This window comes from Delphinus delphis, chromosome 3 (assembly GCF_949987515.2).
Source record: "Delphinus delphis chromosome 3, mDelDel1.2, whole genome shotgun sequence".
Taxonomy (NCBI): Eukaryota; Metazoa; Chordata; class Mammalia; order Artiodactyla; family Delphinidae; genus Delphinus; species Delphinus delphis.
In genome coordinates, this window is record NC_082685.1 from 102,944,583 (window position 1) to 103,088,761 (window position 144,179).

At 35.9% G+C, this 144,179-nt stretch overlaps 1 protein-coding gene and 2 long non-coding RNA genes across 9 annotated transcripts; 1 reads left to right on the plus strand and 2 right to left on the minus strand.

The window, feature by feature from the left end:
• Positions 1–3,455: 3,455 nt before the first annotated feature.
• Positions 3,456–21,537, minus strand: LOC132422169 (uncharacterized). Its single transcript, XR_009518824.1, has 4 exons — positions 21,411–21,537; positions 20,163–20,194; positions 19,471–19,589; positions 3,456–3,656 (listed from the first exon to the last, which is right to left on the minus strand). It is a non-coding gene; the product is annotated as an uncharacterized lncRNA (long non-coding RNA).
• A 17,925-nt stretch (positions 21,538–39,462) lies between these two features.
• LOC132422168 (uncharacterized) lies at positions 39,463–41,965 on the minus strand. Its single transcript, XR_009518823.1, has 3 exons — positions 41,662–41,965; positions 41,013–41,090; positions 39,463–39,680 (listed from the first exon to the last, which is right to left on the minus strand). It is a non-coding gene; the product is annotated as an uncharacterized lncRNA (long non-coding RNA).
• A 3,329-nt stretch (positions 41,966–45,294) lies between these two features.
• On the plus strand, positions 45,295–116,015 carry TMEM161B (transmembrane protein 161B). Of its 7 annotated transcripts, none has more exons than XM_060009175.1 (12): positions 45,295–45,425; positions 66,035–66,138; positions 77,593–77,676; positions 79,792–79,889; positions 83,363–83,519; positions 102,697–102,848; positions 103,293–103,353; positions 103,853–103,993; positions 106,870–106,983; positions 110,911–111,085; positions 112,088–112,184; positions 113,353–116,006. In XM_060009175.1, the coding sequence occupies exons 1-12, from the start codon at positions 45,423–45,425 to the stop codon at positions 113,628–113,630; spliced, it is 1,464 nt and encodes a 487-aa protein (XP_059865158.1). In that variant the 5' UTR covers positions 45,295–45,422; the 3' UTR covers positions 113,631–116,006. The 7 variants fall into 7 exon arrangements, with proteins under 7 accessions (XP_059865158.1, XP_059865159.1, XP_059865164.1 ...); XM_060009177.1 differs by lacking the exon at positions 45,295–45,425 and adding an exon at positions 74,833–74,898 and having other exon boundaries at positions 66,042–66,138; positions 113,353–116,015; XM_060009176.2 differs by lacking the exon at positions 112,088–112,184 and having other exon boundaries at positions 113,353–113,609.
• Positions 116,016–144,179: the final 28,164 nt, after the last annotated feature.

The window sequence follows — 144,179 nt, forward strand, 5'->3', positions numbered from 1 at the left end:
AAAAATTATGCAAAAAACTCTTCCTGAACAGTTACATTATGCTAAGTTGATGTGACGGAACAAGTTACATAGGTAACAATGAGCCTAGGGAATTATTCAGCATTGTCATTTCAGGATGTTTCTGTAGTTTTCTGCTTATTTTATGTGCAGTAACTCTGATAAAATTATGCTATACTGGGTGAGAGGGAGTGTATGATCAGGCCACCCAAGATGTCTGTTCTCTTGCCCTCCTCCTCCGTACATCCCCTGTTCGACCAGTACCTGCTTCACCTACACCCTCCTCACAAGACTGACCTTCCTACATACTTGCCCCAGGCCCCAGCTGGTGATTGTTCTAATCTTTAGATCAGAACATCCCCACCTTGAGAGCTTATCAAAGGGGCGGTGAGGGGAGTGCCCTTCTGCTAGTTTCCCTGGTAACAGATGAGCCAAACTGACGTCATATCCCCCTACTACTGGTAACCTCCCCCTCCTGCAAAGACTGTGGCCCTTGTGCCACACACAGTGGGGTGTCGCTCAGGACCTTACTTCAGACATGTAAGATCCCCCCTGCCATCCATTAAACCACTGATGTCTCTGTTGCTGATTCCAGGCTCTTTCTTCAGTCTTGAAGCTGGGCAAGTACAGGGCTTGCAGGCCTGCTTGGAGTGCAGCCTAACAGGGAGTTAGTGGGAATAATTACATATTTCGGTGGTATTGGTTAATTTGGAGATTTGCAACAATCTAAGGACACACCTTTATAAAGGCCAGGGTGCTTTATCATTGATGAGGGAATATGGAGTAATGCCCTAAAATTGTTCAGGGAAGCTTGGGGGCCATACTGAGACATGTTGGGTGCCCCATCCCCATGTCAACCAAAGCAGTTCTGCTTTCATTGGTCTTAATGAAACGTTGTACATGGTTGCTTCTTTTTTATTTTTAAATTTAAATGCTCACTACTAAAAATACTTGAAAACTACTTATCACCACCACCCCCACTCGCCTCTAAGATTTCACTTGAACTTAAAGACTCTCTGATGTATCAGTTAGTATCCCATTCTGAAGTCCAATTATAGATTGTATGATTATTATTACTACATGCCTGAGTTAGATACTGTCTTTCAAATTCTTCATTCTGAATTCTTTTAGTTACCAGTTCTTTACACTAGGTAAATTATTGAGTTCCTTTCCTAAGAATTTATTTTTTAATTATAACCCTCTCCCTATTTGCCTCTTAATCTTCAGTTGTTCTTCACTGCTTGACAAATTATGGGCAATCTCTGTATTCTGACATTTAAAGTCCTCAATCACATGGCACCTGAGCTATCTACCACTGCACACCACCACACACCTTGGAGTGCAGCAGAGTTAAAGGGCCAGGGCAAGGTCTCACGCATGCAGGCTTGAATGAAATCTCATAGCAATAATATCAAGCAACCATATCTCTGTTATTGTCTCTGTTAATGCTTCCCATTATTAGCCCCAAGTAACTAATCTTTAAAAAAAAACTCTAATTGAGGGAGAAGAAAAATGTTTTATTTTTCTTCTCCCTCAAAAATAAAATGCTTCTTAAGTTTATGACTAACCTATTTCTTAGTTCTGTATTTCTTCTGTCTTTGAAGAAATAGCCTATTTCTTCCCCATTTAAAAAAAATTTTCAGGATATACAAGCAATATATTTAACGTTAAGTCTGATGCATCATTATAAGGTTAATAAATGCTTAATAAAATCACCAGTTTGTTTACTTTCTGAAATCACATAAGGAAATAAAAATATAATTCCTTTTTTATGTGTATAAATGTAGTACTTCTGAAAGATGCCAAATGAAGGATTGAAATCCTTCATTTATGACCCAGATAAATAAAATAAAGGAATAAAACACAGAACTCTATCATAGTTATTTAAGCTATTAAGTATTTATGCTGTTAAGTTTTATTTTAGGAATAATTTAGAGGAGGCATTGTTCACATTTACAACCAGGAAATTTTAAATCAAAAGTTTAAAAACCATGTGGTACATTTTAATTTAATATTAACTACAATTATGCAAACAATTAGACTTACCTGTTTTCTGTTTACTTCTATTCCTAGAATACTTCTAATACAGTCTTAGTGACCAATTTTCTAGACATAGCTTGCAGTTTATCAGCTTGCTTCTATTTAGTAATCATCAGAGCATTCAGATGCATTAAATACAAATAAGAGGTATACCAGATTTTGATAATATATACAATTTATGTGGTGTGTGGTGATTGCCTAGTGACTGTATTTATGCATAATATATCTTTATATATATCATATATAAATACATATATATTTTAGAAACTATATTATAGAATGAGTGAATGTTATATGTCTTTTATTATAGTATATATTTTTCTTTTTCCTTGAATGGCTCTTTTCAGTTTATTGTATGAATCAGCTACTAATCACAGCTAAAAACTAGCATTGGTTTCACATTGCTTGTGTGTATGGGGGAAGTGGCAGAAGGGAGGGAGGTTGCAGGTTCTGGAAGCATACAGAATGGTGAGGAATCTCAGTGGCTGGGTCCAATAGTTTCTTTAGAAACCATAATCCAATCCAGTTCTCCTAGGCTTTGAATTTGCAATTATTGGAGGTTAGTAAATATTGTCTTTTGTTTAACATACTAACTTCTTTTTCCCAAGTTCATGTCCTCCTATGAATGTATTATCATAAAAAGAAATATATAAAAAGAAATAATTTGCTATTGCTGCTTTCTCTGGAGTACCATACCTAGAGTTGCCCATGTGGGAAGCAGCCAATTGCAAATCATCCACTGCTTGGAATCACTGTCTCTTAGAAACCATTGCTTATTTACTCCCTTCCATTTGCATCCTGTTGCCTGTGGCTTGTCTCTCCCATTGAATAGTCACATGGGCCCCTTATTGTGCTTCAGTTTCAGCTGCCCTGAGGGATTATCACATTTTCGAATCTTTAGTTTCACTCAGATCATCCCAAACATAATCTCAAATCTGGTGAAAATCAGTTCTTTTTTTTTTTTTTTAAATAAATTTATTTACTTTATTTTTGGCTGCATTGGGTCTTCGTTGCTGCACACGTACTTTCTCCAGTTGCGGGGGCTACTCTTCGTTGTGGTGCGCGGGCTTCTCATGTTGTGAAGCACGGGCTCTAGGCACACGGGCTTCAGTAGTTGTGGCACACGGGCTCAGTAGTTGTGGCATGTGGGCTCAGTAGTTGTGGCTTGCAGGTTGTAGAGTGCAAGCTCAGTAGTAGTGGCGCATGGGCTTAGTTGCTCCACGCCATGTGGGATCTTCCTGGACCAGGGCTCCAACCTGTGTCCCCTGCATTGGCAGGCAGAGATTCTTGACCACTGTGCCTCCAAGGAAGTCGCAAAAATCAGTTCTTAAATGCTGTGCTATTTGTCACAAAATGGAAATGTTTTATTTATGTTACATCATTTTTATTTATTTATTTATTTATGGCTGTGTTCGGTCTTCGTTTCTGTGCGAGGGCTTTCTCTAGTTGTGGTGAGCGGGGGCTACTCTTCATCGCGGTGCGCGGGCCTCTCATTGTCGTGGCCTCTCTTGTTGCGGAGCACAGGCTCCAGACGTGCAGGCTCAGTAGTTGTGGCTCACGGGCCTAGTTGCTTCGCGGCATGTGGGATCTTCCCAGACCAGGGCTCGAACCTGTGCCCCCTGCATTGGCAGAAAGATTCTCAACCACTGTGCCACCAGGGAAGCAAGCCCTATGTTACATCATTTTATTTACTTTACTTATTCCTCAGTACAATCCTATGAGGAAGGTATTCTTATTATTCCCATTTTACATATGAAGAAACTGAAGCTTACAGAGGTTAATAATTTGCTGAAGGCCACATGAATAAGAGAAGCTAGGAATCACACCTGCTGTATCAACCTTCAGAGGTCAGGCTTTTAAGCAATGCATAATATTTATCCAGCCCTGGAGGTACTGAAAAATCTAATTAAGAGAGAAAGAAACAAAAAATGAGAGGATTTGGAACAAGTTAGTAAACAATTATACCCCATAGCATAAAACTGTTACATGGTAATAACTCGCTTTTCTAGTTCATAATCTGGACTATTATTTTAAAAAATCATATACACTGGGGAAGTAGAGCACATCTAACTATATCTTAAGAGAAGAAAAGTAACTGTAACCTCTAAATGTGGGTTTCCTCTGTAACTGAATAGGTGAAAGTTACCTTGATGTCAATTAATTAACAATTTATTTTATTTTATTTTAAATTTGTATTTTATTTATTTATTTGGCTGCATTGGGTCTTAGTTGCAGCACACAGGTTCTTTGTTGTGGCATGCGGGGTCTTTCGTTGTGGTGTGCGGGCTCTTCTTTGCAGTGCGTGGGCTTCTCTCTAGTTGTGGTGTGCGGGCTCCAGAGCGCACAGGCTCAGTAATTGCGGCATGCGGGCTTAGTTGCTGCATGGCATGTGGGATTTTAGTTCCCTGACCAGGGATTGAACCTGCGTCCCCTGCATTGGAAGGCAGATTCTTAACCACTGGACCACCAGGGAAGTCCCAATAATTAATTTTAAATGCTACCATGAGTTTGCTCTCCTATATCCACTGAACCTTATTCTCTGTCTCCCCAGGGAATTGCCTTTCTCCTCCTAGTCTCACTGCTTTAGGTACCGCCCATCATTCAGATTAGCACTCATTCTCCTTCAGTTCATTAGAGATCCCATCCATTCAACTCTAATTACTAAGCAGATGATCCTCTATTAGATTCAATGTGACAGTCTTCAAGAGAGAACAAGAGTTGAAGTTACTACTCCTTCCTTAGTTTTTTTTCTTCTTTCTCATTCTTTTTATCTTAAGCTGACCCCTGGTAAACTCTATCTCACAGACCTTTGCTATTCTACACTCCAGAGAAGGCTTATCTGGAGAGAAAATCTATGCTCAGTACAAGAGTCCATACTCTTATGCCTTTGGATATCATCTGGCAACTGCATAGTCCACTTTCCTTGTTTCCATTCATCCAGTTCCTGAACTTGACTTGGAATGCCTTTTCCCTGACCATCTGCAGGTTCTCACCTCAGACTGCTCTTAGGCCATTATATTCTCTGTGATCTGTTTTTCCCCTGAGTCTCTCAGTTTAGTTTTCCTGTGTTTGCCTGGTTACATTTTAAATCAACTGAAAAAGAACCATATTCTGCTTTACTTCTGTTCATAACCCTGCATTGGTTTTCAGATTGTTGAACCTGGATTCTAGCTAATGAGAGATGCTCCAGGGGGAATCACACCTTTAAAGGAAAGTGCTTCTTAATTTTGGTATCAGTTTTATAGTTTTGTATAGGGTTAACCACTGGAGGAAAAAGAGATATTTTGAACCAGTAATCCCATTTTTACAAAAGAATTTATTTTATAATTTCCTAGGTAGGCAAAGTTACTTAAATAAAGTTAAGAATTGAAGACTAGACACCAAGTGTCCTGCTTCTCTTTTACTTTAAGGCAAATATCCCAGTTGCTGGATTCATTTTGGCATCACATCTGTGCAATAAGTATTGCATACACTGAACATGAAGTAGGGCATATGCTTAAAACAGGCTTTTTATACTACAAACTGTAAAATTTGCAGCCAAAATAATGATAGAGAAAACAATGACAGGCATTAGTATCAAGCTTTGCTATTTTAAATATGTATCTACTTAAAATTACTATTCTGAGAAAGACCAATTAAAGTAAAATACAATCAAAAGTGAAAAGATAGTAGCATCTCTCTTTGAAGTGAAAAAAATTCCCTTGGTCCAACTAGGAAGTGCTGATTTGGAAAAATTGGTTGTTTGACACTGTGAAAGAAATAAAATTGTCATGAACAAAGGTGAAAAGGGATTGTATTTGTCAAGAAGAGGCTCCTACTGGATGAACTCTCTGAGGGCTGTGGCATGTCACATCTTGTCTTGGAGAGTTAATGACTGGTAATGTTGAAGGAATAGGTCTTTTGTCAGATCATTACAGCAGTCCTGGTTACAACTGCCTCAAGTGTAGTGACTGGTTCAAATAAGGGGCCAAAATACTTCATGTGAAACATGACTTAATCCAATCACCTTCTCCTGATTAGGAGAGGGAATCCAAGGCAGTTTTACCTAGAAAGCACTGAGGGTAAGTCCTAGGGCACGAACATAGGAGCTGCTTTTGGTCCTCAGGAAATGAGGGCTGAAGTTTGCTTGGTCTCTGATTCTGCCCATGTAGTACATTGCTACATGTACTACATGTGTAGTACCTGTACAATGTGCAATATATTGTTCAGCCTTGCTCTATTATGACTATACTCTTATTGCTTAAGCATTCTGAAAGAATGAGAAGAAAAAATTAAACTGGTAAATTGAATGAGGCTGGATGAAAGGTGTTGTTGCTCCTGAATTAAATGAAACATTTTATTGCTCCTTAGAAGAAAAGACAAGATCCCACATAGTTTAGGTAACTCAAGAATATCAGGAAGACACAGGGAAATTGTCCCTTTCCAAGATTACCAGAGGTTAAATTTAATGCCTGGGGATATTGAAGGAGCATTGGTTTTTCTCACCCATACTGCATATCAGATATTGATGTGTATCTAGAGCTTGCTGACTAATGTTAACCTGGGCAGGACACAGAAAGGCTCCTATTGAAAAACAACCAACCAACCAAGAGACATCATTATGATGAAAAATAAATATACTTTTAAACCACACTTTAACAGTTAACTAAAAAAATATTTTCCTCTGGTTTAAAAAATATCTAAAAAGTTTTAAATGGGATAGTGCCTAGTGCACTACCCAGCTCATGGTAGGTACTCAGCAGATGTTAGTGCTCTTTCATTCCCTTTAGTAAAAAAGAACTAATATCTTCATTTCAGTTATAAAGCAGTTCAATTACAGAGATTTGGAAAATTCTAAAAAAACATGAAGGAGAAAACAAATCATCTTATAATTCCACTATCGAAAGGTGAACACTTAAAATATTGCTTATTCATTTTCTTACCAACATTTTAAATACTTCACAAACACAAAAATCACCTAGCAAGCTTTTCTTCATGATTCCACCAACAGTAGATTTCAGAGCTAGCAGTGATCCATTCATATGCCTCTACTAGTTAATTATTTCAGGAAGCCATAGCTACAAACTGGTGGATGTCACTTAAACACCTAGATTCATCAGACACCGTATAAGTGAGGGGCATTGTAACAGTTGTTATAAGCTTTAAAAATTAGCCTCCATCTCTGGCAAAAGGAGAGTAGCTACTATTGAGCAAACTGTTCCACAGGTAACAGTGATAAAATATGGACAGTATCTGAAAAACAACTATCTAAAGGCATGGGAATATGACCAAAAGTAATAAAAAACAGGAGTGAATCAGAAAAATTAATTGATAAAGTGAATGACACTAAGTGAACTTCCTGTTTTTATGGGGTTTTTGGCCATCTGGTGCCATGCTGGGTGACTAAAAACCAGATAAAAACTTGCAATCTTATAGGCCTAAAGAACTAATGTTCAGTTAGCCTAAAAATTGTGGATAAATAGACAAAGAAGAGCAAAAAGCTAATGGGACAAACAGAAAGCAAACAGTAAAGTGGTAAGAATAGAGACAGAATAATAGTTACATTAGATATACATTAGTTAAAAACTCCAGCTAAAAGGTAGAAAATTTCAGAATGGATAATAAAAAAGCAAGACCCAACTACATGTTTTGTAAAAAAAATAATTTACTTTAAATACATGGCTAGATTGAAAGGAAAAAGATGGAACATTATATAAACCATGCAAACAATCAAAGAAGGCTGAAGTGGCTATGTTAATATCAGATGAAACAGACTTCAAGGCAAAGGAAATTAACAAAGATAGGGATAATTCACAATAACAAAAGGATCAATTCACTAAGAAGACATAATAAAAGACCTTTAAAGCACATGAAGTAAAAATTGACAATTAAGTGAAGAAATAGACAAATCTAATCATGGAATATTTAACACCCCTCTCCCAGCAATTCACAGAACAGCCAGAAAAAAATCAGTAAAGATGTAGATCTGAATACTACCAATTTCCTTGACCTAACTGACATTTATAGAATACTATATACAACGACTGATAGAATATCCATTCTTTTCATGTGCACATGGTATGCTCACTGAAATAGATCATATGCTGAGCATATGATAAAACAAGTCTTAATAAATTTTAAAAGACTGAAGTCTTGAAAAGTATCTTCTGTAATCACAATGAAATTAAATTAAAAATCAATAATAATAAGATATATTTCCCCAAATGCAAATATTTGAAATTCACATTACATGTTTAATTAGTCCAGTGGGTTAAAAATGGAAATCGCAATGGAAATTAGAAAATATTTCAAACTGAATGATACTGAAAATATAACATATCAAAATTTATGAGATGCAGCTAAAACAGTGCTGGGAGAAAGTTACAGTTCTAAATGCATACGTTAGAAAAGAAATTATAAAAGTGGTAACTTAAGTTTCCAAGTTAAAAAGTTAGACAAAGAAAAGCAAAGTAAACTCAAAATAAATGGGAGAAGAGAAATAATAAAAATAAGAACAGGAAGTAATGAAACAGGAAACTACAGAAAAAATTAACAAAGCCAAAAAAACAGCTCTTTGAAAAGATTAATAAAAGTGATAAATTCCTAGCTAGACTGATGAAGACAAAAAAAAAAAGAACACAAGTTATCAGTGTGAAGAATAAAAGAGGGTGTATCAGTACAGATCTTAAAGAATTAAATGGATAATAAGGAAATATGATGAATATCTTTATGCCAATGAATTCAACAATTTATATGACATAGACCAATTCTCTGAAAAATATAACTTACTCGACTGACAAAAAATGAAACAGAAAATCTGAATAGCGCTTTACTTGAAGAAATTGAATTTTTCACTGAAAAACCTTCTGGCAGAGAAAGCTCTAGGCCCAGATGATTTTATTGGTGAGTGCTATCAAACACTTAAACAAATAACCCTTGTCAGGTACAAACTCTTTTAGGAAATGTACCAGGAGGGAACACTTCCTAAAAAAATAAAATAAATGGTAGCCATTTTTAAAGTAGAGCAATATAATTCTAAACTGAGAAAGAATTAAACATTTGAGCCTAAAACAAAGAAAGAAAATATCCGTCTTAGTCCATTTGAGCTGCTACAACAAAATATCACAAACTGGGGAGCTATAAACAACACAAATTTATTTCTCACAGTTCTGGGGGCTGGGAAATCCAAAATCAAGGTGCCAGGATGGTCACATTCTGATGAAGGCCTTTTTTGGCTCATAGCTGGTGACTTCTCTCTGTGTCCTCACGGAAGAGGGTAAGCAGCTGCATGGGGTCTCTTTCATAAAAACACTAATCCCATTCATGAGGATTCCACACTCATGACCTAAGCAACCTCCCTAAAACCCCATCTCCTAATACCATCATCTCTCAGCATTAGGATTTCAACATACAGATTTTGGGGGGACCCGAACATTCAAACCATAGCAGTAACTTTTTCAGTTTACAGGTAAACAGCAGGAAAAGGTATAAGGAGAGTTAGCTGCATGGCTTAATGCTTTATGCTCTTGGTCCATCCATATTGTTGTAAATGACAAGATTTCATCTTTTATATGGTTGAGTAGTATTCCATTGTACAAATATACTACATCTTCTTTATCCATTCATCTATTGATGGGCACTTAGGTTGCTACAATATCTTGGCTATTGTAAATAATGCTCCAAAGAACATTGGGGTGCATGAATCTTTTCTAATTAGTGTTTTTGTTTTCTTCAGAAAAATACCCAGAAGTGGAATCACTAGATCGTATGGTAGTTCCATTTTTAGTTTTTTGAGGAATTGCCATAGTGTTTTCCATAGTGGTCATACCAATATATTCCCACCAATAGTGCATGAGGGTTCCCTTTTCTCCACATCCTTGCCAACGTTTGTTTTTTGTTGTCTTTTTGATAATAGCCATTCTCACATGTGTGATGTGATAATTCATTGTGGTTTTCATTTGCATTTCCCTGATGGTTAGTGATGTTGAGCATCTTTTCATGTGTCTGTTGTCCATCTGCATGTCTTCTTTGGAAAAATATCTACTCAGGTCCTCTGCCCATTTTTGAATTGGGTTGCTTGCTTTTTTGATGTTGAGTTGCATGAATTCTTTGTACATTTTGGATATTAACCCCTTATCAGATGTACTATTTGCAAATATCTTCTCCCATTCAGTAGGCTGCCTTTTTGTTTTGTTGCTGGTTTCCTTCTCTGTGCAAATGCTTTCTGGTTTGATGTAGTCCCATTTGTTTTTTGCTTTAATTTCTCTTGCCTGAGAAGACAGATTAAAAAAAACATTTTGCTATGCCTGATGTCAAAGAGCACTCTGCCAATGTTTTCTTCTAGAAGTTTTATGGTTTCAGGTCTTATATTTAAGCCTTTAATCTATTTGAGTTTATTTTTGTATATGGTGTGAGAAAGTAGTCCTTTTGATTCTATTGCATGTAGCTGTCCTGTTTTCCCGACACCATTTATTGAAGAGGCTGTCTTTTCCCATTGTGTATTTGTGCCTCCTTTGTCAAAGATTAACTGATAATAAAAGTGTGGGTTTATTTCTAGGCTCTCTATTCTGTTCCATTGATCGATGGGCCTGTTTTTATGCTAGTACCATACTGCTTTGGTTACTGTAGCTTTGTAGTATAGCTTGAAATCAGGAAGCATAATATCTCCAGTTTTCTTCTTTCTCAAGATTGTTTTGGCTAGTCAGGTCTTTTGCGTTTCCATACAAATTTTAGAATTTTTTGTTCTAGTTCTGTGAAAAATGCCATTGGTATTTTGATAGGGATTGTATTGAATCTGTAGATTGCTGGGGAGTGTGGTCATTTTAACAATATTAATTCTTCCAATCTATGAGTATGACACATCTTTCCATTTGTTTGTGTCATCTTCAGTTTCCTTCATCAATGTCTTATAGTTTCCAAGTACAAGTCTTTTATGTCCTTGCTTAGATTTAGCCTAGGTATTTTATCCTTTTTGATGCAGTTGTAAATTGGATAGTTTTCTTAATCTCTCTTTCTGATAATTCACTGTTAGTATATAGAAATGCAACAGATTTCTGTATATTAATTTTGTATTCTGCAACTTTACTGAATTCATTTATTAGTTCTAATAGTTTTTTGGTGGTATCTTTAGGATTTTCCATATATAGCATCACATCATGTCATCTGCAAACAATGACAGTTTTACTTCCTCTTTTCCAATTTGGATTCCTTTTATTTCTTTACCTTGTCTGATTGCTGTGACTATGACTTCCAATACCATATTGAATAATATGAAGAGAGTGGGCATCCTTGTCTTGTTCCTTATCTTAGAGAAAATACTTTCAGCTTTTCACTGTTGAGTATGATGTTAGTTGTGGGCTTATCATATATGACCTTTATTATGTTGATGTATGCTCCCTCTATACCCACTTTGTTGAGAGTTTTTATCCTTAATCGATGTTGGACTTTGTCAAAAGTTTTTTCTGCATCTATTGAGATGATCATATGATTTATATGCCTATCCTTTTAAAATCCTTAAAATATAAAATAGTTGAAAATATTTAAGTATTTTATTTGCTAAAATAATCATTTGATCACTTCTTGTTTCTTCTCTCAATTCCTCTCTGTTATACTTTTAAAGACAGATGGTATTGCATAGCTATGGATATTTGGGGGATTTGGACAGGGGGAGGTTGAGTTGAGAAAATCATTTAATTTGGATTTAGGGGAATATATTTAGGTGGTTCACTGTCAATTTGTGAACCGTTAACTTTTCTTCCATAGTGCCCCCAATGTAGGAAAGATCTTAGGAATCCTGCTTCCAACTTTGCTGACTCACCTGGCAAAGCTACAGAGCCTAGGGATGTATCATGATGTAAGTGTGTCCCATGGTACCCAGCACTGGAAGTTATGTAGACAGTGAGGGGGACAGAGGGATCAAGCATGAAAGATACACAGCTAGAATACAATTTGCTTCTATTAGCTTCCAATAATCGGAAATGCAAAATTATAAGAGAAAATGTAGGGAAAAAAGTATTATAGAAGTGTCCCAGACAGTTAATAAAAATATTGTTATTTTCTGGATTCTGTTATGTTTGTGGAACTATCATTTTTTAAAGATTTGTAAAATTAAAAAAATTATATTTTGTTCTGATTTCTTTTCTCATTCTAAATAAACATTCACTTTCTTACCCAATTTTTAAATTTAGAATTTCAAATTATTTTAAAGAGGATCCCCCAAATTGTATAAGCTTTGGACTGTACAAAAATTGGATCTTCCCCTATTTGAGTTGTAGGAGAAAGTGGGGGAAAAGGGCAGGATCAGGGCAGGATACAGATGCTACTTAATTCTACACTTTAAGAGCAAATATATATAAAATGGAGGCTAAAATTTAAATATATAGGAGCAGAATACAAAATAAGACGTATACTTTCTAAACTACTAAAATAAGAAAAAAACCAAGCTTGATTAGTTCCACAAAAGGCAGAAAAGAAAAAAAAAGTAGTAAATAATATAAATAAAATGGCAGGAATAAATACAGTCACAATAAATATAAGTAACTTGAATCCCCCTAATAAAATAAAGTTTTAATCTAATTGGGCTTTAAAAAAAAATCCAGTCATATGCTTTTTAAAAGAGTAAAGGAAAATAGACTTTTAAATTATGTTGGAACAAACTCGTATCAGAACCACCTAGAAACTTAATATCAGAATCACCTAGAGAAGTCATTATATTAGAATCAGGGGGTGGACTTTGGGATAAAGGGCTTTCTCTATTCAGGACCCTAGAAAGTTAAGCAGAGTTGTTGGCATATCTGGGCACTGACACTTGTCATTGCTTCTGGAGAAAGAAATAGAGTACAGACGAACAGAATAGAAGGTACATTTATTTCTGCTCTTCACAATTTGCATTTTTGTACCTTTTTGAATTTAGTTTCTTCATTAATTTGTTTTGATTTTCTTACCAATTGAATGTATTGTTCACTCAAATAATACATTTAATAGAATAGTTAGGGGAAATCATCACACATTACGAATTATGTGATTTATGACAAAGGTGCAAGTCAGTGGAGGAAAGGATAATCTTTTGAATAAACTGTTATGGATCAATTGAATATTTATATGGAAAAAATTTAACCTGACCCCTTCCTCACATTATACATAATATTAACTCAAAATAGATCAAAGATCTAATGTAAAGGGTAAAACAATGAAACTTCTAGAAGAAAACATAGGGAAATACCTTCATGACCTTAAGATAGGCAATGTTTTCTTAAATTCAAAAGCACAAACCATGAAAAAAGAGACTGATAAAATAGACTTCATTAAATTAAGAACTTTCATTTATCAAAAGACATTTTTAAGAGAATGAGAAAACGATACACAGAGTAGGAAAAGAAAAATATAAAATGACTATTGACAAAAAACTTACATCCAAGCTATATAAGGCACCATTATAAATCAATAAGACAAAGAACTCAATTTTTTTGAAAAACGGGCAAAAGATTTGAATATGTATTTCATAAATCTAGATATCTAAATGATCAACAAGCATATGTAAAAAGATTCAGTATCATTATTTATGAGGGAAATGTAAATTAAAACCATAATCAGGTACCACTACATACTAAAATTTTCAGAATCAGATACTACTACTCTTGTACATTGCTGGTGGAGTGTAAATTGGGACAACTCCTTTGCTCCTACTGTTTCCATCTTCCCTATACCCACCAGCAAATTCTCATCCTGCCAAAAATTTCTTTGCTCATCACAAGGTGATAGATTTTTCTCACACATAGTTTTTCCTTTCCAGCTCAACTGGCAAATATTAAGCACATAATAATAGTTAATTGTATAAATCTGTACCAGCCTCCTTCCTTATCTATTCATCTTACCTTTACTTTTTGTATGTTCCTTGGTTCCTTGTTGCAAGACAAAGGGACCTGTGTTTCCTCACTTTTTAGTGGATGGGGTCTCAATCTGTCACATTCAGTTTAATAGGTAAACAGTTTATGCATTGATGAGTGAATTACTGGAGAGAGGACATATGGAGAGCTTCTCAGAAACAGAAAACTTAAAAATTTTGTCTTACTCTCAAGATGCTCAATATATACTAATTACTCTACAAGTAGGGAATGAATTTAGCATGATTATGGTCATAAAAAAGCTAATGACCAGGCTATTTAAGAAAGTTCAGTTGCTCTCACATTCTAGGCATGACTCTCCTGTTTTGTCTGTGTCATTTTCATTGTATCTCATCATATAGTAATATATTTTCTTTCTTCTATTGTAGATGCCCAGAGCAACAAATCAAAAAAGAAATCCACTTCTTTTTTCTCTTTCTCCTCACAGTCATCACACATTATAATCACTGTTTTCTATGGCCACAGATTTCCCTCTAGCTTCTCTTCAAACGTAACCTGTACTCTTCCAACCTTTTCTCTCCATAGCAGTCCTACAGTCAAATCAGAGTTTTCAGGAGTTAGTGTTACCTCTTGGTCTCAGTGCTTTCAAAATTCACTTTCAGGAAAAATAATTGATAGAGAATTCACTTTTTTCCACAGGTAACTGCTTTAAGGAATTACTGTTTAAAATGCAAACAAATGAATTTCTAATGGTGGAATTTTAAGTTCTGACAAGGTGGTAGAGGACTGGGGGTTGGTTTTTTAGGTTAGTAACCCCTCTAACCTTTCCTCTGTTCCTTATAACTATAACACATAATCTCTTTTCCAGTAAAGCTAGCTCTGTTTTCAACAGACTACAAAGTATAGCTATCTGATCTGCCCTTAGCCCCATGTATCTTTGATCTATTTTCTTTCAGAGGTATCGCCTTCTCAAAAAGCAAGGAGGAACTGGCAAGGAGTTGAAAAGAATTCTTTTTTTTTCCCCTCCCAAACGAAAATGACCTAAGTTGCAAGGACTGGGTGATCTCAGTTTCTCTGGAAAGTACAGTGTTGTTTTTCATGGTTGGTAGTAAACAAAGAACAGAACACATCATTTGCAATACTTACCTAAAACAACCCTTCAGTTTATGACCTATTGTCCAAATTAATGGCAGCTTACAAGAGACCTATCTGTAGGTGGGGACCCTGAATATAATAAAGTGCAAGCATTCACAACTTCTATAAGAAGCATTAGCAGCTAAACAAGATCCAACCATTGCTGCCTTTGCACTAAGCATGAACATTTCCACTATCAAGTAGGGAGACATCATTTCAACAGTTTATAACATATGGTGTTCAAAAGTTACAAACCTGTAGCTTTAACATTTTAAAGTCAGTGCCTCAAAGTATAGAAGGTCTATAATCCAAAGAGATCAATAATATTACATATTATGTTAATATCTTGCCATTATTTGAACTACAAGTAGGTAACCAATGCAAAAAACTCAGAGAGATGGTGGGCTCAATTCTTTTTGGTGCCCTAGTAAAAGACAGCTATAGAACTCTTTGAAATTCTCATTTAAGCACTGCTTTGTCTTTTTGTATAAATTGGAAATTACCAAAGAAACACCAGTGATAAGGGGGTTAATATTAGTATCCTTATACCTAAGTCAAAACTGGACAGCTCAAAAAGATTTATAAGCTCTGCCCTCAGTTTGTGTCTTTTACATAGCTTCTTGTTTTTACATAGACACTTGGAATTTGTTATCTGTAAGAAAAGAATGAACTTATCCAAGGAACTGGTAGCCATGGCCTAAGGAACTAGCATGACAAAATGACTAAGCATGTTAATAACAATAATAATAATAATTGCACTTGCCATACATAGCACTTAATGTGTTGGGAATGGCTTTAAGCCCTCAATGTATATTAACTCATTTATTCCCTGCAATACCCTATAAGGTAATTATTATTCCCAATTTACAGAGGACAAATCTAAAGATCAGTGAGGTAAAATCTTTTTAACATTACATAGTTAGGAACTGCCAGAATTTGAACGTAGGCACTCTGGCTCTGAAGCAACATTTATACCCACCTGAGTTCATTCAATTAGTTAATCAGTTATTAAGTCTTTAATCAAATATTTATCAAATACGCAGTATGTTCTTGGGCTCCAGGGCATACATAAATGAGTTAAACTATATATGGTACCTGCTCTTAGAGAATGTATAGCAGTAAACACAAACATTAATCAAATAATTACACAAACAAATGTAAAATTGCAATGTGACAGGTACACAAAGGAGGGAATGTATGATGGGAATGTATGAGAGTCAGTCAGGGAGATTGGGGGAAGTTTTGCTGAAGAACTGACACATGCACTAGATATGAAGGATAGGCAGACTTGAACTAGACAGGAAAAGGAAGAGATTTCAAGGCAGAGGAAACACCACATACAAATTCTCTGTTGTGAGTAGGAACAGGAAAAGTACTAGTAATTGAAGGAAGGCCAGTGACGGGCAATCAAAGAGAGCAAGAGTGAGAAGAGCTCAAGACAACACTCAAAGGGTTGGCAGGACCAGATCGGGCAGGAGTTTGGTAGGCTATGTTAGGCTATGTCTTTGTCTTATGATCTTCTCTGAGTCCTAAAAGGTTTTAAATAAGGGCAGGGGTGGTGGTGGAATTACTTGAATAGATTTGTGTTTTAAAAGGATCACTTTAACTTTAATATTGACGGTGGGATGGAAGAGGATCAATGGGTATGACTAGATGAGTGAGAAGGTTGTTATAGTGGTCCAGGGTGAGACATGAAGGTAGTCTGGACTGGACTGATGGTGGTGATAAAGAGAAATGGATAGAGCCAAGCTGTAGTAGGCAGAAAAATCAATAGGCCTGTCTTGCAAAATTAGCTAAGTCAATTTGGTCACGCACAACTATTTTGTTCTTTTTGACAGATAAAAGTAGCCACCAATTTTTGACATAAGTGAAGGGGGTGGTTCCTCTGACATAGCTTTTTTACTAAGTCACAGTGCAAGCAAGTATTAGACCAAATTCCGTCATATAAACAGACATTTTAAAAAGTAATTAACAAGGAGGCTTACACGCAACAGTTCATACAATCTGTTCTATAAGTTCAATTAAGTTCCAGCTCTCTGTCCTTTTATGTACTATGATGTATTAGATATCTATTGCTACATAACAAATTACCTCAAAACCTAGTGACTTAAAGTAACAATAAATATTTATTACCTCATAGTTTCTGTAGATTAGGGATAAATCAAATTGGCTGGGTAGTTTTTGTTCGGGGTCTCTCATGAGTCAAGATGTTGGCTGGGGCTGTTGTTACCCAAAGGCTTGACTAGGCCTGGAGAATCTACTTCTAAGACGAGTCGCTCACAAAGCTGGCAAGTTAGTTGACTACCAGCAGGAGACCTGAGTTCCTCCCCACATGGATCTCTCCGTAACAGCTTCACAGCATGGTGGCTGACTTCCTTCAGAATAGATAATCCAAGAGAGAAAAATGCAGGGTCTGCAATATCTTTTAAGACTTATCCTTGGATGGCACTGTCTTCATTTCCAGAATATCTTATTCACACGTCATCTCTATTCAGTGTGGGGGAACTACAGAAAGGGATAAATACTAAGAATCATTGGTATTAAGGGCATTAAGGATCTGTTTGAAGACTGGCTACCATCTATGACTACAACATGCATGAAAGGTTCACTTAAGGTAGATGCAGTAATGTTTAGAGACAGGATTCAGGCAACCAGAGTCCAATGAAACAATAGCTGGATACAGGACATTTTAGGGATCAAATATTGGTACCTTTCCTAAAGATACAGATTACGGTGCTTGCTAGATTTTTATACCCTATTCAGCAAAAGTGGAATGTCTAAAATATATTAGCCAATCCATATAACTTGAACAACACTAATTTCACCAATGAAAACTGATTGCTAATATTTATTATGCTAATTAGCAAAATTCTGGTGTTGGTTGAGATAAGGATGACTAAAGCACTTGTCGTAGCTTCCTCTGGAGTATGGCCTTATGGCTAAATATCAGCTGACCATACCTGGGAGTGTGAGCTCCTAATTAGGGCAAGCAACAGCACTTATGATGTAGCCTAAATTAACACACATATATATTCACACATAATATCACATTATCCATGCTCAATTTTTTTTAAAGTAAATTAGAGACATCATAATGCCATCATGATTTAGAAGATGCAGCCCATGAAAAGAGTAACTATCTTGGCCAATGACAGTTACTGAATGGGACTGCTCATATTAGATAGAGTAACTTACAATGGAGATTACTTAATGGTCATTAGCAAAGCATTTCTGGGATTGGGGCATGTTGCAGAAAACACCTATATTGATTTTCATTTTTTTTTTTTTTTTTTTGGGCAGTACGCGGGCCTCTCACTGTTGTGGCCTATCCCGTTGCGGAGCACAGGCTCCGGACACACAGGCTCAGCGGCCATGGCTCACGGGCCCAGCCGCTCCGCGGCATGTGGGATCTTCCCGGACCGGGGCACGAACCCGTGTCCCCTGCATCGGCAGGTGGACTCTCAACCACTGTGCCACCAGAGAAGCCCTGATTTTCATTTTTGAAGGCAAAGCATTTAAGATTATATTATAGGGTTATTTTGGGAATTACATGAGTTAATAATTTCAGAGCACTTAAGACGTGCCTGGCACATAGTAAAATTGTCTGTAAATATGATAGTGATGATGGTGGTGGTGATCATCCAACAGATAGATAATGCCTCATCATGATTATCAGGTGTACTGGACACTGGGGTAGATTCCACTGACACCACATTCCTCTTCAGGACTTGTTTGCCCAGCTGCTGGGAATGCTGTGGCTCACAGCTGTCAAGATGTCAGCTCCATCCAGAAATTGCCTTACCCAAGGTCACACCTACTTCCTGGGAGCAGTCTTTATCCAATGACTGATCATTGATGGGTATACAAGGGCCCAGTACCCTTGTCTCAACTTGGAACACTTCTGAAGGGCCACCCTAGCTTCAGAGCCACGCTTAGGGTAGGGTTGGTTTAGGCTTTGTTATAACTATTTCACAGCCCGGCTTCTCCTCTATCCAATCCTGCATTTCACCACAAGTATTAATTCCAAGACAACCCCCTAATAAGTTTTCCTGCATGCAAATCTCTATCTCAGGGTCTGCTTCCCAGGGAACATGACTAGAAACATCAATGGTTATTTAATGAATTAAAATACTGCATAAACAAATGTATCCTTCTTTATTGGTTGGTAATGATTAGCACAGGATATAGGTATATATAATTTAAAATATTGTTCATTTAGATTCAAAATTTGAGATCTTAAGTTGGTGGTAGAGACTAATAGAATAGGTTATTAATTAAAATGCTAATTATATTAAATATTATTGGAAAAGCTGTAACATATAACTATCATCTGACTATGGAAAACACAAAAGGCCATGAAAACCTTTAACATAGGCAAAATGAGTATACAGATTCTATTTGTCAGGTTAGGCTAGGGAATGCTGCAGTAATAAACTATGCCAAAATTTCAGAGGCTTATCACATAAAAGTTTCTTACTCAGGCAAATCTGCTAAGAGTCCAGGAGTTTCTCCAGGGCAGCCCTTCATGTAGTGGCTCAACATTCCAGATTGCTTCCTTCTTCTGGTAACTCCATCTGAATGATACCTCAGGGTTCTCTGTGCCAGGAAAGACAGCATGGTGAATCATGCACAGACTTGTAAATGCTTTGGTCTGGAAGTAACACATCAGCTCGGGTCACTGTTCATTAGTAGAACTAGTTACACAGTGCTGCTTAACTTGTAGAGCTAAGAAATGTAAGCTTTTGCATATCCAGAGAAAAAAAGAGAATTGAAAATATTGAGCATTGGTAATGTTAGCCACAAGAACAGTATTATACTGTCTGAGAGACACTAATATTTTAGTATTTGTAAGGATCAACTTATAAGAGAAATTCACTTTTGGGACAAACTCTGTGTAGATCTTATCCTAGGATAGGAATTAATTTTAAGCTTCTGTGTTTATTATGCAATTTGATTGGATGTAAATTTAGTTCAGTATAAATAGAATCAGCAGCTAAAGTAGAACCTGGCAAGGTGTGGACAATCTCTTAAGTCATATGATAAATAAAATATAGATCACATTTGAGTGAGCTGTGAAAATTTATATAAAAATATTTTCCAGGGGCTTCCTTAAAAATGGGATAGTAAATTTAAAAATAAGAATAAAATATCAATAAAAGTGAGCTTTACCTGAATTTACTTTCACATTTGACCATTTATTCCTTTAAAGAAAAAGAATAAAATTACTGTTAAGTAAATACACCTTACACCCTATTTCTACAGCACTCTTCAATAAAAAAGTTTCATATGAAAAACATTCTATATTATTGATTATAAGACAGTCCAAAGCTAAACATAAAAAGTCAATGTAAACAAAAAAGTGAATAATGAAAATTTTCTTGCTTTCCAGAACCTTGAAGATAAATGTAATTTTTTTTTGGTGTATAGTTCTATAAAATTTTATCGCATGTAATAGATTAATGTAGTGATCACCACAATTAGGATATGAAATTATTAATTATTCCATTACCCCAAAGTAACTTCCTCATGTTACCCTTTTATAGTCATACCCTCCCCCCAACCCTAACTCCTTGCACCACTTATTTTTTCTCTATCACTATAATTTTGCCATTTTGAGAATGTTATGTAAATGGAATCATACCATATGTAACTTTTTGAGATTAGTTTCTCATCAACACAGTGGCCTTGAGATCCATGCAAATTGTTGCATGTATCAAATTCGTTCCTTTTTATTGCTGAGTAGTATTCCATGTTATGGATGTACTACAGTTTATTCATTCATCCATTGGAGGGTATTGGGTTGTTTCATTTTTGGCTATCACAGATAAAGCTGATTTGAACATTTATGTACAGATTTTTGAGTGAATGTAAGTTTTCATTTCTCTAGAGTAAATATCCAGTAGATGGATATCTGGGTTTTAAGATAAGTATATATTTAACTTTATAAAAAACTACCAACTGTTTTCTAGAGTGGCTGTCCCATTTTACATTTTCCTCAGCAAACTATGAGAGATACAGTTGCTCCATATCTTTTCAGCACTTGGTATTATCAGTATTTTTTTATTTTAGCCATTCTAATAGGTGTGTAGTGGTACTTCATTGTGGTGTTAATTTGCATTTTCCTAATGGCCAATGATGTTGAACTATAACAAAATCTTACATAAAGTTTTGCATTTTTACAAATACTTTTTTAAACATCTAAATTAATTCTCACAAGTATAGTGTGATGTATTTCAAGTGATAAGAGGCTGATATCAAGTAAATCCGGAAAAATCAACCAAACGTAATTACACCAATGCAGAATCAAAACAATTTAAAACTCAAAAGGAACATGGAGGTAATTTAGTCAAACTTCCCCATTTTAGAGAACTGTGTCCCAGAAAGGTTAAATGACTTCTCACACAGCTGGAATCATACCAAAAGTCATACTTCTGATGCTTGAATCTCTTCTATGTCCAGTCAAGTAGGTGACAATTTATGCTTGAATTCTTCAAGTGACTGGAAATTCACTCATTCCTTGCCCCATTCCATTAGAAAGTGTTTCCTGACATTGAGCTGAAATGGCCTATAAACAAATAAACAAGTCTGTAAATGTTTTGACATTGAACTGAAATGGCTTACTATAGCTCTTGCCAGTGGGTCTAGTTTCATCCTCTGAGACTTTCCTGAGGAAGCATGGACCCTTTTCCATACGACAGTACTTCAGATACTTGAAGACAGCCATCATGCTCTCACATATATACTCCAGGTCAAACATTCACATTTTCCTCCAATCATTCTTAGATGAGCTTGTTTACCATCCTTCTTGCTTGTATGTAAACTGGTCCTAGGTTTCTTATGGTGAAAAATACCAAACAAAATATTTTTTGTAACACAACCAGAATTATATACATTCTCCAGTTATATGAATTCACTACAGGAAATAATAAAATTTTATTTTCCCTTAGTGTATTTCCTTACATCGTTAGACAATATTCGTAAGTGTATTTTTAAAATTTTATGCTGAATACTTTTATTTTTAAATTGCATTTCTTTTTTGGATGTATTGCAATGCAAATGGCACAAAACTCAAACCATTTAAGAAGGTTAACAGTGAAAAGTCGTGATCCCTAGACTTCTAGTTGAATAATAATATAATATAATAAATATATATAATGCAATGTAATATAATATTGCAGATTTCCTCTTTTTAAGCACATAATTCTGATTATACATTCCATCATATGGTTGTACATTTAAAAAAATTATTCATCTTAATTTTTTATTAGTATTATTAAAACTGCTGTTATGGATTGCCTTATGTATATTTTAGATTATTTCTTAAAGTAGACTCCTAGAAGAAAATAGCTGCATTGCATAGTATGACTTGTCTTACTATAACTTTCCACAGTTACCATTTAATACACATAAAATGTTTATTAATATACACCGGCAGTTTATGCATCCATTTCACCACACCTCTGCAAGCTTGGAATACTACTGTTTATTGATGTTTTTTTTCAAATTTGTTCTCCTGATTTGCTTATAATTGAGAATGAATTTTAAAATACGTTTTTATATCTCTATTGGTTATTTGTATTTCCTCCTTAGGGTGTTTAAGTCCTTGTTAATTTTTAGAAGATCGATTTGTATGAGCTAGAATATCAGCCCACTCTCAATATTCTTAACAAATATTATTTTGTTCAGCTTATCAAACTCTTAAAGGCGTTTTACATATGCTAATGCCAGGCCATCCCAAACAATTAAATGTAGTTAATTAAAAATTTTTTTTGCTAAATATAAGGCATTACAGTGAACATTTATATTGTAATATATCTTATCTCTTTACAAGTCTGTTTCACCTACCATATTTTAAACTAGTGCAATTCAAGGACAATACCTTAATCATCTTTCTAAAGCTTAACATAGACATTTACAGAGAATAGATGTTCCCTAAATTTATGATATATAAATGAGTGAATAAACTTAAAAATCCCTATTAGTTTGTTGGATTCTGCTTGTATGGTTACAGATTCCCCAAATTTTTTGAATTCTAATTATGGCTATCTAGGATTTAGCCCAGAGTCAACATTAAGCTGTTCTAAGGTTTGTTAAACCCCCTACCCTTTCCAACTTCGAATCAGGTAAAAATTTGATAAATATGGGTTTTCTCAAGTCAGTGAAATACAGTGTTGACCCATATAGGGACCGTTGTTCTACCCTAAAAACCACTGGAGAGGCTAACTGCCCTCCAGGAGTCAGTACCCGTTGGGTATTAAGTCATTGCCTGAAGGTACTATCATCTAGCCTTTTTTCCTCCCCAATTTACTTGTAAGTAAATGATGAAAAGTGTCAATAATGCCTGTTGGGCACAGATAAATATTGCCTACTGCATTTTATTGGCATACTGGTCTAGTATCCCTGTCAGGAAGAAAATAAAATTAGACAGATTCTGGTTGGTAAACCCATACTGTATTTGATTGATTACTGCTTTCTCTTATAGATGCTCCCAGAGCATCCTTTTAATAATTCCTTTTAGATTCTTGCCTAAAATCAAAGTAGTCCTGGTGGAGGGTTAGAGGTGTAAGGGACTCTCAATTGAATGATTAAAGTCCCAATCAAGTAAAGATTGAAGGGAAGGTTTCCAAATGATATGGATTTCCATTCTATATCACTGGAACCCCTTTAGTTGTCCATGATCTTTTCTCTGATTCTGAGTGTTTGAGACTGCCAGGGACTAATGAAAAAGTACCTTTTCCTATGGGTAGTTTGGATAGGATTGCAAAAACTATTGGCATACAGACAGCTGTTACTCCTGCTACAGATCAAGGGAGTGGGGAGTGAAAAGCATTTGTCAGTCAAACAGAAACTCTTTTTGATGATATGAAATACTCTTTGAGGGAACTCTGAATATTAGATTGGCTGCCACATGGCTTTCTGGTTCCGGCAGTGCATGGTAAGCCTGTCAGGTGTCTTCTAAACTCTAACAATCTCTGTCAAAGCAAAGACTGTGGGGTCTGTAATTTGCTAACTCCACCCTGGTTCACATATTTCCTCCAAGGAGTCCTTCAGACCTTCTTCACCCTCCACCATCCATTTCACAATCCCCCATTCCCTTCAACCCAGGGAAGTCTAATCTTGAAATTCTCTTTAAAATCTGTGTATTAACTTCATAGGGCTGCTGTAACAAATTACCACAAACTGGTGGCTTAAAACAACAGAAATGTATTCTCTTACAGTTCTGAGGCCAGAAGTCTGAAATTAAGGCGTCAGCAGGGCCGCAGTTTTGGAGGACCTAGGGGAGAATCTGATTTTTGTTTCCCCCGGCGTCTGGTAGAGCTGGTCAGTATTCCTTCACTTGTGGCTGTATTACTCCAATCTTAGCCTCGTTGTCACACTGCCTCCTCTTCTCTGTCTTCTCTTCAGTCTGTCACATAAAGATACTTGTCATTGGATTTATGGCTGAGCAGACAATCCAGGGTGGTTGATCTCTTCACCTCCAGATCCTTAACTTAATTACATCTGCAAAGACCCTTTTTTCAAATAAGGTAACATTCACACATTCCAGGGATTGAGACATAGACATATCTTTTTGGGTGCTACTATTCAACCCACTACATTTTGCTTAAGCATACCATTTTTTCCTTCTTCTTTTAAGCTTTACCTCTTGAAGCTTTGAGGAAATTCAAGAAACCTCTTCTTTCTTCATCACCTTAGCTTTCAAGACTGCATCTTCACATTGAGCACTTTGGAAAATTCAATATACTCCTTTGTTTCAGTTGCTTCTTTTTTTCTGGAATTTCCCCTTCCCTGGGCAAATGAATATTACACCAGTGGGAGGAAACATCCCAAATAATTCCAGGTTTTATATTTCCACTTTTCACCTTGAAGGCAGACATTTGCCCATGTTTAGTGTTCTAGCACCTATTCTGTTTCCCATAATTCCTCAAAGATGGGAACAGCTATTCTCAAGTTTCATTTGGACTCCCTGCCCCTCCACCGCCAAGAGCCTGTGATATAAGCCATTCATATCAGATGATGGATTCTAAATTGGAACTGTTAGGTACTTCTTAGAATTCCTTCTTCTATTTGGGAAGAGTATTGCTTCTTGTCACTATTTATACTACTCTTTTGAGTAATATTAATAAGTTCCTATTTACTGAGTCAATACTATGAGCCTGACTCAGTGTTTTGAATGTGTTACTTCCACTACTCAGAACAATCCTATGAGAAAGATATACTTATCTCCATTTTACAGATGGGGAAAAGGAGACCCAGGGTAATATAACTATTAAGTGTTGAAACAGAGAATTAAATCCAAGTTTGCCTGACCCCACAAATACACATAGTTCTTTCTACTATGTCAAGCTGCTTCTCAAGTTTCCTTTGTAGAGAATGAAGAAAATAATATTTAGGGACTCTGTTTTCTCTCTCAGATCTAACCTTATACCAGCAGCTGTAAGTGGGCTTTTCCCTTCCTTCATCATCTGCCTTTGAAGAGAATTTTAAAAAGCCCGTTCTTTGTCCTCTCAGCATTTTTTACAAGGCTCACCTCATTTGGGAGCTTCAGATTTCTTGACTATGCTTTAAGGCCCATGTTACCTTCTTATAATTATCCTTGGTATGTGGTTGTTTTCTCTCAAGGTTTATGTCACTTCCAATTAGCCAAGCAATTCCTCCTTGTTGGTCAGAATTAGGTTCCCTAGTTGCTCTGCTGGGACATCAAATCATGAGAAAGGCAAATCAAAAACTTGTCAGATGTTTTGCTTTTAGCCCAATGAAACTTTTAGGAGGTGTCCAGCTATTTGAATTTTCTTTTTTGATTGTTGCATTGCTACATGTATTGACAAATAGTATACTGTAGGGTATTGTGGTATCAATAATGAATTCTTTTATGAATAATTGCATGTGACAGTACATGTTTGGAACCAGTTTAAAACCTCTTAAATAAAACACTCTAAAGCAGTTCCAAGCTTCCCATTGTCTGTGTGTACACCTAGTCATTCTAACACATTCCTGTTTCTCATTCCCCATTCAAGTCTATCACATGGAGAAATACTTTTTATTTCTAGTAAACTAGTTTGTGTATCTCATTTTGAGCATAATCCCAAACCAGAAAGTGGAAGATAGGCTGGGGAATATGACCTCTCTGAAGTAAAACATATGTTAGGAAGTCTATGAATTAAGGTCACAAAACAGAGGGCTGTGAATTTCTATGAAAAAAATATTATAACCTAATTTTTGCTAACCTCTAAGTGAAATTTAGCATTTCTTTCAATTGTGAACATAGGCAACAAACCAGTGTTACTGAAGTACCGCTGACTTTTTCACCAATAAAAATCACAAATATTTTCCCATCACATTACTATAGTTGTAGAAATCTCAAGATATAATTAGTGTTCACTACTTTAAAATTATAGATATTATTCGACCCTCTGCTAGATTTTGTTTTTCAACGTTAATAAAGAAGCACATGTACAGCACACTTTTGTTGAATAACTTGATTACTGTATTTTAGTATAATTGGTTTCATTCATGATCCTATGCATATTTTATGCATTTAAAAACATGATTCTAAAAAGGGCTTTATAGGCTTCACCAGACTGCCAAAGGGATCCGTAGCACAAAAAATGATTAAGAATATCTATTATGGATTCTGGCATTGCGTTAAGAGCATGTAGTCTGGTGTCACATTGCTTAGGTTCAAATTCTGCTCTGTCATGGTATGACTTTGGCTACGTTACACATACATTTTGTGCCTCAGATTCTTCATGTGTAAAATGAAGATAATATTATAATACCTACCCAAAAATCTTGCTATGAAGATGAAGTAATATCTGTAAATGGCTTAACACAATGCCAGGCATATAGTACGTTATTTATCTCTACATATACCCAGACGATAAGGGTTTCATTCAAATCCTATTTACATTTATTCTACATACAGATTTTCTTTTTTTTAACCATGTTGTCACTGTCTAAAATTACATTATAAAATATTGGCTATTTTCAAATGGATATTTGTAAAATACATGTGTGATGTAAGGAAGAATTATACAGTGAAGATCCATAGGCCTTCCATCCTGTTAAAGGGAAAAAAGATACTTTAAAAAGGATGAACATTTAATTTACTATCCAAACTAGGACACTTTTGAGAGTAAAAGAGAGTGCTATTAGTTATTACACCAGGGATATAGGCAAACCAGGACTGTTCTGACTAAATTAACACGTATAATCACAATACTTTTATGTTTCTTGTGTTCCCCTGCCTTAGTCCATTCCCTTCTTTCTGCAGCTAGAGAAGATCACTATCTTGATTTTGTGGTTACGATCCTGTTGCTTTATAGATTTACTTCTTATGTTTGGTCTCTTAAACAAAATATTGTTTACTTTTACTGGTTCTTTAATTTATAGAAGTGAAATCCTACTGTACTGTTCTTTTGTGAATTGCTTTTCTGCTCAGTGTTGTTAGAGATTCATCCATGTCCATGGATTTGTGATTCATTTTTCCCACTGTTGTATTCTACTGTATGAGTATACGTAATATATTTAACCACTCTACTGTTGATAGACAGTTGGGTTGTTTCCAATTTTTACTGTTATGAATAATACTATTAGGAATTTTCTTTCTCATATATCCTGATACACATTTCTCCTGGGCCATAAGAGACATGCAACTTCAAGTTTACTAGATAATGCCAAATTGTTTTCCAAATGGATATATCAGTTTATACTCCAACCAGTAACGTATAAGTGTTCTGGTGATATTGTCAGACTTAAAAATTTTTGCTTATGTGGTGGGTGTGAAATGATATTCAGCATGTGGTTGAACATCTCTTCGGGTTTCCTCCTTTATGAATTATGAATTACCTATTACCTATGAATTACCTATTTATAGGTAATAGGTAATTATGAATTACCTATTTATAGTGTGGTAGTTAAGAGCATTATCTATTTTTAAAAATATTTAAATTGTAGTAATTCTTTACACAATTATTATTACAAGTATTAATCCCTTTGCCAATAATATGGGTTGTAAAGATCTCCCAGTTTGTATCTTGTCTTCTACTCTCCTTATGATGTCTTTTTTCTTTTTTTTACTTTTTATTATGGAAAATTTTAAACATACATTAAAGTATAAAAATATGCAGAATAGAATAATGAGCTCTGATTTACCTATCACCCAGCTTCAGGATTATCAACTCATAACCAATTCAGCTTCATTTATACTACCACTCACTTTCTCCATCTCTTAGTATTTTAAAGTATATCCCAGACATTATATCATTACATCTCTAAATATTTCAATATGCATCTCTAAAAAATAGGGATCTTTAAAAATTACTATTATAAACACACAAAAAAATTTACAATACTTCCCCAATATCATCAAATATTCAATAAGCATCCAAATTTCCAATCATCTTAAGCGTGTGTGTGTGTTTTAAAGTTTGAATCATGATCCAGATAAAGTCTTGTGGTAGCAGGCCTCCAAAATGGTACCCAATGATTCCTACTCCCTGGTATGTACACGCTTGTGTAATCTCCTATGTGTGATCAACCTGTGGGTCACATATCTGTGTAATGGTATGTCACCTTTTTTTTTAATGTTTTTTTGATATTCACATTGTTGATAACAAATCATATCAAGCATTTTTTTAAACTTTTAATTTTATATTGGAGTATAGCTGATTAACAATGTTGTGATAGTTTCGGGTGCACAGCAAAGTGACTCAACCATATATATACATGCACCCATTCTCCCCCAGACTCCCCTCCCATCCAGGATGCCACATAACATTGAGCAGAGTTCCCTGTGCTATACAGTAGATCCTTGCTGGTTATCCTTTTTATTTTTTTTTCTTTATATATTTTTTGAATTTTTGAATTTTATTTTTTTTTTTATACAGCAGGTTCTTATTAGTTATCCATTTTATACATATTAGTGTATACATGTCAATCCCAATCTCCTTATTCATCCCACCACTACCACCACCCCTGCCACTTTCCCCCCTTTGTGTCCATACATTTGTTCACTACATCTGTGTCTCTATTTCTGCCCTGCAAACTGGTTCATCTGTACCATTTTTCTAGGTTCCACATATATGTGTTAATATATGCTATTTGTTTATCTCTTTCCGACTTACTTTACTCTGTATGACAGTCTCTAGATCCATCCACATCTCTACAAATGACCCAATTTCATTCCTTTTTACGGCTGAGTAATATTCCATTGTATATATGTACCACATCTTCTTTATCCATTCGTCTGTCGATGGGCATTAAGGTTGCTTCCCTGTCCTGGCTATTGTAAATAGTGCTGCAATGAACATTGGGGTGCATGTGGTTTTTTGAATTGTGGTTTTCTCTGGGTATATGCCCAGTAGTGGGATTGCTGGGTCATATGGTAATTCTACTTTTAGCTTTTTAAGGAACCTCCATACTGTTCTCCATAGAGGCTGTATCAATTTACATTCCCACCAACAGTGCAAGAGGGTTCCCTTTACTCCACACCCTCTCCAGCATTTGTTGTTTGTAGACTTTCTGATGATACCCATTCTAACTGGTGTGAGGTGATACCTCATTGTAGTTCTGATTTGCATTTCTCTAATAATTAGTTATGTTGAGCAGCTTCTCATGTGCTTCTTGCCCATCTGTATATCTTCTTTGGAGAAATGTCTATTTAGGTCTTCTGCCCATTTTTGGATTGGGTTGTTTGTTTTTTTAGTATTGAGCTGCATGAGCTGTTTACATATTTTGGAGATTAATCCTTTGTCCATTGATTCGTTTGCAAATATTTTCTCCCATTCTGAGGGTTGTCTTTTCATCTTGTTTGTAGTTTCCTTTGCTGTGCAAAAGCTTTTAAGTTTCATTAGGTCTCATTTGTTTATTTTTGTTTTTATTTCCATTTCTCTAGGAGGTGGATCAAAAAAGATCTTGCTGTGATTTATGTCAAAGAGTGTTCTTCCTGTGTTAACCTCTAAGAGTTTGATAGTGTCTGGTCTTATATTTAGGTCTCTAATCCATTTTGAGTTTATTTTTGTGTATGGTGTTAGGGAGTGTTCTACTTTCATTCTTTTACATGTAGCTGTCCAGTTTTCCCAGCACCACCTATTGAAGAGACTCTCTTTTCTCCATTGTATATCCTTGCCTCCTTTGTCATAGATTAGTTGACCATACGTGTGTAGGTTTATCTCTGGGCTTTCTATCCTTTTCCATTGATCTATATTTCTGTTTGCATGCCAGTACAATATTGTCTTGATTACTATGGCTTTGTAGTATAGTCTGAAGTCCGGGAACCTGATTCCTCCAGCTCCGTTTTTTTCCCTCAAGACTGCTTTGGGTATTCGGGGTCTTTTGTGTCTCCATAGAAATTTTAAGAGTTTTTGTTCTAGTTCTGTAAAAAATGCCATTGGTAATTTGATAGGGATTGCATTGAATCTTTAGATTGCTTTGGGTAGTATAGTCATTTTCACAATATTGATTCTTCCAATCCAAGAACATAGTATATCTCTTCATCTGTTTGTATCATCTTTAATTTCTTTCATCAGTGTTTTAGAGTTTTCTGCATACAGGTCTTTTGTCTCCCTAGGTAGGGTTATCCCTAGGTATTTTATTCTTTTTGTTGCAATGGTAAATGGGAGTGTTTCCTTAATTTCTCTTTCAGATTTTTCATCATTAGTGTATAGGAATGGAAGAGATTTCTGTGCATTAATTTTGTATCCTGCAACTTTACCCCATTCATTGATTAGCTCTAGTAGTTTTCTGGTGGTATCTTTAGGATTCTCTATGTATAGTATCATGCCATCTGCAAACAGTGACAGTTTTACTTCTTTTCCAATTTGTATTCCTTTTATTTCTTTTTCTTCTTGGATTGCCGTGGCCAGGACTTTGAAAACTATGTTGAATAATAGTGGTGAGAGTGGACATTCTTGTCTTCTTCCTGATCTTAGAGGAAATGCTTTCAGTTTTTCACCATTGAGAATGATGTTTGCTGTGGGTTTGTCATATATGGCCTTTAGGTAGGTTCCCTCTATGCCCACTTTCTGGAGAGTTTTTATCATAAATCGGTGTTGAATTTTGTCAAAAGCTTTTTCTGCCTCTATTGAGATGATCATATGGTTTTTACTCTTCAATTTGTTAATATGGTGTATCACATTGATTGATATGCATATACTGAAGAATCCTTGCATCCCTGGGATAAATCCCACTTGATCATGGTGTATGATCCTTTTAATGTGTGTTGGATTCTGTTTGCTAGTATTTTGTTGAGGAATTTTTTTTTTTTTCGGTACACGGGCCTCTCACTGTTGTGGCCTCTCCCATTGCGGAGCACAGGCTCTGGATGTGCAGGCTCAGCGGCCATGGCTCATGGGCCTAGCAGCTCCGTGGCATGTGGGATCTTCCTGGACCGGGGCGCGAACCCGTGTCCCCTGCATCGGCAGGCAGGCTCTCAACCACTGCGCCACCAGGGAAGCCCTTGTTGAGGATATTTGCAGCTATATTCATGAGTGATATTGGTCTGTAATTTTCTTTTTTTGTGATATCTTCATCTGGTTTTAGTATCAGGGTGATGGTGGCCTCATAGAATGAGTTTGGGAGTGTTCCTTCCTCTGCAGTTTTTTGGAAGAGTTTGAGAAGGATGGGTGTTAGCTCTTCTCTAAATGTTTGATAGAATTCACCTGTGAAGCCATCTGGTCCTGGACTTTTGTTTGTTGGAAGATTTAACATCACAGTTTCAATTTCATTACTTGTGATTGGTCTTTTCTTATTTTCTATTTCTTCCTGGTTCAGTCTTGGTAAGGATTTGTCCATTTCTTCCAGGTTGTCCATTTTATTGGCATAGAGTTGCTTGTAGTAGTCTCTTAGGATGCTTTGTATTTCTGTGGTGTCTGTTGTAACTACTCCTTTTTCACTTCTAATTTTATTGATTTGAGTCCTCTCCCTCTTTTTCTTGATGAGTCTGGCTAATGTTTTATCAATATTGTTTATCTTCTCATAGAACCAGCTTTTAGTTTTATTGATCTTTGCAACTGTTTTCTTTGTTTCTATTTCATTTACATCTGCTCTGATCTTTATGATTTCTTTCATTCTACTAACTTTGGGTTTTATGTTTTCTTCTTTCTCTAGTTCCTTTAGGTGTAAGGTTAGATTGTTTATTTGAGATTTTTCTTGTTTCTTGAGGTAGGATTGTACTGCTATAAACTTCCCTCTTAGAACTGCTTTTGCTGCATCCCATAGATTTTGGATCGTCATGTTTTCATTGTCATTTGTCTCTAGGTATTTTTTTATTTCCTCTTTGATTTCTTCAGTGATCTCTTGGTTATTTAGTAATGTATTGTTTAGCCTCCATGTGTTTGTGTTTTTTACATTTTTTTCCCTGTAATTGATTTCTAATCTCATAGCATTGTGGTCAGAAAAGATGCTTGATATGATTTCAATTTTATTAAATTTACTGAGGCTTGATTTGTGACCCAAGATGTGATCTATCCTGGAGAATGTTCCCTGCACACTTGAGAAGAAAGTGTAATCTGCTGTTTTTGCATGGAATGTCCTATAAATATCAATTAAATCTATATGGTCTATTGTGTCATTTAAAGCTTGTCTTTCCTTATTAATTTTATGTTTGGATGATCTGTCCATTGGTGTAAGTGAGGTGTTAAAGTCCCCCACTATTATTGTGTTACTCTCGATTTCCTCTTTTAGAGCTGTTAGCATTTGCCTTATGTATTGAGGTGTTCCTATGTCGGGTGCATATATATTTATAATTGTTATATCTTCTTCTTGGATTGATCCCTTGATCATTATGTAGTGTCCTTCCTTGTCTCTTGTAACATTCTTTATTTCAAAGTCTATTTTATCTGATATGAGTATTGCTACTCAAGGTTTCTTTTGATTTCCATTTTCATGGAATATCTTTTTCCATCCCCTCACTTGCAGTGTGTATGTGTCCCTAGGTCTGAAGTGGTTCTCTTGTAGCAGCATATATATGGGTCTTGTTTCTATGTCCATTCAGTGAGCCTGTGTCTTTTGGTTGGAGCATTTAATCCATTCACATTTAAGGTAATTATTGATATGTATGTTCTTATTACCATTTTCTTAATTGTTTTGGGTATGTTTTTGTAGGTCCTTTTCTTCTCTTGTGTTTCCCACTTAGAGAAGTTCCTTTAGCATCTGTTGTAGCACTGGTTTGGTGGTGCTGAATTCTCTTAGCTTTTGCTTGTCTGTAAAGCTTTTGATTTCTCCATCGAATCTGAATGAGATCCTTGCTGGGTAGCATAATCTTGGTTGTATATTCTTCCCTTTCATCACTTTAAATATGTCATGCCCCTCCTTTCTGGCTTGTAGTGTTTCTGCTGAGACATCAGCTGTTAACCTTATGGGAGTTCCCTTGTATGTTATTTGTCATTTTTCCCTTGCTGCTTTCAATAATTTTTTCTTTATCTTTAATTTTTCCCAATTTGATTACTATATGTCTTGGCGTGTTTCTCCTTGGGTGTATTCTGTATGGGACTCTTTGCTCTTCCTGGACTTGGGTGGCTATTTCGTTTCCCATGTTAGGGAAGTTTTCAACTATAATCTTTCAAATATTTTCTCTGGTCCTTTCTCTGTCTCCTCCTTCTGGGACCCCTATAATGCGAATGTTGTTGCATTTAATGTTGTCCCAGAGGCCTCTTAGGCTGTCTTCATTTCTTTTCATTCTTTTTTATTTCTTCTGTTCCACAGCAGTGAATTCCACCATTCTGTCTTCTGGGTCACTTATCCGTTCTTCTGCCTCAGTTATTCTGCTATTGATTCCCTCTAGTGTATTTTTCATTTCAGTTATTTTATTGTTCATCTCTGCTTGTTTTTTCTTTAATTCTTCTAGGTCTTTTTAAAATATTTCTTGCATCTTCCCCATCTTTGCCTCCATTCTTTTTCTGAGGTCCTGGATCATCTTCACTGTCATTATTCTGAATTCTTTTTCTGGAAGCTTGCCTATCTCCACTTCATTTAGTTGTTTTTCTGGGGTTTTATCTTGTTCCTTCATCTGGTATATAGCCCTCTGCCTTTCATCTTGTCTATCTTTCTGTGAATGTGGTTTTTGTTCCACAGGCTGCAGGATTGTAGTTCTTCTTGCTTCTGCTGTCTGCCCTGTGGTGGATGAGGCTATCTCTGGTTATCCTTTTTAAATATAGCAGTGTGTACATGTCAATCCCAAACTTCCTAACTATTGCTTCTCTCTACCCTTCACCCCCAGGTAACCATAAATCCATTCTCTAAGTCTGTGAGTCTGTTTCTGTTTTGTAAATAAGTTCATTTGTATTTCTTTTCAGATTCTGCACAGTAGCAATATCACATGATATTTCTCTTTATCTATCTGACTTAATTCACTCAGTATGACAATCTCTAGGTCCATCAATGTTGCTGAAAATGGCATTATTTCATTTTTTTTTATGGCTGAGTAATATCTCATTGTATATATATACCACATCTTCTTTATCCATTCCTCTGTCGATGGACATTTAGGTTGCTTCCATGTCTTGGCTATTGTAAACAGTGCTGCAATGAACACTGGGGTGTATGTGTCCTCTCGGACCATGCTTTTCTCCGGATATACCTGTGATCAACCTGTGGGTCACATATCTGTGTAATGTATGCCACTTTTGAGGGTAGATCAAAAAAGACATAAAAGGCGTGGTAGCTTCTGTCTCTTTCTCTTGGATTACTTGCTTAAGGGGGAGGCAGGCAGCTCTCTGGAGAGGCATATGGTGAGAAACTGAGGTATTGTGCCAGATAGCTAATGAAGAACTGAGGCATCCTGCCAATGTGTGTAAGCCATCTTGGAAGTGGATCCTCTAGCACTAGTTAAGTCATTAAATTATTGTTGCCCCAGCTGACAGCTTTGACTGTTACTTCACAGGAGACCGTGAGCCAGAACTACTCAGCTAATCTACTCCTCGATTTCTGACCCTCAGATACTGCATGAGTTAGAAATGTTTGTTATTTTAAAAATTATGTTTTGGGGGTAGTTAGTTATAAAGCAATATAAAACTAATAAAGATTTTGGCACCTGGAAGTGGTGTGCTGACATAACAAAAACCTAAAACTGAAGAGCGACTGGGACTTCCCTGGTGGTCCAGCGGTTAAGACTCTGCGTTTCTACTGTAAGGGGTGCGGGTTCAATCCTTGGTTGGGGGAGCTAAGATCCTGCATGCTGCACAGTGCCGCCAAAAAAAAAAAAAGTGCAGTGGGCAGAAGCTGGAAGGACTTGGAGGAGAGTGTTTGTAGATGCATGATAACTTTGAGGAGGCTGCAGATGAGGTCTTACAGATTTAAAGTCTTATTGGAAATTAGAGGAAAGTGGCAATAATTTAGCAAATTTGTCACCTGAAGTTATGTGCAAAGTAGAGAATATGCCTAATGAACTAACTGGGTGATCTAGTTAAGGCAATGTCCAGCCAGAATAATGTTAAAGATGTTTCTTTAACATCACCTGGTTTCTCATTGTTGCTTATAGTAAAATGTGAGAGGGAAGAGATGTTAAAGCAAGAACTGTTAAACAAAAAGGAGACAGAACTTTTGGGATTTGAAGATTCCCAGTCTCTCTAGGTGACAGATGATGTTAAAATTAGTAAATGGCTCAGAACAAGAACAAATACAGGGACTTCACTGGTGGCGCAGTGGTTAAGAATCTGCCTGCCAATGCAGGGGACAGAGGTTCGAGCCCTGGTCTGGGACGATCCCACATGCCGTGGAGCAAGTAAGCCTGTGCGCCATAACTACTGAGCCTGTGCTCTAGAGCCCACGAGCCACAACTACTGAAGCCCACACACCTAGAGCCCGTGCTCTGCAACAAGAGAAGCCACTGAAATGAGAAGCCCATGCACCACAACAAAGAGTAGCCCCCGCTCGCCGCAACCAGAGAAAGCCCATGCGCAGCAACAGACACAATGCAGCCAAAAATAAATAAATAAATAAATTTATTTAAAAAAGAAAGAACAAATGCAAAGCACTAACAGGAAAATATGAAGTTGAGGATGTAGTTTTAAAGCCCTTTAAGACCTCAGAAAGCTCTAGCATGGTATTTCAGAGTATTTTTATTCAGACATAAAGGATGTACCTGATGAAACTTCTCAAGTGATAGGTTCTAAGAATTTTAAGGGTGTGCTGCATCAAAAGCCCAATGTAGAGAAGGGTTTATATGGAAGATATTTATGGGTATTGCTTTGTCTAATGGCGTGAACTCAAATAAAATTCAGAGGAGATCCACAAAGTTTATAAAAGAATTATATGAGCAGAATATAATGTTTTAAAAGAGACTTTTAAAAGAGGATTATATTAGTATGTTGTTTGCCCGCCAGAACTGAAAGGGACAGAGCACCAAATCAAAAGAGGCTTTTGGATATCTAAGCTTCTATAGGCAGAGACAAGTACCTAGCTGTAAATGTGGAAAATGAAGGATGACTCAGTGGGTGGATCCAAGTGACTAAAGTAGAGTTAGACCTGGAGATTTACTCTCAGGCCTTGAATCTTAATGAAGAAACTGCCAACCTGTTCCTAGGTGGATTTCAGAATTTCTGTGAACATGTGTACCTCATTTCCCTCCTTTTAAACACACATCCATAGTGGTTGCCCTATTTTAAATTAAGTGTGTGGAGGCAGATACTGTGTGTCTTCAGTATACAGCTCTTCAGATCAAGAGGAACTCTATTTAAAGACCTGTGCTTAAGGAAGTACACACACAAGTCCTCATCTACACCTAGAATTGATTTACATTTCTAGACTTTGAGTTAATGCTGTAATGGCATGAGAGTTTGGGGGTGCTCAGGTGGAGGATGAGTATATTTGGCATACTGGAAGAATGTGACTCTTTGGAGGTCAAATTGTGGTAGCCGGGTTCCTGATATTCATGCTTTTGCATAATTTCCTCCCACACTCTTATCAGGGATGATCTGTGGGATTAAGAGAATACAGGACAAGTAATGCATCACTTTGAGTAATTTTAGCTTGTCTCTTTCTTGGATCAATTTCTCTGGGGAAGGCCAGGTGCCATGTTGTGAGGACATGCAGGTAGCCCTGTGAATGAACCATCTTGGAGGTGAATCCTCTCTGACCAGGTCAAGTGTTCAGAAGACTGCAGTCCAGCCAATAGCTTGACTGCAAACTCATGAGACCCTGGGCCATGAGGCCTAGCTGAACCACTCCTGGATTCTGACCCTCAGGAACTGTAAGAAGTAAGTATTTTTAGTTTTAAGCTGTTAAATTAAGTCTTGGGGCAATTTGTTATACAGCAATAAATAACTAATACAAGTTCACACATTGCTTCATGTGTCTTTTAGGTGAGTCTCTTTTTAATCTACATTTGTTTCCATCTTCTCTCCCTCCTGCAACATATTTGTTGAAGTTAATTTGTCCCATGATTTCCATAGATGAAAAATTTCTGATTGCACAGCCACTGTGTTTAACACATTCTCTGTATTTCCTAATATCAGGTTCAGTTTTTTTGGCACAAGTTTTTAATAGGTGATGGTGTGTTTTTCCATTAAGAGGCATATAAAGTTTCCTTACTTGTCATGTTAGCAGCTGTTGATATACAATGAATAAACCTATTTATTCATTAGGAATCTTAAAATTTTCTAATTTTATCATTCATTCTTCATTTATTAATACATTTATATAAAAAACTTCCCCTCATTTACTTACCTGTGGTACAGTTCATATAGGAAAGACAGGACAAATAATTACCTTTTTAAAAACTGGTTTTCAAAATAATGATTCCAGAACATCCTTCAGTGTTGATCAATTAGATGCTTTTTGTTAGTTTTATTATCATTAAGAACTCATGAATATAAGGACATTTGATAATTTCAGATGTTCCAATCCATTGCATTTGGTATGTCCCAGTTTGTGCTCAAGGGGATTTCAGAATTTCTGTGAACCTGTGTGTCCTTATTGATACTCAAAGTGTTCCATCTTTGGCCAGAGGAATGCTTTTCAGTTGGCTCCTGACTCCATTTGACATGATCCTAGTAGCCTATGACAGCTTCCTTGCTAAACTGCACAACAAAATGTTCCAGGCTCATTGTGTACATTTCCTGTACCTAAATGAAATCAACTATTACTCCAAGGGCTTATGATATCTTTTGAACAGAGATTTTAAAAACGTATTTGAATGTAATTCTTTCTTTTTATAGGTTTTACCTACTATAAGAGCATAAAGATATCTCACTATCTTGTCTTCTGAAGTTTTAATAGGTTTTCCTTTCACATTTAAATCTTTAATTCACCTGGAACTGACTTTTCTGTATGGTGTTAACTAGGGAGGTCCAATTTAATTTTCTTCCATATGGATATCCAGTACCATTTATTGAAATGCTCTTGCTTTTCCCATTGGCCTACAATGTCATCTGTCTTAAATCAATATCCCTTATAAGAGTGAATCCATTTCTAAATCTGTATTTCAGTACAGACATACTTCATTTTATTGTGCTTCACTTTATTGTGCTTCACAGATATTGTGTTTTTTACAAATTGAAAGTTTGTGGCAATGCGGCATTGAGCAAGTCTATTGGCACCATTTTTCCAAAAGCATTTGCTCACTTCATGTCTCTGTGTCACATTTGGTAATTCTCAAAGTATTTCAAACCCTCCACCAGATAAAAGATTACAACTCACTGAAGGCTCAGATGAAGGTTAGCATTTTTTAGCAATAGACTATTTTTAAATTAAGGAGTGTACTTTTTTCTAGACAATGCTATTTCACACTTAATAGAATACAGTACAGTGTAAACATAACTTTTAAATCACTGGGAAACAAAAAAATTTATGTGACTCATTGTGATATTTGCTTTCTTGCAGTGGTCTGGAACTGAACCCACAAAACCTCCAAGGTATGCCTGTACTCCTTCTTCTGAGAACTAGAAAAGCTAGACAAAATATAAAACAAACATCTGAAGGCATTAGAGAGAGCCAATGAGGCAGTAGAAAATCCAGAAGAAGAAAAACCCAGAGTTGTTGAACCCAGCATTTACTGTAGCTTTTTTCTGGGGTTACCTGCTGATTCCTGAGAAGAAGATAGCTGAGAAGCTGAACAGACCATCTGACTAACTCAGTGAGTCAAAAAGACAAAAACTGGAGTTCAGAGCCTGCCTTTGTTAACTCTACAGGCTTCAAGTTGAGATCTCAAAGGTCTATACCTTAGGAAAAAGTTTGAACTAGAAGTAGAACTTCCAGTCATCTCAGCCACTGACCAGATTAAGGTGATTTTGGATTACTAGTGCCCAGAGCCCCTGCCAGGAGACATAAATCCTTTCTATCATCATTTTAGACCTCAAAGTATAATTTCATATACCAGTTCTGGCATTCAATCAAAAATAACATAACATAAATCAACAAAAATTTTATAAATAAAAATAATATAAACAAAAACTCATAAAAGTAAGATAATATGATAAACAACAAACACAACAAAGAAACAAGGAAGCTTCAGACAACAGCAGACCCCACAGCTACTAGACACTTTTTTTTTTCTTTTGCGGTACGCGGGCCTCTCACTGTTGTGGCCTCTCCCGATGCGGAGCACAGGCTCCGGACGCGCAGGCTCAGCGGCCATGGCTCATGGGCCCAGCCGCTCCGCGGCATGTGGGATCTCCCGGACCGGGGCACGAACCCGTGTCCCCTGCATCGGCAGGCGGACTCTCAACCACTGCGCCACCAGGGAAGCCCCTAGACACGAGTTTTAAAGTAGTTATGCTTAATATGTTTGAAAAGATAAAAGATCAGAATGAGACAGATAACTGGATAGCTAACTGGAAACTATAAAACAGAACCAAACAGAAATGCTTGAACTGATAACAACCAAAAACATAACTGAAATAAATGCTTCAACAGATAAGTTTCACAGGAGATTAGAGACTATTAAAGAGAAGAGAGTGAACTGAAAGGTAAGAATTATCCAGAATGAACCGTACAGAGACAAATAAATGGAACATAAGGGATAAATTGAAATGACTGAATATTCATTTAAGTGGCGTACCAGGAGAGGAGAGGGCAGAGAGTGGGGCAGAAACAATAACTGATAAGAGCTGAGAACTTTCCAAAACAGAGTAAGATATGAGATCCCAGATGCAAGAAGCATTACAAACCTCAAAAAGAAAACAAATTAATAAAAAACCAAAGAAAACAACGTTTAGTTACATCATAATAAAACTGCTTCAATTTTACTATGAACATCTTATAAACAGCCAAAGGAAAAAACAGATCACTTTAAGGGGGCAAAAATAAAACCAACATTTTTTCTCAAAAAAAATTGGAAGCCAAAAGCAATGGAATGTATCTTCAGAATGATAAAATACAATAGCTGCTCATTTAGCAAAAATGTTCTTTGAAAATGAAGGCAAAATAAGTAGTTTCAGGATACAAAAACTGAATTTGTTACCAGCAGCCATCTACAAAGGAAATACTGGAGCATGTTCTTCAGGAAGAAGAAATAAGATCCCAGATAGAAGCTTAGAAATTCAAGGAATCATAAAGTACAACAGACAAAGTAAATGTTTGAGTAAATATAAACACACATTAATTGTATAAAAATAATAATGTCTTAAGGAATTAGGAAGTATATATTAAGTAAACACAATATATATAACATGCAGTGGGGCAGTAAATTAAGTTGATGTGTTCTCAGGTCCTTACATTGTCCAGGAAGAGTATAATATAAATTTCTAAATAATACATAACTGTCAGGCTTATGGGATAGAAGAAATGGATTAAAAATAATCAATCTAAAAGAAGGCAAAAAAGGAGAAACTGAACATAGGAGAGATGGGACAAACAGCAAATACAGTAAGTCCCCTACATATGAACGAGTTCTGTTCCGAGAGCACATTCCTAAGTCCAATTTATTCATTAAATCCAATAAAGTTAGCCTGGGTGCCCAATGAACACAATTGTCTATACATTACTGTACTGTAATAGATTTATAATACTTTTCACACAAATAATACATAAAAAACAAACACAAAAAATAAAGAAAACATTTTTAATCTTAAAGTATAGTACCTTGAAAAGTCCAGTAGTACAGTACAACAGCGGCATACAGGGGCTGGCATTGAGTGAACAGGCAAGAAGAGTTACTGACTGGAGGAGGGAGAAGAGGTGGGAGATGGTAGAGCTAAAGGATCATTGGCAATAGGAGACAGAGGGCAAGCTGCAATTTCACTCATGCCTGACGTTGATGGCACAGTTCTGGTTCATTGCTAGATTAAATTCTATCCTTTTTTCTCTTTAAAAAACAATCCAGTGATGTCTGGGTAGCTATATAGTACTGTACAGTAAAGTACACAAAAGCACAACCACTTGTAGAGGATGCACGCACATGACAATGTAAGCCAGACACGTGAACTAACATGTGACTGGACATGTGAATGCATGGTCGCATCTTTGAAAGTTCACAACTTGAAGGTTTGTATGTAGGGGACTTACTGTAATATAATAGATTTATGTCCATGTATATTAGTAATTGTGTTACATGTGAGTCAACTAAACATTTCAATTACAAAAATATCATTAAAGTAGATTTTAAAAATATATTCTTGCCTATAACTCCTCAGGTTAAAATGCTTTTTCCACCACACTTAGAATAAAATCTAAACCCTTTCCTGGCTTTCAATGCAACCATAATTTAGCTCTTTCCTACCCCCAAACTTACTCTTCTTGTAGTCACTATGCTCCAACAAGGCAGGCCTTTTTTTCGTTCCCAAAATATTCCAAGATAGTTCATGCCTCAGGGTTTTGCATTTTTGTCCCCTCTGCAAGCAACGGTTTCCCCAATTTCTGCAAAGCTGGATTCTCCTGTCAAATAGCAGTTTAAATAAAAACACTCTTTTAGAAGTTTTCCTTAGTGACCTAATCTAAAATATTCATCTACGTTAATTCTCTGCCTAGCACTATTACTAACTTATATTTTTCTTGTTTATTTATTTATGGTCTGTTATCACTAAAATGTAGTAGGGACCATGTCTGCTCTATTTATCACAGTTTCCCCAACTATAGAACAGTGACTAGGACAGAGTAGATACTCAAATACTTAAAGAATGAATAAAGCTAACTTAGGTTTTAAACTTTTCTAACGGTTTTATTGCTCTCCGTGGTGGCTGTTTAAAGACCTTCCTGATACCAAAAGGTATCAAATGATATCAAGATCTCATTTATGTACGTTAGTAATCCTTGAAAATGTGCACTGTATAATTTGTGTAAAATTTGCAGGAGTTTTTCCACCAGTCAGATATGTAGTACAGTCCTAGATATAACTATAATAACAATTGAGAAAAGTTTCAGAGGGAGGCTACTGAACTATCAAAAAGTTGCAATATACTTCTGAAGAACATGTGTGTTTGTATGTTTTTCCCAAATTAGAAAGGTGAGAGTAATATAGGTGGATGTTACAAAGCATAAATTTTTTTTGGGGAAAAAAAGCTCCTTTCATCTACTCCTAAGTAAAAAAAATAAAAAAAAAAATTACCCCCTTACAGAAAGGTTGTTTTAGAGTGGTAATGCCAGTAACGATGATTGATATATTTTTGTTACTTCCTTTTTTACTCTTTGTTCTATACTTAGTTTTTTCATGTCAAAGCAATCATACTGGTCACATTTTCCATTAGAAAGGCCAGTTTAATGGCTTTTAAAAAATAGCTAGATAATATTCCACTAAGTATATATGATAGAATTTGACCAATCTCTAATTGTTAAAGATTTTTCCTAATTTTTTATGATGATAAGTATTCCTACGGCTAACATTTTTGTCCATAAATTATTTTAAGGGCAGTTTAACTGAAGTGATTTTTGTCCACAACATTCCTTTAAATGGTATTTCTCAAGGGGAAGAGGGTGGGCAACACAAGAAGGTCCCAGGCATTTATGTCTAATTAGGAAAACAATATACATTGCGCAGAGGTGGGGGGATTACAAAGGCACTGCACAAGAAAGCGTAAGTTATTATATTTACTAAAGTAAGAAAAAGCAGTGGAAATTTATCAGGGGAGCTAATCTGGAAAACATTTTGCAAAGAATATGGAGCTAGACTTCAAGAAAGTGATAGGTCTTAATGGTTGAAAACGTTCCAGATAGGTGGAGGTCCTGAAGGACGAGGTAACTATTTGTTAGTGTTCTTAAGTACTAGGGAACAGTTCTCACTCAGGACAACTCATCACAAAGCCTGAATAGTGAGCAACCAAGATTTTTTTAAATCAAAGATTTGACTCCTAACTCCCTTGACAAAAACAACCAAATTTCTTCTTAATCTCCATCATCCACATCTTCTCCCCCCTTTCATTAGTTTCCCCTTTTTTTGTACCTTTGTCTAAGACTCTCATCTATTTTAAGTAATGGAAATAGGTAAATTCCTCTACTTCAAGGCATGTAACCTTACACAACATTATAATTACTCTGTGGGATTAAAAAAAAGACTGGGAGGTTGCAGCTTTAAAACATGCATGCATTTTAATCTTAAAAAAATTACTTATAACAGATTTTTCACACTGTAACAGAAACATTAAAGGATATTAACCAAGAGTTATTTATCAACTTGCCATATACCAAATAAGGAACACAGAACCCCATGATCTATTTAAAATGATCAGCAGATAACAAACACTGTGATTTCCTTTCGTTTACTCTGGCAGGAATGGATTCCAACCTAATAATTTCAGTCTTACTGCCACATAGGAGATGCTTTGTGAACCTCAATGAGGCTGCCAGGTCTAGGGCAGATGTAAGACCCACAGTGTCAGAAAGGAGAGTAAGACTTAGCAGGATGTGTTGTCACTGACAGACTTATAGCCACTTTCCTTCTCCACTTTTTCTTCCTCAAGGATTGCAGCTGCTTTCCACAGACACACCTGCCGACAGACTCCAATTCCTCTCTCCCAGTTACCATCTGCAGTGCCCTGGGGCTTGTCAATTTCCAACCTTGTTCCATACAGCAGAAGTGGAACGAACCCTCAGCGAAGTTCTGGATTCAACCTCAGCAGGATCTGTTTCACAAAATATTTCCCAGCCCCACTCCACCTCCAGCTGTTTCCAGTGTTAGTACTTATGATTCTTACATCTTTTTTAACTGTCACACTATGCATCTCCCAATAAAATTTAAAGTGAAAACTAATATAGAGTAACTGCCCTGTGCATGCTTCTTTTAGATGGCTGGGAACTCTGATTCTCAGGATCTTTCGACCATTTATAGCTTGGGTATCTGTGCTCTTCAGGTACTTTGGTAAGGAAGGTAAAACTTAACATCTCTAACCACCCCTGCCAACCCAATTTTCTTAAGTTCTTCTGAAGCTTCCTAGTCTCCCATTCCAATTCCAGCTTTACGACAAAACTAGACCCTATGGCAAAAAGAGATCCCACAGATGAAATTGCAGATACAGTTGAGACTTAAGCAAGGATCCCTAAATTGTGAGATGAATTTCTGGGTTAAAGGTACTCTGTATAATGCACTTCAAGCCTGCCATTAGTACTATGCATAACCAAATAGAGAGTTTATAGGTACAGAAAACAACACAACATTTTGAGGGTATATGGGAGTTGTCTTTTGGAAAAAAAAAAAACAAAAACAGCACAACATTAGAAGGTATACGGGAGTTTGACTTTTTTCCATCTGATGACATATACTTTTTAATCTAAATGGAAACCCTCCATACTGGAATGTATTAAATAGGCAGAATTCTCTTGCCGGTTTCTCTGCTCTTGGTAGATGTCCTTCTGGCTTTAGCTGGTACCTGTAATGAAGAAACTTCTCACGAACAAATTCCACTGCCCTGAGGAAGGATAGAGCTGGAAGAGCCACTAAAGCAGGGAGCAGAGACGACAGAGGGACAGGTCTGTAAGGAAAGTCTCCAAGAAAAGGCAGCTAGAAAAACGAGAAGGTAAAAAGAGAAAGGGCGTGGCTGAGCTGAGGCAATTTCAGTGTTGTCTCAGCAAGAGCGGGGCTTAACTGTGGTTTTCTCCCGCAAGAAATCCGCTGGATCTTGAGTCGGCTCCCACCTCATTCACCAACCTTTATCTCTATCACCTTGTAGAGAGAGGGTGCGCTCTTGCCAACACCACCCAACCCACCTCTGGATCCTCACAGGCGCAACAGCGGCGCGCCTCCCGCCCACCTACCTACCTGTGCTGCGCCTGCGCCTCCCGCGTGCGCTCTCAAGGTCAGCACCTCCCCCAGCCTCTAACCTAGCGCTCACGGAAGTGGCAATGAAGGACGTCTTGCGTAGCCTCACCTCTGCGTGGCGTGGGGTCGCTGGCGTTCAGCAGAGGGGAGGGACTTCCTGTCCCGCTCAGGCTGAACTTCCGGCAGAGCCGGAAGATCTTCTCTCTCGCGGTGTCGAGTGGATCCCGGCTGTAGAGTGGTGAGGGTAGGTCCTGGACGGCCCCGGCAACTCCTGGGCGTCTGGTCCACGACCTGTCCTTGGCGCCATGGTGAGTCTTCCTGTGAGGGCTGGAATAACAACAGTCGGGAGGAAGGGGCCGGGAGGTCAGTCCTGTGAAGGGAGCCGGTCGGGTGCCCAGCTGAGGATGGAGCGGGCGGGAGCAATGGGGTGAACGGTAGGACAGGACCTACCACCTGCCTCGGGGCGCCGGGGCCCTAGAGGAAGCAGCATATGTCCTGCCCAACCGCGAGATCTGTTCAGGAGTACGGAATAGGTAGTCAGAATGTTCATGGCCCATTTACTGTGTATGGCCGTGGGCCAGGTGGTCCCAGAGTTGACCTTGCCTCGTTGATGATCTCCTCCCTTTACTCTCAGCTGTAGGGCAGTGGCCAAGAAGTTCATATCTTATAAATGCCTATAGGCTTTCCAGGTGGACACAGTACATTCCCTTCTTGTAAAGGATTAGCACCTGTCACTTAGAGAAGGGGCAAAGTAAAGAAACGGCAAAGTCAGTTTGTCTTTCAAACTCAGCCTTTGTGGAGTTGGAAAAGGTGTCAAATAAAAAATCTGGACTTAATAAGCAGGGTCTATATTCGAAAGGAATAGCAAGGGTGTGGGCGAGGGAACTATTGGAGTGGGGAGAGTGCCCTGACCATAAGATCTGCTAGAGTCTCAAAGATTAGGAAAAAGAGCTTCTCTTTTAAAAAGGGCAGGAGGAAACAAGGCTAGAAAGAACTGGGTGTGGGGAAGTGAGATGAAAGGGTAGTACGATTGGACTGTAAATCAGAGAAAGTTTTACCCCCACGCAAACCTGTTCTGAGGAAAAACTGTTGGGGGGTTATATCCTGTTTCAGACTGAGGGTGGGCCAAAGTTCAGGAACCTAGGGGAAGAGATCTTGGAATTTGGGTAATATTTTGTTCCGGTTGCTCTATGGGGACAAGCAGTTCAACTAGTCAGTTTTGAAGCAAAGAATGGGAATTTGCAGGTGCTATGTCTGCCCTTGTTATAGGTAAACAAGGTGGGTGGGTAATTCCTGAGTCTTGCTCACCTAAGTCCTATGGGGACTGTTGGTTCTTTGCAGTAAGCCATTTCCAGATCACAGAAGGGTGGCAATGGGAGGATTTCTTAACCTTTGCTGTTTCCCAATATCACAGGGATTTGGTAATGTTCAAAATTGTCAGTTACTTGACCATATAAAAGATTTCAAATCCTCATCTGAAGACATTCTGTCTTGGAATTTGGAGTTTGCCATATTTTTTCAGGATCAAATGTTGACATTGTTCAGCTGCTGTGTATGGTGATTCACGTTTGAATGATTTATAGAAACTTAACTGACTGTGAAACAAAAGAATTTCAAAATAATGTGGTTCCTGGTGCTCTCTACCAGCTAACCTCTGACTCTTTCGGGCACCGGTGTGTGTGTGTGTGTGTGTGTGTGTGTGTGTGTGTGTGTGTGTGTGTTTGTTTCTTTAAACCTCAGTGAATGGTACAATTTGTAATCATTAACAGGTTTTTTTTCCTCCTTTTTTATCAAAGAAATTAGACAAAGATAAGGAACAGTAGAACTGGAAGGCACCAAAGATAATAACTACCGTAACCACCTTCCCCCCTCCCCCCAACCCCAATTTAATAGAGGGAAGGATCTGACGTCTAGAAATAGGCAGTGATTTACTTAAAGTAGTGATAGTTTGGCACAGTCTGGACTATAACCCAAATCTCCAGTTCTTAAATTTCAGCTTAGTATTTGATATCTTGGTCTGAAAAGTTGAAGATAGGGTGTAATTAAAAACTTTAAATTGTCACAAAGAAGCTGAATGTGAACTTGTCAGTATTCTGTAGTAATAGAAGTAGAACCCCTCTCCCCCGCCAGCTCAAAAAAAGGTAGTTTTGTTTTAAGCTAAGGTAAACTCATGATGTTTATCAAAATGTCACTTAAGAGAATGTCACCTGGAGAATGTCACCAGGAGCCAGATAGTTTACTCTCCATTTTGTTATTGCTTATAGTTCTGAGTTAATTACTAAGCTTGCAGCTTTACCTTCCCCAACTATGAAATTGATAATGTCTGTATATGCAAGTGTGGTCATTGCCTGGAATCCTTCAAAGGAAAGGGTTTAGCTATTATATGAAGTGAACAAGGGTTGAATTTGTTTAGGATTCAGCTTAGTTGAATTGAGGTCTTGTGCACTGCTTGGTCCTAATATAATGAAAAGGGCACAGAAGTCAGAAAACCCAGATTCTGCCCATTATTATATGAATTGGGCAAAATCACTCAACATAGATAAGAATTCCAATTTCCTTCTAGATAAGAGAAGTGGAACTTGATAGGAATTAAAACACCTTTTAACTCTAATATTTATGATTTTGTGACTTCACCCAGGACTTTTTTTCAGAATTTTCAGAAAGTTTCTGATTAAGTAAAATTTAGTCTGATTTCCACTGTCCTGTCCCCCCATCCTCAAGTTTGATTTTCTTTTTTTTTAAATCATTCACCTTTTCATTTTTTAATATATCAGGTTGGTAATACTTGGAATCTTTGTCAATATGTTTGATCAAGTAATTTACTACTGTTTTAAATACAATTATGGAATGGAAAGCAAAGTCTTTTTCATTTTATACCTTGATTTTATTTTTGTTTTAGTCGATATAAACTCATGATCCAGACCAAGAATACTGAGTATTCACTCTTAATTTTTTTGCTTTCATGTTGTGAGAATGGATAGTCCATAGAAAATTTACTAAAGGAATAAAACTATTACCTTTTTGAAAGTTATAGACCAACTTTAATCAAATAGATCTTTACACCATTTAGGCTGATTTGTGGGAGAAAAGTAGATTAGAGCTAAGTCCTGGAATTGTAGGACTCGCATGGCTTATTTTATCTATGTAACATCCTCTAGTAACTTTTACTGTGGGATTGTGCTGTGGTGTGTTAGTTGTGAAAAAAAGGTTGTGAACCTCTGCCTTAATCAGAGTTAATGAGAAAGTTTTCTTTTTGGGGAATGGAGAGGGCTGTTGGGAAGAGATAATGTGGTATAAGTTACAAGAGAAATACATGTAATGTGTTCAAAGAATAGTACAGAGAAAAGAAATTAATTCTAATGGGGGGGAGTCATGTAATAGGTGACTTCAACTGAGTTTTGAAAAGTGTATTAGGACACTAGTTCTCAACTTAAGTTCACATAGGATTCACCTGTGATGCTTGATAAAAATGCTTATCTGGTCTCCATTATTGGGGGGTGGAGTCTGAGAATTTAATTTTTAATGAGTTTTACAGTTAAGTCTGAAACTCGTGGTCCTTAAAGCACTTTGAAGGAACTCTAATGCAGACATTAGAAACTTTGATAGAGATATTGAAGTTTTTGTGCTGAGTGATAATCAGATGTGTGGTTTGTTGATGTGGTGGATTACTTTAATTGATTTTTGAGTGTTGAACTAGCCTCAAATACCTGGAATAAATTCCAGTTTGTTGTGGTGTATAATTCTTATACACTGTTGAATTTGATTTGCTGGTATTTTGTTTAGGCTTTTTGCATCTATGTTCATGACAGATACTGGTCTGTAGTTTTTGTTTTTCTTGTAATGCCTTTGCCTGGTTTTGGTAGTAGGGTAATGCTGTCCTCATAGAATGAGTTAGGAAGTATTCCCTCTGCTTCTGTCCTCTGAAAGAGATTGTAGAGACTTGGTATAATTTCTTCCTTAAATGTTTGGTAGAATTCACCAGTCCACCCTACTGGGCCTGGTGCTTTTTGTTTTGGAAGGTTATTAATTATTGGCTCAATTTCTTTAGTAGATATAGGCCTATTCAGATTGTCTATTTCTTGTGTCAGTTTTGGCAAATTGTATTTTTCAGAAATTGGTTAATTTCATCCAGGTTATAAAATCTATGGGCATAAACTTGTTCATAGTGCTTCTTTATTATCCTTTTAATGTCCATGGATCTGTAGTGATATCTCCTCTGTCATTTCTGATATTAGTAATTTGTGTCCTCTCTTTTTTTCTTACTTGGCTTGTCTAGAGGCTTATTGATTTTATTGATCTTTTCAAAGAACCAGCTTTTGGTTTTATTGATTTTTTCTCTGTTGGTTTCCTCTTTTCAATTTCATTAAAAATAATTCACATTATTTCTTTGCTTTTGCTTACTTTGGATTTAGTTTGCTCTTTTTCTTGTTTTGTAAGGTGGAGCCTTAGGTGATTGATTTAAGATCTCTTCTAATATATGCATTCAATGCTGTAAATTTCCCTCTAATCACTGCTTTTGCTGTATCCCATAAAATTTGATTAGTTGTGTTTTCATTTTCATTTAGTTCATAGAAATTAATGTTTTTAATTTCTCTTGAGATTTCCTCTCTGACCCCTGTGTTATTTAGTCTCCATGTATTTTGGGATATTCCAATTATTTTCTGTTACTGATTTCTAGTTTAATCCCATTGTGATCTGAGGGCAGACAATGTATGTTTTCTATCCTTTTAATTAGTTAAATGTTTTATGGCCCAGAATGTACAGTTTGAAGGATGGATTCTGGTCAGGTTTCATTAGTTTGCCACTTAGTGGCAGAGATTTGGACCTCTTCTCAGTTCTCTGACTTTTCTTCCTCTTCTTTACTAATTCTTTCCAAAAGAGGCTTAGTTCAAATAATCATAGAGACTGTTCTCTTGGTTAGCATTTGGTTGATTCAAGGTTGATTCTGTTTTTTTTTTTTTTTTTTTTTTTGCGGTACGCGGGCCTCTCACTGTTGTGGCCTCTCCTGTTGCGGAACACAGGCTCCGGACGCGCAGGCTCAGCGGCCTTGGTTCACGTGCCCAGCCGCTCCGTGGCATATGGGATCTTCCCGGACCAGGGCACGAACCTGCGTCCTCTGCATCAGCAGGCGGACTCTCAACCACTGTGCCACCAGGGAAGCCCCAAGGTTGATTCTTAAGACTGGTTTATACTTTGGGCTCTGTCCACTTTTTAGATAATTAATTCGTTTGTTTGCTCTGGGATAGAAGCTTAAAGCAAATACAGTTGATTTTAGAAAATGAGAACATATTCTAAAGTGTTCATTTTTTAAGAGAGAATTTATTATTTTCTTACTATTGTGCCATGGTTTTCCCATGTTACTAAGTCAAGAATGAACACCAACTTGCCCCAAAGGAACTTTGAAGAAATAAACCCGTTTTGTACACTGCCCTCCTACTCTTTCTGTACCACCTACCCTTGAGTTACAGAAAAAAAAAATTTTTTTAAGGTCCTGATGAGATGAACATTCTCTTGTTTTTAACTGAAATGATTATGTCTTTTGTTTCACCAAACACTTAAAAATCATGCTCTTACTTCAAAAGTATTTGTTCAATCATTCATTCATTGTCTGTTAAGCAGTATCTGTATGTCATGTACTGTTCTTGGCAACAGAAATATAACTGTTTATAAAACAGAGACATTCCTGTCTTTATGGACCTTATGTTTTATTGAGAGAGTCTGACAATAATCAAATGAGACATAATATTTTTTAGTCTTGGTAAATACAATAAGGAAAGGTAGAACAGAGTTAAGGAAATGATTGGGGTGGTTATTTTAGATAGGGCATTCAGGAAAAGCCACAATGAGGAGGTGACATTGAAATAGATTTGAGTTCATATATGTATTCAGCCTGTATACCTGGTATCTTTGAATATGTGTTTATGAACTGCACCCTAAAAAAGTGTTATAGTGTCAGGCACAAAGCTCATAGTTTCTTTAACTATAGTGGGAATCTTTCAATAAAGCCATGTATTATCATCTTTCCATGCAGTGAACAGAAAAATAATAGAAATGTGTGTTTTAAAATCGTATATTAGTAGATGATATTATATTTTACTAAATAGATTACATTTTTTATGACACATATTTTTAGTCTTTTAAGTTATTACAGATCTTGGGAGAATATAACTTATTCACTCAAAGTATTCTGATTTTACATTGTATCTTTACTTACATTAAACAGACTTAGTAATTCTTTTTTTAAAGTAAATTAAATATCTTTTGTGTTTTGACCATAAACAAAGATTTAGGAAAACCTGAAATAATTTCACCTTTGATACTTTGATGTTGAAGCTCAGGATTTTAATATCTGACTATAGTGTTTTATTTATTTTTTAAAAATTGTAAGATGTTACAAAAACCAACTGCTCAAACATGCGTATCTTTAAAAATGACTTTGGGAAGAATACAATAAATATATGATATTGAAAGTCTGCTTGAACCAGAACTAGATGACCTCCATAGTTTGTTTCAAGGTTCTGTGATTCTGGATGTGTGATTTTGTGAATATTATTGATGTACTTTTAGTTAAATGTACATTGAGGGAACAAAGGAGGGAATATTCAATTTGTATGGAGTTTAAGAAGGATTTCACAAATGACTAGGTCTTTAAGCGTAAGTGGAAATATGTCAGGTAGGTAAGAAATTGAGTGTTACTTTTCCTCAATAGCAATAATAGCTGCATTTATTTAAAGTTAATATTTATCTACTCTACTTATATTAACTTAACTAAATACTTATAAAGTTATTCAGTCTTGGGTTTTTTTTTAACTTCCTACTATTTTTTTTTTTAATCTCCGTATTTTACCTCCTTTTTTTTTTTAACCTCTGTTTTACAGATGTAGAAATGGAGGCACAGCGACATTAGAGTAGTTCATCCAAAATCACATCTATTGGTGGTGGAATTTGACTTCTAAATCAGGCTGTTTGGCCACTGTACTGTTGTGCCAATCTTATTGTTTATCTTTGATAAGTTTTAACTTATGAAAGGATTGAATTTCAAAAACATTTTCCTATAGAAGTAATATTATAATTAGTGATTATATTTCTAGAAAATCCTTCCCAACTTAGTTACTACCTAGTATCACATCTCATGGTATTAGAGAAATTAATTATTACTGTCATGTGTAGCGCTAATGATTGGCATTTCTAACTCAGATGCTAAATACATCTGACACTGCTGCAGTAAGTCACAATAAGGATTCTGTCATATTCCTTTTACCTTAACTGGCACTCCTTCACGCCAAAGCATTAATTTCCCTTAGGCCTGGGGTTGAACTAGTAACACTGATGAAGTGTGGAGCAATTAGAGAACTGGGGATGAGGACCTGTGGTGAATTGGAATTTCTTATCAGCTTAAGCATGTAGTGTGTCACATTTGTTCCAAGCCTGTCTCACAGCCCATTTCTTTTCCTGAGGGCTCTCAGGATTGGCTTGCTTCTTTTCTTTTCACTTGGATTACCTATTGCTTGCAACTAGAACTTTGTTCCCTCCCTGAGTTGCAAAGAAGAATGTGGTCTTGTAGAGTATTTTGCCTTCCCTCCCAGACATTCAGCACTCTAGTAAAGGTTTTTCCTGCTAGAAGAATTTGTAAAAGTTTTCTCCCCATGTAACTTCTGACAGACCATGAACTAATTATCTATCTATCTAGCTAGATATTTATTATAAAGATCCTTTAGGGAAAAAAATAGAAGTGCTAGATGATAATGATGAATCTTTGCAATAAATTTTTGGAATTAGAGAGGTTTGGATTGTGAAGAAGAGATGAGATGGAAATACTAAGGGACATTGGTTAGAGAAAGGGAGACTTTTCTCCAACAGTAGAAATTACTTAGGAAGTAGGAACTTCAACAAGCTCCATATTATAAATATATGATAGTAGACTGCCATCAGTTAATGTCACAGATAAGGCACTGCTAAGGCTATGGCCATTTTTCTTTCTTTTTCTTTTTTTTTTTTTTTTTTGCGGTACGCGGGCCTCTCACCGCTGCAGCCTCTCCCGTTGCGGAGCACAGGCCCCGGACGCGCAGGCCCAGCAGCCATGGCTCACGGACCCAGCCGCTCCGCGGCATGTGGGATCTTCCCGGACTGGGGCACGAACCCGTGTCCCCCACATCGGCAGGCGAACTCTCAACCACTGCTCCACCAGGGAAGCCCTTCCTAGTCCAATTTTAAGCCAAAAATGAATTTGAAAAGAATCTGGATAACTGCAATTAGAATTGCCAACGAAATATATATTCCAGTCAGGAGGGACAGATAAGAAAGCTTCGGTAAAATTCATTGTAGTGTAAATAGTAACTTTAACTGAGACATTAGTTCTTTAAAACTATTTTTTAATTTGATTTCAGCTAACATTTATTGAGTACTTATTCTTGACTTCAGTAGTTTCTCAATCATTACTGTCAGAAGTAGTTATGGTCATCATAGTTCTTTCTCTTGATAGTCACTAAAAATTTTTTCAAATCATAAAGAAAATGAATCATTTAATAAGAGAACTGGCCAAGTAGCTAAGTTTAAAAAAAAAAAAAAAAGGACTGTAGAACCTCTGGCGTTCACAAATCTAAGAGAAATTCCTGCAAACCACTATTTGAGGTAAGAATGCTGGGCAGCGGTCTAGGTGTACTCCTTTACATTAACTTGGAGCTCTGATTTCTATGTAGGTCTCCTATAAATATTAGCTCATTTAATTCTTATGAGGAAGTGAAAATTATTCATTCCCATTAGCAATAACCACATATCACAGGCTTTGATGGTGGCTTAAGAAATGGTAAATATGTGAATGCCAACAATCTGTTGTTTATTTAATTAAAGTATTACAGTCATCATCAGTAGGCTTTTTTAAGATTTTGGAGATCATTTGCCAACTCCTGTCATTTTGTAGATAAGGAATGAGTCCTAGAGAGGGCTTCTCTGATTGCTGTACTAATGCTAGTTAGTGACAGAACTACCTCGATTCTAGTGTTTGATTATCCAACATATTAAAATATTAACAGTGAATGAATTTTTCTAACAGTTAATATTAGGGGTGCACATTAAGTTTTCTTGGCTTTTGTATTTGGCTTAAAATTTAGAGGTAAGCTGAAATTTTTATTTTGAATTGTTTAATAAAGCTTTATTAGCACACTTACCAAAGTTTGAAAGTATTTGCAATATTTACTGCATTAAATTGAGAGGATTATCTTGTAAAAATAGCTACAACTCTTCGCGGTTTTTTTTTTTAACATCTTTATTGGAGTATAATTGCTTTACAATGGTGTGTTAGTTTCTGCTTTATAACAAAGTGATTCAGCTATACATATACATATATCCCCATATCTCTTTCCTCTTGCTTCTCCCTCCCTCCCACCCTCTCTATCCCACCCCTAAAATGCTACAGCTCTTAACTCTGAGGTATGCAGAGTGCATGATATATTGTCTTTCAGTCTTAAAGTGAATTATTTTCTTCTTTATTGTGAATAAAGTTCAGTGTTTGGCATGTATAGGAAACTGAATATAGTGAAGAACAGTGGGCAAATTTATGTTTTATCCTTTTATTTCATCTAAAAAGTAAATATTTGACTTGTAATGAAAGCCTGTCTTGCAAGGCACTTTCCTGGGAATGGGGTTGGGGCTAAGAAATGAGTTAAGTACAGTTCTAGTGGGGGAGAGACCCTTAAATTACAGCTCAGCATGATAAAGTCTGTTTTGGAGTTATGCATATATTTTTTAGTAGCCAGGAAGGTTTTATAGAGGAAATGAATGTTGAGGAATGAGGAGGAATTGGTTAGAACAAGCAAGATGATTTGTAAATGTCAAATATAAATTTATTAGTTTTGACTAATAGCTTTTTTGAGTATAGATATGTAGGGACATTTTTTATATTGTCAGAAAATACTCTTACAGTTAAGGAAGAGTGGCAGAATTTAGGGATGTCTTACATTAAACCTTTTGTATTTTACTTATCAGTATTATAATAAAACATTTATGCCTGTTTTGCTTAGAGATAAAGTAGCTTGTTAACATCTTTAAAAATATTTAAGTTTTCATCATTTTAATGACTATGGTATTGCTTCACATGAGATATTGCATAATTTATTCAACCTACTGTAACTGGAAAGTTATCTTTTACAATAAACAACTAGGGACTTCCCTGGTGGCACAGTGGCTAAGAATCTGCCTGCCAATGCAGGGGACACAGATTCGAACCCTGGTCTGGGAAGATCCCACGTGCCGCGGAGCAACTAAGCCCCCGAGCCACAACTACTGAGCCTACGCTCTAGAGCTCGTAAGCCACAACTACTGAGCCCACGTGCCACAAGTACTGAAGCCGGCGCGCCTAGAGCCCGTGCTCCGCAACAAGAGAAGCCACCACAATGAAAAGCCTGCATGCTGCAGAGAAGAGTAGCCCCCGCTCAATGCAACTAGAGAAAGCCGCTTGCAGCAATGAAGACCCAATGCAGGCCAAAATAAATAAATTTATAAAAAAATAAAATAAACAACTATTAATTTCAACACATATGATGTTGAAATTAATAAAATGGTTTATGAATTATATTTAATTAGAGTGTCCCGTATTCTTGGGAAAAAGCATCTTGATCCTTGCACTCTATTTCTTTTTTTTTTTTTTTCCCCCCCGGTATGTGGGCCTCTCACTGTTGTGGCCTCTCCTGTTGCGGAGCACAGGCTCCGGACGCGCAGGCTCAGCGGCCATGGCTCACGGGCCTAGCTGCTCTGCGGCATGTGGGATCTTCCCGGACCGGGGCACGAACCCGTGTCCCCTGCATCGGCAGGCGGACTCTCAACCACTGTGCCACCAGGGAAGCCCCTTTGCACTCTATTTCTTGTTGGTCTCCCACTTTGCCTTATCAATTTATATCATAAGAAAAATATCTAAAGTTTTTTTCAGAGGTTAATCAAATTCTGAAAAACGGCTTTCTATCATCATCTTCAGCAGAAAATCTGGACTGCTATTACTGAATATAGTTATGTCAAATTCATGCATTCTACTATGTTGTAGGTCTAATTAAGATATTTAGGGTGAACCAAGGCATTTTATTGAAGGTTTGTGGTTTTGGACCTTAGTTTTAAAGTACATTAAATTTCTTATTCTGAATTCGGAAACAATAAAAATTTCTGCTTGTACTTTTTACTCTAAAGAAATTAAATTTTGTGGTGCAAAACATCGATGTTGGCAAACCAGACTAATTCTGTAAACATTTAAATTTGAAAACCCATGTCGTTTGAGTTCAAATCATAGTTGTTGGTGATTGTGTTTTCCAATTCCCTTTCTGTCAATTTACCTTCTATATATTATGTGTATATAATTCTGTTTGTAGTAACAATTTGAACCATATGAAATTGCTGTTTTGTAGGTCAAAACAAATATCTGATTTCATATGATTCAATCAATATGTCTGTTAAATATCAATAGGTGACTTTATTCATATTCGTTAACTGCTTTCCTACCAAAACCTTTTATTTTCATTTCATTTGTTTAGCAAAGGCCTCCTTATTTTCAGGTCTGTTTACTGTGTCTGTAAGGGCTGGAGCTATGATATAAAACCAGATAAAGGCCATTGATAGCCTGTATAATGAACCCTGGGATTCTAGGGATGGTCTTCGGGGAGGAATTCTCCCTGCCTATTCATGATTGTTGTATGCTTTTATTTGCTTTGGCATTATGTGGAAGAATTTCTCTTCTGGGTGAAATTTAGATAGCCCTCAATTCTATTAAAGAACTTACTGGAAGTAATTGTTTTTAAAAATGCAGCTTGGGTTTGTCAGTCATCTACATGTATAAGTTCATCAGACCTTTCTTAAGTTTCTGGACATCCTCTCAGTCACATTGCCAAGATCTTGACCTGGATGCGGTTATTTTTCAAGATCTCTCAAACTTTGTCCACTTTGGTCATTTCTTTGGCTCTCTTGACCAGCTACTTAATTATCCTGCAGATTTAACCTTTAACTCCACATCTTTCATTTCTCTGATGTTGTACCTGAGTTACTGAGTCATGCAGACTTGTAGTTGCTTGTCAATTATTCATTCAATTCTTCCGTTAACTTTTATGTCAAAATTCTCACGACTTGCTGCCCCTCCCCTCTTTTGGTTTACAGATCAACTCCCCACCCCATCATGGTTTTTAGGGAATGATCTGAGGACTTTGAAATGATATGTAATGAGTTTTCCAAAATGACTATGTCCAGTGGAAAGCAGGACATCAAAAGTCTTGACCTAGTTTTTCCTTATCCCACCCCAGCCAAGTTATGTAACCTTTGAAGACCTCAGTTTTTCACTTTAATACGTCTCTATACCTTTTGTGCTTCTGTTCAGTAGAACAAGGTCTCATAAAGTTTTACGTTCAACTTAGGCCTTCAGTCTCATCTCTTTCTGATTCATAAGCAATACCCACAGTTAACTCCTTTTTAGAATATTTAGCAGCCCCCTTATATTGGTTCCTTCCCTTTTGCCTTAAGTATGTATACTTTCCCCCTTACAAATGTATATTTTTATATGTGAACCTTTCTAGTAACTGTCATATTTTCCTCTTACTGCTTAATTTTTCCAAGGAATAATTATGGCCATTATTCTCATTTTATCTTTACATAATCACTTAAGTTTAATCTTTACCTATTGATACTTTTCTTGCAGAGATAATTATTAACCTCATGCCTAATTCCTTTTTCTTCCTCTAAAAAAATGTTCTTAATTTTGCTCTTGTTTTTGAAGCTGTTTTAGTTTAGGTTTTTATGGTGTTGGTTGGACTATTTCAGCAGATATCTAATCTAGCTCTTTGCTTCCAATTACTTTTACCCTCCCTCCACTTGATTTTTCCACTGTAGTGGCAGAGTTATCCTTCCAAAATATATTTGGTTTAGTTACTTCCAGGCTTAGGATCCTTGACTTATTTCTGAGTACCTGCAGAAGAGTCCATTTTGGGCAACCCATACCAAAATCTAGCTGTGTGGAACTGCTCATTATTTCAGCTCATGCCATTTACATTCTTGGTACAAATAGGTGTATCTGTCTAAACTTGTATTCTTTTCCTGTCTGACATTGGGATACTACTTTAACCTTGTGACATTGGTTTAGATGTCACCTCTGTGAACAAGTCTTTCCCAGTTCTCTAATGTAGATTTAATCACTCCCTTTCTTGGAATGCTCCCATGACGCTGGGCACTGACCTCTACCATACCACTTATCACATGTTATTTGTAGGTGGCATGAGGGGTGGTTAACATTTTAAGAGTTTGATAAAATCAACACGTGATGGAAGAAATAAGTTGTCCTCTCACCTTGATCTTAGATGTGGATTGTTTGCAAGACCTAAGGTAGACTAGATTGTAGCCAAATCAATGGTATTTGCATGTCAAAAGATAGAGAAAATTTTAGATAGGTTTTCGCCTGAAGAAATAGGATTGGAAAGTAGTTTTGTCGTTTGAAAGTCTAGAAAAGCAGTTTAAATAGCCAGAATTGGACATACTTATCCAGAACTATTTAGCGTTGGAGTATTTTATACTCTAGAGGGCTGTTTTGTGTATTTCTTCAGACTTCATTGCTACGTGAATGAAATATCCCTCAATGATGCCTTTTGCTCTGAATCACTACATACCAAGCAGCCTGTTTATAATTTGACTTCCAGTGTATCATTAAGACAGTAATGGAGTGGAGCACTTAGTGAACTTGAGCATCTGATTCACTTGATAGCTTATGTTTCACTGTATATTAGTTGTTAGAACTCTTACAAATCTGATTATTGCCAGTCTGTCTGATGTAGAATTGGTTGCACCAGAGAAACATGTTCTGTGTGTGTTCTGAATGGCTGAGGATACAGCCAAGGTGGGAGGCCTGTGGTAGGGTTGTTAGTCCACTTCCTTGAGTTCCCTTCAGCCTACAACTTTTCTGTCAGTGGCTTTAGGATTCTGCCAGTCACTGAAACTAAAACATCCTGAAATAACCTTTGAGACATTCCTGTTTTATTCTATAGTTGTTTTCCTTCGTGGTCAGTCACACTCAAAAGTCTGATTGGTTTTCTACTGACCAAGTTTTAGTTTTGTTCTTTCCTTCCTAGTTTCAACTGTTTCTACCTTAGTCTTAGGTTTTCTCTTTAATTGCTCAATATATTGCTGTGTCTAATTTTCCTTATATGTTACTTGTATTATTTTATTCTCCTACCCCTGACTGTTTAAAAAGCCTTCCAAGGTGATCTTTATAGACACCTCAGCTCGATGCCTCCTCTTGGTTTTTAAGACTCTTAACAATCTGAAATTCTGTCTTCATCTGATTTCTCACAATTCTTTGTCATATATTAAAGTCTGCTTTGGTTGAGTTAAGCTTTTTGCTGTCCCATGGTTACTCTGTTCACATTTGTCATTTAGCCTGGAAGTCCCTTCCTTGATTTCAGTTTACTCATCCACTCTATGAAACTTTTGTATTCAATTTTTTGAATTTTTGTAACTGTTTTTCATAGTACTATGCAGTTTTGTGCTCCAACATTGTCTCAATAATATTTGTTGTTACCTAATATGATAATCTTGGATTTTAAGTTCTGTTAAGACAGATTGTTTTGTAGTAGTGTCATTCATTCTTTCAACCCTACTATGTACGTTGAATTATTCTAAATGTCATTGCTCTGAGTATTTGGGTTATAATAGCCAGTGAAACACAGAAGTCCTTTGCCAAGTTTCTAATAATAGCCAGTAAGATATTGGATGTATGTTAGGCAGACAGCCTATATTTGTTAATTAAATTTTTGTTTGCTTTTCTCATTTATAGATATAAATAAATAATTTCTGTAGTGACATAATTTGAATTTATAGATTTTTAACATTGTTTGGCCAAGACCCTAACTCATTTGTCACTATAATATATAGTGATTCTATATAGTTCTTATCACCAACGTAAGAGAGGCTGCACCTCTCCTTCCTGCAGTACTGCTACTACCTTTAGTGCAGTTCCTCCTTTCATACCTGGGCAGTTGTCTTAGTGCTGCTGGGTTATCCCTCATCCAGTCTTTACATGGTATCCAGAGCAACTTTTCTTAAATACTGATCTGGTTATATTACTTTTCATGGGTTTCCTTATTGTTTCCAGGCTAAATTCTAAACCTGTAAGTTTTGCGCTTTAGTATCTGGTTTTGGACTACTGTCATCCTATGGGAAGCAGATATCACTGATGGTTCATCAAGCTGATTCCACCGAGTCTTGACTCATGCTTTACTTTCCACAATCCCCTTTCACAGCTTTTTGCCCTCAGTACTCTCTCTCTCTCTTCTCTCTTGCTGTGTTCTCATAGAATCCTCTACCTGTTGTCTCATAACTTTGTATTGTAAGGATCCATTTACTCTGTTAGTGGACTGGTTGCTCATTGATGTCAGGGACTGTGCTGTTTCTCCCTATTGTGTGCAGGTGGTTCAGTGCCTGAAGTGTGTTACTTGATAAATGTTCATTGAATGCACTGAAATGACTTAGTGCATTCGGTTGGAAATTAGGGGTCTGGGTTCTGGATAAGTCTGTGACTGAGTAGTTCTGTGGTCTTCGCTATTTGGACCCTGACTTCTTCATTTGTAAATTGTACAGAGATGGTTTGCTTAACTGCTCAGTGTGTGAATTCTAAGTTTTATGTGAATCTAGATTGAAATAACAAAGTTCGCCCCTTCTTTACAGTATAAATCATTTGAGCATCTCTAAGAAGTCTGTTTCAACATGTCTAGCTATCACTAAAATATGTAAAAAGTTAAGAAACCGAAAATAGCAACATCATTGGGTAACAGCCTCTTTCTTTTTTTTCCCTTCTTACTTATTCAAGGGGGGTGATAATTAAAACCCTTTGGGTGGTGTGAGTCCCAAGTATGTATGCTGATTTGCCTTCTGATGCTAAACAATGTATACTTTGTTTCAGTCTGTTGTCAACAGCAGAGCTAGTTTAATGAAACAAAACAAAATGTCAACTCCGCCGAGGTTGACATAATATTGTTCCAAGTTTGAATTTTAAAATTGCTGGGACTTCTGTGTTTGATCCCTGGTCGGAGAGCTAAGATCCCACATGTCTTGCGGCCAAAAAACCAAAACATAAAACAGAAGCAATATTGTAACAAATTCAATAAAGACTTTAAAAATGGTCCACATCAAAAAAAAATCTTAAAAAATAAATTGCAAGATGTTTGTTTTTAAGTTTGGGGAGTTTTATTGTCAAGCAAGGTAAAATACTGCTGTTTGATATATTTTATTTCTTGGAGAATTGTTTAATTTTCCTTGGTAAGAATTTTTTTAACCTACCCAGAAACGATTACTAACAAAAATTGAAATGATCATTCTTCTGTAGACTAAAGGCAAATAACTTTTTCTTGCTCTTCATGGCCTCAGGTTAATAGATGTGGAAAGGTTGAAACCTAAGTTGCCCCAGTGTTTCACCCTACTTGGGTGCTTATGAGCTATTTCATAATTGACTTTCCCCAGTTCCGGTTATCAAGAGAATTGGGGCCTAGGGGCAATGAATCCAGACAGAAACCATCTCTTTGGTCAAGTTATTGTTTTGAGGCCCTAATAAAACCATTAAGGCCACTTGGGTCAATGACCCATATGGTTGTGTGTTTGAGAGTTCAGCCATGATGGACTTTATCGTTTCAGCGCATATCTACCCAGTTTAATAGTTTTTTCTTATGAAATTTATGTTTGTTTATGCTTAAATTTACTTAAGCATTATCTTTTTGTTGTTGTTGCGGTACGCGGGCCTCTCACTGTTGTGGCCTCTCCCGTTGCGGAGCACAGGCTCCGGACGCACAGGCTCAGCAGCCATGGCTCACGGGCCCAGCCGCTCCGCGGCATGTGGGATCTTCCCGGACCGGGGCACGAACCTGTGTCCCCTGCATCGGCAGGCGGACACTCAACCACTGCGCCACCAGGGAAGCCCCTAAGCATTATCTTTTAATTAAAAATAATGAAAAATATTCAGGAAATTTGGTTTTTAAACATTTCAAAAATTCTGTTTTGTATAAACTTAGACATACATAGACATTTAAATTGGTCAGTGAAGGCAGGTTATTTAAATGACTTGTTTTTAAATTTCAAATGATTGTGTCTCTTAGTTAATGAATTGAGTACTTTATATTTTAATATGTTAATCCCTGGCATGAACACTGTAATTGTCAATTGTATAGTAATGTCTCAAAAATTGATCTAAGTTTAGTATTAATAATATATTAAATTGATAACATATAATTCTATAAAATGGTTGCCATTTTGAAAATATATTCCGAGGACTCTTTTCTAAATATGTATGAAAAGGAATAACTTTGGGGACATATATTCCATATAATTTAAAAATTACTTCTCCAAAAAATTAGGTAGATTCTTGTATTGGGAAAAAAGCAACATATTTTCTTTCAGTACCACATATATAGTCACCTAACAGCTGATTCATTCTCAGAAAGATTTATTGACTTCTATTAGAAAGTTGGAAGAAAACTTCTATTATACAATATATTTAAGCCAGTATGTAGATGAGGTTTTGAGAAAGTATTTTCATTTAAAAAGATGGAAATGGCATAGTAAGGTAAATGAATGGAGTGAAGTTACACTTTTCCATTGAATGTTTTTTAGTCAAACATTAACTACAACATTGAGAATGAGTTTGCCTTTCTTGGGGTTGATCTCTTTAGTTCCTCCTTTGCCTCAATGTACCATCAGTCTCTGAATTCTTCAACAATATCCTTAAAATGCATTTTTCTTCTGAGTACCAGAGATAACCACAGTAATTTAAAGTGTCATCATTTCTGGTCTGGATCATTGCAGAAGCCTAGTAGCTATTCTTAATTCTAGTCAGTCCAATTTGCTGATTTTTGATTGTTTTTGCCTTCACATGGTTTACATTCTTCAGTAGTGGGTTTATCAGCAGTTTATGCTTAGTGATTTGGAGTAAGAGGAGAGAGTTTGGCAAGATGCCTCTTTTTCCCAGTTCATCACAGTCCATCATATATATATATCTTCCAGATCAGTCTTTCTGAAATGCCATTTAATACCTGTAACATTTATTAGGTGTGACTAAGATATGATTTCTGCTATTAAGGAGTTTACACTTTAATAAATTGTTATATATGTTTATGAGAGATTGTACTAGATGACCTTGAAGATACTGTGATACTATCACATTTCTTTCAAGGCTAGATTGAGGTTCTAGTTTTGTCCACAAAACTTTCCCTGGCTAAAAAATTATCTTTTGCTTTTAAGTCTATAATCTCAAATAGACTAACCTTCTGACCTACTTGCTAATGTATTTCTTGGCCTTGTTCTGCCTGAAAGAGTTCTTTGTAGCGGCATTCATTGTATGGAGATTGCAGAACTTCTATCACAATCTACACAGAAAATAGGATAGTAAATTCAAGTGATAGGAAATGTGAAAGAAAAAAGGTAAAAATGTAACCTTTGATGTTAGGTGAATGTAAAAGTGGTCTGAATCTTAACCCAATTGATAGAATTTAAGGCATTAAAATATGCACAGTGAAACCAGAGTTGAGGCAGGTTTCAAAGGCATTTTAAAAACAGTCCTGTTTAAGAGCCATTTTACTTTTTTAAAGAACAGTAAGTACATTTTTGTTCTCTTTTTAAATTAGGCATTTGTTCTTTTACTAATTGATTTATAAGAACTCTATATAATATCTAACAAGTGGATTATCCCTTTGTGATATGATTTACATATACCTTTTCCCAGTTAGTCTTTTGACATTGTTTATATTGTTTCTCTGTGAATAAATTTGATTTGATTTTTCTTAAAATCTCATATTGTTGGAGCAGTTTTAGGTTTGTAGCAGAACTGATCAGAAGGTATAGAGGGTTCCGTATCCCCTGTCCTGGCATGTGTGCAACCTCCCCCAGTATCAATATCCCACATCATGATAGTGCATTTGTTACAGTGGTGTACAACCTATTGAACAGTTGATGAAACCTGATGTTTGCAAAATTTTTTTGTGTTCTTTTATCACTTAGGAGACATGTCATTTTTTATGGTATGATTCCATTTATTTTGTTTTTTAAATTTATTTTTTATAGAAGTAACATTGGTTATTTTTTGCAAAGTCTCTTGTATTCTTGAAATTAAAAAAAAATATCCCACAATAGTAGTGATAATAATGACAATAGTACTAATTCATATTGACTGCTTACTCTGTAACAGGCACAATTAGTAACCACAGCTTGATTAGTAGGTAGGTTGAATTATTAGCTTCATTTTATAGAAGAGAAATAGAGGTACAGAATGTTTGAATAACCTGTCCAGAAGGCATGCAGCCAGTAGATGGCAGATTCTGTCCCAGGCAGTTTGGGTCCAGAGTCCATGCTCTTAAACCAGATAAACTATACTACTTTTTAAAAAACATTTTAACATTTTTTTAAATGCACTTGTTTGGCATTGAGGAAGGAATTCAACTTTATTTTTGGACTGCTTAGATAGAGGAAGAGCCAACAAAGAGGAGTATAAAGAAATGGTCATCTAGGTGGGAGTAAAGCAAGGGATTTGGTAGACCTTGTTGGGATTCTGCTGAGATTTAAGATAAGGAAGGATAATTTGGCAAGGTGAAGTGATTGTGATTGTAGGTGTTTTAATGGAATGGGCTGAAGCAGAAGTCAGATGGGAACTGTGTGGGCATATGAGAACATAGAAACAGTGAAAACAAGTCTTTTGCAAAGTGGCTACGTATTTGAAGAAGGGAAGGGCTGTAGAATAAGAGAAAATTATTGGTATTTTTTAGAAAGGTGAAAGGTGTTAAAATGCTGATAGGAAGGATTTAAATAGAGAAGAGATTAAGGAAGATACTGGAGGGAAGCTATTCATTGATTAAGTTTCCTGAAAATCAATGAGAGGATTTGCTCTGAAGCATAGATAGAGGGATTTGCTTTATACTGAAGATGCTCTGTTATTTCTAGAGGGTGTGGAAGAAGAAGGGTGCAGATGCAAGTGAGAGTTCTCATTTGATGCTGTTGTTTTTCTCTCTGTGAACTGGAAGATGTTCTCTACTGAGTAGAGAGTTAGAAGTTTGGGGGGGCGGATAAATTAGGAGTTAGGGATTAGCAGATACAAGTTACTATATATAAAATAGGTAAATAACAAGGTCCTATTGTATAGCACAGGGAACTATATTCAATATCTTGAAATAACCTATAATGGAAAAGAATATGAAAAAGAATATACGTGTGTGTATATATGTATGTATGTATAACTGAATCACTTTGCTGTGATTGTAAATCAACTATACTTCAATAAAAAGAATTTTTTAAAAAAGTTTGAGAGAAGTTGGAGGTGTGAGGAGATGGGAGAAGGTTTGAATTAGGTATTACGGAGAACAAGAGAGGGATTGATGAGAGCAAACTACGGGCATTTTTGGACCTTGTTGAAGGCCCACCCACTGGAAGTTGGTGATGACAGTATTAGTTAAAATTTTTTTTCTAGTGACTTTCAGGCCAGTTCTTCCATCACACTTACTATAGTTAATGCTCTTTAGTCATTCACTACCACCCTAGAATTTAAAAAAATGCATACTGCTTTTAGACCTAGCCAAGGTAGTGTTTTAAGTGTGTTGAATAGGGTAACTTTGGAGAAGGATGAAAAAAACAAAATCACCATTTTTCACTTCATTTTGGTACACTTAAGTAATGGAGAACGTTTCTTGGGAATAGATTTTGAATGTGTATGCTACTTTAACTTGTAGAGGATTATGAGAGGGGATCATGTATTTTAAATTTAAACATATGTGGTCTTGAATACCTAAATGGCAGAATAATATGTATTTTGGTAGTAAATCCATCTTTCTTAAAGTATAATTTTCAAAATGTATAGAAAGCTTTTCAGCAGTGTCCTCAAATCTAAATTCGTTCATTGTTAAACTTGTTTGTTTGTTTCTTTACACAGGGTGTGATAGGTATACAGCTGGTTGTTACCATGGTGATGGCCAGTGTCATGCAGAAGATTATACCTCACTATTCTCTTGCTCGATGGCTACTCTGTAATGGCAGGTAAGGCAAGGATAGGCTGATTCTGACTGGCACTTTCAAATCTTTGTTTAGTTTACCAGGCTGATTAACTTCCTAGAAGTTAAGTGCTAATTCCAATTTTCTAAAAACATGAAAAAAGAAAATAATGAGGAAAATCTAGCTTCCTTATTTCTCTTACTTGAGATATTAGTAGTTTATCTGTTTAGTACAAAGGTAATTGGGTCATGGTCAAGAATTTAGTCCCTTCCTTCTCTATCCCTTTCTGTCCATGGCCACTGGAACTATCACATGACTTTTCTAGTTACCTTTAACAAAAGTTGGTCAACAAGAGGAAGAGACTATAAATCGAAGTGCTTAAATATTTTTACCATTGTTGGAAAAAAGTGATTCAAAGCACATATCCTATTATTGGTGACTTACTTGAGAGTTATGAGAATTAGGGGCCCTTTTTTTACTGAAAATAATTTTAAACTTTAATTTAGTAAGGAGGCGATGAAGTTGTTTTGTAGGATTTTAATTTTGTTTACTGCACTTTAAGCTTACTACTGTCCCCTCCTTCTGCAGAGGAGGTAAGTTACCTTGCTGAAATTTGTACAATAAAAGAATAAAATCAAAAGTAAAGAAGTTAAATATAGGAGGCGTAGTGAGGCAAAAGCCGTAAAACTCTGCATACAGAAATACATGCCACAATCTTGTATAATTATGAAAGGTAAATTATAGATTTGGTACCATGACTATAGTTTTACTCCAATTATTTGTCTCTAATAAATAACCAAATTCTATTATTGATTTGTATATCAGTTTTCTTTTGTTTATTAGACCGTTTGAAGTTAGAAAGCAATGGATAGCTATTATCCTCGTAATGATTTCATATATTGCAAGACCAATAATAAGCAATTCTATCCATAAAGCTTAAATTTATTTTCTAGTTTCAAGTATATTCTTTTTCTCTAATGCTTTATACTTTTTCCATATCAGTGTTTAAATAGGAAAATATTATTTAGACTGCTTAAAAAGTTTTTTTGAATACTGATAGGCACACACGTGTGTGGAATGCGTGAGAGAACAGCAGTTTAAAAATGTGTATTTTATTAGCAAAGTAAATAATGACTAAAGTTTTAGTAAAGTTAAATAAAAGCTTCATCAAAGCTATTTATAAGTGAAAAAAGTAAATCATCTGTGACTAGTTTTTAACTGTGTACGTTTATGCCCTGTGCAATCTTGCTTCCTTTTTTTGCTTAGCAAAAACCCTTTTTCGTAGATCATGAAAGAGGGTGAACATCTGCTGGAAAATACCATTAATTCTAAATAAAAGGAATCTGAATTAATAAACTAAGTAAAATACATATTAAGGTAGCTTGTTTTCTACTAAGAATTGCACACTTGTAGATTTTGTTTATGATGAGTCTCCAGGGAGACTTCCAGGTCTCTTTCGGCTTTAAAGATCTTTGCAGTCATGTGCCTTTTTAGTCTATAGGCAACTTCTACTTTCTCACATAATCTGCATTGCATTTGTTTCTATAAAACTAAAACTTCAGAGCTTGAAAACTGATTCTCTTTGTTAATATTGGAACAATATATTTAAAATCTTTACTCATTTGACAAGTATGTGTCATAAGTATATATATTGCTAATTTGAAGAGGTGCTCAACCTTCAAAAATAAACATGAAGTTGATGTTTTTCGTGATCTTGATCTGCTTTTATAAATAGATTAACTTTAGTGGTAATTAATGCTGTCTCTAATTCCAAATCAGGTTCCAAGGATGCCAATCAGGATTTTCTAGTAATAGTTACTCTTCTGCTGTAGTTAGTTTCATTTCCTTTCTGTTTTTGTTTGTTTTGCTCTGTGTTCTTAAGATCATCTATTTTTCTTTAATATTAATTCTGAAATTTTTAGGTCATGAAGCTATATTGCTCCATGTTGTTGCCTAACTCTGTTGAATAAGAATATTGATTTTATCATTTTGGGATAATTATTGTTTTGCCAACCTTTTGTGATATGAAATGATACTGTTTTAATACTAAGAAAATCTAAAATCTCTGCTAAATTGCTTATGTAAAAATATTATTGATCAGAAACGACAGTTTGCATTTTAAACCATTTTAAACCATGTGGCTGAGTTGAAGGAGAAAGATCTGAGGGCCTTCTGAGATTATCGGCTCTAAAATACTTGAAGAAATTTAAAGGGAGAGGCTTATGAGGACTTTTAAAATTATGAATAGTGTAGGATGGTTTGGGAGTGACTATACTGAATAGCTATTTAATAGAACTATTCAAGTGAATAGATGTGTAGATACCACGATAGGTTAATCATGGGTATGACAGAAGAAACTTCTTTTTAGTTTCGGTATCTGTCGACTTAATATTTATTCCACTAGTATATCTTCAAATTGTAAGTATTCATATTTTCCTTAAAAGTTATGGCTTCTCTTTTTATCATGTAAATTAGTTTCTGTCCATATCTCTCATCAACCTCTGTCTCTTTTAGAATGGAAGGTGTGAAGTGGCACCTGTTTGACTTATGTTGACTTAATGAGTAAGCCTGCCAATTTCCTGAAGAAGTCAGTACCTTGAAGGAATTAGCAGTTTTTGCTTATAAATTAACCTGCTGATTTTTTATGTTAAAAATTGAGTAGTTTTCTAGCTCTTGTTAAATAACATTTATATATTGTAATTAGTATTGTAGATATCTAGTTTTCAAAAAAATAATGCATAGTCTTTAGCCTGGTTTAATTCCATTAATATTACCTTTACAGTGTTATAGAACTTTGTACTGATAAAATTTTTATTTCTGTTATCTCATTTGGATCTCTACACTCTGAACTTGGAAGAAGGAGATGTATTGGGATATGTTATGACCTCAGAAATCTTGGTGTCTGAACTTAATAAAAGTTTCTCACTCAGTTCCTCAGACAGGAATCAGGGTCAAATGGGGGTACCTGAGAGGGGTCAGTCAGGCAGCTCTCTGTGTAGATCCTTCACAAAATGATGATTCAAGGATTCAGCTATCCTTCAGGTGGTTACTTAGGGATTCTAGGCTTCTTCTGTCTTGTGGCTCCTTTGTTCCTTCTGCTGCTTGGAGTCCTTCTATTAGATGCTATGCCGGTTGGCAAGTAGAGAGAGAGTGGGCTATGGATTTTTCAGGAGATTCTAGGGGCCAAGCTTAGAAGTAGATATATCATTTTTGCCCACATTACATAGTCTGGAGCCCTATGACTGGTTAAGGCCAAAGTGCACAACAGGTTGGGAAATACACTTTTCATTGTACCTAGGAAGTAAAAGCAGGATTGGTAAGTGCCTAGTCCTTCTTTGCTGTAGGTGATATTGTCTCCACTTTTTTTTTTTTTCTTTTTTTTTTTTTTTTTTTTTTTGCGGTACGCGGGCCTCCCACTGTTATGGCCTCTCCCGTTGCAGAGCACAGGCTCCAGACGCGCAGGCTCAGCGGCCATGGCTCACGGGCCCAGCCGCTCCACGGCATGTGGGATCTTCCTGGACCGGGGAACAAACCCATGTCCCCTGCATCGGCAGGCGGACTCTCAACCACTGCGCCACCAGGGAAGCCCATGTCGCCATTTTTACAGACGAGAAAATTTTACTCCTGTTTACATACTGAAAAATGAAACAGATCCAGGCCTTTTACCCTGGAAGTCTGATTCATAGTCTAGTAATTATTTGATTTATGGCTGCTCATCAAATTCCAGACCCTTGTCCTGGAACAGACATACTTGAACCAAGGTTTGAATTTGGTGGAGTTGAACTTTCCTACAACCACTGTGACTTCTGCTGGCAGTTTATAGAGTAATTTATTGAAGGTTTTCTTTTCTACCTTTTTTCCCTAGCTGTGCTTAGCCTTCTAGAAGATATCCTCAGGTTATAAGCAGTATATGGTTTCTCTTTACTTACTTACTCTTTACTTATTCTTCTGGCTTCTCTAGGATTACAGTCACCTTTTATTCTAAGTTAAAAGGCACATCAGCATTTTTCTGATTACCAAAATCATGCTAAGTGTGAAGAAGAGTTTAAGAAATATCATCTGTTACAATTATACCTCTCCTCACCATTTGAGATTAAATTTATTCCACATTACTAAATTATAATTATTTTGTATTGCATTCTTCCAGTTTTTTTAATAGACAAATGTTTTTCTTCTAGAAAATGTTATTAGTTCTCCTTGTTTTACATGCCTTTTTATATAACTATCAGACTGTTGAGCCATTCCTGCTTTAACAAGAATTTAAGTAGCAAAATTTTTCTTGCCATAACCTGTGAGCAAGTATTACCGACCTTGAAAAACTCAGGTGCAAAGAGTCTAGTGCTCTTAGGTTGCTCTACTCTCTCCTTCCTCCCCAAAGGAAAGAAAAATTGTGGAAAGTTGGTTTCTCTTTACCTTTACTGTGAATTGCTTTCCCTAACGCAAGGAACATTCGTTCTAACCATTGCTCAGGTTGCCTAAAGACGTTAGCTCTTTATCATGTCCAGCATACCACTGATTTGTAGCCAAAGTATTCTCTACTTTCTAATGTAATTAAAGTTCGTTTTTGTTTTGAAGTTTGCTTGGCCCCTCTTTTCATGGAGAGGTAAGTGATAGGTTACATTCTTTGTACATTTGAATAGTGGGTTTTGCATGAGGAGTAGGATTTTGCTTTTTCTCCCTTATAGCTTCCTTGCTGAACCTGCTTTCCATTTTCCTGATTGTTCAGCTCAAACCTTATGCATTTTTCTCTACCCCTTTATTCCCCTAGGCTCTCACTTTGGTCAGCTACTTCCCTTCATATGTCCCTGACTCAAAATATATTACGGTTGGATTTATTCTGATTTTGTCTCATCCTATATTGGGTAAAGAAGGTGTGAAAACACCCTATTCAATTGCTCTTAACTGTTTTTGCCTGTTGCCTGATCCAAGAATTTACAAATTTCCTTTGGTGAGAGAAACCTACTATTCAAATGCACAGTAGGTGGGACCTATGACCTAAGGGAAAGGTTTAAACCTTAAGCTACTACCCTTATGGAATGCCTGAGTCCTTGCTTTCCTCCCTTAGCTGTCTTAACTTCCAGCTCCAGAATGTCATGATATTCTAGTAAAGTTTCCAATAAATAACAAGAGAATGTATATGTATAATAAATGATACTTTAGTTACTTGTACTGAAAGGTTTTCTAGGTTTTAGGTGGTGTTTGTTTTCCCTTAGTGTTCTTTTTTTTTTTCACTTCTAAATTATTATTTAGAGATTTAAAACTATGTTGTGGCCTATGTTGTGAAAGAGTTTTGTATGATTATTTATGTGTTAAAGTTTTTTTAGCTTTCTCTCAATACTAAGCTTTTCCATATTTGTTCATGTTCAGATTTTCATTTTAAATTTCTGAAATTTTTACTTCTGAAAAATTTTTAAGTAGTTTGCTTGAAATGGCATCGCTGCTTAAATTTTTTTTAAAGAATCTAGGTCAGTACATTCTGTATTTTCTGGTATATGTTTTTTCAGTGCTCTTGAACTGCCTTAGTAAGAAAGGTTGTAGCCTGATATTACTTTGTGTAAAAGGTTTATGCAAGAAAATTATTGAAAAATTATTTCAGTGATTTAGTGGAGTATAACACCAAGTTGGCTTTGTTATCTGAGACACTGCTGACAGTCTGAATATAAGTGAAAATAGCCAAAGCAAATGTCATAAAACACAATTTAACTTAAATGTAAGAGGTTCAGTTTTGTAGTGAGATTCTATTAATACTTACTGTTTTTAAATTTTTTTCTATTACTAACACAATACATGCCTATGATGTAGAAAAAGATGGTAAATTGATAAAAAGGAAAAATAAGAGACAGCAAACTATATTCCTCTCAGCTAAAGACAATCTCTGTGTAAATTTTGTTGTATTTCCGTCTAATTTTTTCTATTCATATTTTCCCCTCATGGATGTGATTATTTCATGTGTAATTTTACATCATGCTTCTTTTGCTTAACATAAATCATTTTTCTCTAATTGTGGTTTTGTAACCGTTATTTAACATCGAATCTAAGGCTGATAAACTTTTATATCTGTCTTCTAAGCCCATATTTGAAAGGCCTAGTGCATCAGGGGCAAGCAGATTGCAAGTCATTTTGCAAAGGAAAAGACCAAAAATTGAGACCAGAACTTAAAGTATAGTAGATGGGAATCATATGATATGAAATCAAACTGTGTATGAAGCATTGACTGTTGAAGAAAATTGTGCAACTGTACCTTTAGGTTTTACTTTGAATTCATGTCCTTAGATGGCTACTACATGCTACCTGGCAGTCTTTGTGTGTTCCACTTCTCAGACAGCTTTTTCAACCCAAATCCTCTCTTCATTTATACATGCCTGCCTCAGCCTCACTCTAAGCTCTTGAAACTGGAGCCTGTTGCTCTCATCTTCATGCCATCAAACCCACAACCCTTGTTACACGTGCAGCCTCTCTTTGTTTTTTTTTTTTAATGTGTATATATTTTAATTTTGGCCTATGGAGGAGGTATCCTGCTATCAAGACCTAACTCCAGCATTTGTGATCTATATCCCATTCCCTCTAACCTTCACCCTGACTTTTTTTCTTTGGCCCTTTCCTCTCTTCTTTGCCATTAATTGCTTCCTTTCTGTTGGATTATTCCTGTTAGCACACTTTTTTTTTTAAGGTCTCCCATTAAAAATAATAGCAACAACAAATAAGAGTCACAACTCTGCCTCCCTTCCTTCTTAAAAAACAAAGCCCCTCCCATATCTGTTCCTTAGTTTGGGGCCTATTTCCCTGTTTTCCATCAACGCTGAATTTGTTACATACTTGTCATGAACTGGATTTTCCCACTTCCTTAGTAACTATTTAGCCTTCTACCATGTTTTATTTTCCCCTTAGGTGACCTTATTCATGCCTGTGGATTTAAATACCACAATTATGTAATAGCCCCAGGTTATCTGTGAGCTCTTGATTCTAATATACAGTAGCCCTCTTGATATTTTCACTTCATGTCTCATAGGTACTTAAAAACCCAGCATGTTTAAATTCTTGATTTCTTCCTGCTCTACTCCATGTCAGAAAATGTGCCACCATCTTCCTCAAATCAGAAGTGTAAATATTATCCTTCATTCCATCCTTTCTTTCCATTCCTTACCTTACAAGAACTGTTGATTCTGAAATATATTTCCGTGCTATTCTTGCCTTGTTCTAATTCACAGAGCAGTAAAAGAAATCTTAAAATGTAAATCAAGTTATTTCTCTTGCTTTGAAACCATTATTTTAGCATAAAATCTACACTCCGTATGGACCCAAGAGGCTTTGCATGACCTGTTCCCTGTTATCTCTTCAGCCTTCCTCATGTGTTTCTCCTTGTACATGGTGCTACTGCCTCCTTGCCCTTTTGGTTACTGCATTGTTCTGAGTTTCATGCTTTTGTGCTTTTGGACATACTCTTCTCTGCCTGGAATGCTCTCGCACTCCATTCTTATTCTTTAGTTTGCTGGGCAAATGTCATCTCAGAGAGGTTTTGTAACCTAATACCTTACGGCTTGTCTCTCATTCTCACTAAGTATATGATTCTTTTGTGTAGTATCCAGTATATATGATGTTTGTCTTTTTAAATATTGGTTAAATTCTGCCCCAACTGAAATATAAACATCAAGAAATCAGGGACTTTGGCTTTGTTATGGGTGATTATATGTCCATTGCCTGGCAGAGTACTTGACCGTAGTGGGCTCCATAAATGTCTGATAGATCAATGGGTGGATGGATGAATGGGTAGATGGATAGATAGATGAGTAACAGACTGGAAGTGTCCCTGAGATCACTCAGTACTTTTAGATTCTATCTTTGAACAGTAATTGTTACTAATGAAGATGACCTGAACATAATAAATGCAATTCATTTTAGGAAAATGGATTCACAAAATAAGATTAAACAAGTTTGAGAATATTTTAAAAGAAAGTGGGTCCTAGAAAATGTAAGGGTCTTATAATATTTTATTATTACAGGACTCTAAATGTAACTTAAGTTTTCCTATAGTACTAAGAGTCTTTCACTGATAATTATTTCTCAAAGAAATAAACAACTAATTTTAGTCTTTATAAATGAGTTATTGCTTATGTGTTCTCCTAAATGTTATACAGTCAATCCTCATTATTTGTAGATTCTCTACTTGTGATTTGCCTACTTGCTAAAATTTATTTGTAACCCCAAAACCCATACTTGTGGTGCTTTCAAGGTCATTTATAGACATATGCAGAGTGGTAAAAAATTTGAGTGGCCTGTTCCCAGCTGAGGCCCAGGTTCCTAGCTGAGGCCTTCTTGTTGTACCTCTCATGTTGTAAACACGTATCCTTTTTGTGGTCTATTTAGTGCCATGTTTTTCATCCTTTTGCTTTTTGTTTGTGACTTTGCTGTTTAAAATGGCCCCCACATGTAGTGCTGAAGTGCTTGATATCTAGTGTTCCTAAGCACAAGAAGGCTGTGATGTGCCTTATAGAGAAAATTCACTAGAAATATTCACAGAAATCAGGAAAATACTATACTTATGATTACAGTTATTAGAAAAGCTTTGCTCACACGAGTTTTATTACTGTTGGCCATGAATTTAGTATTAGTGATTCAACAGTATATATTAAATAAGGTACTTTAAACAGAAACACACATAAAACAAGGGTGTGTATTGATTGATTGATGAAGATGTTGTGACCAGAGGCTCGTGGGAACCTAACCCTGTATTTCCCCTAGGAACAATGGTTCAGTGTTCGCGGCGACTTTATAGAACATAACTACCGCGAATAACAAGAATCGACTGTAAGTTAAAATTCTGGACTTCAATCGAAATTTCAGGAAGTGCCTCCTTACCCGTGTTAAGTATAGTTTAGGGAATTTTGGGTTGGGATATATATATTTTATTTTAAAACCCTTAAACTAAGAGGAGAACTGAATTCATTCATTGATCCTTTTTGAGCACTTACTATATGCCAGTCACTGTACTAGTTTTGAAGTATACAAAAACAAGTAAGTCATAAAATCTTCACTCCAAGAATCTGTCAGCTAGGGGAATATTCCATTTTAACCTAACCGGTCTGATACCAATTGCAAATCAATTTTGACACTAACTACCTGGAGTTAGCACAGATCCCACAGGTTAAAGGCAAAGTCCTCCATAAGAATGCCCCCTGCTTCAGATGCCAGCTGCAAGTTCTTTGGATCCCTGGGCCATACTCTGACAACCAGCTACTGGCTACCAATTAGGGCATTCCCATGACCCCCTCAGGTTCAATAATTCTGTATAACAACTAGAACTCAGGAAAGTGCAGTGATTACAGTTTTATTATAAAGATTACACATCGGATGGCGTTTGGGAAGGAGCAGTTTCCATGTCCTGTCCCTGTGCAATCAGGTCATGTCACCCTTCAGGCACTTTAGTGTGTTTAACAGCTAGGAAGCTCCTCTGAGCTTCTGTGTCCAGAGATTTTATGGAGTTTCATTACATAGGCATGATTTTTAATCAATGGCCATATGATTGAACTTAATCTTCAACCCCCTTCCTCTTCTTGGAGGTCAGCTGGCTGAGAGTTCCAACTCTAATCATGTGGTTGGTATTTCTGGTGACCTGCCTCCCTTCCAGAAGCTATCTAGAGGTCCCCCCTGAGTCCCCACATTAGCATAACAAAGACTCCTTTATCAGTCAGAAAATTTCAAGGGCTTTTTAAACTCTGTGCCAAGAAATGGGGACAATGACCAGGTATATTCTTTATTATACCACAGAGAGACTGCCTTATAAACCATCAAAGGTAAATTAGGAGTTTGCCAGTAGTAGCATAGGTGTTCACAAGCAGAGAGAGGAATATATGCAGAAATGCCAAGGGATGAAAGAATTTGTGGAATAAAGGTCATTTAGTCTAGGTAGAATGTCATGTACAAAAGGAGAATTCTTGAAGGTGAGTCTGGTGAAGCAGACAGTAGTCAGATTGTAAAAGGCTGTGAAAATAGGAGGTCACAAACTCTATATTTGGCCTTGTAATGTGTGTTTTAGCTTTAATGCAAACGTTTAAAAGTATACAACGAATATAGACAGAATAATATCATGAATATATAACAAATATAATAAGCTCCTGTGTATTCATCACAATAGCTGGTAGCCAGTTTGTTTCATCTATGCTCCCCTTCATCTCTGCTTCCCCCCAACATTATTTTGTAGCAAATATTATTATTATTTCATTTGTAGATATTTCAGTGTATATCTCTAAAATATATGAGCTTTTTAAAAATTACTGTAATCCCATTATTAACAGCAAAAATTTTTTAACAATAATTTCTTTACATCATTAAATATCCAGTTATTACTCAAATTGCCAGTTCAGCAGTATTTTTAAAACAGCAAATCAGCAGTAGCATTTTTTAAAAATTGGGGTATTTCACTTTAAAAATCTAGATTTTTGTGGTTGAAAACTTGAAAGATCTATCAATACTAGGTGTCTTGTTTCTTTTTAGTAACAGCAGGACCTTGGTCAGAGTCCTTGCCTAACTGCCTTACTCACTGCTTTACTCTGAGGAGTCTTGGAAAGGATTTACGCAGGCATATATACCTTGATAGGATTTGCATTATGAAAAAATAAATAAAGGTGGGATCAGAATGCCTTTAGTCCAGGGGAAAGGAAGGGGAGGTTTGCCATAGTCAGAGGTAGAGAGGAAGATAAGCTGAACTAAGGTCCTTTCAGGGAAGTAGGCAAGTTTAGAATTTTAAGAGTTAAAGAACCAAATTAATGATAGTATGTGGAAAGGGCATATTGAAGGTAAAACCCAAATATCAAATTTAGGTGGCCGGCAGAAAGTTCACGTGAGACAGGAAATTGAGAATGACCAGGTGGGGGCTTGGGAAGGAATAACAATGACTTGTTTGGCTGTTTTGACTGGCTGGTGGGGGTAATAAATACAGTCAGTTGTTTTTGGAGCCCTAACTGAAGAGGATTAGCTATAGCCAAGAGTAAAGGGTTTTGTAAATACAGCAATTCACTTGAATCCTTATACACATAAAGTTCGCGAATTCTCCAACTAAATTAAAGGGAGGAAAGAAAGAAAAGGAAAGCAAAGACTACTTTGTAGTTTTGAGGGCATTCAAAGGACTCTCTTTTTAATACAAGTAACAATTCCTTCCGTGTAATGGGTGAAGAATTCTAATGTGCTTCTGTCAGCTTGCCTGCAGGGTTTGTTAAAGTAAGCCAGTATGATCTTAATATATATTAATACACTGTCAGTTGTAAGAAAAATACCTACAAACAACATTGCAGGGTCTGGCATCTAGTAAGTGCTGGTAAGTGGTTGCTGGATTTGAATCTAAACCTTTTAAGACTTAAGCAGTAGTATCTGCTTCAGATTAGAGTTTTTCACCTGATATTTCCCTGCAGTGTCTTCACAATTAGGAAACTCAAATATTTGTAGAATAAGTGAATAATTCTGGTGATCTTAATTCTTTATTTAAAAGAATTACTTTTTTCTTAGTTTGCGATGGTATCAACATCCTACAGAAGAAGAATTAAGAATTCTTGCAGGAAAGCAGCAAAAAGGGAAAAGCAGGAAAGATAGGTAAGTTATACTGTCAAGCTTGTAAGGTGTCAAATATTTAATAGAATTTATGTAAATATATTTTGATACTTTGGTTAAAGGAACATTTACAGATTATGCTATAAACAGTTGGTAAATCTGAGATCAAAATCCATGATCTAAAATAATATTGAATCACCCTTTAAGAGCACCCAATGTGTATTAATCTAATATATAAGCAAAAAAGTGACTATTTTACTTAAGAATTGTTAGTGGGGGATTGAATAGGGGAGACCTGTAACCCATGTCTTTACAACTCATTTAAAGATACCAGTTGGTCTGGGTTCTTTTCCAGATTTTGCTACCACTCAGATACTGGGCAAATTCATTTGCTTTTTACCTCTGTTTTCTCATTTTTTAAATAAAAGGGGTAGACAGTATTAACTTCTTAGGTCCCATTAGGCTCTTGAATATTATACTTAAAGTTTCTGAAGAAAACTGCCTGCTAATAAACCTCACTGAATAGACCACAGCAGCCTAATCTGTGAAGTAGAAGGACCAAACATAGTAGCTGTGAAAGATTCTTCCAGCTTTAAAATTTTGTATCCCTATTTATATTGAATTTTCAAGGAAAGTGCATGTTCGTTAGCCTCTCTAAATGGGCCTTAGTTTCCTTAGCTGGGGAGGACTTCTTAGGCTCTGATTCTGTGATTCTAATATATTATAAAATGTCAGTGACAACATATTGTCACCAAATTCCTCATGTATATCATAAAAATTCTATTAATGTGGGCTAATGGATTTATGGATGCTAAAAAAAATTCTTTGAAGATTAATGATTATTTGACATGAAATTGGAAGTTTGAAAAGGCTGTCTTTTCTGATCTTGCTACCATTTTCTTTTTCACTTATCATTACAAATATACCTTGAAGCTCATTGGAATATTAAGTGCAAATCCTCCTTCTCTGTATTCCAGTGGTTATGTTCTTTAATAAAGTATTTCTGCCTAATATTATAATTTTCAAAACACTTTTACACAGTCTTATTTAATCCACACAGTAACCCTAAATAGTCACTGTAATTTGATTTATGTTTTACTAATGAGGAAGCTGTTGATCAAAGAAATTAAATGAGTTGTTCAAGTTCACTTAACTATTAGGAGTCAGGATTTTAATCCAGGTCAGTTTTTAGTTTCTGTGTTTCTTTTTAACTATTCCACATTTGCCTTTTCACAGCTACCATAGTCAACATTTGTAAAACTTAGTTATGTAGTACAGTATTTATTCTATAAACATTTAAATTCTTATTATATGCCTTGTCAATAATTTTGTTATTTTTACAATAATTTTTATATGTTGAAAATGCTTTACGTTTACAGAAAGATGCACTAACAACACTATTCTGTTTTAGTAGCAATAATTATTATTTGATTTATTGACGTGAATTAAAATTTTTACTGAGGTTTTCCCAGTTTATACTTAATCAAGAACAAATGCGAAATTGTTTCTTGTTATTATAATTATTGTTACTGAAAGCTTATTGCTTTTGATTTATGTTTGATTGTGTTTAAAAATTAAATTTGGAAATAATACACACGCACCTGAAGAATTCTGTTGTTTTCCTCCATCCATGATTCTTAGTAAAAGCAACTCTGAGCTAGCCTTTCATATTTCAGGATTTCTCATGCACATAAATCTTAATATATTTTTTCAGCTCTGACTTGTTTATACCTACGGGTCTGTTTATATGTATGTGTGTGTATACGTGTATAATTTCAAAGTGAAATGCATTTTGTCTTCATTTCCTTTTACTCTTGTGCCTAAGGAAAGAGATGTTAGGGCTGTCTTTAAATCTACAGAAGAGAGAGCAGAAAAAATGGGGTGCAGTGCTAAGCTAGCAATCAAGGTTTTGTTTCTGTCACTAGTTTAGGTAACTCTTTCATTGGTAATCTGTATATTCTCATAATAATTTACATCCATATTTTGTAGTTCCCCTTTTAAAAACTACTTTTGAGTGCCTTACGTCCTTTTTGATGAAATATTAGAAGTTCTTTTTCACTGTGAAATTTATAACCTCATTTGTAGTTAGTTTGATACAAACACTTGAATAACAGTGAGGGTAACTTGTTTTCTGTGTCACTTGTCTGATTTTTATAGGAAATATAATGGTCACATTGAAAGTAAGCCACTAACCATTCCAAAGGATATTGATCTCCATCTAGAAACAAAGTCAGTTACAGAAGTGGATACTTTAGGTAAGGGAAATCTGGGTAAAGTGTTCTGTAAATCTCAGTTTTATATTATGCTAGTGAAAGTACTTTATCTATTGTTGTTAGATTTTTTTGTTTGTTTTCCTAATCATTAAGTCCATTATATAGACTGAAATCTTTCTCAGAGCTTTAGAAGCTCAGAATGACTTCATCTGAATTGAATTTGTCTTTCTATCCACCTAACTTGTAGTAAGCCTTATTTTTCCCATTTTTTAGAAGAGGCTGTCTTACACAAGTTTGTTACACAGTTTTTGTTTATGTTGAGATTACAGTCAGTTTTCAGTATCTCAAATTCTATTCTAAATTGTCATCTATACCAGTTTATTTGTTTTATAGTGTTGCTTGCAGAAATGCATTTGTATGTTTGTATTAAACTACCAGTATTTACAACAGTTCAACTTTATGCTGCATTTAGTGGAAAGGAAAGTGGTTTTAGTATGATGAATTAGATTAGGAATTAGGAATAGAAAACTTTATTCAAGATTTATTTTTACCCATTGGATATCTCTGAATAAGTCATTCAATTTTTTTCCTGTATATCAGTGTTTATAATTGTATAATAACTATGATGACTTTAAATTTAAAATGAAATTTATATGAAATTATCCAGATCCTAGAAGAGAAAGGCATCTAAGGTGATATTGTTTAGAACACTAGTTTTCAAACCTGGCTGAATGTCAGAATCACCTAAGCAGTTCTTTAAAAATAAAGATACCCCCATACCTACCCTTGGAGATTCAGTAAATCTAGACTGGCTTCTGGGAATTTGTATTTTTTAAAATGTTCCACGTGGTTCTGATTTTTTTTGACCAGGTTTGAGAACTAATGGTTTACATCATAAGTGAGGAATTAAAATAACACATTTAAAAAAGTAATTTTGGTAATGTTGTGTAATGTATCATTATGTAATTTGGTCCTTCTTGGGTTAAATGATACCACCTCAGAAAAACCTTAATAGATTCATTTAAGCATCTCATAAAGAATTATTTTGTGATACAAGGTGGCTTCAATACATTTGAAAGTCGATTCTACATTTACAAAGATTGTATGTATATATATGGAAAGGGTGTCCTAGAAAATGTCAGTGAGGAACAATATAAATCAGTTGTCTGGTGTCATTCAGACTGTTGAGACTGGTTATGTCATCCTCTTTTTTCTTTTTAACTATTTTTCATGCAAAATTTAAAACATGTAAAAGCACTTGAACTTTCTGATTAGTTGTCCCATTTGTTTTATTAATCCTATATGTGTGCTTACTTGTACAAGAATACTTAATGCACGTTTCCTGATTTCTAAGACAATTTTTTGTTATTTTTACTAATTAATGTTTATTGAATAGTTATCAGCTAATTAACCTTAATAATAGTTTAAATTGAGTACTTATCAGACATTGTTATAAGTACTTTATTTGTATAAACTTGCCCTCACAGTTCTATGAGGTATGTAACTGTTATTGACTTTTTTTTTTAGCTCATTAGTTAGAGGAGTTAAATAACTTGACCAGGGTTACACACTGAATGTGGTAGAGCCATTTAGTGAGAATTAGGCTATTTAAATAAACTTAAAAAATTGAAGTTAGGGGTAATGTGGTTTCAGCTTATTCAGTATTTTGTTTTACTTTTACAATTTTGAGAACTAACTGCAAATGGTACTAGTTAAACAACTGATCACATAACATTAAGATCATTGTAGTTAATCAGAATAACAGCGAGATTTTTATTTATATTTATGTAGTCATCCATGATTGCATGCTCTGTGTCTGTGTTTAGGTAAAAGTAGAAGGTTTTCTGCCTGAACTTTAGGGACTCTCAGAAGGTTAGTGCAAACCACTGGGATTGATGAACTCTCAGTTTTTTTTGTATTCCAATATTCTATGAGAAGCATGTATATAATTACATTATTGAATACAGAAAGAAGAATATAATACTTGAGTTAAATGTATAGCCAAGAATATATAATTTGTTCTTTTGTTGAATGTATATATTATTGATATCTGAATAACTATCTTATAGTCTCTCAATTTGTATTAGCTCTCTATTACAAGAACCTCTTAAAGAATGTAAGAACATTTGAATGTCACTTGGCTGTTTGCTGTGAATGAGTTCCCTGAGGGAAGCCTGTGTGAGTGTGGGCAGGCATGGAGAATTAGAACATTTACTTTAACTTTTGTTAATAAAAACTGAAAACTTTTAGTTAAACAGATATTTGTCTGTCTGTTCCATCCATTTCTCTGCTATCCTTCCAGAAAGTTATTTAAAAAGCTCCACTGAGTGACTTTAGAGGGGAGGAGGGAGGTCTACAGAGTAGGAATTTGCAACCACTGTAGGGTAAATCTTTCAGAGTGATGTTCAGAAGCTATTAGGTGTAATACAGCAAAAAAGCTAAAGCAGTTAAAATAACTTGAAGGCAAATTAAGTGTTGTTAAATTAAGTTGAAGCAAACAAATAATTTACCCAATTATAAAAGGATTTGGAATTTTTGCTGTCACCTCATAGAAATGTAAGTTTGGTTAGTTTGTTTTGATATTTTAAATAAGTCTTATTTTGAGTGGTATTTTATTTTTAAAACATTTTTTCTGTAAATTCTGATTTCAAAATATCCTCAGGTGTTACATTTTACAACTAAAATTTTTCCAAAGCAATGTAGATCATTTTATTATGTGCCAGTGAGAATGTAGGAAATGCTATTTTAGTATGTGATATATTTCCACATTTTTAGGAGGCCTTCTACAAAATGATGTTGATATTTTAGACTGCTCCCTGGCAGAAGTAAACCAGCATATCTGAGAAGAAAAGGGGATGGAATTATACTTACTTTCAGACAATGCTAATTTTAATGTCAGTGAATAGTTTGTTGAAGTAGTATGGCTATATGGAAAATTGACAGGCATTTCATCAGCTTTTCTTGTAGGAGTAGAAGAGAGAATAAAACGTACATTTATTTAATTTATTATTTTAATCTGCAGTAACTCACAAAATTACTAATCCTCCGTTAGTATGGTTAATAAATGTGACATAATGTTCAACTCTCTTGCTTCACAGAAATGAATATAAATAAACCTGTAGTGTTCTACATCAAGTTGTATTCTAAAGCTAAAATATTATAGCTCAGATTCTTTTAAAAAAATCGTGATTTATAATTTCTGTAGAAGCTGAGTAGTTAAAAAATACCAACTCATTTTTCAATCATTTATTTTTAACAACAATTTAAATAATTTTTGGTAATCATTTCAGGTTTATTTTAATTATTTAATTTATGAGGTATTAAAATTTAGTTTTGGATGCCAGCATTCTTGATCTATTTCCTGCATTTTTAGATTCTCGTATTTGCAAACCTTACATTGCAAATCATCAAACAGAATAAAATCTAACATGTTTGAAGTTAATTATAGATAAATCCTCCTAAGCTGTTTATGAAAGGTTAAGTAAAGCTTTCTTTCTTACACCTTTATTTTTCAGCATTGCATTACTTTCCAGAATATCAGTGGCTGGTGGATTTCACAGTGGCTGCTACAGTTGTGTATCTAGTAACTGAAGTCTACTACAATTTTATGAAGCCCACACAGGAAATGAATATCAGCTTAGTCTGGTGCCTGCTTGTTTTGTCTTTTGCAATGTATCCTTCAAAACATCATTAATATTAATTTATGAATTTGTTTTCCTTTTACAGCTAACACCATTAGATCTCGTCTGTGATTTAAAAAGGATTTTAGATCATTAGAGAATTTTTCTTTGTTGAAATTCTCTTTATTTAGTTGAAAAAAATTTTCAAAATAGAGGTAAATAGTTTCAAAAGTGAAATACAAGGAAAGATATCAGTTCCCTGCCTTCCCTTTCCTGTCTGACTCATGTCACAGAGGAGCCACTTTTACCTCTTTTAGGTATTTCTTTTGAGATTTCCTTCCATATGTTTAAATCTTACGTGATAATGGTATTTCCTTAATTTTAGGTATTATTGCATCTTTCTCCCTCTTCCTTTTCCTTTCCTTCTTTTCTTTCCAAATACTAAGGAGACAGCTTTTTACCTAAATCAGTAGTTGGTTTTAGTTACACCTATGAAAATATTATTGATAGTTAAGCATTGTAGTATCATTACCCTCCTTGAACAATTTTCTATTCTTCTTGTATCGAAGCTAAACTCTCCTACAGAATTCTAAATCTCAGTAGTTCAGATACATCATTTCTTTCTTTTTTTTTAAATTGAGGTATAGTAGATCTACAGTATTCTATTAGTTTCAGATGTACAGCATTTTTTACAGGTTATACTCCATTCCTGTGCTATACAGTATATGCTTATTGCTTATCTATTTTATACATAGTAGTTTGTATTTCTTAATCCCATACCTGTAATTTGCTCCTCCTCCCTTCCTTCTCCCCTTTGGTAACCACTAGTTTTCTATATGTGTGAGTCTGTTTCTGTTTTACATAATACATTCATTGGTTTTTGTTTTTGTTTTTTTTGGTCATGCTGCTCGACATGCAGGATCTTAGCTCCCCGACCAGGGATCGAACCCACACCCCCTGCAGCGGAAACTCGGAGTCCTAACCACTGGATCGCCAGGGAATTCCCTTTTTGTATTATTTTTTAGATTCCACATATACGTGATGTCATACAGTATTTGTCTTTCTCTGTCTAACTCATTTCACTAAGCATAATATTCTTTAGGTCCGTCCACAGTGCTGCAAATGTCAGAGTTTCATTCTTTTTTTGACCAAGTAATGCTCCATTTTGTGTGTGTGTATATGTATATGTATGTATATATGTATACTACCTCTTCTTTATCCATTTGTCTGTTGATAGGCATTTGGATTGCTTCCATATCTCGGCTACTGTAGATAGTGCTGCTATGAACAGTGGGATGTACTTATCTTTTTGAATTAGTGTCTTTGTTTTTTCTGGATGTATATCCAGGAGTGGAATTACTGGTTCATATGGTAGTTCTAGTTTTCTGAGGAACCTCCATACTGTTTTCCATAGTGGCTGCCAGATAGCATCATTTCTATTCTGTTTTTCCATGGAAATATCCTCCTAGAGCCCTCAGTTCTCTCAGCTTCCTGTGTATCTGTTATCCTGGGATTTCCTTCACTATCTTCCCAAGAATTCCCTGTGCCCCTTTTTGGATAACATCATCTCCTCTTTGGTTTACTCTCTTGTTTTGGCAGAGTGCATTCTCCTATAGTGTCTTTAGAAAGTGTGGTATATTTTTTATTTTTGGAAATCTTGCATGCCTGAGTTATCTTTATTTTTTTTCCTATATTCAGTTTATATTTTGGCTCAGTACAAATTCTAAGAAAGAAATAGTTTTTCCTCAGAGTTTTGAAGGCTCTTGAGCAATTGGATGCCGTCTTGCTCTTGGCATATGCCTCCCCTCCCCCCCACTCACATTCACCCTCCAGAAGCTTTTTCTCTTTCACCGGAATCCTTACGGTATTCTGAAACTTCATCATTAATTGTGTTAAGTTCTAGGTTTAGCTTTTCAACTGGAAACTCATTTCCTTTAATACTGGGCAATATTTTTGTTATATTTAAAAAAATTTTTTATTGAAATTAAACATTCTCTCTTAAATTTCCACCTGTCTGGAGGCAACTTTTTCTAGCTCCTTTCTGTTTGATGTTTATATCCATATTTCCATATGCATACAAGGCCACTGCCTGATTTTAATTTTAGGCTTTAAATATTGTCATTTCACTCTGGAAATGAGGACTTAGAACATCTGCCTGGGTTGTCACCTACCATTGATCATTTCCCATTCACCTTATCTTCTGACTATAGTAATGTCATATTTTAAGGAAATATTCATTATTTATGTTATGATCATGTAAATGCTATTCACAGATAAATACTTGCCTTTTCATTTGCATTGTTTTCTTTGTACATATTGTTAATTCAACTGCAAGCTCAGTATGTTCAGAAGCATCAGGTGGTATGTCAGTTTCATCTTCCTGGAGAGAGTTCTTCAGGAGCCCTCAGATAGGCCCTGTTCTGGATTGGTTAAGTTTCCCAACTGATGCACAGCTATTCCCCTGGAAGCACCAGTTATTATCTTCTTAGGGATTCTCTTTACATGTCTCAGACTGGGACTCCTTTTCTTATATTCCATGTCTGCCTCTTACTTGGTTTACTTTCTCACTTTGGTGGAGCGTATCCTTCAGTATTATCTTCAGAAAGGTTGTGTGGGAAATGCATTTTTTGTGACTTCGCGCACCTGAAAATATTTTTACCCTGCCTGAAAATTAATCGATCCTTTGATTGAGAATGCAATTCCAGGTTTACATCATTCTCTTTATAGTTTTGAAGGCATTATTTTTCTGTCTTTGAAGTTCCATTCTTGCTCTTCAAGGATTCCAGTTGCCTTTCTGATTTTTCATATGTCCAATATTTTCCCCCTCTATGGAATCTTTACTGTTCTTTCTTTGGCTGCCTGGTATGTTGAAATTTTATGAAGATACGCCTTCTGTTGAGGATCTGTTTTCATCCATTGTGCTGGGACTTCACCAATCTGGAAACTCATATTCTTGACTTCTAGAAATTTTTCTAGAATTATTTTATTTGTGATTTCCTTTTCTTCATTTTCTCTGTTTCTGAATGCTTATTGTTCAGATATTAGATTTCCTAGACTTGTTCTCTAAGGTGCTTATCTTCTGTCTCTCAAAAAATGTTTATATTTTTATATTTTAATTTTCTAGGAGTTTTTTCCAACCTTTCCAACCCTTTAATTGAATTTTTGTTTTTAATTTCTGCTATAATTTTTAATTTTCAAGTCGTCTTTTTCTTCCGTTTCTATCCCCCACCCCTCACGGGATCATACTTTTTTTTAAAAAAAAATTTTATTTATTTATTTATTTTTGGTTGTGTTGGGTCTTCACTGCTGCGTGCGGGCTTTCTCTAGTTGCGGCGAGTAGGGGCTACTCTTTGTTGTGGTGCACAGACTTCTCATTGCAGTGGCTTCTCTTGTTGCGGAGCACAGGCTCTAGGCGTGCGGGCTTCAGTAGTTGTGGCATGTGGGCTCAGTAGTTCTGGCTCACGGGCTCTAGAGTGCAGGCTCAGTAGTTGTGGCACATGGGCTTTGTTGCTCCGCGGCATGTGGGATGTTCCTGGACCAGGGCTTTAACCTGTGTCCCCTGCATTGGCAGGTGGATTCTTAACCACTGCACCATCAGGGAAGTCCCATACTTGTTTTAAGATTACATTATCTTCTCATGTATATTTGAGATATTGATAGATTTTGTAAAAGTTTTCCTTCTACCAAGTATCTTTTTGCTCTGAGTTGATTTAGTTTCTTTGGTTTGGTCACTGTCTTTCATATTAAAGACTTAGAGAGATCCGGTGATCGATATTTGCCTGTTTATATTTAAGTGTGAGGCACTAAAAGGATGAATGGAAGCTCTGAGCATATGGTGAGGCAAGTTGTTGGATAATCTTGATAGGCCAGAGATCATCTTTTTTAACCTCTCCAAAGCATAAATCTCCAGTCTTCTTTTAGGAGGGGACAGTTTGAACTGGTTACTTTTTAAAAGTACTTCCTTCTAGTAAGTACTTAGTTTTACTATCCCTTTAGTAGGTACTTAGTTTTACTATCTCCTGTTCCAACACACATATTCGCACTTTCACCCCAACGTAGATAATTACTTGGTATCTGACCAGTTCTTTATCCTTTCTCAGAGTTCTGCAGGTTGCATTCTTGACTTTCTGATTGAGCTTCCTAATTCTCTTCAGTCATTTACCACTTATCTGCCTGCTTTTTGCTTCAGATTTTTACTGCTTTTTCTCTTCCTATTCACTGTATTTCTGTACTTAAAAACAAATTCCTTTACTGTCATTTTGGTGGGAATTAGGGAGAGGCAAATATTAAGTGGATATGCTCAATATGCTATTTCTATTCAGAAGTATTATAGTATCTCTTTGGTAAGATTCTCTGTTTTTTATCTTTGTTTTTAGGAACTCTGGTTAGTGAGATGTTGGATATCTTTGAATGATTCTTTAATTTTTATCTCCCCTTTCCATTTATTTTGCACTATTTTCTTGATTTTTCTCAGTTTTCTCTTTTAAGCCTTCTGTTGAATTTTTATGTCATGTTTTAAAAGACTTTTTCTTTTAAAAGTTCCATTTTCATAGCACTCTTGTATCATGGATGTGTAATATCTTTTTATTTTTAAGAATATTAATGGCTTTTAAGTTTAAATTTGCACCTTGCATTGTTTATTTTCTGAGTCTCCCTCCTCCCCCTTTTTTGTTTCAATCTCTACTGTATTAAAGATTGTTCTTGAATGTCTTGTGGTCTTTGAGTATCTGTTTATATTCAAGAAGGAGGGGTTAAAAACTGGAAGTTTTGTGCATGTGGCTGGAGCTTGTTGATTGGTAGACTTTTTAGTGGATGATTGAATAGAGACCTGGAAGCATTCTTCGGGAACCTCTAAATATCAGCGTCTGCTGGTTGTTGGGCCTATCGTTGTCTCCAGAGAAGAATTGTCCATTCTCCCATCTGTGGGATCTAACAGTGTTAAGAGAGCTGATTGGGGAAGAAGGCTTTGAGACTCAACATTCATTGTGCAGGCGTTAATTTAACTGCATGTCTGAGTCCTCCCCCTACCATTTGTTTTCAGCTCTTCATTGTCACCCTAAGTTTTACATAATACCCCCAAGCCCAATCTTCTCTGGTTTAATATCTTTAAAAATTAATTCTTCTGGGTTTTGCCAGAATTGGGGAAAAGCCATCATCAAATCTCTATAATTAGGCAAGACAGAAGATCTGGGAAGTCTAATCACACTAATACAGACATTCAGCCAATCATCTTGTTTTCATACATTTTGCAACCCTACCTTCAGAGGTACCTGCTGTCTGACTTTTGCAATTCCTGACTTTTGTTTGTATCATGTGTTATGAATTAATTGGCTTTCTTCTCACTGGGTTCCTCACCTTGTAGATCCAGCATAGTAGAGAAAACTGAAACCTAAATCAATTACTGCTTGTCCATCTATTTCATGTCTTCCAAAATTTGTTGAAAATTTTTTTCTACTGTCATCTCTTTTCCTATTCTTTGTTTTGAGGAGTTTTACTTTCCTTCCTGTGTAGTTTATTTAGTCAGATTTTGGGAGTAAGCAGAATTAATACATATCTTATATCTTTTATTTTCAACCAGAGACTGCTGAACAGTCTTTTAAAGCTGTTAGTGGGGCTTCCCTGGTGGCGCAGTGGTTGAGAGTCCGCCTGCCGATGCAGGGAACACGGGTTCGTGCCCCGGTCTGGGAAGATCCCACATGCCGCGGAGTGGCTGGGCCCGTGAGCCATGGCCGCTGAGCCTGCGCTTCCGGAGCCTGCGCTTCCGGAGCCTGTGCTCCGCAACAGGAGAGGCCACAACAGTGAGAGGCCCGCGTACCACAAAAAAAAAAAAAAAAAAAAAAAGCTGTTAGTGGATACCATTTAAAATACATGATATGATTTGACATTTGACACCACTGTGCTATCTCTCTACTGACTGTTTTGGATTGATTTAGGTATAATTTAGAGTAGAAGAGCCAGAACAAAGCCTTAAGAGTTGATGTCTTCACAAGGTTTATATTGTACTGGGTAGAAATACTGATCATGCGTGTCAGTTGAGAAATATCCCCAGATATTCAGTGTTGTACTTATTCAAGAGCAGATTAAAGAGCAGATTAAATTCAAGTATTTAAAATATTACTATTTAGTTCTATAGTATTAAATATATGAAAATATCAGTCAGAATAAAGACCATCCCTAGACATCATCATATGAAACACACTAAAAATATTTCAACTTGATAATTAGCACTAGCTGAATGTATGTCTTGCTACTTTTTTCATACTTTGAGTGTTTATGTTCTCTGAAATATTGTTTATTATGGAATATTCTCATTTTTGCTTCATTCTCTTCATGGTTTGTAGCTATGATATATTTGTGTAGAAACGTGTATCTTGATACCCAGTTTTATTTAATGTGATACAGCCCTTAATACCTACTTACCAGAGAAATTAGAAAAACGTACTTCTTAATAACTACTCAAATTATTGTTTATGTGAATAAATTTTTATCTTTCATTTCACTCAGTAATGCCTAATAATATGAGAGCAGAGGTCCCAAACAGTCTTCAGCACTGAACTGGCTCTGCTTAGTTTTAAGTAGCACACTCGTGAAAGGCACCAAACAATAGCATCCCTGCGGGAATCTAGTAGCTGGCTGTCTCTCCATCCCAGAGAAGACAGAAACTGGTGAAGGGCTTTATAATCCAAGCTATTTTCTGCCAACTTTGACCCTCCACAAAGGGGGTAGAGAAGAAGAAGGAAAGTAGAATTGTGTGTATGATTTTCTTTCGAACTTGTAGCATGTGAGAAAATGACCTGCTGCCTTCAGTGGCGTGCAGGAAACCAGAATTAAATGCCAGATATCCAGAAGAACACCAAGGAAGAGTCTGTTAATAGCCTATCTTTTATCTTAGTTATAACATATCTGGTATGCCTTTCACACCCTATGAACAGTCTAGGTGCAGTGACCTCTGTCTGGCTTCTCTTTATTTTCTTATTGTATGTGCCTACTTATTAGTCAAACACATGTCTCCATTGATTACATAGGACAATGGCTCCACTTAATTCCAGAGTCACACATACATCAGTTGACTCAAATTCTCTGCAGTTGTTACTGATGAAATGTCCTTTGTTAAAGTGGTCCCCAAATTAGACACATATAACGTAAATAATTGGTTCACTTCAAAGTGAGGAAGAAAATGGTTTTATTTTTGTGGTCATTTTCCCCATCAGTTTTATTTGACATTCTTGTGTCGGACAACAGTTATAATTTTTACATAATCTTGAAAGTTTTAAAAGCACAAGAATGATTTTTTAAAACATGTGACACTAAAATCTTGAACCCTGGAACCTAAAACTGACCCATCATCCCTTGTCATCAGCTCTGCTTTCTGCTTCAACTGAGTTGTACATGCATCTAAGCTATGACTCCTGCTTCCAGTCTTACTCCTAAACCCATAAAAATTCTCAGCTCTACTCCCTTGCCCATTTGTAATTCTAACCACCTATTTGTCCAAGTCTGTGTGTTCCGGTTCCACTTATGCCAAGTTACATGGTATGTAGAAGGTAAGGGGTAAAGAAAGCCTTATAATGAGGATGGAGAGGTTGTAGTAATTGTCTTTCCTGTATGATGGCCCATAACATCTTAGAGTCACTGGAGAAATGTCTACTGATTTCCTAATATGAAGCATGTAATTTTCATTTATGAATAAAGAAAAGTAAAAAGGTAAAAACGGTGCTTGCAAAAAATCCAGAGGTCCTTTGGTGGAAGTAAAACTTTTAAAAATTAAAATATTCTACAATTGATGGATTTCTTTTAAAAAAAGAACCTTTTCTTATGAATAAGCTGTATCGTAGAGTAATATTGAGTCAATTACGTGAATTTGAGTGAGAAGAAAGCTATTCTACAAAGAATGATAAAGCTTCTCAGTAGTCCTATTATATTTGCTTAAAGGACTGGATCATTAGTCACATTTCCACAGTGCTTGTATTTTACAATGTGGATGGTTTAAGGTACAAAACCCTATTATGTATGTTTTTAAGGCTATGTTTTAAAATTTTAATTTGTCTTGGTTGCCAGACATGCAAATTTTATACAAAGCAAAAAGTTGTGAATGGTTTAAATTGAAATAAATTCTTAGGTTTTCTGTGTTAAATATTCAGTTCTATATGTAGATTTGTAAATTAAAGGTCTACAAATTAAATGCTGTATTTGTTTGCTCTAAGAAATAGACAACTACAGCAAAGTAGTACAACTTAGTCACCTCTTCTGAATTCCTTAAACGATTCTAAATTACTGTATTCTTTACAAAAATGTTCTGCTTTAGATTAATAAGAAAAATGAAACACTAAACCCTGAAGTGAACTGCATAAGATATCATGTTTCCTAGTGAGAAGGGAACAGAGTCAAAGCTATTGAATTTGAGCCAAGGTACTTTTTTTGTCTTGGAAATTTGTACATAGCGTGTTGTGTCAAAACTTGATTCTTTAACAAACTTTTGGAGATCTTCTGTGACATTAGTGCTGTCAGATTATTCACCTTTCAGGTCAGAAACCTAGCGTTACATAGAGAACTTACATGGGAGATAGGACTTTTTCTGTTTGTTAATATATAGTTAAGTATGACTTTTTTTTTTTAGCTAGGAAATGATAATTTTCCTTCTGAATCTAAAAATGTAAGTGTAAGTTTGATCGTTTTGCTCTATTTTAATCAGAAGATTAATTAATAGTTTTTTGTTTGTTTGCTTTTATTTTTTAATAAAGCCTTTGTTTTTATGCTTTCAAAAATCTTTGGCCATCATTTCTTTCCATAATTTGGTTAGGTTGAGGCTGGCTGTAAGCTGTTTTGTGGGATGGATTTTAAAGTTGCATAGTAGTTTTTGGCTTATATCTGGGAGAATTTTAACTAAAATAAAGTAATCGAACCTTCACCTCCAAGAAAACATGAAAAAATGTTTTAGTTAAAAATTACCCAAATTTTGTTTTGTTTTTTTAACATTTGAAGACAGGATCAGATTATTTTGACAAGGATTTTATTTGGTAACTCATAAGAATTACTTTATTGTTAGTTTTTAATGTCCATTCTGTAGCAGATTCTTGGTATAGTTTCTAGGTTTCTCTTCAGCAAAGTTTAAGAATGCAAAGTTTAATGTTTTGAGTATTTCATTTGCCTTTTCTTATGGAAAACTAGATGTGTTAGGTTTAATCATTTGAATAGGAAAAAAGTTAGGGTTTTATTTTTTTTGTTAGTGGTCACAAAAACAATATAATTTTTCACATATTAGAAAACTTGCAGTTTACATGGAAATTGCTTAGTTGAGTGGAAACGTGATCTATTTTAAAAAGGTAATTATACATTTTGTGAAAAAATTTTGAAAAACGTCTGTGAATCCTCTGTTTATTCCTTAGGTTACTATACACTAGATATGTATATTGGCAAAAAAATTGGGAACATTTCTTATCAGAATACGATTTCTTTGTATTTCTTTCCTTCTCAAAAGAGTATTTATAAAATATCTTTGAATAATTTCAAGATGTTACAGTGTAGAAGACATTTTCTTAATATGAAAATTGGGTCTTTAAAGCAATGTAAGTATAAATTATGTTAAAACATCGTAGTGCTTTGACACGTATATGTTATTAAAGTTGTTATCCTAGTTGAGGGAAACTTGCCATTTTTAGAACTAAAAATTAAGCCTGTTCACTATTTCAAAGCTCTTATCTCCAGCTCAAAGATAAATATATTTAAAATGTTTCCTACCGTCTAAATCTTCCTACCTGTCCTTGATTTTTCTTTTCTGTTGTAATTTTTGTATCTATAAATTTTGGGCTAATTCCAGTTGTGAAATACATTGACATTAAATTAGAACATTAAAAATGTCAGCCACATGGCAGAAAAAAATATATTCCCTCCCTAACATTCTCTTTATTTCAGGGGTTGAGATTTTATAATATAAAGCAAAATAAGCTAGCACCAAAGTAGGTGGCCCGTTTAGCTAGGACTGAGGGGTTAATTAACAAGGGGGAATATTATTAACGGAAAAGAAAATGACTATTTGCATCAATGGTTTTGCATTTATAGTTTTGAATATTTACTAATATATTCTTTATGAAAGTCTAATGTACAGGATGATCTATGAAAGTAATAATAGCAAGATAAAAGTAAGGAGAAGCATTTACTCAAGTGAAGGTACTTGGCCATTATTTCCATTGTCATAAGTAAATAAATGTTATATTTTTACCTAGTACGTGTTTTTTGTTATACATGTACTGATAGAAGCCTAATTTTGGTATTATAATGTTATTTACATTATTGAGTTGTATTTGTGTACAAAAGGGTTAAAAATAACTATATCTAATTTGCTTGTAAATTGTGGACAATTAGTGAAGAAAGATCAGATCAAAGGAAATAGCTCTTAGAGAAATTTTATTTTGAAAGCCATTTCTATAGTATTTCATGTGTAGTTTATTATTTATTTTTCTATATGAATAACTTATTGTTAATAAGCATACTCATGGGATTAGAGAATAAAAGGATGTTTCTTCCTATTTAGAAACAATCTGTTATATAAGTATTCGAGAAATTTGATAAGTATCTCAACCAGAAACTTTGTTAATCTCTTAGCTAGTACAGAAAGTCTCTATAAGTGATCTCAAAAGAAAGTTACCACAGTTGTTAGTGAGGAACTAAATGTGGTACCATAATGTAGTTATTTCTCCTGTCTCTTTAAAAAAAAAAAAAGCCAGATTTATATTCTGATATGTCTAATGCTAACAAAAGTCTGCTTTTTAGGAGATTTTTGTTTAGTCTACTACCATGTACTACTGTTTGGGTCTGTTATGTATTAATTGAATAAAATACACATTGCTCTAAAAATTTGGTAGGATAAGCAGTTGAGTTTTGAATTGAAACATAATGAAGCATCTACAAAATAAAATCCGAGAATAGACTTCAGTTGGTTCAGCAAATCTTTGTGTAACTCTTGGCCAGTTTCTTCTTGACCAGGAATGAACTGTTAAGGGTTGTTGCTGGAAAATACTCAGATTTTTTTCTTATTTTGTAGGGAATGTATAGCTGTTAGAAAAGCTGCCTATTTACTTCTCTATAAAATAGATCAAATACTTGTTGTGTTCTGTCCTGGGTGTATGTATGTCACATCTTTGCCAGTGAAAGACTTAGACTGTATTGAAATCTTAAGGTTTTTATGATCATAGTGTTTAACAAGCATGGGAAACTTTTCTAAAAGTTGGTTAATGTTAATCATCATTAACATTTTACTATTTTAATTCATAGGACATGGAAATAATCTCAGTGCATATGTGTTTTACACTGTGAATTTGTGTGTAGTTTAGGTTCTGTTAAACTCTAGGACATAATGTACTTTCTTCCAGAGTGGGGGTACATTGTAGATCAAGATTTTATTAAAATCTAGATTGAATCTTCCAAAATGTTAACTTTTATTAAATACTATATATACATTGTTTATAGAGACAAAAAGTTCTAAAAGTGTTGTATTAAAAACCAAGAGTCCCTTACCTTCTTGCCACTTCTTCTGGTCCTGTTTTAGCTGTTTATTCAGGCTTTAAAATTTTTTTCATATTTCTACATATAATGCTTATACTACTGACAATTCATCACTTGTAATAGTTGAGGATTTTTCTTAAACTGTCATCCTCTGTGTTTTCTCTTTTTTATGTTCTTAATATAGTTACTTTACAATTTTTGCTGAAATCAGTTCAGTGATTTTTAAAAATTTATTTATTTATTTATCTTGGCTGCATTGGGTCTTTGTTGCTGCTTCTTTTTCTAGTTGCGGCAAGTGGGGGCTACTCTGTTGCGGTGCACGGGCTTCTCATTGCGGTGGCTTCTCTTATTGCGGAGCACGGGCTCTAGGTGCTCGGGCTTCAGTAATTGTGGCGCACAGGCTCTAGAGCGCAGGCTCTAGAGCACAGGCTCAGTAGTTGTGGCGCACGGGCTTAGTTGCTCCGCGCCATGTGGGATGTTCCCGGGCCAGGGCTCGAACCCGTGTCCCCTGCATTGGCAGGCAGATTCTTAACCACTGCGCCACCAGGGAAGCCCTCTGATTATTATACCTATATAAATATTGTTCATATGTGAGCATTATAAGGTATTATATCTTCTTTTGCAGTTTTTTTCATTAATTAATTTTTTTAAATTCACTTTTCTGTGTGTTTATTATTAATTCCACTAGCTTTTCAATATAGTTATTTCACAACGTCACTTATAATTTGTATTAGTTCCTCTTCCGTCCCACCCCCCACCCCCATAGAGAAACCCTTCCCAAAGACCTCTGTTCTCTGGCTTTTATCTGAACTGGTTGAACTTTTGGCTTGCTACACAACTGTCATCCTGGGACTTATTTTTGTTGTCATCCTAGGAATTCCCTTTGCCTTTCTCCCAAGTTTAATTTGCCATTTCTAGGAATCAGTGTTTTTCTCTTTCTTGGTTTGTTCGAATGTTTTGGTGGAGCTTTTTGCACATGTGAGGTAACCAGTTTTAGACTTTGCAGTTTTGGAAGTGTCTTAATTCTCTGCTCTCATTTATTTAATTGATATTTTGGTTGAATAGTGAATTCTGGGTTGTCAGTATTTTTCTTCGTAATTTTGCAGACATTGCTCCATTGTCCTCAGTGTCAAAAGTTGCTGTTAAGAAGTACAGTGTCATGATGTTTAATCTTTTGCATATGACTTGTTTTGCTTTATTTTTCTTTTCAGAAGGTTTTTACAGTCTTCTCTTTATTTGTCTGGTTTTTGAAGGTTTATGATCATGTGCCTTTTTGAGAATCTTTTTTCATTATTTGTGCTGGGCTTTTGGTAGGCTCTTTGAATTTGGAAACTTCAAGTTTGGAAATTATCTTGTACTATGTCTCTGATAGTTTTTTCCCCTCTGTAATCCTCCCATCCCCTGTTCTGTTTCTCCCTCTCACTTTTGTTAGTCGGATATTGTGCCTCCTGGATTGATCATTTCATCACCCTTTCTGCTTTCTTATATCTGTGTCACACTACAGTTCAAGGTAGCTTGTATACTTGGCAAGTGAGTTATAGTAGTAAGTGCTGCGAGTTCAAAAGAGGAAGGGAATGGTCTGGGCAGAAGAGGTAAATGGTAAGCTTCGTGAAGGATGTGGAGCTTGAGCTGAGCCTTTGATTAGCTAGAGGGAAGGGAAGAGGGTAGTTCAGGTAATAAGTTATGATCCAAGACAGTATAACTGTTACATTTAGGCAACGGTAAATACGCTGTTCTGATTTAAGTGGAGGTTTGGGGACTATTGAATGAAAGCTTGAACATATGGGCGTAGTTAGATCATAGTATTACATATCAGAATATTGTTTGTGTGTTTACACTGTGGGTTATGGGAAGGTTTTGTTCCAACATAGAGCTCAATAAGTAGTTGGTTTTAAGATTTATCTACTCTTTAGTATGAATTCAAGATGTAGGCATTATAACCTGGGTTTGGTTGCATCTAATTTTGTTTTTTTTTTTCCTTTAGTGTTGACATATTTTGTAATTTATTTAATAAATCTGTGGTAACAAAATTTGGCAGTAGGTATAATCTTTGAAAAATTTCATTTTGGTCATTTGATACCACTTTTGGCTAAAGGTGTTATTTTGCTTTTTAGTGTAAGTGAAGGAGTTGGAAACTGTATCTTTATAGACGCTAGTATCCATTTTCAGTAAAAAGAAGCACTGTTTTTCCAACCTGGGCTTGGGGCCCTCAGGCAATGAGAGAGATCATAGCTAAATCTCAAAAGCATTTCATTTGTGGTATTGGAGTTTTTATGTTTTGTTTTTAAATCTTTTTCCTTTTTCCTTGTTATCTCCTAATATGTAAGCTCTTCGTTAGAATGCCAAGAAAGAGATGGACCTGTAGTGTTTGATAGTAGTAAAATGAACTACTAGCGTTGTTTCTTTTATTTTTAAGTTTCAGAGAAGAGATAGATGAGTAAGGAGCATGGGATTCAGAATATCCTGGAGAGAAAAGTTTGAGCATCTGTATTCTAGAATCTTATCACCACTCTTAAAACAGTGTTTCGTGTTTCATAAAACTGCATCGTGAGTGTTGAAAGTTAGATGAAGTTTCTTTTAAGACTTGTAATATTGTTCTTAACTTGCTGTCTTAGAAAACTTGGTACTCTACTTCATTGTAAGAAAAGCTACTATTTGCATGGGGAAAAGCTCCAGTAGTCCTCTTTATTTAAAAATCAGATTTTTTTCTGTTATTTGCTTTTGTATTGTTTACACTTAACCTGGCTTAACTCTTACTGAAGTGATTAATATCACTTATTAATCATAAATATAATTAGGTTATGCTTTTAAAATTACATAATTTTAAAAATAATTGTATTATAGACTCTTATAATGCTGTTCTCTCCTATAAGGAGAAGTTCAGAAGATTAACCAGGGAAGTCTTAACTTTGTAGTTTTTCTTTATTAATTGAACTACTAAAAAAATTATTCATAATGTAAATTTAAACTACAATGTGTTTATTACTTTGGTTAATTAGAAAACTCTTCCAAGAGCTTAGTTTATGCAAGATGGTTAGAGTTATGCTTTGTAACCTTTTTTTTTTTTTTCCTACCTGCACACACAGCTGACTCCTCTCAGAGGCATCTTTCATTACAAACAATATATCTTCACCCAGGTTAATGGGATGGGTGTGTGCTGATGGTGGGGCAGGTCCTGCCTTTATCTCCCCTAGCTGGAGCCTGTTGATTACTGTCAGAGTTCTGACCTGGATACATAGTCTTCTCAGTTTTTTTTCCCTGTAAAGTCTTTTTACTTTAAGCAACTGTAGACTACCAGTGTCTTTGATGTGAGAGCATAAATGCAAAAAGTCTGAAGTAAATGATATTCTTACAGAGAAGGAGGAGAAAATAGTGGTAGGATATATGCAATGATAAAGTTATAGAAAAGTTTAAAAAATTCACATCACATCTTAAAATGACATGGAAACTAAATGTGCTTTGTTAAACCCCCATCAATCATTTTAATTGAAATTGACATCCTATCAATTTGACAGCCCTACTTAAGCTTAATATAACAAAATCATGCCAACTTCTGCAGTGATGTAGTATAGTCTTATTGCTTATAAATGATTTAGTAGTTGTTAGCCAAAATAGGAAGAGGATTGACAACTATGTTTAGGGAAAACTTGAACAATAATGTTAGGTGATTTTAGAAAGAATTTCGAAGGAATAAGACATGGAAATACCACAAAATTCTTCATTACAAAGTAAGAACTGGAGTGTAAATATCACTCTTTAAATTCTTACTATAATTTGCAAAGATTGTTGGTTTTACAGATATATAAGAATTGAGGATTTATTTCCCTTGTTGTAAAATAATTTAGCTTCCCTTTTCCCCTGATGTTCAATATCATAGAAAAACTGACATCTATTATTATGTGGATTAGCTCTTTTACTTCAGTAGAGTTTCAGATATCTGCGTATTGCAGTACTCTATAACCAGAGTACTGCAGAGTTAAATTGAGCAAGATAACCTTGTGTCAGGGTGCTGAATATTTGGTGGAGGAAATAATGTAAACCAGTGGCATTTCCATGTTTATTAGTTTTAATTTTTACATTAGAGCAGTAATTTGTTAATAAGAACATACTGCATAGCACAGGGAACTCTATTCAGTACTCTGTAATGACCTATATGGGAATAGAATCTAAAAAAGAGAGGATATATGTATATGTATAACTCACTTTGCTGTACACCTGAAAGACACATTGTAAATCAACTATACTCCAATAAAAAAATTAATTAAAAAAGAAGTAATTTGTTCAAATACTTGACTGTGTAACCTGAGTTATGGTAAATATAAGAAGACATTCATTTTTATTTTTTTCAACTATATAGATTTTTTAAAAATTTAATTTATTTTTGGCTGTGTTGGGTCTTCGTTGCTGTGCACGGGCTTTCTCTGGTTGCAGCGAGCGGGGGCTACTCTTCGTTGTGGTGCGCAGGCTTCTCATTGTGGGGGCTTCTCTTGTTGAGGAGCATGGGCTCTAGGCTCGTGGGCTCCGTAGTTGTGGCTTGTGGGCTCTAGAGCACAGGCTCAGTAGTTGTGGCGCATGGTCTTAGTTGCTTCATGGCATGTGGGATCTTCCCGGGCCAGGGCTCGAACTCGTGTCCCCTGCATTGGCAGGTGGATTCTTAACCACTGTGTCACCAGGGAAGCCCCAACTATATGGATTTTTAATTTCCAAATCTCTTAAAAAAGATAGTTCTCTCTAAACGTAATAACAAAGGTATTGATTTTTAAAAAATTTTCATTGGAGTATAGTTGATTTAAGAAGACATTTAGAATGAAAGTAACATGCCTGGTAAATGTCTTCAGGTGTATGCCTAAGTTCTATAGTATTTCTGGTTATATGGATCCTAAAGCATGTATTTGTTATAGAAAATATGAAAACATGCAGAGGTCTTTTTAATCAAAAACTTAATAGGGTATCATCTAGCTTTTCATGATCTGGTTTTGTTTGTCTTAAAAGGAAATCAGGTACTTAATTTATAGAATGTAGCATTATAAGTAATATTATAGTAGTCTGTAAAGAAATATATTAAGAAGTTGAAATAAATTCCTAATACAGCAATTTTTAGATTGTACCTTCACCTTGCATGTAGATTGTATTCTGAAATGCTTGGAAATAAAATAATCTTCTTTTTAGAGAAATAATGCTATAAATGGCATCTCCTTTCAGATTAGCCCATGAAAGTTCATTTGATCTATAATTAGCACACAAGACCACATATTTTTCCAAAGAAAATAATTCTATTGCTAGTAAGTAATTAGGAAAATAAATTTTAGCGAGTATTTATCTTGAATCATGGAATTTGAGAAAGAGCAGAGAGGTTTGTGTGAAAGGGAGATTAGCTAGAGTGGGATTAATTGAGGTGAGAACAGTGAAAGTCAGGAAGGGGGATGATACTCATTGAAAAATGAGGTGCTTGACTAAAGGAGGTTAATAAAGACACTTCCCATCACACACTTCTGAGGGCCTCGTTGCCCCAGGAATAGGTGGATAAAAATGAGCTATTCTTATACTTCATTTTATTTTTTGACATTTAAAAGAGGGAACTATCTTCTAAATAAGCCTTAAGAAAACAAAGCCTAAGCCTTTATAAAACTTAGAACATCCTTTAAATTTATAACCCTGAGTGGTAAATAATTTTTATTTTTGTTATTACCACTGATAAAAACAGATCTTAGATTAAAACTTTTTCTATATTATTTTTTTACTTTGAGTATCTTATCCCAGAGAAAGAATTGTTTTTATCTCATTCTTCAAAAGGTCTATTTACCGTTAAAGCATAGAATTAATAGTTTCAGGTTACCTAAACTACCATGTAAAACATTATTTCTATGGCAAAATTTGTTCACTGATTGTTTGAGTACCTACTATGTGCCAGGCACTTCTTTTGGTGCTCTAACTAGTGCGCAAGAGACAAGAATCCTTGATATGGAGTTTACATTCTAGTAGAGATTTATTTCAAGTTGCATTTGAAAGATGCAAGAAAGTCATCTGTCTGTATTACCTTCATGTTGGCGTACTTAGGGTAGGTGCCCGTAAGCTTTAGAGCAGCTGGGACTCTACATTAATATCCAGTATCCTAGGTAGGATCTTAATAGAGACTGGGTAATAACTATATTAGCATATTTTAAATAGGCAGCAAAGGACATCTTCCTTTTAAAGAGCAAGGACGAGCGTCCTTATCCTTGCCCATCCATTCCTTAATAAGAATACTTCTGGGCTTCCCTGGTGGCGCAGTGGTTGAGAGTCCACCTGCCGCTGCAGGGGACACGGGTTCGTGCCCCGGCCCGGGAAGATCCCACATGCCGCGGAGCGGCTGCGCCGGTGGGCCATGGCCGCTGAAGCCTGCGCGTCCGGAGCCTGTTGCTCCGCAACGGGAGACGCCACAACCGTGAGAGGCCCGCGTACCGCAAAAAAAAAAAAAAAAAAAAAAAAAAGAATACTTCTGATTGTGAGGATGTTTGAACTATTTACTTCTGTCAAGGCAGCTCTATTTTGAAAATGATTTCATGTGTTGCTGCTAACTACCACATAGCTTAGGTGCTGTATACAGTATCTTAGAGGCAGTATACTAAGTTGTTAGCTGAACATACTCTGGATGCAGAGTGCCTAGATTTAAATCCCAACTGCCTCTGATCTAGCTGTGTGATCTTGAGCAAGCTATTTAACCTATCTGTGCCATAGTTTTTTAAAGTCTGGAAAAGTAATGATAATAGTTGGCTAATGTAAGGATGAAATGAGTTAATTGGTAATGCTTAGCACTTGGCAAGTACTAAATGACAGCTGCTGTTACTTCCTATGCTTGATATATAATTAATGTAAAAGTTGCTTTTCTAGATTTTTTTGGCCAAGCACCTTATTTTGGTTGGTGGGTTTATGCTTTCAAGGAGAACAATTTGGTATAATGGAAATCTGGATTCTAGCTATGGATCATCCACTGATTTGCTCTTGATTTGATTAATTACTAAGGGGGGAAAGGCTCAGATAAAATAGTCTCTTTAGTACTTTCATATAAAATTTAAATATTTAAAAATAGGTGAGCATGTTGAGCCTTTGGTTGTTTTTGAGTACTCAACAGGAACTTGTTTAAAGTATTTTGTTTTATCATACTGTGAAATGCTGATCCTAGATGCTTATTTAGTTTTTGTGCCACAGCTTACACATTGGCTATTAGTAATTCTCAAATTTTGAATTAGTGGATGATTTACAGATGATTCCTATGATGTGTGTTTAATTCTAAATATAAACTACTTGACAAATATACCCAATAAAAGGTAGTTCCCTAAGATAACTGGTACCTTGGCTTTTCTGAGAACTATTTCATAATAGTTTCACTGAGAACCTATTTCATAAAATTATTGTAATAACCTCCTAGTAAATTTGAGTTAGATAAAGTAGAAATACATTCTTTCCCTAATTACAGCTTAGTATATGTATGTACACTTTTTATTAATTTAAAAATGTTATAAACTTCACTTAGATTTGCTTTGTTTTTATGTCTTATTTTCTGGAAGACTATTCAGATTTTAATTAGTTTTTCACTTACTTCCAAACGGCACTTTGTAGATAAGCATGTTGTAGCATCAAAATGAATGTTGTAGTCAAATTTTATTGGAGTTCAGGCCCTGTAAAGATGGTTGTGTTTAAGTTCCACAAAGTTATTTGTGGTTTTTCCTGAACTTTTCCTTCTGCAGCAAAGTTCTATTTTCATTAACTACACACTATTTTAAAGTAGAAGATGGTGGTGAAAGATCAGTCTGTGTTACCTTTGGATTTTTTTTCTTTGTGAAAGCAATGGCAGTCTTGATTGTAACAGAAAACTATCTGGAATTTGGACTCGAAACAGGTAATAATTTCATATCTGTTAAGTTTTTAAAATTAGTTTTGAGGCGTATGTTCTGTAATGTTCTAAATAATTAACCTTTATTATTCTTAAGATCTTTTTTTTGTTTATTTTTTTAGCTAAGCTTTTGCTACCTTTTTCCAAAAATGCTGTTCCCATTTTTTCCTTAAAGTTAAATAAGTTTCACCAATGCTAATGTTAGATAAAGATGCACACAGATAAAGATGCAAATTTTATGCATACTCATGGAATGTACAAATATCAAAGGGATGTTTTCAAAGACTATTTCTCCTAATAACTAAATTTTATTGCATTATGACATACTAATTAGCACATAAAAGAGCTATGCTCATCATTTCAAAATTTAAGATGTTCTGTTTTCTAGCATTTTATTTCCAAAGATTCTGTGTTACCCCTATGATAAGAGTAAATTTTTTCCCCCTACAGGGTTTACAAATTTTTCAGACAGTGCGATGCAGTTTCTTGAAAAGCAAGGTTTAGAATCTCAGTAAGTTTTTAATTATTATTCAGATTTAATTTTTTCCATTTTTGGTAAAATAGCATTTACTATAAGTGGTTCTTTGTTTTTAATCAGTGAAAGGAGTTCTTTTTTAAGTAGGACTGTCTCTTTTTTAGCAATATTCTTACTCATGTTTTTTACATTTGTATAAAGTATCTTTTATAGAATTCTCATTTGAATTTGCTCTTATTTAACTTAATTCCTCTTCTACTAGAGATTAAATGAAATTTATGAATCGCATGTTATTTTCTATGTTGAACATGTAGGTTAGATTGTTAAAACTGTGGCTTAAGAGATGTCTGATTTACTTTATACTTCATCAAAATCCTTTATGGATGATTGAATAAGAGCAGTCTTTTTGTAGGAGTTTACTTTGTTTGTATTACTGTTATTATTGTGGTTTGTAAAGTAATTGATTAGAAGAATGGAAATTTCTAGAAAGTTAACTTCAAAAGTTTATCAGCTTTTTTAAAAATTTTATTTTTAGGGGTCCTGTTTCAAAACTTACTTTCAAATTTTTCCTGGCTATTTTCTGTTCGCTCATTGGGGCTTTTTTGACATTTCCTGGATTACGGCTGGCTCAAATGCATCTGGATGCCCTGAATTTGGCAACAGAAAAAATTACACAGTAAGCGGAAAATGTACATAAGCACATGCAGATAAATATATGTTTTTCATCTTAATGAAGGTATATTATTGTAATGAAATCATAAATTATTGTATTGAAAATTAATAATCATTTGATGTCACACTTCTTCCTCTTTCTACTATAAGCAAGCTTCTTTCATTCACTTCTAAATTTTAAGTCCTCTGTAAAAAAACCCCACTAAATTATTAAATTTCTCTTTTATCTGTTAAAATGGAAATATCAGTATTTATGTTAGTTCTTTTGAACTCAGAGATGAATGTTTATGATATTATAATCTTTGCCACTAATCTAAGGATCTATGGAAATTTCTTTAAATCAGAATTTTTAAGTTAAAAATACTTATTTAAATTTCATATAATTTTATTTAAATAATTTAATATTTTTTATTTAAAGTATTCTATTTAAAAATGTTTTGAAAGTAAATCTGTATACATAAGGAATGTTTTGTTTTCCTTATATTATTGATCTGTTTGCAAGATTATTTTAGTTCGGGATGGCTAATACCGTACAGTGTTAAATATCATAGATTACTATTTTAGTTTTCAAATGGAGAAATCGTATTCGAATCTCTGCATATTGTTCAGAGCCCATTTACTATCTTATTTGTGGTTGTCACAGATTTTTTGTTGTTGGTGGTGTGGACACCTTGGCAGAGTGACAGATTTTTATCTTCATTTCATATCCAGATCCAAATTTCCAAGTCCTCTTTTTGTTTTGCAGTAGAAGCCTAAGTTGAGAATATTCCATTTTGATATATGTATTTATAGTCATTAAGTTTCTCTGAGTAATCATATTTCCTAACATTTCTGTTCTTTAAAAGCCGATATTTAATGATGCTGATTCTCTAGTCTTTTCACATTCTTATCTCTTACCTATGTCATTTTCCTTTATTTTAATTTTGAAAGTTTTTTGTGTTTTTCCTTACCTCCATTTTTCTTTATTTGCTTTGTGTGTGTATTTATTTATTCTTACCTCCCAGTACACACTCCTTCATCCCTTTTTTCCACTCCTTTTACTCAGCATGCTGTTGGCTACATCCTGCCTTTCTCCCACCATCCGTCTCTCTAATGGCTCCTTTTAAAACAAAACCTGATTCTCCCCCTCCTCTCTACACACACACTTCAGTCCACTAACCCCAGTGTTATGATTTAAATAAGCTGAAAGAGTGGGTGGAGGGGAGCCCTTCACCAGCTACTGAAACCGCTGTGGGCTGCTCCTTGATACTAGAGTGTTCCCTAGCAACACTGCATACCTAATACTGCTGCTTTCTTCCCCTGCACCCGATGGTTTACCCAGGCTGTGGGATGAAAGAATCACTTTATAAAAACATTTAAAGCATTTAGTGGTGGTTTGGGGTTGGGGGCACATTTTAGTTTCCTTCTCAGTAAAATGTGGCTTCTTAAGATTTTTCCCTTTGGGAATTTGGAGTTTTATTTTCAGTGTATTGCAAACTCCCCAACCCCACGCCCCCACGCCCCCCCCCCCACCCGTGCCCGGATGCAGTGTATTGCAAACTCCCCAACCCCACGCCCCCCTGCCACACACACACACACACACACACACACACACACACACACACACACACACACACACACACACACACACACACACACACACACACACACACACACACACACACACACACACACACACACACACACACACACACCTGCCCGGATACAGGGTGTGGGAAGCTAGTTTTGTTGTGAGAGCAGCATGACTGGCACAAAGAGCAGCATTCTCTTTACCCCCATGGCCAGGCAGTAGTACTTGTTTTAGTGCCAGAGCTTAGAACCAGAGTTCCACCTCTCCCTGTCAGGTGTTCATGGTTTCCTGATCTGGCCATTTGCTCACATAAATCACTTGCACTGTAGTGGTATTTTAATGTGTGTGTGTGTGTGTGTGTGTGTGTGTGTGTGTGTGTGTGTATTTTAAACCCTCCAGTTTAGCTCCCCCAGCATGGTTGGTAATAAAAGCAGTACATGGTAATAAAATAGTCTGAAGAATTTTGTCTTTCTGAAATAAGGACAGTCTTTACCAGTCATCTATCTCTGTAGGATACAAACTTGGGACGACAATTAACAATGACATTACATCTCACACCTGAAACCTTTTGCTGTATTGGGTATTTTGCCTTGTAGGAGAAATATAAATTTCCTTGGTTTTTATAGGATAGGGAAATTAATTTCAGGTATGTTCATAATGCTTCAGGAAGAAATAAAAATGTGAGTCATTTATGATTTTAACAATGTAATTAAGACCTTTTACATGTTCATTACATATTGAAAGTTTTCTCATTTATAAGTAAGTTGCTGCAGTAGCTTCCGTCTGCCATATGCCTTCTAGTGTTATGGACCTTGCTAATCACTGTCTCTTGCTTGTAAATAATGAGAAGGCACTTTGTTTTAGCTGGACTGAAAAGTATCAAAAGATGACTCCTATACTGAAAATCCATTGGATTCATTGATTGTGCAAAGTTAGAGAATCATTTAAGTACCAGTGTATTAAATCAGGGATACAGTAGGAGATTGTTAAAGAACACTAGAATAGGAGTGAACAGATTTAGATTTTAGTGCTAGATCTCCTTCTAACCTGTAATATTGCCATGAGCAAGTCATTTAACTTTCCTCAATCTGAATGTTCTCTTCTGAACAATTAAAATAATGAGGTATTTTTACAAGGGCTCAAATCAGTGTTAAGTAGTAGTGATAAATATAAAATAATGGTGACAATAGTACCTTAATATAGAATACTGAAAATAAGTTCCTACCTTCATTTTTTAAGTCCCAAGGTTCTGTAGTTTATTAGTGTATTTTGTTTCTGGATTTTTATGTTTATTTCTTAAATACTTTCAGAACATTACTTCATATCAACTTCTTGGCACCTTTATTTATGGTTCTGCTCTGGGTAAAACCAATCACCAAAGACTACATTATGAACCCACCATTGGGTAAAGAAAGTGTCCCTTTGTAAGTATGGGTATTTGGGGGCTAATTTTTATTTCATTATATAATCAAAACTTTTCTAAAATGTTATTTACTGTGTTTACATTTTTTAATGATAACATTAGGACACTATTTTTAAAACATGAATAGAAATGTTTAAAAATATATTATAAAATAGAAACTATAAGTCATCATTTTACCTTTTGTGATCTTCATTAATGGTTTTGGATGATTATTACTCTGCACTAATATTATCTTGTACAGTTGTAAGTTTTTCTGCTTTTTTTAAGACACTACATTTCTCCTACTGTTTTCTTAATTGTGAAAATTATGGAGGAAAAAATGAGTAGTATAAATGGAAATTCATATATTTAGCCCCTTAAGAGTTGTTAACATTTTCCATATTTGCTTCACTGTTTTTTGCTTTATTTTTTGATGAAGTAGTTTTGCAAGTAAATTAGAGGCATAACATTTTTACCCCTAAGAACTTTAGTATGCATCTCTAAAAAATAAGGATATTTTTCTACATGACAATATTATCATCATAGCTATTAAAATTAAAAATAAAACCTTAACATTTTAATCAAATATTAGGTCCTATTTCCCCAATTAGACAACTGTATTTTAACAGAGGAAGGTAACATAGAAACAATTTATTAAAAGGCATTAATAACTATACTTGATATGTTAACTCATTAGCCTTATGGAACTATGTTAGAGTAATAAAAAGATTCAGGCAGAGCTGGTTCAAACCCCAGTTCTGATCCTCACTAAAACTGTCATTTGAGGGAGATTATTTTACTTCACTGAACCTCTGTTTCCCCATCTGGAAAATGAAGATAATAGTATCCACCTCACAAGGTTATCATTGGAATTAAATGAAAGAACACATGTAATGCAACCAGCTGGAAGTAAGTGCTTAATAAATGTTCCTTTCACTGCTTTGCCTCATCAAAATTAAAATAGAAAATCTTGACTAGTCAATGATTCCACAGTATGCATTTTATATTATGTATTTCTTTTAGATCCTGGTACAAATTTGTCTTGAAGTGTAGAATCGGTGATGACCATGATTTTTTTTTTAACACCTAATCTTATTGAACTAAGAAAGTATACATTGAAGTCATAACATTTTTTCCCCCACACAAGTAAGCTTTAATGATAATTTTAACTTGACAGGTTCACTGAGTATTTAAAAGTAATCCCAAGGATCGTAGGGTTCCAGACCAAATCTCAGATAAACTTTTAACCCACATCTTTGATGCTGAAAGCATTCCTAGTCCTTCCTTGAAGTGTGATCATGGAAGTTGGATTTTATACTTCTGTAATTATGTTTTCTGATTTTATATTTGCCTTAGTTTAATTAAGAAAACAAGGAAACTAGCATTTGTGACATATACCAGTTATTATGCTGGGTATTGATATTTTACATATTTTATCTCATTCATTCTTACAGTAATTCTCTATTTATGATCGCTGTTCTCATTCCATTTTATAGATGAAATAACAGACTCAGAGGTTAAATAATTTGGCTAAGGTTATTCAGCCAGATCTGGTGTATGTAAAGCATTTAGTAGTTATACCAATATTCATTTCCCCACTTGTAGCCTACAAAACTATGTACAGATTAGTAGTGAATACTATGCTTAAAGGAAGTAGGAAGAAGGAATTTTCCCCTTGGTATGTTAAATTAACAGGAAAAATTTTGTTGCACATGAAGACCTAGAGTCCTCTTCCTATAGCTTTATTTCCTTTGTCCCATTCCCTTTTCTGACCTTCATAAATGAAACAGAATTACAGTCATATCTCTGCTCCATTTTATTCTTTTTTTATTTGTCAGATCATTACATTAAGTGATTAGACAGGTGATTTTTAATTTTTGTTTAAACTCCAAAGTCCATGTTAGAAATGGCTGCCCGTCATCCCAGGTTCTTCGTCTGTCATGTGGATTAAATGGTTTGTTAAAGGCCTTTATTTGTAGTCAGAAGCAAAAATGGATAGAATGCAGTTTCAATCTGGAAATATATTTAAACTCATCCACCCATGTGTTCTGCTTCGGCATCAAAAAAATAAAATGTGAGCAAGCAGAGTCCATATGTGGGTAACCTTGTGAGAAGAAAACCAGAAGAGAACATATGTGGTGAACCCTAGAATGGCTTCAGGAATTTGGAGAAATTTCTTCTGCCTGTTCTTTACCTGTATATTTTGTCCCAGCTCAGACTCTTTCTTGAGATACCCCATCATTTCAACTTACCAAATCCTTATGAAGTTGGTTAAATAATCTGAGTTAGCAGTACTATTTAATTAGGGACTGTTATCTAAATCCTGAACTCTTCATAAACAGAGCAGATATGTTTTGATTCACTGCCTTATACCATTCACTTCATTCCTGTTATCTGTCTCCCTCAAAGCATGCGTAATAGCTGTCTTCAGAATACTGCCAGTCAAGCCTCCTGGTTGTACCACACCAGGGAGCACAGTATTGTCTGTAAGCCCCTGGAAAGGTTCAAGGCTGTGGATGGTCTTGACTTTTGTGTACTGTCAGTCTCACATGACTGATACCTTAATCTCATTGTTCATTACAGTGTAAATGTATTGATAAAAAGTTATGCCTTGGGCTTCCCTGGTGACACAGTGGTTGAGAGTCCACCTGCCGATGCAGGGGACACGGGTTCGTGCCCCGGTCCGGGAAGGTCCCACATGCCACGGAGCGGCTGGGCCCGTGAGCCATGGCCGTGAGCCTGTGCGTCCGGAGCCTGTGCTCTGCAACGGGAGAGGCCACAACAGTGAGAGGCCCGCGTACCGCAAAAAAAAAAAAAAAAAAAAGTTATGCCTTTATGCTTCCTAACCAACAGTACATCTCTATTGGAGCTTTATGTCCATGTTCACTCATGACCTTGTAAAAAGGAAACCAAAAGAGAACATACATAATAAAGCCTTTGTTCCATCCCTATTTTCCCTCCACTTCATAAGTAGTTCAAACCAAACTATACACTTTCACATCTTCTCTGCCTTTTCTGTTTCCTGTACTGTTCTTCAACTTTATTTCCACAGGCAACTTCTATATTGTAGTTTTAGTCCCTTTCCTAGGTGCTTACACTGGACAGAAGGAAGGGGTGATAATGGAGCCTATTTTGGAGCAAAGTGTTGTAAGGTTTTTTATCTTTTTCCACTTGGTCTTCTTTATAGCCATCCATACTACCCTCATGGTCTTAAGAATTTGGGGGAGACGCCTATAAATTCCAGATCCTGTCTGGCAGATCACACATTTCACACATTTCAACAGTCACATATTAAGCGCCTGATGTGTGCTAGAGCTTTGAATAGAGTCAGGCATGGGGTAGGCATTATTTTCAAATTACAATGTTATCTTTTATCAAAGCAGAAACTGTGGACCCCAAAAGGACATCAGAATTTACGTCTTCTTTCTAAAGTCCTTTAGGGAACATCTGATTTTGTCAGTATATCAGAATTCTTGATCCCAATCAGGAATTCAGCAGAGTGAAAGATCCTACTCAGGTATTTATATAACCAAACAAAACTCTAGCCAGAAATAGATGGGTTGATAACTTGATAGTTCCGCAAGCTCCTCTGGTTTCCTTCCTTCTTTCTCATAGTCTCCAGTTTAAGAGCACCCAACTTCCCTTTTCGTTTTATAGCCATTTTCCCCCCCCATGGAGGAGCGTAGTTAGAGAAAAGAATCCCAAGTGTTGCTCTACTTTGTTCTGCTAGATTTATCTCGTACTGTTTTATTTCATGATACATTTGTCTGTTAAGCAAGTGAAAGTATCATGCAGGTAAGTCTGTGGTAGAGTGGGATACTTTTTATATCTCCATCTGTAGCTAAGTCTAGATTTCCCTATATCTTAAATGATGAACATTAACACATATAACTAGCATGCTAGCATATTTTGGTCTTTGAGAGCACCATATCAACTTTTTGATCTGTAGAATGACAGAAGCTACATTCGATACTCTGCGACTCTGGTTAATAATCCTGCTGTGTGCTTTGCGGTTGGCCATGATGCGTAGTCACCTGCAAGCTTACTTAAACTTAGCCCAGAAATGTGTGGATCAGATGAAGAAAGAAGCAGGGCGAATAAGCACGGTTGAGCTTCAGAAAATGGTAAGTTTTATACTGCAGTCAAAATGAAAAATAGCAAATACTGAGTTGTAAATGACTATAAATAGATGGGATAATCTTAGACTGACATGTCAGAGACTTTGATCTGATTTTGGTGCTAGGTGAAGAAAGGATTTCAATTCCCTTCTTGCCTTAAGTACATTAAGTATCATACAGTTTGGGTTGCAAAGCTGTGGTATATCTACTTTTGGTAAATGGGACTCCCCTAATTGATTTGAAAGACATCACAATATATTGTATAGCCTTTATGACTTAAAGAGTAGGAAATATTAGTTTTAGTGACTAAATGTATTCCTTTTAACATTATTCCAAGTACTTGAACATGAAGCATAAAATTTAACTTAATGGGGATTCCAGAGAAGGAAGGTGCTAGGAATCCATCTACCATTATAATGGACTGGACCTATAACCTGATCGTGTCTTTTTGAAGAAATGTGGTGTTGGGTCCTCTGTTTTTTAATCTCGAAATTTCATTGTAAGAAGTATCTATCAAGATTCAAACAACTTTTTTTATGTTTTACCTTTCATGTATTTTCATACTTTGTAGTTTTACCTCAGTCGAATATAAATGGGGATTAATGTTTTTATTTATGCTCATATATGAGTGTTATTGTTATTTAGTTTGATATTTTAGGTGTCTGTCTTTAGAGATTTTAGCATTTTGTTTTATATGTGAAATAGTAAGTGAATATAAGCAATTTGAATTTTAGTGGTTTTGTTTCTCCAATTTGTATTAATCACTTAAGAAATATTTTTAAGGAATTTATTTTAATATTTTCACATTTTAAAGAACCTTCGAACTGAGCCTTTCTGAAGTCAGTCTGGTGGCATTTATAATGAAGTACAAATTTATTACCATTTAGCTTTCTTCTCATGAAAGGATTATTCATCTCTTAAGCAATTCAGTTTGACAATTATATGAAAGTTTAATTCATTCATAACATGTCAACCGTGTTAGAAACTTAAGAATGTTGTTGGTTGCAGGTCGCTCGAGTCTTTTATTACCTTTGTGTCATTGCACTGCAGTATGTGGCTCCTCTGGTCATGCTGCTTCACACAACCCTGCTTTTGAAAACTCTAGGTAGGCATACCCTGACAACTGGGAAACTTGTTGCTTTACTTTCTACCTACAGTTAATAATGCTTTTTGTTACCTACAAAGAAATAATCCTCTTAAAATTGTTTTTCTCTTTAAAAATTTTAAGAGGATACATACGAAATTTTAAGCTGTGGAAGTTGATTCATTGATTGATCATCTTGATTTTGAAAATTCGGGCCCATATCGTTTTACAATGTTAAAAGAATTGTTTGCTAAAGGTTAATTCTGAGTAACTGGAGTGAGCACTTTTTGTCTTAATATTTTATGTTGTAAGAGAGTGATTTAAGATTTTGTTAGTGCATAACATTTAAATTATTACAAGGTACTTGTAAACTTATGAATTACAGAACCCTTTGGTGAGTTCTGCTTCAGATAACTTACGTTGATAGAGTAAAGATTTCTCAGTGGCAGAACAAAGTTCTTCTGTAAGTCTGTTCACTAAGCAATCCAGCCCATCTGTGGTGTTACTCAAGAATCTATTGTTGTATTGATCATTTCTTTGCTTAGGTCAGGCAGTCTGCCAGTGTTGGGGGTTTAGAAGCCAAAGGAACTAAAAGCATTATTGGGTGGGCTTATAGATGCTTTAGTAGAACTGTAAATGTCCTTCAGGACTCTATGGAACATAAAAGAGTAGCTCAGTTGTAAATTCTGTGACACATCTTCTATCCAAAATAGGAAAGTATATGATAAAAATATTTCTGGAAGCTATTAATAATCTCTCACATTGACATCAGAGAGAGTTTCTGAGAAAGAATTTATTCTGATATTCTAGAGGTAGAAAAGATTCTAAGAAGTTATAGAGTCTGTCCTTGTCACTCCATTAGAGGTAGTTGATTCATAGATTATACAAGAAAAAAAAATGTTTTTGTTATTTTACCAGATTTTAGTGCAGTTAATTAAAAGTAAATTAGATTTTAGCTTTTATGTGCACCTCTACTGATAAGGTTAGATTATAATCTGGTCAAGTTAAGTGAATTTTCCCCAGGTGTGTAGAAAGATTATTATTTTACTTTATTTTCAACATTGAATAATTTGTTGTGCCACTAAACTTTTTGTTCTTAATTTTAAATATAAGTTAAAGAATTTATTTTTTCTAAATAACGAGCTTTGGAATTACTTTTCACGTTTTATTTGCATCTTGAATTTTCTAGGTAATCATTCCTGGGGGATTTATCCAGAATCTATCTCTACCTTGCCAGTGGATAATAGTCCACCCTCCAATTCTGTTTACTCTGAATTACCATCTGCTGATGGGAAGATGAAGGTAACTGTTACACAAATAACAGTGGCACTGAGCAGCTTAAAAAACATTTTCACTCCTCTGCTTTTTCGAGGACTTCTGTCTTTTCTGACCTGGTGGATTGCTGCTTGTCTCTTTTCTACAAGCCTTTTTGGGCTTTTCTATCACCAGTATCTCACTGTGGCGTGAATCTCAGTTAACAAAAAAGGATATCGAAGTCACACTCTGAATTCAGATACTCGTACCTTGAAGGTCTGACAAAAACCAGAAGAAAGCAAATACAAAGGAAGGAAAACCATATCAGAATATCTTGTTTCAAATACTTCCTCTGTATTCTCAGGGTGGATTAATGGTATTAATATTTAAAATTATAGAATAGATTGTTAACTGCTATACTGTGGCGTTGGAATTTTAACTCCTTGTATTAATGGATGTGAGAGAGCTATCTACAAGTGTAATACTTCTGATGACCTTGGTTTACAGAAACCTCCATCAGTCTTTGAAACTTCTCATATGACTCCAGTTATTGATTGGTTGCTCTTAATGGTATTAAGGTACTGTTAATATTCATAATGGCTGCCTATAGAACAATCTTCAAACTGAGCCATGCTTTAGAGGAGGGAAAGAAGCTAAAGTCACTTCTGTTGGTACTATGCGAGTCACCCTTCAAACAGCAACAACAGCAAAATCCAACAGAAAGGAATAGCTACTGTATATTACAGTAAAGAAAGCTGCATAGTAATTTTAAATTTAATGGAGTTGTACATGCTTAATATCTACAAGTACTGCTGCTTGAGAGTAGCAAGAATATTGTTTTAAAATGCATTCTAGCCAACTTGAGGGATCTTTTAAAATAATTGGCTACATGAACATTTGCAGTCTTGCCATTAGGTTTGGACTGCCCATATTTTATTTTATTCTATGATCCTAAATATAGTTCTTTTTAATAGTCTAAAGATATTTATCAATATTGATCAAACTTTTAAAAAATTACTTTGTAATCCTGCTGACTACCTGTATGTATTGTACATATATATTATATATTAAATATATAATATATTGAGATTATAAAAGATGAAAATATTGGGTTCTTATAATATTTTAAGTTGCTGAATGTATTTTAAAATGTGACTGAATGAGATGTATTTGTATCTAGAAATTTTCTTTCTTTCTGGAACGAGATTAAAATACATTTTGAAAATTCATCTGAGCAAGCGATTTATTTGTATTGCCTATGTGTGAGAGTACTTCCGATTTTATAAATACTTAGGTGGTTGCTGCCAAATTAAAATTCTTTTTCTGTCATTTAAAAATAATTAGAACCTTTTGACAGATTTACCAGTATTATTTAAACCTATGTTAAATAGGACTTGTTTTAATTTGTAGTGTTTGTATTTTATTTTTTATTTATTTTATTTGTAGTGTTTTTACTTTATAGGGCAGAAATTAAAGTAATTCGAATGAAAAATTCAAATGAAATGGGGAAAAAAAGTAAATTTTGGGGATGCTTTTTTCCATAGGGAATGAATATAAGAGATAAACAGTTTTGTTGGGTTTTTTCCCAAATGAATAGAATTTACTGGTAAATATTCTTTCATATAACTGTCTTGAGAGGCTATGTATTATGTTTCAGTGCTACTGTCACTATTGAAAGCAATTTTGAAACTCTTCTTTTGGAATTACTTTGAAGGCTTGTGGTTCATATTCATTTGAATAATCTCAGTACAGCAAGTTCTTGTCTTTTGGTGTAGGTTAAATATTTTGAAAATAGATGATATTTTAAATAAGACTGAGTGATAAAGTAAATGCTTAAGTTGGATAAAACTCTTTGGTTGAAATGAATTGTGAATATAATATAGAATGATAGTTCATGTGTATTTCCAAAAGCAGCATTCCAAATATATCTTGAGATATCAGCATCACTAAAATAAGTATCTTATAACAAGATTACAGTGAAGTGTGACATTTATTTTGTTTATGAAAGTTCTTACATGTTGGAGTTGCAAAAAATCTCACCTGGTATTTATAACCATTCTTATTAAAAAGCTATACTGTGAAAGTTATAATTAAAGTTATTATTTTGATTTTCAGTGATTGTATAGTGGAGTAATATGGAGGGAAAGGAATAGAATTCATTATTGGATGGAATAACGTATTTTTGAAATACTGTTGATTGACTCTTTTTAAACTTGAATTCTCCCTAAGTATATTATGAACTTACACAAACTGCTTGTTAACTGAAGTGATGAGTTGGTTTAGGTTTTTTTAGCCTTTTAAAGCAAATTTTGAGAGAATGATAGTTACGACTACTAACTTTTATTTAAGCATGTTGTGTTTGTACCAAGAATTATGTTAAGTGCAAAAGGGTTTGTACTTTATGTAAACCAAGTAATATTTTTTAAATTGAGATATAATTGATATATAATGTTGTATTAGTTTTAGGTGTACAACATAATGATTTTTGATACATGTATATGTTGCAAAATGATTGCAAATAATATTTTTGAATACCCCAAATTAGGCCAGTAGATCTTTTGTTTTTTATATTGGGCTTTAGTCAGTATAAATGCTTCAGAAGTCAGTTATTTTTATTTTATATTTTTGCCAAGTCAACTAGGAACCCGTAAAATCTTGCTTTTACTATGATCTGTAGAATATTGCTTGACAACTTGTTGGTTCCAGCCCTCCCCACCCCCCCACCCCCACTCCCGCCCATTGCACTATAAAAATTAGAGCTTATTCTCCTTCCTACTCCCATTGATTTGTCTGAAATGAAAAGCATATAATTTTGTCTTAATACCGCATGCATTTTGATTATCTTTGGTATTTTCCCTAGAATTTCAGTGTTATGCATAAATGACCAGTGCATCCATGCAGTGTGGGCTCATTGTCTTACTGTTTCTAATATAAATATCATTGGTAAAATAGTGACATTTCTTCTTGAGTTTTGATTCAGAAGAGATATTCATCTATTAATGGAATTGATAGGTCCAGGAAGCAATAAGTAGAATTCATTATGAAATCTGTAATTGGAACTTCACTGGATAGATTTATTCTTTCAAATGAAAGATTAACTTCTCAGTATTGTAAAGCATGGGGTCCCAACATTCTCTGAATTCATACACACTTTCTGAGCCATCACATAATTGAAAATGGTCTGTCGTGGTATATGGCTCTATTCAGCAAAATAAAACTAAGTGATTTTTGAATGTGGATCATCCTTTGTCTTCACAGAGCTTTAGGTGGCTTAAAGAATCAGATTATGATCCTAGAGCTTGAACTCAGTGTCTCAAATAGTCATACAATCTCATCTTTTAATTCCCATTTGTCGCGTTATGTCTATACCCTGAGTTTATAGATGAGCTGGTTATACGCCCTGAAAACTCTGACATGGGCATTAAGGATGATCAAAGAGCTAATGTCAACCTTTCCCTTCTTTTTTAAAATTTTCATTGGCGTATAGTTGATTTACAATGTTGTGTTAGTAACCTTTCCCTTCTTTAAAATGGTAAACACTTTACTTATTTTGTACCTAAGAAAAAGGAAAACCAGATATAGCCTGTTCATATGATTCTATTTTGTTACCATTGAACTCCTTTTTAGCTACAGAAGATTACATTGGAAGGGCCTATCTTTAATGATTCAGAGAGTTTGTATTTTTCTATCCTATTGTTGTTTTTTTTGTTTTTTTCTTTTTTCCTTTTCCTTATAACTCCCTGTACGTAGCTACTCCCCTCCTTTCTCCCATTTGGCAAAAGGCTACCCATTTTATAAATGAAGTAGCAGCACAATTTTCTGGCAAGAATGTTGATCTAAGAATCAGGAAGCATTTCTTCTCATCCCATTTCTTCCTGCAATTATCTGTTTTTTTTGCACTTACTAGGCGTTAACTGATACTAATTAAACAAAACTGAATTACCATCACTATTGACCTCAGGTTTATCACATGTAAAATAAAATAAATAGTTTACATTAAATGTACGGCTATACATTTCCAAATCTGATATTTATTTCTGTTTATGTTAGCATGAGAAAAATGAATAGCTGTTTTTGGCTTCAGGAATGGTTACAGATCATGTTAGTTAGAGGACATTTATTTATTGTTAGTTGAGAATGACTTTACAAAGAACATTTTCTCCGGGAGTATTTTGGTTTGTACTCAATTATTTGTTTAATAAATATGTATTGAGTGCCTATAATATTCCAGAAACTGCCCTACATACAGCAGTAAACAACATATCAAAATCCCTGCTCTCCAGGAGCTAAGAGTCTAGTGGGCAAATGCAGGCACTAAGCAATGATGAATATGAATCACATGTGGGATAGGTTAGATAGTGATAAGATCTAATAGGCAGGGGATGGGGGGGCATCAGGGAAGGGGGAAAATGAAGTTGGAGGGTAGGGATAAAATTTTAAATGGAGCGTTGAGGGAAAGCCTCACTGAGAAGATGATTTCTGAATAATGTTTTGAAGAAAATGAGTACCATCATAGGGTTTCTTCTAATATCACTGTGGTTCGTTGGTCAGCAAAACACCCTGATTACTTGGACTTTGCTAAGTGTGAGGTCACTAAAGAAATGTTTTAAGAAATGGACAATATTGTATATTCCCCTTTTCAGTTGGTGCATTGTATAGGAAGGATTATAGCCATTGAATTAAATGCTGCTTCTTTACTAATGAACTAAAATATGCAATAAGTATAATCTCTTGAGTCTCCTTTTTATAGCTTTTCTGTCGAGTGCTTTTTAACTTAATTTGGACATTTTTACATTTTATTTCAGTAGAACTTTTAAAGACTCAAAGGGTTGCAAAAGAGTTGAAGATATGTCCATTTGGCAGACAATATGATATGTATATGGCAGACAGATTTTACCCATAGTTCTTTATCTGTCAGATAATCTGTTACACAAATGTAATTATGCAAAGGGTAGCATAGCTGAGGACGAATTTGGATTAATAACATCTTATCAAAAATTTAAATACATATATAGCACAGTTTGAATATATTAAGTACCCATTGCTGAAGTATTAAATATGAGGGAGATATATATTTCTAAAATAGTGCTCTATACAAAAATTAGCTTTAAAATCTATTTAGTTTGTTTGGAATGTATTTTCTTTCTGTAATTCTACAGTGAAACAATTTGTACTTATGAATAGGAAATTTCAAAAGACTAATAAACAAATGAAACTGTGTTAGTAGGGCTACTTTGAGTAAGTAGTAATGATAAGATATAGGAATTATTGTAATAGTGTTTTGTTTACCCTATATGTGTAAGCTCATTCTGTCTTTTCTATTTTTAACAATTCCTTAGAGCGTGAAATGTAATTTTTTTCCACGTATTTAAATTTCCATCATTATAGGAGATGGTCTGTGTACCTGTTTTGGACAAGTGGCTGATGTCTAAAGTTGATAGTCTGTCAACTTGATAGTCTGTCAACTTAATTGTCTGTTGAAATGGAATAGCTACATCAGAGAAAGAATTGAATTATAGAGGGCTTCCCTGGTGGCGCAGTGGTTGAGAGTCTGCCTGCCGATGCAGGGGACATGTGTTCGTGCCCCGGTCCGGGAAGATCCCGCATCCCAGAGCGGCTGGGCCCATGAGCCATGGCCACTGAGCCTGTGCGTCCGGAGCCTGTGCTCCACAATGGGAGAGGCCACAACAGAGAGGCCCGCGTACCGCAAAAAAAAAAAAAAAAGAATTGAATTATAGAAAAAAACAAAATTTTATTTAAAAAATTTTAATAACAGTTTTTTAAATTTAGTAGTAAAATCTTAAAAGAGCAACATTGCAACAGTGGGGAAAACAGTCATTTCAACTATTGGCACTAGAGTAATTGGGCATCCACATTTAGAAAAATGAACCTCAATCCCTATCTCATACTACACACAAAAATTAATTCAAGAGGGAGGGACCATATTTTTCATTGTAAAAGCTAAAACTATAAAGTTTTTAGAGGAAGTCATAAGAGAATAGTTTGATACTTTTAGGGGTAGGCAAAAGTTTCTTAGGACACAAACCATTTTAACCAGAAAGTTTATTTTAGTGCTATTGGGGCTGGCCAAAAAGTTTGTTCGGGTTTTCTGTAAGATGTTAATGGAAAAACCGAAACAAATTTTTAGCCAGCCCAAATAAAATTTCAAAGAAATTAAAAGTTTCTGCTCATCAAAAAACCTGTTAAGAAAATAAACATGTCATAGTTTGATAAAATATTTGCAAAATGTGAGACAATGGACTAATGTTCAAGGTAAATGAAGAACGATTTAAAAAAAACAAAACAAAGGATGGGCAAGAAATATAGATACTTCACAGTTAACAAAAAAGCACATGGAAAAGTGCTTAATCTCTAGCAATTTTAATATGGTAGTCCTTATTACAGTTTCTTATATTTATTGCACTGAGTTCATTGAGGTTCTTAGATCACTAGGTTTTTATCTCAGGTCAAGTTAAAGACGGACTAATTTTTCCATCCTGAGGAAAGAAGTAGGAACACAGTTGCAATGCACTGTTGGATTTTACAATAATTTTTTGGTAGCTTTTTCTGCAGAAGAAAGTGTTGAAAGAAAAGAGTGTTAGATCTTTAAAAGTTAGGATGGTTACATAAAATATTAATAGTACTACCTGGGTCAGCCACAAAAGGCTTTTCAATTATATGATCAGACATATGCAGTAAATTTGATAATAGTTTTCTTTGCCTTTTAAAGTATTGATTCTGCTTGAGAATATTAAAGTTCTTGGCAGAAGTAGTAGATTTCAGTTTTAGCATTTTAATGGAAGACCACTCTCTGGTCTTGTCACTTTACTTGAGAATTTGGAAGTATGGTGTTTGTACTTACTTAACTGGCTTGCAGAACAATAAAACATTTTTTGTCTGTTATTAAAAAAAAGTTGAATTTGTCCCACAACTCATTGATACCCTGTTCATTTTTTTCTAGTTCTTTTTCCCCCCTCTGTTTCATTTTGGATAGTTTTTATTGCTATGTCTTGAAGTTCACTACTTTTTTTTTTCTTTTTTTTTTTCAGTGTCTAATATGGTATTTAACTCATCCAGTGTATTTTTTATCTCTAGAGGTTCAATTTGGGTCATTTTTATTTTCTCCATGTCTCTCCTTAACATGTTTATACTGTACTTTCTTGAACATATAGAATATATTTATAACAGTTAACTCAGTGTCTGTGTCTACTAATGTCATCTTCTGTATCACTTTGAACCTTGTGCCTGTTGATTGATTTTTCTTCTCATTGTGGTTCATATTTTCTTGCTTGTTTGCATTCCTGAAAATCTTGGACTAGAAGCCAGACACTGAAATTTGCCTTGTTGGGTACTAGATATTTTTGTATTTCTTTAAATATTTCTGAGCTTTGTTCTGGAATGTGGCTAAGTTACTTGGAAACCTAGGAGACAGTTTTGACTCTTTGAGGCTTGCTTTTAAAATGAGAGCAGCTTTTAATTTAGTGTTAATTTTTACCCGTTACTGAGGAAATACTCTTCTGAGTATTCCACCAATGCCCCATGTGTTGCAAAGTTTTCTCACTTTGGCTGGTGGGAACAGGAACTATCCCTACCCCTTTTTGAGTCCTAAGGATTTTTGTGCCTGTTCCTTTCTGGTGATTCTTCCCCCAACATTGCGTGATTTCCTCAAATGCATCTATTGATCAGAACTCAGCTGAAGATGTAAAGGAACTGCCAATCTCTAGAGCTCATTCTCTTTACAGCTCTCCTTTCTGATACTCTTCTATGATTTCTAGTTGCCTCACCGGGTTCTCACAACTCACGGAGACAACTGGGCTCAGTTTAAGGTTTTGTTTTTTTGTTTTGTTTTTCCCCCCCCAGAGCTGTGGCTTGAACGCTTCAGTCAGTAAGCTGGAGCAGAATTCACCTTGTAATTTTTTTTTCCCTCAGGAATCACTGTCCTGTGCTCCCTGTTCAGTATCTGAAAACTGTTGTTTCATGTATTTTGTTCAGTTTTTTAGTTCTGTAAAATTAAAAAGTGCATCTGCTCTCTATTAACTTCACCTTGGCTGGAAGTGAAAGGCCCCAGCTTCTAAGTTTTAGTTTTTTACTGGGGACCTTTTCTACCCCACCAAGAGTCTGTTCAGAGACAGCCTTCCATTCATATATTATTTTAAAAGATGTATCACTCAACATCACTTGTCATTAGGGAAATGCTAATTAAAAAACCACGAGATACCAGAATGTATCCACTGAAATGATTAAAATTTAAAACTCTGACACCACTAAATGGGCATAAGAATATGAAGCAACTGGAACTTTCATATTGATACTTTGTGGTGCAGCCACATTGGAAGTGATACAACCACTTTATAAAAAGTTCTGGTAGTGTTTTATAAAACTAAAAACACAGCTACCCAGCAGCCCAGCAATTCTACACTTAAGTGTTTACCCAAGAGAAATAAAAACACACTCACAAAAAAACTTGATAAGAAAATTCATAGCGGCTTTAATCATAATAGCCCCAACTAGAAACAGCCCAGGTATCCATCAATAGTAGAATAGATAAACACATTGGTATATTTGTACAATGCAATACTACTCAGCAGAGTAATGAGTAGTAATACATGCAAAGTGATTTCCTTACAAAGACTACTGTATGGAAAGGGGAAAAAAGCTAACTTGTCAGTGGAGAAACCAGATAAACATCACCTTAGCCTAGTGATCAAGGTTAGCATCAACAATAAGTTAGTAGTATGTATCCTTAATGTGATGAGAATGGCATGTATACCTCTTGGCATTTCTCCCTAAAATCCCTAACATTAGTCTAATCATGAGAAGAACATCACAAAAATCCCAAATGAGGATTCTTCTGCAAAATACCTAACCATTATGTCTCAGAACTTTCAAGAATATCAAAACCAAGGAAATTTTGAGAAACTGTTAGAGCCAAGAGAAGACTAAAGAGACATAACGAATAAATGAAATGTGGTATCCTAGTTGGTATCCTGGAAAAGAAAAAGGACGTTAGGTAAAAACTAAGAAAATCTGAACAAAGTCTAGACTTCTGGGTAATGACAGTGTATGGTATTGATTCATTAATTGTGAGAAATGTACCATACTAATGTAAGATGTTAATAATAGGAGCAACTGGTTATAAGGTATGTAGAGCTCTCTGTACTATCTTTGAAATGTTTCTGTAAATCTAAAATTGCTCTAAAATTTAAATGTTTTAAAATACGTAAATATTAGACTCCAGTAATGCCAAGTGGGTAAGCACAGAGCTCGTAGTTGGGTTTCTGAATGTAATGGACGATGTAATCTGTTTTTCATGAAGCTAAGTTGATACAATTTAAAGGACTATTATTTATTTTAAGATTGTTTCTAGAGTTTGAGATGTTAAAATATCTTTTGCTTTGAAATGATACTGATAGCAGATTTGGTCTACTATTATACTACCACAATAAAAAGTTTATTAGTCCCTGAAATAAGAGTCTGAGAGCCATAGACTTTACCAGTTCAGTTCCTGAAAACTCTTACAGAAGTTTGCTCCTCCTCCTGAGTAGAGCAGCCAAAATACTATTGCTTTATGGTGTTTATCTTACATCTACCCCTACATATTTTTAAGAGTCTATATAGGTTCCTGATACTTTCTGGTGCTCTTGAGCAAAGGAAATAAAAGCAGAAGAACCAAATAAAAGCAAAGAGTTCCTGCAACCTCATCTGGCATTCGGCAGTGAAAGGAAATGCCAGGATCTTCCAAAGTTCAGAATCCAAGAAAAGAGCTCTTATCAACTCATCAGTGAGGTAGGAAATGAAGGCCCTAGAGAGTGTGGCATCTCGGGGCAATGGATTCAGAAGGTGAGTGCTAGAAAACTCTCCATAATGAAACCCAAAAAATGTTAATCATGGGTTTTTAGTCTGGATTTTAGGATGTAGTGAGCTAGGGTTTTTTTTCTTCTTAGATTACAAGAGTTGGAAGTTCCGCTGACTAATATTTGGAGGTTATCTGATAATAATTTAAACCTCCATCAACTACTACAACTGCTATTACCTTGTGTGGCAATAGCAAATTAAAAAAGCAAGGCAAGATTTCAGGTGTTCTCATTGATAGTCATACCTCTATAAACTAAGTGTATGTTTTAGTGATGTGTATCCTTCAGTCAGATGTGCATTAGTTTACCGAGCAAACATTTAGTGGTTACTGTTTGCCACTGTAATGTGTGATGTGCAGGTAAATGTGAACAAGACATTCTTTGCCTTGAAGTGGCTCCTAATCTAGTTGAGAGACATGATTGCCATATAGGATGGTAAGTGTTTTGTTAAGGATTAATGTAAGTTTGGTGAAAACTTCATGAAGGACAAAAGCTGCTTTGAAAGTTGGAGTTTGTGTGGCTAAATTGCTAAATATTAAGAAAATCAAGATGTTAAGAATTATCAATACTCTTAATGTTAAGAGCAATCAAGGCAGAAGCCTCAAACTTAGCAGTTGGCGTAATATTGAAAGGAAAAGATATATTCTAGAATCACAGATGGGGATAACAATATGAAATACTGTTTAAACTATTTTAGAAGTCTGGGAATATGAATTATCAATTTGCTTTGAGCAGAAATGCTTATGAATGAAGAGGAAAGAAGAGACGGTCTATCTCAGAATCCCTCTCCTAAAACTCCTTTTTTTCCCTAATTTATCAATTTTATTTATTTTATTTTTATTTATTTTTAAATTGAGGTAACATTGGTTTATAACATTATGTAAGTTTCATTTGTACAACATTTTATTTCAACTTCTGTATATACTACAGCATGCTCATCACTGAAAGTTTAGTTTCCATCTGTCACCATACAGTGGACCCCCTTTAACCATTTCACTCTCCCCTGACACCCTTTCCCTGCTGGTAATCACTACTCTGTTCTCTGTATCTGTGTTTATTTTTGGTTTTTTTTGGTTTGTTTATTTTTTATTATTAGTCCACATATGAGTGAATTAATACAGTGTTTGTCTTACTCTGTCTGACTTGTTTTACTTAGCACAATACCCTCAAGTTTCAGGCATGTTGTCATGAATGGCAAGATTTCATCTTTTCTTATGGCTGAGTAGTACCCCATATTTATATACCACATCTTCTTTATTCACCCATCAATGGGCACTTAGGCTTGTCCATATCTTGGCTGTTGTAAATAACACTGTGATGATCATAGGGGTGTATATGTCTTTCAAATTAGTGTTTTTGTATTCTTTGGTTAAAAACCCAGAAGTGGAATAGCTGGATTATACGGTAGTTATATTCTTAATTTCTTGAGGAATCTCCATACTGTTTTCCATAGTAGCTGCACCAATTTACATTCCCACCAACAGTGTATGTTGGTTTCCTCTTCTCCACATCCTCTCCAACACTTGTTGTTTCTTGCTTTTTTGATAATAGTCATCTAACTGGTGTGAGGTGATATCTCCTTGTGGTTTTGATTTTCATTTCTCTGATGATGATCAACATCTTTTCATGTATGTGTTTGGCCATTTGTATGTCTTCTCTGGAAAAATGTCTCTTCAGATCCTCTGGCCATTTTTTAATTGGGTGGTTTGTTGTTGAGTTATATCAGTTCTGTATATATTTTGGATATTAAGCTCTTATCAGATACATGATTTGCAAGTATCTTCTCATTCAGTAAGTTGTTTTTCACTTTGTTCATGGTTTCCTTTGCTGTGCCGAACCTTTTTAATTTGATGTAGTCCCATATGTTTATTTTTGCTTTTGTTTCCCTTGCCTGAGGAGACATATACAAATAGATATTGCTGAGACTGATATCAAAGAGCATACTGCCTATGTTTTAGTCTAGTATTTTTATGGTTTCAGGTCTTAGACCATTTTGAGTTAATTTTAGTGTGTGGTGTAAGATAGTGGTGTAGTTTCATTCTTTTTTATGTGGCTGTCCAGTTTTTCCATTACCATTTATTGAAGAGACTATCCTTTCTCCATTGTATCTTCTTTGCTCTTTTGTCCTAAATTAATGGACTGTATATGTGTGGGTTTATTTCTGGCTCTCAATTTTGTTCCATTGATCTGTGTGTCCATCTTTCTGCCAATACCATGCTGTTTTGTTGAAATCAAGGAGTATGATACCTCCAGCTTTATGGTGTGGTCCCAGTGGTTAAGACTCCACACTTCCACTGCAGGGGGCGCAGGTTCCTTCCCAGGTCGGGGAAGTAAGATTCCCCCGCATGCTGTGCCATGTAGCCAAAAAGAAAAAAAAAAAAAGAGTCCTGTGGTTCCATATAAATTTTAGGATTTTTGGTTCTATTTCCATGAGAAAAGTCAATAAATCTCTTTATCTTTGTAGTTGCTAATGAAAAAGCAGAAAACACTAAATGTATAGGGCATACATTTGTCCAGAGACAAAGATAATGGAGCCTAGGTTTGGGATTCAGATTAGGGACAGTAGGGAAAGGGATGACTTCTGTCCTGCAGAGGAGAGAGGGGCAATCTAACAGCAGAGTGTCTTTCTACATTCATTGCCAAGGCAAAGGTCATGTGATGGTCTGAAATGAAGACAATTATTTTCTAATAGACAAAATTCAAGTTGTAGCAGCTTGTTTTCCTGTATTTCTTCCAAAGTTAAACATTCTCTGCAAAATATGCAGTTGTTTAAGATGGTTGGCTCAAACTCAGACTTCCCCTTGTTACACTGTTCCTGAGGTTGGATGGTGTTGGAGTGTCTGGGACATCCATTAAAGGGGGAGCTGAATTACAGATACGTGTCCTTCAGGTTTAGTGGGGTATGTTTATGTGGCTTTCTGTCACTTCCATGTATAATTATTGCTGGCCATCAAAGTATAGGGCTGACTTCTAGAATATGCCTAACTCCCACTATGCTGACTCATCCAGCATCATGTCATGAGATGGGCCAGAGGTATGTCACCTAATAAAAATATTATGTTATTTTTCTGGATTTTTTGACATTTGTGTTATTTTCAAGGTTGTAATAATTGTGATTTGATGTGATTTTTCATTCCCAGTAACTTCACTTTTTAACCTAATTTTTTATACATAATTATGTATTTTTCTTAAAGAAAGTCCCCCAAATTGTTTATGCTTCAGGATCCACAAAACCTGAATCTACCCATGTTAAATTCATTTATGGGACTTCAGCTCATTCACTCTTCTGCTCTAGTAGTCAGTCAATCAAACAACAATAATTTGTCTCTCTGCCTGTTAAAGCACAGAAGTACAAGAAGGTAACATTTTTATTTCACATTTACACATGCAAATTTTTAAAAAGTAACTGCCTGGTTGAAGTAGTGTTTTCACCTACTTGAGTTTCAGTTATGTGTAGCCAATTATTCCAGAATGCTGCCTGAGTGCCATATAGTTCCGTCTTTGTTTAATACTGAGAGAGGATGAGAGGTGCAGGAATGGTCCTAGAGATGAGGGCACTTTGTCACCAAGGAGATTAACAGGTCAGAAGGTGGAGGCTGAGTACTTAGAAAGCCAAGCCAAGCCATATCCCTAGTTATCGTCAGCATGGTAGTTATAAATAGAAGCTGTGGACAAAGGAACCTTCCTCACTGGGCAGCTTTTAAAACTAGCTTCCCGGGACCCTAGAAGTTAGACTGGTTTTTAGGAAGCAGCCTCCAGAGACCACTTAGCATGAGGATAACCATTAAAATAATAATTCTGTAAACCTCTTGAGAGGTTTGGCAGCTTTCCTAGACTTGATTTTTCTCAGATGAGTGGCAAAATGGTTAAAATATTTGGCATGCGGAGGAAGCTTATTGTATGGGTGAAGGCTGAATGTAAGACTTTAGATTTAGTTGGGTGAGTTTTGAGGCCTATTTTGTAGGTAAGAATATGTAGGTGAAAGGACCTAGGGAAGGAAAGACACATTGATTCCAATTCCAGCTATACAGCTTCATATGGCCCAGTTTCCTCTTCTGTATTATGAGGATAACAATACCTTCCATGCAGGGTTGTCACGAAAATAAAGTTGAAATAATCAGTGACTGACACATGATCTGAGGTACATGAATGACCTTGAGAAGGGAGAATGCTCAGCAAACTCCTTAAAATTTCATGCAAATGTTTCTGTGTGTGAACATTTTGAGGAGAAAGTAGTTCATAACTTTTGGCAAATTCTCAAAGAAATCTGTGGCTAAAAATAGGTTAAGAATCATTGAAGAAGGAGCTCATTTCTGTTTGAGAATGAGTTGCAAAGGGAAAAGTCTGAAATTCTCTAGAATAGTCATCAAAAAGAAAAGAGCTGGGACAGAAGAGAGTGAGGCTTATAGTGGAGAAAATAATCAAATTGACATTGATTAAAGTAATTCTATATTTGTACTGAGTACTCAGCACTATTCTTAGTTTGTAAATATATTTGGTTCTATGATGAAAAGTATAAAATATTTTCTTCTTTTTTATGCCATGATAATATGGCTAATATATTTTCAATGCAAGTAATTTAAAAAAGCATTAGAGTAGGAGTTTAAAAATTAAGGACATAGTCCTTGCCCTACAACTGATAAATGATATGAATTTGAGAAAGTCATTTGCCTCAGTTTCCCCAAGTGTAAAATAGTATAGATAAACCACTCCCTAACAATAATGCTTAAAATTTGACTAATAAGTGAAAATATGTTGAATTCCTTTGAGGGCAGGAGCTATTTAAAATCAAGATGTTATAGCATATTTTTCTTTTAAAATTTAATCTACTCTTTACACATTATTGTTACATTATTGTTAAACAATAATCGTATCTCAAATTCATTTTAATCATTTATTGAAGAGCTTAAATTATTGGTTTCTACACTTTAAAGTCCTTTGGTATTGATGGTGAACATTGTAAATAATCAGTTTCACTGCATGTCTGGTGATTTTTACACAGCTATATCATACCAGTGATACCTGTTGCCAAAGTCCAAAATTTTCATGCCCCACAGTACACATTTCACCCATCACCCAGCTAATCCTGTACATCATTATATCCTTAGCATAAAGATCACCTTCTTAGGGGGGACCTTCCTTCAGTCTCCACAGTTGAACAGCTTCCTCTCTTGCACTTATAATTACTTGTTCAACTCTTGCTTTCCCTGCCAGACTATAAGCACTAAGTGGCGGGAACTGAGGGTTTTTTTCCTGCTCCTGTATTATTCCTAGGACTTAGCAAATAGCCTGATTTATAACAAACCCTTTAAAAAAGAAAGGTTATTATTACTGTTAGTTATTTTGAGACTCTTAAATTTACATCACAGTTTTGAGTACAGAACAAAGGGCATGTTTTGTTTTGTTTTTTCTTAATTTGCTGAACTATTTCGTAGTAAATTGCTCACAAAATGCCCCCTCACTCACTAATACTTTAGTGTGTTTCTTTGCCAAAGACATTCTCCTATATAACAATACAACCATCAGAATCAGGAATTTGATATTGATATGTGACTTCTATCTAAACTTTAGACCACAGTCAGTTTTGCCCCTTGTCCCAATGATGTCCTGTATGTAATCCAGTGCAGAATCATCCACTGAGTTTAGTTGTCATCCCTTTAGTCTGAAATAGCTCCTTAATCTTTTCTTAGCTTTCATGGCCTTAACCATTTTGAAGATCATTCGCCAGTTAGGTTATATAAGGACCTTCAGTTTGGATTTGTCTGATGTTTCCTTATGAGTAAATTCAGGTTATTCAACTTTGGCAGGATTATGAGAAAAGTGGAGTCTTGCCTATCAGCTGACACATAGTTCCTGATGATTTTCTCTGTAATCCCTTAAGGTGATATCTGCCACTGTAAAGATGTTTTTATCCTTTTGTAATTAATAAGTATTTTGTGGAGAGGTACCTTGAAACATTATAAATATCCTGGTCCTCACCAAACTTATAATTCATTAATTATTTAAATCATATAGACTCATGTTTATTAAGTGAGCCACTCATTATCTGTTACATATTTTGATACTCATTGTCCCAGATGTTGCCAGTGAAATTTTCTTCAAGCTAGCTTCTCTGACCTTTGACACGTCCGCATCATTCTTTGAGCTCCCTTACACTCTGGCGCAGGAAGATATACCAGACTCATACTTTCCCTACTCTGGTATCAATCATTTCTCTAAGAAATCCTGGTTTATTTTGGTGGGGAATGGTATTTAGAAACCATGAGATGAGCATTTAGTTGTGTTTATTGCTGTTGGATTGTCGTCGTTCCCAAGCCCTCTCAGTGGACAATGGATAGAGCTATGGAATATAGGAGTATGAGTGCGCGCACACACACAGACACGAAAACGTATATACACAAATGCAATTATATTTATTTTCATTTATTTTTGATATATACTGACAATGGCAGAGCCCCGTCTTCCCAGCATGGATGTCTGTCTTGCTCAGCCCACCTAATGCTTCACATTCGAGAAGAGGAGGGGATCAAAGATTACTTTTTAAATGTCTGAATAAAAACTAACTTAAGATGTTATTAACTTTTGTCTCACATTTCTCCAATCTCTTGATGCGTTTTATCTTTTTCGAGACTAATCTGCATTTCTCTGGGTATGTGATAGGGAGAGTTCTGCTTCATTGGAAGAAGAATATAAAAGAGTCCATGCTTGATTTCTTTTATCCTAAGTTTTTGCATTTGTTTAGCTCAGTATTTTTGGCAGGAAATGCTTTATTGTAGGACTGTCCACACACTGCAAGATATTTGGTATCCCTGACTCCCCACTCACTATTGCCACTGAAGGTCCCCTGCTAAAAAAAAAAACTTGGGATAACTGAAGAGCAAAAAACAAAGAACTCCTATATGTTTCTAGCTGCCTCCTAGGAAGGCACCCTTCCCGTAGTTGAGAACCCCTGGAGCTCTTTGCAACTTGTATAGTAGCTGTTTCCCACTACATTCTTAGGTTCACACTAATTCACATGAAAACTCACTTACATGGAACAGTTTTACTACATCAGTCTGTTCTACTCAAGTGTGTTAGCCCTGTCAAATCAATGTTATTTTTTGATAAAAAAAATTACATGCTTTTGGGTTGGTAAATGTCGGCTGTTGATTTTTTGGGGGGTTCGGAGGCCCAAATCCAAACGCTGCTTTGAAAAGAGGTTTTCTTCTGTTGTTGAAATGTATCTTAAATTAATTGAAATATGTCAAGTCATAAATACAAAGCTGTCTGAAGCAACTGGGTTATTAGTTTAAATTAAGGCCCCAATACTGTATATATAATATGTGTTATTGGCTTGTTAGCTATATATTTTCATAGCAGTGGTAGATTACTTGGGTTTGGGCAAATCAACTTCTAGTTAAGAGCCAGAGCTATACTCAGTAGGCTTGTAAATAGAGAAGGTTTGAGGGCCCTCTTTCCTTGGTGGCCCAAGCCTGTCATACCTGCTGATGTGCTGAAGGCAGTACTCTTTCCCTGATTAGACAAGGAAGGGTCATGTTCTCTCAGGCTCCACAGGCTGTGGAAGAAGTTCATCGCCCTTTCTTACCACTGGTGTGAACACCAGCCGACGTGCAGTGGGAAGAGGCCAGACCCTTCAGCTAGAGATCTGTTTCTTTCCCACTGTGTCTTAGTTTGTTTGGGCTGCTATAACAGAATGCCATAGACTGGGTGGCCATATATAAACAACAGAAATTTATTTCTCTTGGTTCTGGAGGCTGGTAGTCTGAGATCAGAATGCCCACATTGTGTTGCAAGCAGCTGTCTTTGAGTTGTGTCCTAGCACACACTTGGGAGGAAATGGACAAGAGAGCTCTCTGGGATCTTTTTTATAAGGGCAGTAATCCCATTCATGAGGGTTCCACTCTCAGGACCTAATCACCACCTCCCGAAAGCCTCACCTCCTATCACATTGGGGGTTAGGATTTCTACATAAAATTGGGGAAGGACATAGTTAGTCCATTGCACACTGGGACTCAAAAGAATAAAAGTTGCTTGTGTTTTGCCCTTAATGAATTTGAGCTCTTGTTTAGATGAGAAAGAACCTGCTCCTAGTTCCACCAACTATATAAATAAAGGAAGGAAAAATAAGGTTCAACAAATGTTATGTTTGGAAAAAAAAAAAAGGTCATCATAGACTTGAGAGTAAGCTCTGTATAAAAACTTGGTATGATTTTAAAAATTAGTAGGGTACATCTGCTCTGTTTTGGGTAGAACCCATGGCAGAGATATTTACTGCTTCTCAACTATGTAAGTGCTCTCCCATACTTCCCAGCTCTCTGGCAGTTAGGCAGGGCCATGTGACTCGTTCTGCCAACTAGGGTGAGCTAGAGTAGTGAGCAGAAGTGATGTGTCACTGCAACCTCATATTTGTAAGGATATGTTCATTTTAATACATGCTTTCAAGTGAACTAAATTTGAGTTGTGCTGAAACTGGACATAGAATGTTTCTAAGATAATTTCTAGCTGTCCCAGGAAATGGAAGACATTATTACACTAGTCTGGTGCAACACCTTCACTTAGAAAGTAATGTGTGGATTTACTTGGTTTGGTAGTGAACAAGTTTGAACCAGGGCTGATATAATCCATTATCTAGAAGGACGTAATCTGAATGGGATCAATTCAATAATTTAAAGACAAAAGCAAACTAGAAAATTGCGTCAACATGAGTTTTAGTGTTCTTCAGTTGGTGGTTTAAGCCATAGGAAATTTATTTTAACTCAAGAAGAAACTCATACACTATAAAGTGCATAATCCATTTCCTTTGTCATCCCACCTCTTACTTTCCCTGACAAATGGAGCATGTTATTTCAAGGGCATTCCCCAAAACTTGCATCAACAGTCTTCTTTGTACCTGTGAATTGCCTCTTTCTGTTCATTTAGGATCCTGGACAGATATAATTCTCTCTCTGTCTCTCTTTCTCCCCCCTTAGGGATCTTACCTAAAATTGAATATTTCTTAATCTGAGAACTTCTTAGAATTTTGATTACTTGGTGCTGTTGAAAAATGGAGATTTTTTACATTGTGTCCTTATGACCATTTTTTTTTTTCTTTTGGCACTTGGTGAACAACGAAAACAAGGAGAAAAAACATAGAACAATTTCACACCTAAAATTGAAGGAGTTGATTACTGTCATTTTGATGATGTGCCTTTCATAAGCTTGCAATGGTTAAGAAAGACTTTATGGTTTGGAGCATGAGCACTTTAAAGTGATTCAAAATTATTGAAGAGCTACAAATTTTATAAAGTGCTTCAATTTGTTGCTGACTGCAGCTGCAGTGGAACAATTCGGCAGAGCTTTTAGTACTATGCACAGCCTCCAAATGCTCTCATAATCTTCCCAGGTGTAGCTCCTTTACACTTGGGGGCTCTGAGTGTTCCCCCCAGAGATACTGCATTGCTAACAGCAGCAGAGCCTCTGTTCTGGAGACTTGCATGCCACAAAAGAAGAGCTCACACATGGGTGTCATTTTGGCAGTGCTGCAAACTCCAGAGCAGCCTTCTGTTGTTTTATGGCTTTGCCAGAATTATAAACTGTTGGTCTAAAAAACTACTGGAATACTAGTGTCTGAATGGGTGTAGGTATATGTGGAGTGGAAAATAAGCGGGATAAGAGTGGGCAAGGTGGCTGAGACACTGAAAGATGAGAAGATGACCTTTTTAGTCCCTTTGAGACGCATGGAGACTAATGTTTAAATAGTTGGTACTTTTGAGAGAGTCAGTAACTTTGTAATAGCAGGTTTTAATGATAATTTTCTGCTTTGCCATTAGCTTACACTATTTTGCTGGACTTTGATTTACATGCTTAGAGCAACAGTAAGCCCTGCTTATGTAAAATAGGAAAAATAGGCATAATCTTTGAAATTTAAAATGACCAGGTGCTTTAGATGTTGACTTGTAATGTGGGATTCCGCTAAAGCACGTGTATAATTCTGCCTTTTAAAATGGATTTACACAGCTGAGGTGTCCTGAAAAGTACATGACTTCTCCATGTGATGGCTGTAAATGGGACAACATTTAATTTATTTAGAGCTAGAGTTGTATTGATAGAACTCAGCTAGTTCATTAAGGAGAAGGTAATCTTAAATCAGGAAAAACTAAATGCAGAGAAGTGAGTTCCAAGGCATAACCAGTTCAGCAGTGGGATGGGGGGAGGGTGGCCTTTGGTAGCTGTCTAGTATGTGAGTAGTTGGTAACATTAAGAGTGCTTGAAAAATCTTGGTTACCTCACATAGGTGATTCTTGCCAGAGCTGAGGTTAGAGTCCACATTTTCAAGACTTATCTCACCAGTATGCTTTTTACCACCACACTGTTGATCATTCATTTTATTTAAAAGCATGATGTACTCCTTTTAGGAGAGGGCTTAACATGTTAGAATATAGCTTTTTTGAGATGTGCTTTCTCTTATCAGAAAATCAAAATTGATGGTGACTCCCAACTCTGCTCCAGATGGGCCCCAGATCATAAATACTGTTGCAAGTGTGTGCACCCACCCAGCTGAACGTTGTGGGCAGTGCTTGGTTGAGGAATTTCAGTCTGTTGTGGGCAGTGCTTGGTTGAGGAATTTCAGCCAGATTCATTTAGTTCTGCCTGATCCACTCTGTTTTATATGATTAACGTGCAAGCACCTGGATGTTTGTAAACAAATATTAAAATATCCAGGCATTCTGTTTTCATTAAGAAAATTTAAGAGCTACAAATTGAAACTGCCAAAACTTAGTAAAATAATCAGGAATGAGAGATTTTGTCCTTCTTTCAAAAGCAGACAAAAAAACTATAAGGGACATTTGCATATTGAATTAGCAGTATATTTTAATTCGGCCCCAAAGCCAAGCAGATGTGGTATGAAGCTCTTTAACCTTGCCTCAGGAATGTGGTTTTATATACCAAGATGATTATGTCTAAATGTCGATTCAGTAACTTTGATCTAAGAAAGAAAATCTGATCTGTATTCAGTGCTTCTTTATGAAACTATTACTTTTGAATTCTGTAAGTCAGGCTTTTGTTTTTTAAGTTAAATATATTGAATGACTACAAACATTTTATAAGCTAGATATTATTTTGACTTAAACCCTTTATTCCATGTAAAGCTCTTCCCTTCTTATTTCTACCTATCAAAATCCTATCCCTCATTTTCTGCTTGATATTGCAATCATCCTGGCTTAAAGCAATCTTTCCCTTCTTTGAATGCCTATTATTGCACTTGCTCAGGTGACCCTTATAACATATATCACACACTGCAGACTCTTATTCCTAATACATCTTAATACATCTAGTTTCCCAAAACGGATTGTCAGTTTTAGGATCTCATCTGGACACATAGTTCATTCATCGTTTACTTGATGCATGTTTATCAATTGACCACAATGTGCAAGAGCTGTGCTAGGCACTGCAGATGCACAAGTGAAAAATAGATGTGACCACAATCCCTGTGGGACTGATCTATAAAGTGAATAAGTGAATGAGGATCAAAGAATGTGTGTCATTTGTAGTATCAAGTAAACTGCTGTGACCATTGTCATGGTACTGAAGTTACTTTTGAGGAAGGATCCGTATTCTCTGTTTGTTGATAAGCAGACTTACATCTGTCTAGTAATGGAATGCCAACTGTTGGTGTGTATGCTTTTGCTACAAGTAGGATTTTCTAGTTTCTTTAAGTAGCTTTTGAAATATGTGTGGTATAACTAAATTTCAATAAATCCAACATTGTCTTTTCTAGGCTCTTAACACTAACATAGGACCCCCTAGAAATAAATATTTCATATCCATTTTATACTATGAAGCATAAATTTGAAAAAGAAAGAGTTATGTTTGGTCATTTAAATCATCAGAGATTGTGTCTTAGAACTAACTTTCTTTCCAATTTATACTGTAAATTAAACTCGGGTTCATGATTAAATAGAAACTGCCAATAAAAAGCAATAAATCAGGTGTAGTATGAAATAAGTATAAGCAATATAAAAAAGCTTTTAACTTTTTAAACATAAGCTTCTGACTCAGTATGGCAGTCTAACCCTCCTAAAACATTAATAAATTATAGAAAATCATCTTTAAAAGTATAAACTAAAGAACATAAGAGTCTAATAGCAAAAGAGAGATTTTGAAATGTTCTAGAATCTGAAAAACAGATGCAGGAGTGGCAACTGATGTACCAGGAAAGAAGCATCCACTACCTAGAATATATGCTGAAGTGAATCAGGCAAAGATGGGGCCAGTCTGCCCTGTGGAACCCTGGAAGGCTCAGAACTCAGAAATTCAGGTGTGAGGGAGGATGGGGGTGAGATGTGTGACTAAAAACAGGCATTTAATTGATTATATATACCATCAAAGCCCCCACCCCAGTGTATAGAGTACAGGAAATTATACCTTTCTCATGCAAATACAATGAAGAGCCTCCACAAGAGAAATTGTCAAAGTGCAGGCAGTGACACCCCAGAACAAGGCCTTTGAATTATGGCAAGAGTGTGTTCTTCAATAAAATGGCCAGCTGCCCAATCACATTTCATTTATTGAACTGCTAGTAAAAAGGGTTCTACCAGTGTTCAGAGAGCTTACCAGTGAGCCATTTTACTATTTCCTAGTAATAAACAGAAACAGGTATCTCTAATCATTTGAGAAAAGCCAGCAATATAAGTGACAAAGGCCAAGAAAACCAGTCATTAAAAAAAAAGAGAAACAGGCAGGGAGATGGCAACATTCTGAAGGAAACAGATAATTCAGGAAGAAAAGCCACAAAAAAAAACCCTTAAAAATTCTAATTCATACCACGGAAAGATTACAAAACATAATGCATCCATAAAAGAATAGGATGCTATGAAAAAGAAATTATAGATCAAGTTAGTGTTCTTGCTATTTAAAAATATGATTATCAGGGCTTCCCTGGTGGCGCAGTGGTTAAGAATCCACCTGCCAATGCAGGGGACACGGGTTCCAGCCCTGGTCAGGGAAGATCCCACATGCCGCGGAGCAACTAAGCCCGTGAGCCACAACTACTGAGCCTGTGCTCCAGAGCCCGCGAGCCACAACTCCTGAAGCCCGGCGCCTAGAGCCCGTGCTCTGCAACAAGAGAAACCACTGCAATGAGAAGCCCGTGCACTGCAACTAGAGAAAGCCCACGCACAGCAACGAAGACCCAACGCAGCCAAAAATAAATACATAAATAATAATAAAAATTTAAAAAATTCTAAAAATGTGATTATCAGACTAAAAAAAATCAATTGGTTGAATAATAAAATTAAGTAAATTTAATTTAAAAGAAAGTAAAACAAGTAGAAAAATAAATGGAAAAAAATAATGAAAATGTGAGGGAGAAAGAATTAATCTTTTCCCAACAAATAGGAATTTCAGAAACAGAAAAAGACAATTAGGGCTTCCCTGGTGGTGCAGTGGTTGAGAGTCCGCCTTCTGATGCAGGGGACACGGTTCGTGCCCCGGTCCGGGAAGATCCCACATGCCGCGGAGCGGCTGGGCACGTGAGCCATGGCCGCTGGGCCTGCACGTCCGGAGCCTGTGCTCCGCAATGGGAGAGGCCACAACGAGAGGCCCGCGTACCGCAAAAAAAAAAAGAATGTTCATAAACTTAATTTTATGAATTAAAAAAGCAGAATGTAGGGCTTCCCTGGTGGCGCAGTTGTTGAGAGTCCGCCTGCCAATGCAGGGGACGTGGGTTCGTGCCCCGGTCCGGGAAGATCCCACATGCCGCGGAGCGGCTGGGCCCGTGAGCCATGGCCGCTGAGCCTGCGCGTCCGGAGCCTGTGCTCCGCAACGGGAGAGGCCACAACAGTGAGAGGCCTGTGTACTGCAAAATAAAAAAATAATAAAAAATAAAAAAGCAGAATGTAATGTCATCTATTTTGTTAAGGTAAATACAAAGAATGCTAATTGGGTTGTGAAAGATGGGAGGAGAGCTAACGTGTGAAATGAAAGGATATTGTCTGAGGTTGTTGTATCAAGAAATACAGGTGAAAATGTATTATTTAGAATTTAAAAGGCAAACAATGTAGAAACTAAAAAATAGTGATGAAACTATATTGGGAAAAGGTGTGGGATAGTAACCTATATCTACATTTCCCATGGTAGATGTATAAACATTTAACAATATGGTGGTAATCACCAGCAAAAGAACAACCAGAAAGAGCTTAAAATATTTAAAGTTATTCTTTATGAGGGGCTATAATGGAAGTAGAGAAAGTTAGTGCAGGAGACTGTGGCTTTTCATTTTATATACTATTTTTTAAAACCATGCATATGCTTTACTTTGATTAAAAATTTAAAATATGGGAATTCCCCGGTGGTCCAGTGGTGAGGACTCGGCACTTTCACTGCCAAGGGACCGGGTTCAATCCCTGGTCAGGGAACTAAGATCCCACGAGCCCTGCCATATGGCAAAAAAATAAATAAATAGGGATTCCCTGGTGGCGCAGTGGTTGAGCGTCCGCCTGCCGATGCAGGGGACGCGGGTTCGTGCCCCGGTCCGGGAAGATCCCACGTGCTGCGGAGTGGCTGGGCCCGTGAGCCATGGCCGCTGAGCCTGTGCGTCCGGAGCCTGTGCTCCGCAACGGGAGAGGCCACAACAGTGAGAGGCCCGCGTACCGCAAAAAATAAATAAATAAATAAATAAATAAAAAATAAAATAAGTAAGTATTGTATAATTAAATAAATATAATAAAAAAAATAAGGGGCAGAGAGAGCTCTTCTTACAGGAAAATTAATGACCAGATTAAGAAGACTGTCTACTTTCCTTTCAAGCTCCTTCATGCCCTTGCACAAATCTTCCTTATATTTCAGGCCTCTTCCAGATGAGATATTCTTAACACTTCCAAGATAGTACTTTTAGTAGGAGGCAGGGAGATTGTTTGCAAATTTATCTCTGACATACAAAGAACATAACTGTTTGGTTTCATGTTAAGTGTAACAGAACATATTAAGTGTAACATTCTATGAAAATATCAGAATGTAAAAAAACATGGGATATTGTAGAAGTAGCTAGGGGAGCCTAACCTAACTGAATATTGTCATTTCAATTTTCAAAATAGAGCTGCAATTAGGATACAATTCAGTCTTTTATGTCTACATAATAATAACTGACATTTATTATATACTCATATCAAGTACTTTGTATCCATTATCTTTATTCATTACAATTCCGTGGGCTTGGTATTTTTAATGCCAATTTACAGTTGAAGAAGTGAGGCTCAGAGAAGTTAGGTAACTGGCCCAAGGTCTCACAGTCAAAAAATGGGGAGTTAAGGATGTGAATCCAGGGTATTCCCTGGTGGTCCAATGGTTAGGACTCTGAACTTCCACTGCAGGGGGCATGGGTTAAGTCACTGGGGGTAACTAAGATCCCACATGCTGTGGGGAGGATGGGGGGTATAGGATGTGAACCCAGCTCACCTGACTCTCCAGTCCATGCTATGCTGCCTGTCTATCTACCTACCTACCTACCTACCTACCTACCTACCTATTTGCCATTAGCAATATAAGTGTAATCCTTGGATTCTTGGAAGCAAGTACCTGCTATTTTTCTGAGTATTTATTTAGTTCTCATGTTTGTATATTTCTTTCAACAAATTATATGAGCATCAATTTAACACTGTTTTGTGTTAGGTACCATCTAATGGTTAAGAGCTCTGTCTCTGTAATCAAACTGCCTCTATTTGAATCTTGGCTCCAACATAGACCAGTCGTCAGCATCATACGATGCTGAGCAGTAAGTTAACCGCTCTGGGCTTCAATTTCCTCACCTGTAAAATGGTCATAATAGTCCATATCTCAGAGGTTTTCCTGGGAGATGGAATGAGATAATCCACACAAAGCACTAAGAACAATGCCTGACACTATAACCTCCTGATCTTCCCAAGGAAGTTTAGATTTTACTTACCCCATTTCCATCGGTTGGAAGACTTAAAAAGAATTTTATGATAATGAACAGCTTAACAATTTTATTTCAGATTTATGATATGTATTTAGTATTTTGTTGTGTTCGTTTTGTATTTTTCATGTAAGAGCACTTATAATAAAGGACCCATTATAGGAATCATTAAAAAACTGCCACTTCTCCTATGGTTCCAAGTAGTCAAATAGACATTAGGTATCCTGTATTTTTTTTTTTTTTTTTTGGCTGCGTTGGGTGTTTGTTGCTGCACACGGACTTTCTCTAGTTGCAGCCAGCGGGGGCTACTCTCTGTTGCGGTGCGTGGGCTTCTCATTGCGGTGGCTTCTCTTGTTGCAGAGCATGGGCTCTGGGCTTGCTGGCTTCAGTAGTTGTGGCACATGGGCTCAGTAGTTGTGGCACATGGGCTTAGTTGCTCTGCAGCATGAGGGATTTTCCCTGACCAGGGCTCGAACCCTTGTCCCCTGCAATGGCAGGCAGATTCTTAACCACTGCGCCACCAGGGAAGTCCGTAGCCTGCATATTCATTCATTCATTTACTAATTCACTTATTCTCTGAGCCTTGTGCCAGGTATGCTGATGGAAATAAGGTGAAGACATACCAGCGTTCTACCTCTGTCAACAAAAGGGCAGGCAAAATATGGTGCCCAAATTGGTATTTAATCTTCTGTCTTGTGTGAATATGGCTGTGGTAGGAATTAAGATAATGATGTCTGGAATTCTGAATGTGCCTCTGTTAAGTCACTTGTAATCTGTTAACATTTAGCAATTAAATGGTTGTGAACTAGTGCAGCAGAATGGTGCCAAAAATCCTGTCAATGAATAGGAGGATCTTAAGCAGCTTATTGAAATTAAAAAAAAAAAAAGGTAAAGTTTCAAAAATGGTATTCAGCTTTTATTCTGTGATGAGGAGAAAAATGCCGTGCTTTAATTGCAAACATGATTTCCTGAAGCATTCCAAGTTTTCCTTGGAGACTTTCAGGGCCAGAGATTGACTATCCCTGTGCCTGCTTGGAAAGAAAAGGACTTGATAAAAGTGCTATGTCTGCTGGCACAGTTTAATCACTTAATACCTTGTTCCAATGGAAAACATAACCCAACCCCATTCAGATGATGGAGCACCTACACTTGATCTGTCTGTGGCTTGTGCAGTCACTGATATTTCCAAGGGAAGTGTTGTAATGGTTGACATAGAAATTAATTTCATAGACTTGGGGCCAAACTGAAAAAAAAAAAATTTGTTGGTGTAATTTGCTGCTGATGAGCCCTGAAAATGTTGCTCAGACTAAATAAGCTCATGTCAGTCTGGAAAAATGGTCCTAAATGTGGACTGGATATTGGGAATAGAGGAGGGATGGGGGGAGAGGAGGAAAAGAACTGAGAAAAAATTCTTTATTATTGGACAAAAAGAAATTTCAAGGACAGTCTCAGAGACCACATTCTCTGCATAGTTTCTGATTCTCATAATTGCTGAAATAAACTAGCTGTCTTCCAGAGAAAGTTGTAAAATTATCAAAGGTATTAATTCACTAACTTAATAGCTGGAGGAAAAATTTAAGCTCTTTTTAGGGGCATACAATTCTTATAGATAACACCATTCCTGAGATCTTCATTTCCACAACTAGATCAGGTGCTATTGTAGAAGTTCACATAACATTTGGTGCCCTTAAATTACTTTAAGAACCAACCCTTTCGTACATGCAAAGGAAGGCATATGCAAGGATTGCTGGGGTGGTGGTTGTGTTTTTGTTCATAAATGCTTCCAGTATAGATCACTTGTTCTTAAACTTTTTAGAATCATGAATCACTTTGGGAATTTAGTGAAGATATGACCTCATTTACAGAAGTGTAGATATATGCATAAAGATACAAAATTCTTTATGATCCTTCCTGTACATTCATGGACCCTTAGACTGTTAGGGGTGATGGATCAGGTTAGAAAGTTCTCTTAGACAGTTAAAACATAGAGTATTACATAGAGTAGACAGTTTAAATATAGACTATTTGTATAAAATAGGAAAATATTTATTTTGATATTAATATTGTCCTATAATTTTATATAACTGCAAAATATATTGAAGTAAAATATTTCATAAACTCTACAGTTTTTGAACTGTAGATTATTTAGTTCAATCTCCCAAAATTAACAAAGCCAAGACCCAGTAAGGACAAAAGACTTCATCAAGTTCACCCAGCTAGTTTATAGCAGAGAAAATGCTATATTTTATGCATATAAGTGTATGTGTGTACTAAACTTTCAAACTGGTATATGAAAAGAGTAGATTTAAAGGACAAATTTAACTTTTTAAAGGGTACCATTACTTGTCAATAATATCTATTCTGATTTCTACCCTAACATATTAGGGCATTAGGTAGCAAAAGGAAGAATTAAATGAAGAAATGCTTGTAACTATATTTATCAAATCAGAAAACCTCATTAGCATAAATATTCTTAATATCTATACATTTTAAAATGTCACCTATTTCTAATTCAATTATGTAGAAATAGAGTATATTTATTTTTTCAAAGAAATTTTCATGAAGCTTTAAGTTCAAGAAAAAATTTTCATCATTACTTTCCAGAGAAGATTATTTGAAAATAGAAATAATTTATGAATTATTAAATTGATCAATTTGCTAAAAATCAAATGGTTTCGGTTCATGAAACAGATACCAACAAGCAGAACAAATAGGAAATAAATTAGGTGCTATTATGAAGGATTTTAATATTGCAGTAGTTTCATAGCTGTGTGTGAGAACCTTCTGTGAAGAATCGCCCGCGGGTGGAGAGGGGCCCTGGCGGCTGCCTCTGCTTTTGTGGTAGTTGGTCTGTGGCTCACACTCTGACAAACCCAGACATTGATCCTCAGCTTGTCCTGTTGAGGCATCGCTGCCTCCTCTGGAACTTCTATTGTTTTGGAAAACAGTGGCACCTCTGAGACAAGAACCGTCCGCATTTCACTCATGTTCTACCCTTAGAAGTTTTGGAAAGGGAATGTTATTTTGACCTTAAGCTCCTTCCAGAAGACTGGGTTCTGAAGGGTGTTACTACCACGTGATTAATTCCCACTCTGGAGGCCTTCAGCCCTCTGGAGACAGCTGTTGTACGCTCCTGAGTGCAGGGGCGACCTCCTGCCACTCTGGGCCCAGAGCTAGGCTCAGGGTGCTACTCTTCTCCGCCCCCCACACCCTGCCAGGGCTTTCAGGGTTCAGGTCCTAGACGTTTGGCTTTGAGCACAACTCGCTGCAGAGAATTTAGGGCCCGCGTGGCCAAAGGTATAAAAAACTCCGGGCCCGTTGCCTGCAGGAAGCACGGGGACTGGCCCTTCGCTTCCTGGAAGTTCTGACAGCTTCGCTTCTGTCCGTTTCCTGACCCGCTCTCTCTGGCTCTCTAAAGCTCTCTGGGGAGAGCTGGGGAGGATAAAACTGCCTCTCAAATCGAAGTGCTGGGAGGGCCAGGTTCGGCGGGGGTGGGGAAGAGGCGCGAGAGTCAGCCACTCCCGCACCTGCCCCTGGTCCGGGACCCCCTCCTCCCGCGCAGGCCCGGTGGGAACGCGGGAAATGCGTGGGAAGTGGCACACCCTACTTCTGCATTCTTGCGTCTGCTAGAGGACATTGCTTTGCGGTCTATCTTTTGTTTTGATTTACTTTTTTGATTTCTACTTTTCCCGTTCTGTTTGGAAACATGTACCTGTTTTATTTACCTTCTGTATCCCAACACACGCTCTTTGCCCTTTTTCTGCACCCCTAACGCCCAAGATGTACGCGTGTGTCAGCATCTATCCTGATTTGCCTCGAGTGACCAGAGCGCACCGTCTCCGTCGGCCAGCCCTTGCCCCCCGGGAGCCCTGGGGTCATATAGCTCGATTCCAGGAGTGGGATCCCTCCGCTCTGGGCATTACTTCTGGGATTTTTCCGCTCACCACGGATTGGAAGTCAGAGAGCAACCACTACCAAGGGCGCTACAACAGCGAGGAGCCCGGGGAAAGTCTGGGCCAAGACCCAACCAGAACCTCTCTTTTGGTCTCAGAAAGACTTTTTAGAAACCCTAGTCCCTTTTCTTCATCGGAGCTTTACATTTCGCTTCTGTTATGAATTTCCAAAAGGAAGGCAGGCGATGGGGGAGGGACCATGGAGGAAAAAAGAGCGAACAGGAGACACTGGAATTATATATTTATTTCATATAAGAAATGATACATATGTAATTTTAGATTTTCTTACGAATTAGAGTGCTGAGGCTATAGAAAACCTATTTTTAACACCCCCTTCTCTCATAACGGCCTTGATTGCTTAAATTGCTTCTAATTGGGTGGCACACGTTACTGGAGACGAAGGACGCATAACAAGCAGCCCTCATTCTTTCGCAGATTTAGATAATGTCTCTGGATGAATATCTTTTCCAATCAGGGTAAAACTAGAAAACTCTTAAACTGCCCACAGTTTTCCTAAGGGGTTTGTGCAGTAGGGGAGAAATGTCCTGACCATCTCATGATCATGCAAATAGATGGCATTTTACAGAATACACAGCATAATAATGCAGTGCCAACGTTTTCCTCCGGGTTTGGCGTGGCACAAAGAGTAAGCATACTTTTCAGAAACAAAACAAAACAAAACAAAAAGAACAAAACTCAGCCTTCTCCTTCTCTTATTTAGCATTTGTAAAGATTTTCAGCAAACTTCTTTAAAACAAAAGTACACCTTAGTTTCTCCCTCCCTCCGCCTTCCCCTTGCCAAAGCCCTGGGCGGCCCTGAGTGCCCCCGGCTCGGCATGCCAGCCGCGACAGCAGCGAGCAAAGGTCATTACTGCGCAGGCGGGCGCGGTTCAGCTTTTTGGGAGAGTCAGCGACTGGCAGATACCCAGGGCAAGGAATTCTTGGACCACTCAGAGGTGTATCCCCAACTTGAGTCCGCTGAGGGCTAGGGTCCGAGGTGAAGGCTGGTTTGTCTAAGGTGCTCTCTGGCCACTGGTGGGTA

Excerpts from the sequence above, each read along its gene's own strand:
- TMEM161B (XM_060009175.1), top strand. Across the intron at positions 106,984-110,910 it reads GGTAAAGAAAGTGTCCCTTT|AATGACAGAAGCTACATTCG; the intron begins GTAAGTATGGGT and ends TTTGATCTGTAG. Across the intron at positions 111,086-112,087 it reads CGGTTGAGCTTCAGAAAATG|GTCGCTCGAGTCTTTTATTA; the intron begins GTAAGTTTTATA and ends TGTTGGTTGCAG.